Source organism: Gossypium raimondii, chromosome 5, assembly GCF_025698545.1.
Source record: "Gossypium raimondii isolate GPD5lz chromosome 5, ASM2569854v1, whole genome shotgun sequence".
NCBI lineage: Eukaryota > Viridiplantae > Streptophyta > Magnoliopsida > Malvales > Malvaceae > Gossypium > Gossypium raimondii.
Window position 1 is genome coordinate 56,929,366 of NC_068569.1, and position 142,432 is coordinate 57,071,797.

The 142,432-nt window shown below is 33.2% G+C and overlaps 14 protein-coding genes and 1 long non-coding RNA gene across 37 annotated transcripts in view; 11 read left to right on the top strand and 4 right to left on the bottom strand.

Moving 5' to 3' along the window:
- Positions 1–4,509: 4,509 nt before the first annotated feature.
- Positions 4,510–5,137, bottom strand: LOC105768616 (chaperone protein dnaJ 11, chloroplastic). Its single transcript, XM_012588638.2, has one exon. The coding sequence runs from the start codon at positions 5,071–5,073 to the stop codon at positions 4,627–4,629; it is 447 nt and encodes a 148-aa protein (XP_012444092.1). The 5' UTR covers positions 5,074–5,137; the 3' UTR covers positions 4,510–4,626.
- Positions 5,138–22,320: 17,183 nt separating this feature from the next.
- Positions 22,321–26,408, top strand: LOC105768617 (probable galactinol--sucrose galactosyltransferase 1). Of its 3 annotated transcripts, XM_012588643.2 has the most exons (12): positions 22,683–22,829; positions 22,911–22,936; positions 23,012–23,274; positions 23,650–23,740; positions 23,902–23,950; positions 24,074–24,165; positions 24,246–24,353; positions 24,426–24,968; positions 25,046–25,187; positions 25,262–25,464; positions 25,535–25,752; positions 25,835–26,408. In XM_012588643.2, the coding sequence occupies exons 3-12, from the start codon at positions 23,025–23,027 to the stop codon at positions 26,212–26,214; spliced, it is 2,076 nt and encodes a 691-aa protein (XP_012444097.1). In that variant the 5' UTR covers positions 22,683–22,829; positions 22,911–22,936; positions 23,012–23,024; the 3' UTR covers positions 26,215–26,408. The 3 variants fall into 3 exon arrangements, with proteins under 3 accessions (XP_052486638.1, XP_012444093.1, XP_012444097.1); XM_052630678.1 differs by lacking the exon at positions 22,911–22,936 and having other exon boundaries at positions 22,321–22,829; positions 22,991–23,274; XM_012588639.2 differs by lacking the exon at positions 22,911–22,936 and having other exon boundaries at positions 22,323–22,829.
- A 6,000-nt stretch (positions 26,409–32,408) lies between these two features.
- LOC105768620 (vacuolar cation/proton exchanger 5) lies at positions 32,409–36,537 on the top strand. Of its 4 annotated transcripts, none has more exons than XM_012588658.2 (12): positions 32,409–32,725; positions 33,125–33,217; positions 33,336–33,599; positions 33,681–33,748; positions 33,844–34,069; positions 34,157–34,369; positions 34,486–34,635; positions 34,852–34,968; positions 35,038–35,091; positions 35,854–35,970; positions 36,068–36,164; positions 36,253–36,537. In XM_012588658.2, the coding sequence occupies exons 2-12, from the start codon at positions 33,176–33,178 to the stop codon at positions 36,276–36,278; spliced, it is 1,374 nt and encodes a 457-aa protein (XP_012444112.1). In that variant the 5' UTR covers positions 32,409–32,725; positions 33,125–33,175; the 3' UTR covers positions 36,279–36,537. The 4 variants fall into 4 exon arrangements, with proteins under 4 accessions (XP_012444112.1, XP_052486639.1, XP_012444113.1 ...); XM_052630679.1 differs by having other exon boundaries at positions 33,176–33,217; XM_012588659.2 differs by having other exon boundaries at positions 32,410–32,725; positions 33,339–33,599.
- Positions 36,538–41,500: 4,963 nt separating this feature from the next.
- LOC105768618 (probable amino acid permease 7) lies at positions 41,501–52,952 on the top strand. 14 transcript variants are annotated; one of them, XM_012588649.2, is made up of 9 exons: positions 43,873–43,924; positions 45,286–45,379; positions 48,999–49,121; positions 49,229–49,453; positions 49,557–49,650; positions 50,378–50,592; positions 50,996–51,129; positions 51,229–51,456; positions 52,424–52,952. In XM_012588649.2, exons 3-9 carry the CDS (start codon positions 49,052–49,054, stop codon positions 52,823–52,825), a joined length of 1,368 nt encoding a protein of 455 aa, XP_012444103.1. In that variant the 5' UTR covers positions 43,873–43,924; positions 45,286–45,379; positions 48,999–49,051; the 3' UTR covers positions 52,826–52,952. The 14 variants fall into 14 exon arrangements, with proteins under 14 accessions (XP_052486641.1, XP_052486642.1, XP_012444098.1 ...); XM_052630681.1 differs by lacking the exons at positions 48,999–49,121; positions 49,229–49,453 and adding an exon at positions 41,501–41,673 and having other exon boundaries at positions 43,666–43,924; positions 49,552–49,650; XM_052630682.1 differs by lacking the exons at positions 48,999–49,121; positions 49,229–49,453 and adding an exon at positions 41,502–41,673 and having other exon boundaries at positions 43,688–43,924; positions 49,552–49,650.
- A 5,191-nt stretch (positions 52,953–58,143) lies between these two features.
- LOC105768622 (transcription factor MYB80) lies at positions 58,144–59,599 on the top strand. The gene is made up of 3 exons (XM_012588663.2): positions 58,144–58,467; positions 58,584–58,713; positions 58,852–59,599. Exons 1-3 carry the CDS (start codon positions 58,335–58,337, stop codon positions 59,597–59,599), a joined length of 1,011 nt encoding a protein of 336 aa, XP_012444117.1. The 5' UTR covers positions 58,144–58,334.
- Positions 59,474–75,140, bottom strand: LOC105768621 (proteasome activator subunit 4). The gene is made up of 35 exons (XM_012588660.2): positions 74,608–75,140; positions 72,709–72,811; positions 72,502–72,614; positions 72,014–72,136; positions 71,466–71,567; positions 71,193–71,358; positions 70,595–70,711; positions 70,421–70,488; positions 70,206–70,307; positions 69,912–70,128; positions 69,487–69,723; positions 69,245–69,372; positions 69,051–69,168; positions 68,743–68,961; positions 68,500–68,655; positions 68,315–68,391; positions 68,015–68,220; positions 67,596–67,809; positions 67,433–67,512; positions 67,171–67,288; positions 66,899–67,069; positions 66,361–66,529; positions 66,243–66,286; positions 66,107–66,149; positions 65,885–66,030; positions 65,572–65,666; positions 64,563–65,458; positions 64,105–64,386; positions 63,894–63,989; positions 62,726–62,904; positions 62,523–62,604; positions 62,118–62,242; positions 61,025–61,117; positions 59,959–60,112; positions 59,474–59,858 (listed from the first exon to the last, which is right to left on the bottom strand). The coding sequence occupies exons 1-35, from the start codon at positions 74,766–74,768 to the stop codon at positions 59,817–59,819; spliced, it is 5,442 nt and encodes a 1,813-aa protein (XP_012444114.1). The 5' UTR covers positions 74,769–75,140; the 3' UTR covers positions 59,474–59,816.
- Positions 75,141–80,701: 5,561 nt separating this feature from the next.
- On the top strand, positions 80,702–81,832 carry LOC105768625 (uncharacterized). The gene is made up of 2 exons (XM_012588665.2): positions 80,702–81,490; positions 81,558–81,832. The coding sequence occupies exon 1, from the start codon at positions 80,818–80,820 to the stop codon at positions 81,484–81,486; it is 669 nt and encodes a 222-aa protein (XP_012444119.1). The 5' UTR covers positions 80,702–80,817; the 3' UTR covers positions 81,487–81,490; positions 81,558–81,832.
- A 520-nt stretch (positions 81,833–82,352) lies between these two features.
- On the bottom strand, positions 82,353–85,765 carry LOC105768623 (THO complex subunit 3). The gene is made up of 10 exons (XM_012588664.2): positions 85,608–85,765; positions 85,418–85,513; positions 84,719–84,848; positions 84,436–84,527; positions 84,200–84,268; positions 83,789–83,846; positions 83,186–83,285; positions 82,902–82,988; positions 82,739–82,817; positions 82,353–82,653 (listed from the first exon to the last, which is right to left on the bottom strand). The coding sequence occupies exons 1-10, from the start codon at positions 85,668–85,670 to the stop codon at positions 82,486–82,488; spliced, it is 942 nt and encodes a 313-aa protein (XP_012444118.1). The 5' UTR covers positions 85,671–85,765; the 3' UTR covers positions 82,353–82,485.
- Positions 85,766–91,852: 6,087 nt separating this feature from the next.
- On the top strand, positions 91,853–96,316 carry LOC105768626 (KH domain-containing protein At5g56140). The gene is made up of 7 exons (XM_012588666.2): positions 91,853–92,085; positions 92,668–92,753; positions 94,116–94,261; positions 94,986–95,105; positions 95,186–95,302; positions 95,575–95,718; positions 95,801–96,316. Exons 1-7 carry the CDS (start codon positions 91,946–91,948, stop codon positions 95,951–95,953), a joined length of 906 nt encoding a protein of 301 aa, XP_012444120.1. The 5' UTR covers positions 91,853–91,945; the 3' UTR covers positions 95,954–96,316.
- A 138-nt stretch (positions 96,317–96,454) lies between these two features.
- LOC105768627 (probable calcium-binding protein CML21) lies at positions 96,455–98,606 on the bottom strand. The gene is made up of 5 exons (XM_012588667.2): positions 98,459–98,606; positions 98,087–98,276; positions 97,766–97,968; positions 97,116–97,284; positions 96,455–96,734 (listed from the first exon to the last, which is right to left on the bottom strand). The coding sequence occupies exons 2-5, from the start codon at positions 98,265–98,267 to the stop codon at positions 96,625–96,627; spliced, it is 663 nt and encodes a 220-aa protein (XP_012444121.1). The 5' UTR covers positions 98,268–98,276; positions 98,459–98,606; the 3' UTR covers positions 96,455–96,624.
- Positions 98,607–99,835: 1,229 nt separating this feature from the next.
- LOC105768628 (uncharacterized) lies at positions 99,836–103,739 on the top strand. 2 transcript variants are annotated; one of them, XR_008196039.1, is made up of 5 exons: positions 99,836–99,991; positions 100,273–100,376; positions 101,713–102,512; positions 102,595–102,711; positions 102,927–103,739. It is a non-coding gene; the product is annotated as an uncharacterized LOC105768628 (long non-coding RNA). The 2 variants fall into 2 exon arrangements; XR_008196038.1 differs by lacking the exons at positions 101,713–102,512; positions 102,595–102,711; positions 102,927–103,739 and adding an exon at positions 100,451–100,788 and having other exon boundaries at positions 99,840–99,991.
- A 5,986-nt stretch (positions 103,740–109,725) lies between these two features.
- Positions 109,726–113,802, top strand: LOC105768630 (uncharacterized WD repeat-containing protein C2A9.03). 2 transcript variants are annotated; one of them, XM_012588675.2, is made up of 10 exons: positions 109,726–109,893; positions 110,458–110,617; positions 111,156–111,323; positions 111,416–111,502; positions 111,670–111,804; positions 111,907–112,017; positions 112,462–112,553; positions 112,634–112,739; positions 112,907–112,993; positions 113,075–113,802. In XM_012588675.2, the coding sequence occupies exons 2-10, from the start codon at positions 110,480–110,482 to the stop codon at positions 113,486–113,488; spliced, it is 1,338 nt and encodes a 445-aa protein (XP_012444129.1). In that variant the 5' UTR covers positions 109,726–109,893; positions 110,458–110,479; the 3' UTR covers positions 113,489–113,802. The 2 variants fall into 2 exon arrangements, with proteins under 2 accessions (XP_012444129.1, XP_052486647.1); XM_052630687.1 differs by having other exon boundaries at positions 109,742–109,868.
- A 3,193-nt stretch (positions 113,803–116,995) lies between these two features.
- LOC105768629 (uncharacterized WD repeat-containing protein C2A9.03) lies at positions 116,996–121,699 on the top strand. Of its 3 annotated transcripts, XM_052630686.1 has the most exons (11): positions 117,065–117,121; positions 117,533–117,641; positions 118,364–118,523; positions 119,065–119,232; positions 119,303–119,389; positions 119,569–119,703; positions 119,822–119,932; positions 120,376–120,467; positions 120,548–120,653; positions 120,804–120,890; positions 120,972–121,699. In XM_052630686.1, exons 2-11 carry the CDS (start codon positions 117,610–117,612, stop codon positions 121,383–121,385), a joined length of 1,392 nt encoding a protein of 463 aa, XP_052486646.1. In that variant the 5' UTR covers positions 117,065–117,121; positions 117,533–117,609; the 3' UTR covers positions 121,386–121,699. The 3 variants fall into 3 exon arrangements, with proteins under 3 accessions (XP_012444124.1, XP_052486646.1, XP_012444126.1); XM_012588670.2 differs by lacking the exon at positions 117,533–117,641 and having other exon boundaries at positions 116,996–117,121; XM_012588672.2 differs by lacking the exons at positions 117,065–117,121; positions 117,533–117,641 and adding an exon at positions 117,182–117,225.
- Positions 121,700–124,859: 3,160 nt separating this feature from the next.
- Positions 124,860–125,522, top strand: LOC105768631 (photosystem I reaction center subunit V, chloroplastic). The gene has a single exon (XM_012588677.2). The coding sequence runs from the start codon at positions 124,943–124,945 to the stop codon at positions 125,423–125,425; it is 483 nt and encodes a 160-aa protein (XP_012444131.1). The 5' UTR covers positions 124,860–124,942; the 3' UTR covers positions 125,426–125,522.
- Positions 125,523–138,410: 12,888 nt separating this feature from the next.
- The window catches only part of LOC105768633 (uncharacterized), a 4,163-nt gene continuing 141 nt past the window's right edge, over positions 138,411–142,432 (top strand). The window contains exons 1-2 of the mRNA XM_012588678.2: positions 138,411–138,728; positions 139,004–142,432. The exon at positions 139,004–142,432 is cut by the window's right edge and continues 141 nt beyond it. Of these exons, the coding sequence (XP_012444132.1) occupies positions 139,319–142,279 (2,961 nt within the window). The 5' untranslated portion in view covers positions 138,411–138,728; positions 139,004–139,318 and the 3' untranslated portion in view covers positions 142,280–142,432. The remainder of the gene's footprint in view (positions 138,729–139,003) is intronic.

Below are 142,432 nucleotides of genomic sequence, written 5' to 3' on the forward strand. Positions count from 1 at the left end.
AATAGCTCGACAGTGATACCTATTGTTGCCTCAAGGATCAATCCACTCCTTTGAGCAGTTAGCTGAATAGTTCATGAGCTTTTTTTTGGCAAATAAGACCCTCTAGTAATCCCTAGCATATTTGATGACCATTCGTCAAGAAGCAAAAGAATCCCTCTGCGATTATGTTAAAAGATTTAGTGTTGCTACCATGATTACGAAGGGAGTCACAAATGAGTAGGACAGTCAAGCTTTTATAGCTAGGACCTCTCATAAGCATCTAAGGCACATTACCGTTGTGAATAATCTAACCAAACTTTCCCACCATTATAAAATGGTACATAAATTCTCAAAAAGAGATGAGGTTGAAAAGGCACGTGTTGATTATTCTGCGTTAGCATCCTGCTAGAGTAACTATCTGTGAAGATCACCTCCTAAGATATTTCAAGGCTATCAACAACTAAGGACTAATCTAGAGGTAGGCAGATGCAGACATGGACCTTATAACCAATTAAACTAGAGAAACAGCTAGAGAGTGAACAATATCTATGCCATGGATCGTTAAGGACCCATCTGTAATTATAAGGGAAGGCGAGATCTGCAACCCAGAGTTTCATACAACCGCTTCAGGACCTACCATGAGCTTAACTGCCTTTCAACCCAGATACTTGACCAAGTAAAAAACCAAAGAATCTTGGAAGTGGCCCCACATCTCCCGCTCAGTGAGCATTGCAACAAATCCAATCATCATTACAAGTACCACAATGCTCGGGGGTATTGAACCGAACAATGTGTGCATTTAAATAATGCCATTGAAACTACTATCTCGAAGAAGCATCTCAGGTAGTTCTTGGCTCAAGAGCCCCATCAGTCAAATAAGGTTTAGGACAAAGAAATAGGACAATCATGATCTAAGGGCAATGATAGGATAAGTAGCCATTTAGAGGAATCATTGACGTTCTGGTAGGGAGCAAGCATGCAGAATGGGTTTCATTGAACTTTAAGTGAAAGACTCATATGGGAAGTATCCTATCAGTTTTCTCCATGGCCAAGAAGCCCAAATCTTCCCGTAGGAATCTTCGATTCTTAAAGTGTGATGTGAAAAAAGTTTTGGATGTAAAAGGAGAAGACCCCTTGATGGTCTCAGCTAATATTTATTTCTTTTAGGTCAGGAGGATCTTAATTGATACAAGCAACTCTATTGACATTTTAACGGCAAAAGTTTTCTACCAAATGGGGCTTAAAGATGCGCAACTCAAGCTTGAACCTCAAAGCTAAGAAATGATTGGGTTGGTATTTGGTGACACCTCCCTCTCACGGTCCAGAAGGTAGCACAGGTTGGTGATATAATAGATAGGCTTTAAAGTTGCTCCTCGAAAACATCTGACTAACATGAATCTCACATGAATGGGAAAGGCATAAGAAGCTAAGGGCACAGTCTCATCATTATCAAAGTCATCTGTTATATCTTGGGTAGTATACCCGCTAACACCCCTCTCCTCAAGACAGTACTTGAAAACACCTCTCAAAGTGATTTCAAAGGGGACCACCAATGACTCCTCTTGGTTCATCATCTTGAAACGAGAACCACTAGGAATATCCTACAAGCGTGGATAGTAGAAGCAAGTCCCAAAAAATAACCTCAAAAATCAGTCTTCATTCAACTTTTGCAAAAAATAAAGTATCAAAATAACTGACCGGAAGGGTGTATTCCTTTCTTGCAAGCCATAGTAAATAAACCAAAAGTAGCCATCAAGAAAGACTCGTCGGTTGACCTGGTGCTACGTGGAAGTCATACAAAACATTTCAAATGTAGTTTGAGAAGGGAAGTGTGAAACTCGCTCTAAGAAGAAATAGTGAGAGGTAGAACTCGAGTTTTCCACCGGTGGAATCAGGGCCAAAGACCTTACTTAGATGATACAGCCCTTCTAAGATATTAAACTCACATTTGTGATCTTTGGTGAACAAACCACAGCATAGTAGCAAATTTTTCATTTCCCAAGGGGTCATGGAGAACAAATAACTGAGGCTAACAACAGGCTCATCACATGCCCTTTCGGATTTTGTAGCAGTAGCTCTGTTAAACTTCGTTGTGACAACTTTTTGACTCTTTGCCACCGCTTTTAGACAGCCAGTGTGACTGTCACCTTTGCTTTGACTTCTACCAGACTGTTCACCTCCCTTGGCCATTTTCTCAACAAAAGTACAAAAAATTGCTCTAATAATAATAAGAAGAACAATCACAAGGTGAAACGAAGTAAACAAATCGTTATAATGCAAAAATCGTTGAAAAAAATTAATAGAAACAAGAAAATCACCTATAGCAGTTATAGTAATTTCAAAACAAAAAAGGAGGCAAAAATAACTTTGAAGATTACAACTTGGAATATATAGAGCTATCTCTCAAAACACATCTTTTTGAAGAACAAGTGACACCCAATAGAAATTTACCACTTGTCTCAAAAGACTGTTGTTCATCATTATCATGGCTCCCTATGACAATCTCAAACGTTGGGAATTAACGTTTCGTCATAGAATAAAGCCACGATTCGAAACAACTTGGAAAGAAGTTATCAGAACAGAGTTTTTCGAGGAAGGTCACTTTATAACCCTCCTCTTGACTCAAAGGGAGGGAATATTGTTATACCCTATTCGCGATAAGGCACGTGGCAAGCCTATGAGATGTCTAAACAGTAAGCCTACCATTAACAAGCTGAGAGGTCATCTGTGAATTAATCCTTCTAAAAGGAATATTCGGGCAACGAATCGTCTGATCTTCATTGGGAACGTGGAATCTTTGGTCACCAAACATCATGTGGGCTTAACTGCTTTATCCTATCAGAATCAGAATGAAGGACATGATCTATCTTGTCACAAACATTCTCATCCCATCAAAGACATCCTTCCCACGCGCTCTATAGTACCTCTAAGAACAATGAAAAGGGGATCGACTCTTGAAAATACTAAGCCTACATTATGTCAATACTTTTTGAAGTTCTTATCTTCAACATTCTTCCCACCTTTGTTCTCCTTAGCCTCTAACTCTCCACCCTGACTGGGTGAACCAACTTCCATACCATCCATCATTCTCTTCTCTATACTCCTTCATTGTGGTATCAATGTATCAACAAAAATCCTAATCAAATCATAAACTAACATGAATTTATACAAATACATATCCACCTTACATCTCATATTTTATTTTGGGAAACCTTCAATATCGTATATGTAATGGTGCATTAAAAAAGAAGATAAAGCTAAACATGCATTTGTCTCAACCCTATTTTTATTTATGATTTCTTCTTGAATTTTTAACATTTGTTTTTAAAATTATATAAGATTTTTTATTTTTTATTTTTGTAACTAATGATATTTTTATTTTTTAAAGGGTAAACTACTAAAATAGTCACTTTTATTTGCATCAGGTTACATTTTAATCACTTATGTTTGAAATGTTACATTTTAGTCACTTACGATATCGTTTTGCTACGAAATGGTCACTTTATTGTTAAGATCTGTTACCTTCCAAACGACAATATGATGTGACAGTTAAACCATAATATCTGCCATTAAAACGTTATCATTTTAGTCACGTTATTGGTTTGACTATGTCCTTTTTGTTTGTCACATATACAGAAAAAATGAAATGATGGACCACCTTTTTTGCCCAAAAAAAGAAAAATATAATATTTGAACCCAAAATCTATATAAAGAACAAAAAATTCATTATTTACTGTAATCCATGCCTAGACTCTCTATTGAATCGATCTTTTGTTCTTTCATTTTGAATAAAAAAATCCAATTGATTGATGGAGCACTCAATTTGATTTCTATTGTTTCGATTCAACAAAGATGATTATAAAAATGAACGATTTTTTCAGTTAGAATGGAAACGAAAACTAAAAAAAAAAGGAAACCAAGGGTTTCTTTTTCAATTCAAGGATTAATTTGATGCACTGGGTTTGGTTATTTCGGAAAACCAAATTAACATTTTCCTTTAATTAATTTAGAAAATTCAATTAATTAAATTTATTTAATTAAAAAAATAATTAATTTACTTGAATTAACATCCACGTTGGCATTTAAAATATATTTTAACTGCCACATCGGATTGTCGTTTGAAAGGTAAAACATCTTAACAACAGAGTGACCATTTCGTAACAAAACGATAACATAAGTGATTAAAACATAACATTAAGTGATTAAAATACAACTTGAGACAAACAAAAATAACTATTTTGAGAGGTTACCTATTTTTAAAAGCTTATTGCATTTTTAATTTTTTAAAAATATTTAGTCAATTTTAGATTTTTTTTTGAAATTTTAGATTTTTTAACTTTCAGGCAAAATTATATTTAAATTTCTTTTATAAATTTATAGATTTTGATATTTTTATATAAAAAAGGATATAAAATGTAGTATATAGACTTATTTTTATTTTAAAAAAATCATCTTTTCTTCGTTTCTTTTCCATTAAAAACATGGAAGAACCATAAATAGTCATTTCTTCATAATAATACATTAAGATAATTGGGGATAAAAAATGTATATTTACTCAATTCCCGCCTATGAAACAAAGCATTTGTGTCCAAACATCAATTGCAAAAAAGGGGGAATAATCCCTAATTTTCCTTCTTCTTTTTTGGTCTACCAGCACTGATCGGTTTCCCATCTTCGGATCGGGTACGCCCGAGTCCTAACCCGTCTCGCACGTACCCCCAACGACATATCGTACACGGCTCTGGCCGTCGGATCCGACAATGTCGCGTAAGCGTTACGAATCTCGATGAAATCGCGGCCGTCCGATGAGGATCCGTTCGCGTCGGGATGGTAAACCTTGGCCAGGCTTCGATACGCCGTCTTGATCTCGTTCAACGACGCCGTTCTCTCCACCCTCAGTATCTCGTACAAACTCCCCGCCAGAGCCACCGCCGCGCTATTGCTTTCAGTAGCGGTGGCCGACTTGAAAGACGCCGCTTGTGCCGAAGTCCTCAGGGAGGATGAAGTCTTGTTGGGGGAGAAAGCGTGGATGGATTTAGGGAGGAAAGGGGAAGGGAGGGTTGCATACATTGGGGAAAGAAGGGATGAGAGCATAAAGAATTTGGTAGGTCACAGGTGAATGAATCTTGTATTTATAAGGGTCAAAAGCTAGAAGATGTGGGTGCCGATATTTAAGACAGAGAATCTGAAAAATAAAAATCAAAATATATTTATATAAAAAAAAAAAAAAAAAAAACAGTGTGGGCTGTTTTGTCTGCTGCTGGTTTCTTCCATTTGATTCCGACATTATTGCAGGTATTGTCTTAACTCTTAATTTTCTGATTTTTTTCTTCTTTTTACTTATAAGCCTTCTAGAAGATATCTTGTTTCCGAGCCATTTTTTCCGGCTCAGCGCTACTTGTCTTTTTGTTTTGGGGTAATATTATTTCATTTTTGCCCCTAAACTTGGGAAATAAATTCATTTTAGTACGTACTTTGTTTCGTTATTTTGGTTCCTGAACTTGAAAATTATAAAAGTTTGATGATGTGGTGTTTTAAAATTGCGCCACATTATCACTTGAAAATTAAAAATTTTATATAAATATTTAGGTGATAATATGCTACAATCTCATTATATAATATTCGGTGTTTTAATAACTGGATCGATGGTTGAACAATTCAAATCATTAGTTTCCAATTTGACTAGTTCGATCGGTTCGACTATAGACCAACAATAATTAAATAAATAATTAGAAATTCATAAAAATTTTAAGAAAAACATATTAAATTAATTCAACTTGTTCAACTGTCCATTTTTGTCTTGATTTTTTATTTTTACCAATCTTAAGCAATTTTCGAGTCAATTGGTTCAACCTTTTTATTTGGACTATTATAACGATTTGTTCTCAATCCATTTGATTTGGTCTTGTTCTAGTAAACACTGGCCACATCATCAAATTTGACAGAACTCAAATTTAAGGACCAAAGTGGATCTAGTTGTCAAGTTCAAGGATCAAACTGGACAAAAACAAAGTACAAGTACCAAAGTGGACCTGGTTGCCAAGTTTAGGGGCCAAAAAATTATATTATCCATTTTGTTTCACCTAAAAAAAAAGTTGTTGAATGAATTATGAATCATATTAAACAAAAACAAGTTATATTTATAATGAATCAAATATTAAATTTAAATCTATTTGGTAGCTTGTGGTGGTATAAAACTATTTGGTATTATTCATGTTATCTTGCCTATGAAATGTTTCTTACTTTGGTTAGTCGATGAACTTGGTTGATGAATATAGTCATGAGAAAACGAATTATAAGTGATGGTTGAATGAGCGTGAAATGTTAAGTAGTTTGTGCTTGAATAGTTAATGTTGTGGTGCCATTGATGACATTTTGGTTAGGCACTTAGGTTGGTTGATATTTTGTATGCTTTGGCAAGTTTTTGATGCATTATATGTAAGTTTAATGAATGGTAATTGCATGACTTGTGGTCTAAGTGATTATAGGTATGATGGCTTGGTTTTGAAGGCATGTTTAGATACACACGGCCGTGTGCCACACACAGTTGCATGACACGGCCATGTGGTATGTTTGATTTTGGAGCAGGTTCGTTTACATAGCATCAGTCTGTTACACGGCCGTGTGACCTTGGAGTACACGATGTCAGTTTGTTATACAACACAACCATGTCATAGGACCATATAGTCTCAACCTTGTCACACAATCGTGTGACCCCTGTTTATATTTTTTACCTGAATTTTTGTAAAAGTTTCAATTTAGTCCCAATTTGATTCCGAGTTGGTTTATGGATCTCATATGCTTAATTAATGTCTGATTTTAATTGTAAATCACATCATAATTGTATTAATGTTGTTTTATGCATTTATAAATTATTATGTTGATTTATAGAATGGAAATGATGTTTAACAGTTGTATTACCTTATAGCTCGGGTTAAGTGACCGAACCAAGTGTAAGGTGTTATAGTAAGTCATCACATAAACTTGACGTCAAAAGAAATACACTCATATAATAAACGGGAATAGCTTGTGCAATCGTCTTAAGAACTACCTCCTTACCCGGTCGAGACAGAAGTCTATTCTTCTAACTCAAAATGCATTTGTACAAATGATCTCTTATAAAACTGAAAACTTGTTTCTTATTTCTACCAACCAAATATGGAAGCCCCAGATAAGAGCCTTGAGAAATAGAAGCATTCACTCCCAAAATCGAAAATGCAACATGCTTGAATTGACAATATTTTATTAATATATTTAATATAAAAATTTTCTTAAATAATATATTCGGTAATTGCCAAATAAATACTCCCGAAATAGGTTTAAGGAAGATTTGTTTACCATATTATATTAAGGTTCTAATAATATTTTTTTATTATAAAATGCCTAAAACTACCCATTTCTGCGTTTCAACGCACTCGAACCCACATCCTCCTGCATTGACAATAACACCCATACGAATCGAACTAAGACTCAATCGACACCATTTTTCTTAAAACAACAAAAAAATCAAAAATTACAAGTTGGATACTTATCTTATTAAGCATGCACATATCGTTTTCATACTTCTTCACCACTAAAATTGTAAGGGTAATTGATTGCCATTAATCCTAGTGGTCATGCTTATATCCAAGTGGAAATCAGTGTTTGATAATGACGAATATATAATAATATCAATCTTAGAAAAAAATTGAATAGAAAATCAAATTAAAATGAATATACCAAACCGAATTTAATAAAAAATAACTAAAATGAAAATAAATATTTGTTATTCGATTTTTTTACTTTTTTAGTTAAAATCGAGATTTAAAGGACATTTGGTTCATTTCAAAATTCAGATCCAACCGTTAACATTATTAGCTTTTTCTTTGTTATGTTCGTGTTCAATATAACGTTTTTTTTAGTTACATGTTATTAAGTGGACATTTTTTTATTTCAAAATGTCGCACAAACAAATTTAACAAAAAATTTAACAACGTTAATAATTGGACTTGAAATTTGAAATTTAAAAATAGAAAGACTAAATTCCTGAAAATAAAATAGTAAGAACTAGATTCCAAATTTTCGAAGAGTATAGAGACTTATGGCATATTTTAACCCGAAAATTAAATTATTTTTTTAAATTTGGATTTTGATTTTCGATATTGAAAAAGAAATAAAACATTTTAATTCATATTTACATTTTTGTATGATAAAAATGTAAGTAAAATATTGAATAATAATTTGCTTGAATTTGGACGCATGATTTCCTCAAACCAACAGGCGCGCGGCTAAAGCTAGTCAAGCTTGACGTGGAGCCGAGCCGAGCCGAGCCGAGCTGAGGAAAAAGCTAAAAAATTCTCTTCTTCTTTTTTCATTTTATCTAAATAAATTTAATGTTTATAAAATTTAAAAAAAAAATAGAGAATAAACGATAAAATATCTATAAAATCTTTTGAAAATATCAAAATCAAGATTTTTACATCCATTTTAACAATATTCGAGGCCAATTCAATAAATGTCTAGTGCAATTAACTCTATATTTTTTGAATAATTTTATTATAAATTTTGATCATATCTGATTTTTTTACAGACTACCCATAACCCCTCCTAACCTGTAAATAGGAAGATGGTGTGCTTCAACACACTCGAACTTAAATCCTCCTATATTAATAATAATATCCATACCAATCGAATTAAGATTCAATGGCTTTTATTAAATATTTTTTAGTACTAAAAAATTAAATGAAAGATTCATAAATAAAGTATGGACCATAGCCTGACTTAGTGACAGCCTTCAATATTTGAACGCGCCTAAGGTTTCTAGAAGGCTAATAAAACAGTACATTTTTTAATTTTATTTTTTAATGTTATTTGTAGTTAATTTTACTATACTTTCACAAATTTAAATCTAATTATAAAAATAATTAAAATAAAATATATTAAAATTACGATTTTAATACTAATTTCATTCAATTAAATTTACGATTTTTCATACTAATTTCAAATTTTGAGTTTTGAATATTAAAATTTTAAATTTTCTTTTATAAATATTTCTAAAAAAATAGATTTGCAAATAAATAGAAAAAAACAATAACTTTTTCGTATAAAAATCATAAATTATATTTACTATTTTAAATAAATTAAGGGTTTAGGGTCTAGACTACCCATAACCCCTCTAACTCATAAATAAGAAGATGATGCACTTCAACGTACTCGAACTCACATCCTCTTATATTGACATTCATTCGATTTTATTAAATATTTTTTAGTGCTAAAAGTTCAATGAAAGCATCATAAATAAAGTTTGAATTAAAGAGTCTTAGTTTTTGCTTTGAGGGCACTGCGGAAAATAGAAATGTAAAAAGTGTACAACTTGATATCACACAATAATATCTGGGTAAATTATACAGATAATCACTCAATTATGTTTATATTTCTGCTTTGGTCTTTTAAATTTTTTTAATTTAGACATTAATGTTTGAATTAGCTCTTGTTTTGGTCACCCGCTGTTAAATTGGTAACGGAAAGCCTTTTTCTAACTAGTATAATAACACATTTAGTCCTCAATACTTACTTATTCTATCAATTTGATCCTCAGACTTCATAATCAAAGCTTTTCAGCTTTTAAAATAGAGGCATTCCACTTCTATTAATTGTTTTGTTTATGGTTGAAATTATCCGATACGACACGTAACCCTTTTTGTTTATATTTCTAAGAAGTTAGTTTAGAAATTAACTAAAGCCATTAAAATAATAGAAAATATGAATTTTAAAATATAATATATAATAAAATTATATAAATAGAAGGAAATTAAATGTTCTTATGAAAATTAATTCTTTCACATTTTTTCTTATGAAAAATTAAATGTTCATAAATTGTTCTTATATAATTATTAATTAAAAATTAGATTTTTCAACTCCATATTTTTAACTTTGGATTGAATTTCTAATTTTAAGGACCAACTTTGAGGACTATTTCAATGTACCTTAAAGGAAACATCACACCGTTAACAACAATAGTAAATCTGACGTGTTTTTAAAGGTTTTTTAATTTTCTTTAGCCAAAAATTTATCAACCAAAGGGTTATAAAGTATTATATTTAGAAGAAAACTGATAAAAAATAAAAGGAAATAAAGTTTCAAGATAAACTCATTGGTATAAGGAATTGGTTTGAAAAAGTCTCGTTAGTTGAAAGAAGATTTTTTTAGGTTTTACAAATTTATAGATGTGGAATCTTTCTGTTTTAAAAGCTGAAAGCTTTGATTCAGAAGTTTGAGGATCAAACTGATATAATATGTAAGTATTAGGGACTAGATATGTTATTATACTAGTTAAAAAAAGACTTTTGTTATGAATTTAACGACGGGTGACCAAAACAGGAATAAATTCAAACGTTAATGCTTAAATTAAAAATTTTTAAAGTTAAATGACTAAAACAAGAACACAAGCATAACTGAGTGATCATTTGTACCATTTACCCTAATGTCTATTTGGTCGCGAAACCCATCAACTGAAACCATGGGTGTATTTGGAAGGAACCCATATCTGTGGGGGTAGTTTTGCACGTGAGAGGCCTTCTAGAAGCTCTCCCTTTCATTACTTTTTTTTTTTTTTATAAAAAAAACTTGAATGATGTATTGGGGGATTTTTTTTTTGCTATGCTTGCAAGAGACAAAATAATAAAAGTTAGTATTTGGTATATTAGTGGTGAAGAAACTCCGCAAGCATGTTTAAGATATTTTCATTTCTCCATTTTATTATTTTTGTTACAAATACCTCGTTTATTTAGGCTTTGCTATTACAATCTTGTCAGATCGCAATCTCAAACATTTCAAACTTTTTAAGAGCAGCAGTTCGCGAGGTCAAGCTTCATGAATATGTATGCATAAAGTATGGAGCTCTTTTAACTTATCAAATATGAGATAAGTGTTGCGTCTTCGTGAAACCTTAATATTTCCATTCTTTTACACACTATTGCGCTTTCCAATTGACAGATCATGATGGAATATTCCCAAATTAAAAGAGGACTACCTTCGACTATAAATATCCATTTCCAATAGGTTCTGATAAAATTCTATAAAACAATAAAAATAATTTTTTTCACACCAATTAATTTAGCATTTAAAATTTTGGAATAATTTAGAATATAACATAACTCTTTTTAGTAGATGTATAATTCCAAGAAAAATGGGTTGGTTTGGGGTGCAATCGAAATGTGCATGTGTTGAGCCACTAATAAATAAAAAAGTAGAAAAGAGCTCAATTCTTTGAACACACCCAAGGTGTCGACTTTATGAGATCATGTGATTGAACCGTAGACAAGACCTTAGATTGATTGAAAGCCAACAATAATATATCGAACCAACCAACGACAGCACACAGGTTTAGCCACTGATACTTAAACTCAAAGGGTAAGCTTAAGCTTAATTTCACCCACAGGGTTCAATTTTGTGTCTTTTAAGAACAATCTTAGCTATTTCTCTCACAGACACCATTATTAATATGTCCCCATTTTGTCTATTTAGACTGTTTCACGTATTGGATCAGGGTCAACCCAAGTTATGCCCTTTAGTCATGGTTCATGCAAGGCCCATCACATTCTTTCTCACTGATTCTAATGACCCCTCGTTGTGTCCTCGTAACGGGATTGTTCTATCTTATATTGACTCAAATGGTTCTCAACTAACCACGTTATCAGGTAGTCCCTTCTATAAGATAAACTACTCATGCCTTGACCTATAATTTTGTTGTCATACACTAAACATATTGATAGTAATATATCTTTATTCCTACTAGTGTTTGTTGTGACCTACCTTGATCCAAATCATTGTTAAAATACATTAAATAAGCCCTTAAAATTTGTTACTTTATTTTTAAAATGCCCTTATACTCTTTTTTTTCATCTAAATAATCCCTTAAACTTTAATTGGTACTTAAATCAGTCCTTAAACCTTTTCATTTTATTGAAAAAACCTCTCATACTTTTTCTTTTACATCCAAATAAGCCTTTAAACTTGGTTTGCCATTCCATCCTTATTCAACATGTCATAGTGATTCGTGGGTTTGGTTTATTAAATTGGCTATTCAATGGATCATCATTTGAGTCTTATTACAAAACAACACTAAATGCCAGCTCAATAGACTACCCTCAGATAATATATTTTATGAGAACCGATTGAGTCTTAATTCGATTGGTATTGATATTGTTGTCAGTGCAGGAGGACGTGGGTACGAGTGCGTTGAAGTGCATTATCCTTCTATTTAAGGGTTGGGGAGGGCCTATGGGTAGTTTTAGACATTATATCAAAAAGAGCAAATATGATAAGAGCCTATAATGAGATTAATATTAAATATATATATTATGAGAGAGAAGGGGGAACACTAAGGAGAGAAAGATGATAGTAAAAATTATTGTATATTTTATGTATAATTTATTTTATATTTAATAAACAAATATCTAAAGAGGATTGTATTAACTTACTATGAAATATGATTTAATTTAATTTTATATTGATATTTAATAATACAAACTTTATAAAAATATATTAGTTATTAATTATTATATTTAAATAAAATAGAATCAATATTTTAAACTTTATTTTTTATAATATTTCTAGATATTAATTTTATCAAAATTGTTTATAAAGTATTTTAAGAATTTATTATTGAATATAATTAATTTAAATTTATATTAAAATTTAAAAATATAAACAAAATAATATTAATTTTATTCAAGGATACTAATATCAGTTTGTACGTATTTCTATCGTATTCTTTGACATCAATTTCTCTAACCAAACAATGTAATATTGTTACTTGTTTATTCCACTCAACTAACCATACAATTTAATATTTATTACTTTTCTATTTCATTCCTACGGAATAGTTATTTTATTCTTACTTTATTCTATTATACTAAACCAAACGTAACATAATTGATATTTAAATAAGCTCTTAGACGTTGACTTGTATGCAACTAAACTGTTATTGTGTAGAAGTATATTATTCTTCTTTATACTGTATTTTTATAAGAGAAAATATTTAATATATTACCAGTGAAATTTAAAATTTTCACAAGTAGGATTGGGTTGATGATAAGTGTATATAGGATATAGTAAATATATATATAAATGACCGTGACAAATTTATAACACTACTTGCGGAGTTAAAAAGTTCACTACTAGTGTACCAGATACTCGCCCTTTTATAATTACTAACTTCTAATATCACATGCGTTATTATACACCTTTAATATTTAATTATTTTTTAAATATTGTACTTTTAATTGCAATAATATGCGTAAAATAATATTTCTTCTTTGAATTATTGAATATAATTAAAATATATTAACTTATCAATTCAAATATTATAATAGAAAATTTTCAAATAATAATTAATGATTTTAATATATTCAACCTAAAAATAGTTTTACTTTATGTAATTAATGCAAAGTAATATTATTCAAAATAATAACTAGTTGACATAATTAACTCTAATATTAATTAAGTAATAATTAATATGCTCATAATTCGGGTAAATTAGCTAAAAATGCCAGTTTTAAAACTTATTTAGCAAAGTAGGCTAGAATTTCTCAAATTTAGGGAAATATGTTTAATTTGGAGAGAGAAACAGAAATTGCTTCCAGCAGGACGCAATTTCTTCCTTCCAAATTTTTTTTTCGTGTGTTAGGTGTTGGAAATTTTAGGAGAAATATTTATTTGTGTTTGTGTTTTAGAGAGAAATTGTTATAGTTTTAAAGTATGTTTGAGTTCACGATGATGCGTTGGCGTTCAGAGACCCACACATTTCATTTGCCGTATGGGGAGAGCACTATCACCTTAGAAGATGTCGCATTGCAACTCAAGCTCTTAGCTCACGGTGGTTATACGGTCACGGGTTAAAGTATAACTGGGGATCCCAATTGACAGCGATTATGCTGTAACGAGTTCAAGTATAACTCAGGCCTCAGTTGATGGTGGTTATGCGGTTACAAGCTCAAGTTTCATGCCACCAAAAAAGGATGCTTTATAAACCTCATACATAAGTTTGAGATCATAATCATTGGAAAAAATAGGCTCACCAGTATTATCAACTTATTCTTTTTCTCCATCAAAGTAGTATCATTAACCTCATTGTTCGAAACCTATGTCAAAGTTGGGGACAAAAAGACTTTCAGGGAGGCGATGGTGGAGAAAAAGTTGAAACTTGAGTCAGGATGACAACAATTGTAGTTATTAATGAGTTTTTTAATCACAACAATTGTTACCGCCCCAAGTCGTATTTTAGCTTTTCTCCACCATCACAATCACCCCTCCCCTTGAAACCTTTTTGCCCCCAACTCTGTCACAAGTTTTGGACAATGATGTTAAGAATACTACTTTGATGGAGAAAAATAATAAGTTAATTATACTGGTGAGCCCTTTTTCTCCTCTATGATTATGATCTCAAACCTATGTAAGGGGTTTATAAAGCATCCTTTTCTAGTGACATGAAACTTGAACCCGTGACCGTATAACCACCGTCAACTAGGAGCCCTAGTTATACTTCAACCCGTGACCGTATAACCATCGTGAATTGGGAGCCTGAGTTGCAATGCGACATCTTCTAAGGTGATGGTGCACTCCCTTCACGACAAATGATATGTGTGGGTCTTTGAGCGCCACCGCATCACTATGAACTCAAACATACCTTAAACTATCACAATGTCTCCCTAAAACTCCAACACAGACAAACTTTCCCTCTCAAAATATCAACACTCAACTAAAAAAAAACAATTTTAAAAAAATTCTAAGAAATAGTGGGCGAGAGAGCCAATGAAGTAGGGGGAGCAAAACCCCCTTTTATATAGGCAACTAGGGAAAAAATTAAAAAAAAATTATGTGGGAGCCCATGACCGTCTGGGATTCCTAGGATGGGATGTTTGAAAATTATCAAGGGATTCCCCAGTTTTGAAATTTTGTCACGGGATTCCCTATTAGGGTTTGGGTTGAAAATGTGAGGAAGAAAATGCTTAACCCTGAACCCATGATTCTCGAGCCCGAGAATCCCGAATAAAATTTAGACATCACATCTCGGGTTCAATAACACGCGGTGCCCTTGCACTTAAATTGTGTGTGTACGTCTGGATAATTCGATCTTCGATTTAATTATATAAACATAAAAAAATTATAAATTTAATAATGTTAACAACTTATTAATTATATTAATTAAAATTAAAAATTTTAATAATATTTTCTTACCATTTGCAATTGGATACCGGAAATGTATTTATCATCCAAATGAATAAGCGGCATTGACATTTTTAAAATTATAAAAATCAAATAAAATCAAATAAATTACGAAATATAAAGTTAAGATAACAAGAATGTACAGACCCTATTTTGCCCGGGCCCAAGCACATAAATAAAACCCAAAATAACAAAAATGTTCATAAAGTCCAAATTACAAATATGCCCAATATGGCCCAAATAAAAAAACCTAGCAGCCCAAAATGGCCCAAAACTTAAACTGTTTCAGAAAAAAAAAAAAAAAAGAAACCCTAGGGCACCATGTGCGCCGCACTACTTCTTTGTGCCCTTGCAGCGCACTCGTCGCCCGAAGCATGACAAACATCTGCGGCCTTGCACCAAAATGGCCAAGGTTACCCCTCCAATGCTCGTTGACCTTGCCAAAAGCTGCAAACGGAGCAAACAGAGAGACAAAAACGGAAAGGCAATAGAGATAATAGTAGAAACGAAAGCAAAAGAACAATGACAGCAATGTAATCGTGGCTATAAAAGCCACAAAAATAACTATGTAATTTTTTTACGCATGAGAATACAAAGAAGAACGAAAATCATTTCGAAGGTTTCTATTTATTTATCATTTTTATTTCTCTTTCTTTTTTTTCTGTTTATTTTTTATACATATATTCTATACGTAAAAGTAAAAGAAAAAAAGGAAAGAACTGCCCTGTACTCGAGATTACGCCGCCGATAACGGCCGAGGGAGCCACCTCCGATGATAGGTGGTCGGAAATCGAAAGGTTTCTTGAGATTTGGGGCCTTTTTCCTAAAATTATGGAGATTTTGGGGATAGATTCGGATTTAAGGGCTTTAAGAGAATCGGACCAGAAATTTTAGCATTTTCCGACCACCGCATGAAGCAGCACGGTCACCGGCGGCCGGTGGCCGATGCGATGGCCGGTGACCGGAGTGGCGGTCGGACCAAGGCCGGATTGAGAGGCTGGGGAGAGTTTTTTTTTAAGCTTTCTTTTTTTTTTTAATGAAGGGGTTAAAAATGAAGATTTTTGGAATTTTTAGGGCTTTTATTGGGTACCAAAACGGTACCGTTTTGATATTGCCCCCAGTCGCCTAAAATGTGCCGTTTTGTGCCATCCGACCCGCGCAGTGACTCGACCCAGGGGAAGGATCCGCGTGTTTTTTTAGATATGGGTTATTTACCCTTTTAGTCATTCCGCTTTTTAGTGATTTTCAATTATGTGTTTTGGTTGTTTTCAATTGCACCCCACAATTTATCACGCTTTCAATTTGGCCCTTATCTGAACGATGTCGTTTTGGGAGAAAGGAAAAATTATCCTTTCAGCCCCTCCATGCTATGCGCGTGTTCAGATAGGTCATTCTTTTTCTTTTTGTTTGGATTTCGCCCCAAATCTTTGCCTTAGTTTCAAATTTAGTTCTTTTTTTGTCTTGTTATTTTATTAATTAATTCGATTATGTTTTACTTGTTTATTCCTCACTATTACGTTATTATAGTGTGCTATTATTCTTGTATTATTATTGTTATTATTGTTGTTTTATTCATTCATCTAAGTTTAAATATCTTTTTAATCTTTTTCTATTATTATTATTATTATTATTATTATTATAAATATTGTTATTATGTTAGTTTATATATATATTTACTGTTTTACGTATATTATTTTATTTTATTTTATTATGTTAAGTACTATTATTTTAACTAATGCATTAGTTTATGTTTTATACTAATTCAATATTTTCCATATATTTTAAATAATTTTTTTATAATTCATCTTTAAGAAATTTTTATCTTATATATACTTTTATGCTTTAAAATCAATAATATCTTTATACAATACTATTTTATGTATATATATGTAAATTGTAATAAACTATTTTTATTCTACATACATATCTTTGATTTATATATATAAATATATATATATATATATATATCTTTGATTTATATATATATCTTTAATTTATATATATAATTATAGGAATAAAGTAAAAATAAAGTAAAATTATAATTTATATATAATTATAACAATGCAATAATTTAAATAATAAAATAGTAAAAATAAGATATCTTATTTTATGGGATGCTAATTGTTAATATATTTATTTATTACCTGAAAAATCAAGATGCTAATCATATATATAATTATTCATTATTTGAAGAAAAACTACAATATAAAATTGTAAAAATTATTTGATAAATAAAAATTAATTGTGTCGAAATTGGATATGTGAAAGATTTAAATATTTTTCAAGTTCTTTCTTATATTTCTTGATTAGTTGAAATTATTATTTTTTAAGTTGGTTCGTTTAAAGAAGTTGCTATAGGATACTGAACAAAAAATTAGAAAAATGTTGCTGATTTGCTTCCTTCAACACCCTTCAACACAACCCTGTTGAGCAGACAATTGCTGCTCCCTTCTTCACCTTTCTTCACATTGCTACGTGCCTTCTTTCCTTTTTGTCCTTAATGCTCATTTTCATTCTTTTTCATTTCATATCATATATTAGAGTTTTTGAACCCTAGTGATAATTGTGTGTTTGGCGTTTTTTGTTTGTAAGGGGAGGAAGAAGTCTAAGCGCAATGTTGAAGTTTATAACAAATAACAAAGAAAATAGAAATGATATTTAAGAAGACTTTATTCATTAAGCCATTCTTTAATGCAAAGGCGGTGTCCATATTATATAGGAGTGTTGACTAACAAACTAACTTAACCTTAATAGCTAACTATTTATATAGGAGTGTAATGGAGATTACATTACATAAACAAAAACAAATATAGTAAAGACATTATAGTAAAGTCAGTAAGGTATAGAAAAGATCTGGTTTAGGTTTAGGTTTGTCTTCCTCAAGTTTGTCTTCCTTGTCATTGTAGTTAACTAGGTGGATCCTTTTCTTTATAAGTTTGGCGAGGAGAGGCTCAAGTAATTTAGTGCCTTTCTTGCACTTGTAGTAAATGGTTTCACGGTGGAGCCCTTTCTTTATGAGGTCAGCGCTCACAGCCATTGCTGTGTTTAATATTCTCCCCTCCGAAAGAGATTTCATGACCATTAAGTACGTCTTCAGATCATTTTTAAGTTCCATCCTTGCAAGATACCTCACGACAAGAGGGAAATTTCTTGATGTACACAATGCGTTAACACCTAATGTGAAGCAGCAGGACTACGAGACAAACCCGAGGTTATCATCTTTCCAACGACGACTAACGCATTTTTATTACTTTCAGGAGTTAAACATTTAGGTGGTGGGTTAACATTCTGAGGAAATGGTGGTGGGTGAGTATTTCGTAAAATAAAAGAGCATAGTTTAGAAAGATCAAGAGAACTTTTTGGAGGTTTTCGTGGGAAGCTAAAATTCATGGTGAAAGACTTTTAAAAAAACTAAGGGTTTTTGTGGGATAGAAGATGAACAAGAGCGTCTATAAGCAAGAATGCAGAGGAGGGGGTGACTTTTCCTGCTCTACACAATGTATCATCATTTACTAAATCTCGTGCAATTTGAGTGCAATTTTTTTAGTAAAATTTTTGTGCAATTTTAATACGTTTGAAATAATAATAATTTTGAAATGTGTAAAACTGAAATTAGATTATGGAATTGATTTTCCTGCTTCATTAAATGAATTAATTAAAACCATAGATTCAATAGGACTAGGATGCATAACTAACTTGATATTCTTGCCAAGACTTACCATTACAAGAGAAAAGAACATTTTAGTAATGCACAATACACTTACAATTAGAAACATACACACAAAAATGAAAGCTCCTACCCTATTTATAGAATTTAATAACTGTTGGATTGTTGACACATATCAATATCCTTACCATTAATTTCTTAAATATCTACTAACTACAATGTTCATGTACAATATCTAGTCTTCTAGATGATATCCTATTTTCTATTTTATATTCTAGAATATTTCAAAGAAATCATCTCTTAAAAGTTATATTTTTAAAAAATATATAAAAATTCTAAAGATAATTTTAAAATTAAAAAATCTAAAATAATAATTTTGTGGCCTAAATAAATAAATTAACAATTCAAATTTAGCATACTAAAGTATCTTATTTTATTTTGAAAGAGTTTTCAAATATACATAGTTTCAAATTTATATGCTCTAACGTGAAATTAGTTATATTGTAACAAGATTTTAATTTGACATCTTTAAAATTTTAATTTAGCTTGAACAATTTCAATTAATTCAACTCAATCTGAAAAATTTCCAAATTCAGTTAGGACAATAAAATGGGACTTGCCAATTTGATTAACTTGATTTTTTTTATTCAATTTGACTCTGTTCGATCAAAAGCTCACCCTTAATTATCATTGGTGGAATTATGAGAATGGTGTTATGGCTTTGCCCATTATGCATTTGTAGCAGTGTGGGCTCCTTTCCTGGGGTGTTGAGGAACATTTTGGTATTGGGGCAAAATATTTAGTAAAAATAACTCAAAATTTTATATAAAAAATTATTTTTAAATATAATATATAAGAAATATTGATTTTTATTTTAAAATTTAATTTTTTCTTGAAATATTTACATATAATTTTTGAATGTTTATCAAATAAAGTCTAAAAATCATAAAATTATTTTATCTAAATAAGTACAAAACTCAAAACTCAATATTAGTATGAAAAAGCTATGAATCCGAATAAAATTAGATTGTCTTAACTAAGCTTATGTAGGGCTGAAAAAATCTACTTGAATCAAGGCATTTGGATGGTTTATGAAATGTAAGTTTAAAAACTGTAGTTACTTGAATTCAAATCAAATTCTATATTTTATTTAATATATAATTAATTTTAATTTTATTATATAAAAATATTTTATATTTAAATTAATGAAAATAATTTAAAAGTTTTTAAATTTTATTTATTTTAGAAATATTTATGAAAAGAACTTGAAATATTTATAAATTATAGGAATACATATCTTTGATTTATATACATACTTATATATATATATATATATATATATATATATATATATATTATATTCCTATAATTTATATACACACCTATAGATATATATCTATACACATTTTATTTTCACAAATACATAAATTTTTATTTTCATGAATACATATATACTTATATGTTTTCATCCTACAATTTATATACATATATATATCTTTTACTTTTATGACCTTATTCATTTTCTTTATTTATTTCTTTATTTACATTTTCATTATTGTTTTGAAAGAATGTTTTAATTTTATTTATTTATATGCTTGCTATCTTGTATGTTATTGATTTGTACTTTTATTTATCTCATTTTTATTGTTGTTGCTCGTATTATTTTTTATCGCATTCAATATTGTTTTGTACGCATATTAACATCGAGTTTATTTCTACCATTTCGAGTTAGGTTAATTCGATGCATGAATCATGATTTTAAAACAAGTAAAATCTCGTGTTTAGATTTGAGAAGGTCGTACGCTAACTTACTAGGTTTCGATTTTCGCAATAAATTTAAATACGCAAATCTTTTCAAACTCAAGTTTTAACCGATCTTGGGAATTAAGAAGAGATCGTGTCCTAACTCACTGGGCATGATCTTTTTTTCCTCAAGTTTTAAACGATCTCGGAAATTAAGAAAAGATCGTGTCCTAACTTATTAGGCATTATCCCCTTTTTTTAAAATCCGAGATAACCAAATATTTTCTTAAGTAAGTAAATTTTTGGCATTCATTCGCGTATCGGGAATTCAAGACATTGTGTTCTAACTTACTGGATATAATTCTCTTTCTCGACTAACGTGAAATATGTCATTTTCTCGAAAATTTGTAACATTTTTAATAAAGGATCGTATTTTAAATTTCTTCAAAGTTTTTAAATCTTCGACACTAAGACATTGATTAATCAACTAGGTACCAATTTTGGGCGTTACGAGGGTGCTAATCCTTCCTCGTACGTAACTGACTCCCGAACCCGTTTTTCTGAATTTCGTGGACCAAAACTGTTATTTTAATAAAATTAAATTGTTAATAAAAAACACTTTACGAGGTGACCCGATCACACCTCATCAAAAAGGATTAGTGGCGACTCCCATTTTCGTTTTCATTTTTTTAAAAATCCAAGTCGACCCCGTTTTATCAAAAAAATGGTGCCAACAAAGAATTTGAGAGAAATTGAATGAAAAATTGAGAATAAAATAATTGAGAGAATAGGATTTGAATGCAAAAGAAAGAAAATGAATTAGGTGTATATAGCAAATAAACTACCTACTAGAAAAAACAAGTTTAGTTGTTTGAAAAAAAACAGTTGGAAATTAGCTGTTAGATTTTTAGACAGTTGGAAAAGTTCTTGTTTAACGAAAACACGTCAAACAAGATGCGTTTTCTGTTTCCTCCTCCAAAGTCGGCCCTAAATTTAGTAAAAACAACCTAATTTCCTAATTAATTTTTAAACCCAGCCTGTTCTATTAATTTCCCCTTAGAATTCTATTTAAATAATAACTCTATTTAAATTCTAATTATTTTTAATTATTTTTAAATATATAATTATCATAATTTTTATTAAATAATAATTATTTTTAAATGTCCATGATTGGCTTAACTTCCCACATAATGGCATTTTCTGCTGTTGCATCTGCATCCATGCCTGCCTGGTCACACCTAATAACTTCTCTAAATTGAAATTAAAATATGGCACTTCTTTCTCATGAATAACCTGGACTTAAAAGCCTTGAGGTATGGGATGGACGTTGAATGGTGCCATGCAACTCTGACTCTTTATTTTTCTTCAAATATCGGTGTCCGACAGACATCGGTAAGAGAATATGACCCTCTAAAGGTAACATAGCCATGCATATGTGCACCTTTCCTGATAAGGGTTATACACTGCAGCTTCTTTTCGCTGTAAAAATGTAATCTAATCTTTATTTTTGTGTTTTAGTTGGTTGCTGCTGGAAACTGAAAACCATATTATTACTATATTTGAGTTAAGGCCCACTATACATTTGTCTTTGTCTATATGCATGAACATTGATTTTATGTTTTTGTCTTCTTTTTTCTTTTATTTTTTCCCTTATATTCTCTATATTTATTAAGGCCTCCATTCTTCCACATCATAGCTAGTAGTAGTAGCTAAGGAAGCAACTAGAAACAGTAAAGAAAATTATTGCAATCGATGTAAATATAACCAATATGGATATATTTAATGTTTTCTAAATTTTTATATGATGTTTGTGTAAATGCCTGTGTAGAATCAAGGAGATGCTTGCTTTGCTTTTTGGCAATTATTATATTCTGACAAAATAAAACTCATAATTGTGCTTTCGTTGGCCATTGTATATTTATTTTTATTTCCTTTGGGTTGTGTTGTTGAGTGTTGACTTGAGAGTCTTACTACTATTGAGCAGTGGGGGGCTTCTATTCTTGAATTCTGCACTTTGTAGCTATAAGAAGCAAAATATGACTGTTGGGGCTGGGATATCTTTGAGTGATGGGAGGTTGACTGTGTTTGGGAACTGTGTGTTGCATGATGTTCATGAAAATGTAGTGATAACACCAACATCAGGCCCTGGGGATGCAATGATCAATGGAGCTTTCATTGGAGTTAAATCAGACCATAAGGGAAGCAGAAGAGTTTTTCCTATAGGAAAGCTTCAGTATGTTCATCTTCATAGTTCTTTAAATGCTTTACTTTTCTTTTTTAGTTCCTTACTCGTGGAATCTGCCTATATATGCAGTGTAGAAACAAGACTAGAACTCCTAGGTTGGTGATCAAATATTTCAATTTAATTTTTAGATGATTTTGACCATAAGATAGAGTTTTGGATCTCATTGGCAGGGAATTGAGGTTCATGTGTGTTTTTAGACATAATTTCTGGTGGATGACTCAATGGATGGGAACATGTGGAAAAGATATCCCCTTTGAAACCCAATTCTTAGTTGTTGAAGTATGTGATGGAACTCATATTGAAGATGGAGATAAAGCTGAAGATCAACATAATTCAGCAGTGTATGCAGTTTTTTTGCCAATACTTGAAGGTGATTTCAGGGCTGTTCTTCAAGGGAATGAACAAAATGAGATTGAGATCTGCTTGGAAAGTGGTAAGAAATGCATCAACTTAGATTTGACATAATCTGAATTTGGTTGGTAAAAGTACAATGGAGGCCCTTGTACTAGGAATCAGATTGCATTTTGCCCCCTTTTACTCAAAAAGTGGGCAAATTAGTCCTTGTACATTAGATTAAGGCCAAATTAGTCCTTCTGTTAAAAATTTCATCCATTTCTACTACTAAAAACTGGTCTTGTATGTCAAAATGAGGTACACATGGCTTTGATCTAACATACATGGACTAATTTGCCCAGTTTTGAGTAAAAGGTACAAAATGCAATCCGATTCCTAGTACTAGGGCCTCTGTGGTACCTTCACCGAATTTGGTCCTGTTTATAAACTTTTTAGGATTGTTGGTAATTTGCAGGAGATCCTGATATTGATCAATTTAAAGGCAGTCATTTGGTTTTTGTAGCAGCTGGATCAGACCCTTATGATGTTATCACCAACTCATTGAAGTAAGTTTTTACAGTTTCTACAAATGTAAATTCCCTTTAGAAAAAGTTGTATCGCTTTAGAAACAAGATTGACCAACTCAGTGAAGTAAGTTTTTACAGTCTTCTACAAATGTAAATTTTAACACGATGATTGATCACGTTGTATCACAAATTAAACACAGGACTGTGGAGAAACATCTGCAAACCTTTTCTCACCGAGAGAAAAAGAAGGTGCTTTCTTTCTTTCTAACATTACACCTTTCATGACTATATACATATATATATGTGCGTGTGTGCTGCTCTCAAGACTTTTTGTTAATGGTTCTTGTTTGTTTTCAATGCATCATGGTTCAGATGCCAGATATTTTGAACTGGTTTGGCTGGTGTACATGGGATGCTTTTTATACTAATGTCTCTGCTGAGGGCCTGAAGCAAGGATTAGAGAGGTTTTTGACTCTTCTTTTTAAGCAACACTTTATAAAAATCATATGGTTATAAGTTGTAACTAGCTATTCCTTTTTTGCAGCTTGGAGAAAGGTGGAACTCCTCCTAAGTTTGTCATCATCGATGATGGATGGCAAACCGTCGGTATGGATCCGACCGGCATCGAATATAGATCTGATTGTACAGCAAAGTAAGTACCATATTTGGTTTTTCTTCATTTCTCAATAAATTCTAACTATTTGGTCTCTTTTCTTGTTTCTAGCTTTGCTAACAGGTTAATACATATCAAAGAGAATCATAAATTTCAAAAAAATGGCAAAGGTCACAGAGCAGATGATACAGCAATGGGACTTGGCTATGTTATTAGTGAAATGAAAGATAGATATGCTTTGAAATATGTTTATGTATGGCATGCAATAACAGGATACTGGGGAGGAGTTAAACCTGGAATTACTGAAATGGAACACTATGAACCAAAGTTAGTATATCCTGTTTCATCACCAGGGGTTCCGTCAAACGATTATTCCGATGTTTTGCAGTCCATTACTATCAATGGTGTTGGTTTAGTGAAACCAGAGAAAGCTTTTGAGTTCTATAATGATCTTCATTCATATTTGGCATCTGCTGGTATTGATGGTGTTAAAGTTGATGTTCAAAGCATTCTTGAAACTCTTGGAGCTGGCCATGGTGGAAGAGTAAAACTCACTAGAAAATACCATCAGGCATTAGAGGCTTCAATATCTAGCAATTTCCATGACAATGCAATTATTGCTTGTATGAGTCACAACACTGATACTTTATATAGGTAGCAATCTAGTCCAGTTCTACAATAGCAGGGACCTTTATGGATTTTCATGACTTAACAACGATTTGTTCATGCAGTGCAAAGAGCACAGCTGTTATGAGAGCTTCAGATGATTTCTTCCCTAGAGATCAAGCTTCTCATACGATTCATATTGCATCGGTCGCTTATAATACCATTTTTATCGGGGAGTTTATGCAACCAGATTGGGACATGTTTCATGTAATCTAACAAGTTATGATTCTCAATGTTTTTGGAAGCTAAATTGAAACTAAATTCATTAATTCTCATGCTAGAGCTTACATCCAATGGCTGAATACCACGGAGCTGCTCGTGCTGTAGGAGGATGTGCAATATATGTCAGCGACAAACCTGGACAACATGATTTCAACCTGTTGAAGAAGCTTGTACTTCCCGACAGTTCAGTTTTGAGGGCGAAATATCCAGGAAGACCAACTAGAGATTGCTTATTTTCTGATCCAGTCAGAGATGGCAAAAGGTTACATATAATGTAGACTAACTTGCTGTCAACTTCCACCTTAATTTACTTACACACTTTGGTTTTGCAGTCTTTTGAAAATATGGAATCTAAATGATTTTACCGGAGTTATCGGGGTATTCAATTGCCAAGGAGCTGGTTGGTGTGAGGTTACGAAAAAGATGGTTAACCATGATGAACAACCTGGTACTATCACAAGCATTATAAGAGCTAGTGATGTTGAGTATCTGTTTCAAGTAGCTGAGGATGGTTGGATTGGAGATAGTATCTTTTATTCACATCTTGGTGGTATGTTATGAAAAGCTCTTATATTCACAATCTTATATGTGTTTAAATTTCTTGTAATGAACTTCACTGATGACAACTGCAGGTGAGGTTACTTATCTCCCAAGAAATGCGTTTATGTCGATTACGTTAAGGCCCCGGGAATACGAAGTTTTTACCATTGTTCCCGTTATGGCATTGTCTAGTGGGTCTAAATTTGCTCCTATAGGCCTAACCAAGATGTTCAATTCAGGAGGGGCTATCAAGGGATTGAAATATGAAACTGAGAATCCTGTTGCAACTGTTATCATGAAAGTTCGAGGCTGCGGTCCATTCGGAGCATATTCATCAACTAAACTGCAAAGGATAACAGTTGATTCGGAGGAAGTGGAGTTCGAATATGAAGGCGAATCCGGTTTGGTTACTTTTGCACTGAAAGTCCCAGAGGAAGAGCAGTACCTCTGGAACATTGTCATTGAGCTATAAGGAGATTCGAAAGTTTTATTCCGTTTTCAGCCCTTGTTTGTCGATGATTTCCTACAGTTCGAACCATTTCCGAATGAGAATTTCCTATGAGCTGACTTCATTTCAAGAATGAAATGTGTATGGATTAAATAATGAACCTGGTGTAAAACAACCTTTTCATATTGAAATGAATTTTTCCTTTTTTTTTTATCAAATATTGACACTACAGTACATCAATCTTTGACAGAAAGCTCTTGTAAAGGAGGAATAGGCATACTTTTTGCTGATCATCTCTTCAAAATGAATATGTATATGTGTGTGTGTGTGTGTGTATCAAGAAGCATTTATTCAGCATTCCCATAATATTCCAAGCTGTTTTGAAGAAAACTCAATTGTAATGAGTTGAATATTGTTGACCTCACATATGATTTCTTCCTACAGCAGGCAGCTCAAGAATATGTTGAAGCATTACAGGGTGTGACTGTATAGAGCAAGTTTTGTTCATTTATTGCATAGACAGCCTTTTAGATTTTTTTTTCTTATGGTCCTTGTTGATGGAGGACTAGACATTGTATAAATGAATTTGGAGAGGCCCGCTTTCAACTACCACTTTAGTCTGTATATGTAGGGGAATTGGCAAGGGCAGGCCTTCCTTTTTGGTACAAGCAAGCAAGGACAATTATAACAATGCCTAGAAAGAAAAAGCCAAAAGGCCTGCCGACTTTCCCACTTCATATTTTATCATTATTATCGAGGTGAAGTTTTTTAACTCTACAACAGTTTTTAAGATGTTGGGTTTTAAATTTTCGCATAGAATTGAGGTTAATGGCTTTGTAGGTGACGTCTGGATTCTTTGGAAAGAGAATGTGCAGGGGACTATTCTCCATCATCAGCCACCGTTTGTCCATTAACAGAGTACTCTTGGAAATGGGCATCGAGGGTTTCTGTGTACTTTTGTTTATGCGAGCCCTCAACCTATGCAGAGGTGGATGTTGTGGAGTGCTTTTACAGTAAGTTTAATTTACTGAAATAAAATAGGACTGTAATGAAATAATCATGGGAATGAAAATCCGATTTATTTATTATTTTTACCATATCCTCTATGTGTGTATTTTGCGTTTACTATTTAACTTTGTTAAATTAAATTATTCATAAGAACATTGCTATTATTAATTTAGTTCGTATATAATTTCGACATTCTTTGGATTTTGATTGCTTCAACTATAGGGCGTGACCTTGTAGGATCCTACAGTGTTGACAGTAATCTTAGAACATTTCTAATGCTACAAACAATGAGTGACACCTAACAATGCATCACTGTAACCTAAATTACAAGAAATCGTGATTCGACATAACCTTTCTGTGATTATGTCATCATATAATATATCCCTTTGCCATTGATATCTAGATTGGACATAAGTTATGAAACAGTCACACTTGTATATCCCAATATCTTGTTCATTGATTTCTTGAGTAGACTAAAATAAATTCATATCAACTCATTTAAGTATCATCATGCATTTCTAGTCTCAATCGATAAAGAGGCTTGAGATATTGCTCCCATTGTGTAGGAGGGACAAATTCTATCTTTATTACTCACATCCCACTATATAGATTGTGACATACCCAACATTAGTTTTTATAATACAATCATTTACAGAAGACGTTTGACTGTGTCAAAGCATACGACTCACGATGTTGGAACAATGGTGATCTTAAGTCTAAGGACCATACATACAATTATCAACATGAGAAATGTCGTGACTATTACATAATAATCCAAGAAGCACTCTCTGTTGGAAAAAATCCGATTTAAAAACAGTTTTCCTGCATAATGAAAAAATTAAAATTTTAAAAATTAAGCCAATTTGTGATAGTTATAATAATAAACCATTTACCAAAATCGCACCTGTGTTTTTCGGCTATACAGATCCTTGTCATTCCTGGCTTTCAACTGAACGACCTTTTCCACTATTCTTGTACCACAAACTACTTCGAGTATGGGCTTGAACAAATTCGAATCAAACACAGAACCATAAATTATTTACTTTACTTTTAATGGAAAAACAAATCTCTCTTTAATAGAAACCGATAGAACTGTTATTTTGGAAAATTAAATTTATACTTCGAAAATAAATTATCACTAATTTTGAGCAGAATAACAATATCTCAAAGTTGTCTATTTAGCCCTACTAGTGTCATCTATTTATAGAGATAAGAAAGAAACTCTTGTTGAATTGTAGAAGTCTATTTCAATAGAAAATTTAAATCCTAAGTTTAGGGGGTAGCAACCCTAGTTTAATAAACTAGGGTTTGTCCTCCCATGCATCATCATGAGAGGCTTTTGGGCCTCTTCCGTATCGGGTCCAATTATAAGTACTTCTTGGACTTTCAATCCAGTACTTTATAATTTAATTTAATCCAATAATTATTTTCTATTTCCCAAAATAAACATCATAAATTAATTTTTCAATTAAATAATTCTCTCAACCCAATTCTAAGCTATTAAATTCATGACCAATTACTTTATGAGAAAATATATTAAATATTTCTACATTCAACAGATTAATTATGACCTATTAATTTATTTTTATTTTGAACTTCAATTAATTAATTAATTAATTAATAATTCAAAAATCATAAATTAATTTTTAGGTGATTCCCATTTAGAGAAAACTACATTCTCTCAACCAAAATGAACTAAAGCAAGCATCATGAATGTATTTTATTAATTAAAGCTATAAATACTTGCTAATAAGGTAAAATTAAGATTTTATTAATTAAAGCTATAAGTACTTGCTAATAATTTCAATGATTTAAATTTTAATTGAGTTAGTGTCGTAAGTTAATTGACTACCAATTGAGTTGAAAAAAAACCAAATATAGCCTTTTATTAAATAAATATTATTATTTTGACGACGTTTTTGTCTTTTCATATCCAATGATTGAACATGCGTTAAATAGATTTATAAACAATTTTTTACCACTAAAACAATAATTATTATTGAGTGAATTAAAATAATTTTAATTATCCACTTAGTGTATCTGTACTATTATTTAAGTGTTTAACCGAGTTCACATATCAACTCGACATCAACTTAGTCAAGAAAGTTACTAAAATGATCTTATATATTTTAAATATATTATTACGATGATACTTTTATATTTTTTATTTAAAAATAATTAAAAGTTGTAAGTGTTGAGATTTAAACCCATGCCTCAACATTTATAAAATATTTTATTTACCATTTTAACCAAAATTTTATTTTAATATTTTTATGCATTCCAATTTATTATACAAATTATTTCACCCCATGATAAAATAATCAGAGTGCATTTAATATTTTTCATATGATATTTTTACATATTTAAATTTCATTTTACTCACAATTTAAACTATTTTATTATTTTATTTTCGTACGTATTACATACATGTTATTATTATTAGTTCCAAACCTTATTTTACTCACGATTTAAATTATTTTTTAATTTTAATTTCATACAAATTACATATGTGTTATTATTAATTTCAAATATTGTGTTTCATTATTTATTATATATTATTTTAAATGCATACCGTGTTCTAAATATATGGTTTGCAAATGAATACACGTGTGTTGCAATTTCTAATTATTAATATAAAATCCCGAATGAGTTAGTATCATGAATCAACGTCACAAATTAAAAAATTACTAAAAATCATTTTATAAATTATTAAATAATATAAGGTTGATTTCATCATTTAAATTTATTATATAAGATATTCAAATACAAGTTCCTTGAAATAATTATATAAAATTTCCTAAGAAAACTACCACTTAAAAAAACTAAAAAATTACCATTATATATATATATATATATTAAGTTTATATTAATGGTATAATCAAAGTACAAACACAAATACATATGTTGAATCAGTAGATTGAACTGTTATAATACAGTCGATTATAAAGATTTCTAAAAAATGATATCAAATTATTAGAGTACAGATGAATTAAAAATTAAAAAAAATCAAACAAAATCTTACTAATCCAACTAATACTATTACTATCTTTTTTCAAACAATATAATTATAAATTCTATTTATATCTACTCTTTTTTGCACAATGACTAGAACTACCAAAGCCCCTCTCCAACCCATAAATAGGAGGATAATGCGGTTTAGCGCACTCGAACCCATATCATCTTGCATTGACAACAATACCCCTACCAATCAAGAAGAAAACTACTAATTTTTTTTAAATATCATTCTTTAAAATACATTTTTTTTTTGCAAAAAAAGAAATACATTTTTTCTTAAATAAGGGTTCTCCTCCAATGATGCCCTTATGATCAAACTATCATTTATTTTTAAATGTATTTTAATACAATTTCTTTTCTTACACCCACTTTTGTGGGTGCCCCATTACCTAATATATACATATTGTTTTTAGAAAATGTTAAAATATCATAAAAGGAGACCAAAGCTTTCTTTAAATAATAAGGTTTAATTATGCCTCCAATCCTTGTACTTTTCAAACTTTTACAAATTTAGTTTCATGAATTTATTTACTCTACTTGTCTGACTGAAAAATTAAAGTCTAATTAGTAACACTGTGGAATTACACTTTGGCCTCCCAAAATAACAAGATTTTAATTTAACCCTTTAAAAATTTATAAAGATAATTTATAACTTATTTTTAGCCCCCCCAAAAAAATTTTTGGGTTCGCCCTTGTTAATGAACTTCCATTAAATTTGAATACGTGGCATTCTCATATTCAAAGTTCCGAATTAAAAATTAAATTCTAATTGATAACAAATATTCAAATTTAATGAAATTGAACTTTAATTTTTAAATCAGACATTTGGATGGATCAAATTTAAAAAAATTAAAGAATGGAGAGACTTGAGGCAGAATTAGACCTAATAACAAATCATTAATTAATGTGGAAAGGGGTGGCTTCCACGAAGCCAATGGATCTGAATCTCTGAAATCAAATAAATTTGGTGAAACTTCGAGGAAGCTTAGCAAAGCCAATCAAAGTGGGCAAATCTATGGATCTCCCACTATTTTATTTATTTATTATTATAATAATATATTAAATTAAATAATACTTCTACTTATTATAAAATAAATAAAAAACAGAAAGGTCCAATCATCCGGCATAACACATGGATTCTCACCTTTCTTGTCTTAATCTATCATTTTTCTTTCTTTATTTTAATGTTAATCTCGATTGAGTCTTAGTTTAATTGATATGAATATTGTTACTAATGCAGGAGGACGTAGGTTGAAACATTTTATACTCCTATTTACTGGTTATAGATAGTTTAGGTATTGTATTAAAAAAAATAGATATGATCAGAACATATAATGAGATTTAATCATTTCTATTGGGTTAATTCCACCAATTGATGTAGATACACACGTTAGATTCAAACTCTTCATGTGTAGATGCACATGTTCTATCCTCAAAAACAGTGCGATGTTAGATCGAAGCTCTTCAAGTGTAAATATATACGTGTTTATAATTTGATTCGCATTTAAAAAAATATGATTCTTATTATATTTGAATTAGCATTGAATGCACAAAGATAACATTAGGCTAACAGAAGGACGCCATTGACAAAATATTGATACTTAGAAGATTTAATTAGAATGGCTTTGAAGTTTGAGGTCGTTTTAAAATTAAAAAAAAATGGGGATGTTTGATGAAATTAATCCCTTAAATAAATGCAATAAAAAGAAGCCTCTAGTCCATCTCAATTTTGATATTAAGCAAATTGGTCCATCTCAGAAAAATCAGAGCAATTTAATCCTTGACAATTTCAAAAGTGATCAATCACAACATTAATGTTTTTAGTCAATTGTATATACATTTATTGGTATACCTCAAAGTTTACATATTTTGTCAATTTGGTTTTAATTTAACACATTAACCCACAACATTCACATATTCTACTAATTTAACCTTAAATTAACAAATTTAGCCAGCAACATTTACATATAATATATATCAATCAAAATTATGTACGTGACAATTGTTATTAGTTGCTCACTTTTGAAATTTATAAGGATTAAATGGCTCCAATTTTTTGAGAGGGACCAAATTACTTAATATCGAAATGAAAAGGGATTGAAGAGGTGTTTTTACCTAGAAATCTCAACCTTCAAAACACTTCATACTTTATTAGTTTCTATTATATGCTTTTTTTTCTATATTTAAAAAAAAAAAAACTTTGATTAGTTTTCAAGCCTCAAATCTATGAAAAAAAGTTGAAAAAAATAACAATAAAGACGACAAAGACAAGCAGTTCAAATTACACGAAGAAAACGGAGAATCAGAGCTTACTATTCTACATATATGACCCCCACCCCTACCCTCACCAACGCTTTCAATTTTACTATTTTGCATTTTTATTCCCTCTTCTCTTTCTTACCAAAGAAAAAAAAATTCTTTTTTTTTCTTCGGTAAAGAAAAGTATTTTATTTAATTTTCTGGGGTTTTTGATTCATACCCATTTCAGGTTTTCCATCGACTTGCAATAAAGGTTTGTTCTTTTTTCAGATCCATTCATATTTGATCGTTTTTTTTTCTTTTGTTTTATGTTTTGGGATTGTTTTTCTATAGCATCGACGTTGATATTTTATGCAAATTTTGCACTCGTTCTCTTTTCTGGGGTTGAACCCTCTTACTGTTTTCTGGGGTTATTTTGATGTTGTAGGTTCCAATTAGATGCTTATTAGGCTTGGTAATGAAGATCTTCAGTTTGGTTTTATTTGTAATATGAAATTGATAGTAGGGGGTAAAAAGTAAAAACTTGGAAGAGGGGATCTTGATTTGGGATTCTATTGCTTTGTGGCAATTGTTTTGTGTGTTTAAGCATGCTTGCTAATTTTTTTTTTTTTCCCTCTTGCACAAATTTTGAATTTTGCTTTATGTTAATTAGGACCTTGAGGAATTAACCAAGCATATGATTTTACTCTTTTGATGCGTGAAGATGGATTACAAAGTGCAAGTCGGAGTCCAATCCCACCTTGAAGTACGTTATTATTGATATTTATTTCAATGTATAACCTTCTTTTGGTTGATGAATATGCATTTGGAGTTGCTAAGTGTATCTAGAGCTTGCATTTCTAACATTTTAATGCTAATTGTAGCAGATGGGACCACTAGATGATAGGACAATGGAAGATCTCGATGACGAGTGCCTCTTTCCCTCTGAAATGGATGCTCAAAAGACACAATCTGTTGATCCAAATCAACATATTTCAGTTTCTGGTAGTTTGCCTTTCAATGGCAATAAAATGACAAGGAATGGTGTTTATAAAAGCATAAAGACCGTAGTTTTCTCGAATAAGCTTAACTTGCTCATGCCTTTTGGTCCTCTAGCAATCCTGGTTCATAAAATGACTGATAGTAATGTGAGTTTTAGCTTTGATGTCCTTTTTTTTGCTTGGTTTTCTTCCCAACATAAGTTGTTTAAATGGTGAGGTGGATTGCAGGGGTGGGTCTTCTTTCTAAGCTTACTCGGTATAACACCTTTGGCTGAGCGTTTGGGTTATGCTACCGAGTAAGGATTCATGTTCTTCATTGAAATTTAGTATTTTGATGCTAGCAGTTGTTATATTGGCTCCTAACATTACCTTTTCATTTGATCGAATTTAGGCAGTTGGCTTTTTTCACTGGACCTACAGTTGGTGGTCTTCTAAATGCTACATTTGGGAATGCAACTGAACTGATTATTTCAATTTATGCACTGAAAAGTGGAATGAAACGAGTTGTTCAGTTGTCATTGTTGGGCTCGATTTTGTCAAACATGCTGCTTGTTCTTGGATGTGCATTCTTTTGTGGTGGGCTTGCATATCATGGAAAGGAGCAGGTCTTTAGCAAGGTAAAAGTATTACTATGTTGTTTGATTTATATTTCTGCTATTTTCCTGTTTTCAAATCGCTCTAAACTGAAGTAAACTTACATTCAGGCCACAGCCGTTGTCAATTCCGGACTGCTGCTGATGGCAGTCATGGGCCTACTCTTTCCAGCAGTCCTCCATTACACACACACTGAACGGCATGCTGGGAAGTCAGAGTTGGCTCTTTCAAGATTTAGCAGTTGTGTTATGCTTTTAGCTTACGCTGCCTATCTTGTTTTCCAGTTGAAAAGTCAAACAGATCACTATGTCCCCCTTGGCGAGGTTGGTTACCATTATTTATTAGTATCTTTTGAATATAATAGGCACTTGCCTTGTTATTTTGTTTCCGAGTATTTTGTGTAGAATGCTTAGTGTTGTGGCAAATGGTGTAACATCAGGAAGTAAACCAGAATGGGGAGAACTTAGATAACAATGATGATGATGAAGATGAAGCTCCAGAGATCTCCAAATGGGAATCAATAATTTGGCTCTTAATCATGACGGTTTGGATCTCTATCCTGTCGGACTATTTGGTGGATACCATTGAGGTAACATTTGGTTTTTGATCATATGCATCTTCTTTATGTCATGTTTAGGAGCAATATGGTTGGTAGGATGGTTCTAAAAGAGAGAACGGATTTTTCTTAGATTTGGTCCATTTGGCACATACTTTAGGGGTCCACACTGTCTCGTGTTATCAGCAAGGATATTAGTTAGCACTTAGTAGGGTTTTAACATTGATTTGCCTTTTGTTCTTCTCTTAGGGGGCATCTGATGCGTGGGATGTGCCGATTGCTTTTATTAGTGTTATATTGCTCCCTATAATTGGGAATGCTGCTGAGCATGCAAGCGCTATCATGTTTGCCATGAAAGATAAGCTCGTAAGTGATTCTCTGATTTCCATTTCAGAAATTCCTTTACATTTTGTTAATCAATGAATTTATCTGCAGGACATATCCTTGGGAGTGGCCATAGGGTCATCAACTCAGATTTCTATGTTTGGGGTAGGTTTTGTGCATTGGATGCACCCGTTTTCTATTGATGTTACTCCATTATGTCATATACTTCCGAATGTTGGGCGGTTTTACTTTTGGTTTTATTCTTCGATTGCCATGGCACCAAGTAATGAATTAATATGTGTCTCTTAGTTAGAGGTGGCTCATTTTGCCAATTATTTAGCATTTCTCCGGTAAAAGTACCATGGATGCCCTTGTATTGAGAGTCAAATTATATTGTTCCCCATTTACTCTAAAATTGGGCAAAGTAGTTCCTGTACATTAGATCAAAGAACAAACTAGTCCTCTTTGTTAAAACTTTCATTCACTTCTATTGTTAAAAACTAGTGTGGTTGATAGAATAACTAGACAGTTACACATGGCGTGCGATGTGTGCATCATGTTGACGTACGTGTGCATCATGCTGACATACAATGACCAGTTTTTAACAGTAGAAATGAATGAAATTTTTAACAGAAGAACTAGTTGCTCTTTGATCTAACATACAAGGACTAATTTGCCTATATTTTTAGTGGAGGGGGCAAAATGCAATCTAACTTCTAGTACAAGGGCCTTTATGGTACTTTATCACATTTCTCCACTCTTTTTACATTACATGTGATGATGTGTAAAGCATAAACAGTGTTAAAGACCTGGAGAATTTTTACTTGAACTTCGGAGCTGAAACTAGGTTTTATGTATTCGTATTACTAATATGCTGCTTCTTTTTTGCCTTGGTCTTCTAACTTTGTATTCTTTTTAAATCTACAGATACCTTTTTGTGTGGTTATTGGGTGGATGATGGGGCAAGAAATGGACTTAAACTTCCAACTTTTCGAGACAGCAACTCTGTTCATTACCGTTATAGTCGTAGCCTTTTTTCTGCAGGTTAGTTGTATATCGAGAACTTCATCCTTGAGTTCAAGTAATCGTTATTAATATCCAGAACTGAAGTTGACTTGGTTTTCCATTATTTTTAACGCAGGAAGGGACGTCTAACTACTTCAAAGGACTAATGCTTATACTTTGCTATCTAATAGTCGCTGCGAGTTTCTTCGTACATGAAGATCCTCCTACAGATGGTCAGTTCATCCGTTCCTTTCTTCGAATGTCTCATTCGGTTCAGTTTTCTCGTAAATGGTTGGTAATGTAATTGGTTTGATGTTACAGATCAAAGTAAGCAACCGGGAACGTGATGAACGACACAGTTGAATCGAGATATGGAATTCGGAGCCTTTGAAAGATGCAAGAGGCAAGAAGCAAGAACCCGTGGTGATTTGAAACAAGTTTGTCCCACATGGTGTAAATAGTACTGTTGACAGGCAGAGATATTCCATTTTTTGTTTCCAGAGCTAAATTTAAGTGCTCAATCTTTTTATTTAGGATTAAAACTATGTATTATTAATACTTTTGATTTTTGTGACTAATCAAGATTCACAAATTATTGTGTGGATATGATTACAGGTTTGGTGATAACGTGAAGAACACATATTTGGGAGTAAATTTAGATAAATAAATTCAAATATAATTGCTATAAATGAAACATATAAAAAAACATTTTGTTATTTATATTTACCCTCATGGATTCTCAGCATAGCATGTTATTAATGGTAGGGTTCAGTATTTTGATTGAAAAATTAGATTAATGTTTGTAAAACAAATTTAAGTACCAAGTTTTGGTGGTATGGATTTCATTTGGTACATATATTTATCTATATAATTTTATAAAATATATATATATATATTTTTGAAAAGTTAGGCTATTTTCATCTTTTATCAATTGAGCTCGTGTTCGGTTTGTGATACTAACTTAATCAAGTACTTATCTTTATAATAAGTATTGATACAATTTACTTTGCAACGGTATTCTCATCTTTTCTCAACCGAGTTGATACTTGGTTAACGATAACACCAACTCAACACTAACAAGGTCAAGTGTTTTATAATAAGTATAAATGTTACAATTATAAAAATATGTTGAGTGGTAAATGTATTGAATTTTTTTTTAATTTGAGTTTTGAATTTTTAAATTAAATCGGATTAAATCATGTCTTTTAGCTCAAGCTTGAAAAGTTGACACATTTATATATATATATTATATAAGGGTCAACTATAAGATGAGTACAAGTAATCGACTAAAATAACTTTTCAAAATATTTAACTTCAAAATATATTTAATATTTTGATATATATATTATTCCATATTTAAAATTTAAAATTTTATTTTTAAATATTTATTTAATAATGATCTATATATATTGAAACACGTTATAAAGATACAATTAAAATTTTAAAATAAATTTTTTAAATAATCATGGTTTATATATATTAAAGCACGACTTTCAAATATATGTATACTAGTTCTTTTACTCGTGCGATGTATCATGGGCCAAGACTTTGCCTTAGATTTCGATCTTAGGTTAGCCTTCGATTCTCGCTCAGAAGAGGGTTTGACTCATTAACCTTGACAATTAGACTTCGATCCTTGCTTGAGGGAGGCTTTGGCACCTTTAACCTTGACAATAAACGAAAAGGGAACTTAGATAGCACAAGAGAATATTGGGAGAATGTGAAAGTATTCTTCTTAATTGTCAAAACTAGCATGTAGAAGTATTCTTATTAACTCTCAAAGCTAGCACTAGCTTGTACAAATGAGGGAGGGGAGTCTTTCCTTATATAGGCAAGCCAACTAGCTTGTTAAATACTATACATAGATAAAGAGTTCTAGAGCTTAAGGAATATTTTATGCAGTTTTACAAGGATCCAATCCTTTCTTTGGACTTTTAGAATCTTTGGGGACACTCTGAAAATCTCTCAACTCGATTTTGTCGTGCTCGCCTTGTCACATCCCGAAATAAATAGGGTTAATTGAAATGATTAAACAAGAAATGAGTCTTAAGCTTGATGGTTAAGTGTTAGTTATCCTTTTTAGAGAGCCTAGTTTCGAGCCGCGCCCCTATTATTCATTTTTCCAAATATCGACAAGGCTTTGGGTAAATTGCCATTATCGCCCCTAGGGTTTTTAAACCCTAGTATACAATCTAATCTTAATTGCATTCAGCCCTCTTTCATTACACCTTTGCAAGTTCTAATAGAATTAGTTTTTCTCTTCTTTTTCCTCTTTTTCTCTCTTATTCTTACACCCTATTTCCTTCTTTGTGCTATTAATTATTTTCTTTCCCCTATTGAAATGTTCCCCTTTCGTTGATTTCTACCAGAATTTAGATTAATGTTAGTAGCATCCATTACTTTTTCCAAGAATCGGTAAGGTGACATCATGGCATCATGAAGCACGATGTCGCAATATCATGATGAACAGGGGTGACGTCCCAACGAGGAGAATCGTCATGTCACGATGACACGTACAAATCATGAAACTGACGTCATTTTGATGCAACAGAAGGTTTCCGAAGCTACCCCATCCCCATCAGAGACCCCTACATCTCAACTTTAAGATTATAAGTTAGCCTGAGACAAAAAAATCCAGGAGATCAAACTACCACAAAAATATTGTGAAGGAAATCTAGTGGCATATGCTCTAAGTGTTGCGAAGAGCATCGATTCAGCTGATCCTTTGAATTATTCAGAGGTAGTTCAGGCTTCTGATTCTAGCAAGTGGCTCGTTGCTATGGAAGAGGAGATGGAATCTCTTAATAAGAACGAGACTTGGCAATTTGTTAAACCACCCATCGAAAAGAAAATAGTTGGTTGCAAGTGGGTGTTCAAAAAGAATAAAGGATTGGGTCAAGGTGACATGAAATATAAGGCGAGGTTGGTCGAAAAGGGCTACAATCAAGTGGAGGGAGTTGATTTACATGATGTGTTCTCTCCTGTTGTGAAGCATATGCCCATTCGGACGCTGTTAGCTCTTGTTGCATTACACAATCTCGAATTAGAGCGGTTAGATGTGAAAACTGCATTCTTTCATGGCGACTTAGAAAGACATTTACATACAGCAACCTGAAGGCTTTAGGATCGAAGGCAAGGAAGATCATGTATACATTCTACAAAAATCTTTGTATGGCCTAAAGCAGTCTCTTCGGCAATGGTACAAGAAGTTCAATTCTTTCATGTTAAGTATTGGTTTCGTTTGGAGTAAGTACGACAATTATGTGTATCTACAACGATTAGATGATAGATCATTTATTTATTTTTTCCTTTATGTTGATGATATATTAATTGCAGTCATCCTCCATCAGAAATAAACCGAATTAAAACTATGCTTAACTCTAAATTCGAGATGAAGGATCTTGCTGTAGCTAAGAAAATTTTAGGGATGAAAATTTTGAGAGATAGACACTCTGGGAAACTATTTTTGTCAAAACAGAAATACATCGAAAGAATTCTCGAGTGGTTTGGTATGCAAGATTCTAAACCAGATAGTATTCCTTTAGCTGCACACTTCAGACTTTCGGCTTCAGAATCACCACAAATTGAAGATAAAGAAAGGTACATATCCTCGGTTCCTTATTCTAGTGTAGTCAGAAGTCTAATGTATGCAATGTTTTGCACTCATCTCGATATTTCACATGCAGTTAGTGTAGTAAGTAGATAAATGGCCAAACCCGAGTAATTACATTGACCAACTGTTAAGTCGATTCTTAGATATTTGAGGGGGTTATCCAATACTTGTTTGGAATTTGAAAGATGTTCAAAGGATCTAGTCGACTATGTAGACTCTAATTATGAGGGAGACTTAGAAAAAAGAAGATCTCTCATTGGTTATTTGTTCGCTTTTAGCAATTGCACTATTAGCTGAAAAGACACCTTACAGGCCACTGTGATATTATCAACTACAGAGGCGGAATATATGACCATCATAGAGGCTATGAAAGAGGTCATTTGGTTGAGAGGTCTATTTGGGGGGTTGGTTGATAAAAACAAGACTATTGTATATTGCAATAGTCAAAGTTTCATACATCTCACTAAATATCAGATGCATCACGAAAGAACAAAGCACATAGATATTCGGTACCACTTTTTTCAAGAGGTGATCGCTCAAGGAGATGTTCAAATTCGCAAATCGACACAGAAAACAATCCAGCCGATATGATGACAAAAAGCCTCCCAATTTCCAAGTTCAAGCATTGCTTAGACTTGGTAAGTATCCAACAAAGATAAAGTTAGGCCCATAACAGGGCACGACAGAGAAGGCGTTTCGAAAATAGGAGTCAAGGTGGAGATTTGTGGAGTGTGTCTCGCATTTCAAACAAAACAGGGTTGACGTCGGGATGAGGAAGAGCCAGCGGCACGACAATGACATCTCGACAATAAGAATCGCCTCGTCTTGACGACGCGAAGAATGATGTCCCGACGAGGTAATATGCCACGTCATGACGTGGCGACATGTACTCAACTTAAATCAGGCTTCTTAAATAGGGCTTTTAGCAGCCCTAGAGTTTTTGATTCAACAACATAATTAAGAGAGAGTGTTGTGGGAATTTCAGGAAGACTTTGTATTTTTTTGGGTTCGGGTTTGTTTGTTTTTCCATCTTGTACTCCTCTTCGGTTTTTGTCGTTTTAGTGAAGTTTTCTTTACCCGTGGTTCTTTTCTCCTCATTGAAGGGTTTTTCCACGTAAATATTTGTGTCCAATTTTCTCATTTTTCGTTCTTGCTCGTTGCATAATTCGGGTTTACTCCAACATATACAATCTTAGGACTAAGAAAGACAGCAAGTTGATAGTTATGCTAATAGGAAATAAATTATTTAAAGAAGTTGAATAATATCGAGTAGTCTAATAATTTAAAATATATGTATGTAAATATTTATTTTTTTTATCAAACTAATTTTTTTTATTTCAAAGGATGAGAGGTTAATATATAATATAAAAATTATAATATAAAATAACATTTAATTTTGAGATAATGAAACATGGTAAGCAAATACTAACTATTTTAACTCAATTAATGTATATATTTTTAATTTCTTTTTATCGGGTTTACTCTTTTCTTTTAACATGCTTCAGCTCATTTCAATCCTTTGATGTCAATCGAGCTACAACTCAATTATCCGATTTACCAGTTTAATTAGTGAGATCATTCCATCTTTGAATTTATTTTTATAAAAGAAATTATCTTTTAATGTTAGATAAATAAATACCAATTATCTCATGCTCTAAGCCTTATTCATACCTGAGAACAAATTTAATAGTTAAATTATAAAATTACTAAATTTATAGCCTAAGAAATAAACTACTGTAAAGAATTTAATAATATTAAAAAGTCTAGTAATTAAAAATATTAAATTAAATAATTTCATTAAAAGGTAATTGTTGTTGAATTGAATCAAGAAATTGACTAACTACAGCTGATAAATATAGTTAACTGAAATTCATATAACCCTACCAAACCTTCTAAGCTCACATGGATATAAAAACAACTATCCCCTGCATTTCTTTTCATTAAGCTTCTTGCTGTGGATTTGAAATAACAATCGTGTTTGTTGTGTATATATATATATATATATATATATATATATATATAAAAGGCATCAGATATGGGTCATGAAGTTGCAGAAGACAGTCAATCTCCATTGCTGCCCACTTCTTCTTCCTCAACTGATGTATCAGCAGTGCTTGTTAAAAGAACTGGTATTTATATATATATATTCTTTTAACTGATGAACTTTTTTATGTTCTATTAACTGGTTCGACTCTGTCGATCGTTCATTACTTTCCTACCTAAATATTGCAAGAAGATAGATGGTAAACATATCAATTAGCCTCTAATGTTCTGCTACTTGAATTGCTAGCTATGTATGAATGCAGGGGGCGTAGGGAGTGGTGGGTAGGCCTCTAAATGGAAAATTGCAGCTTTAGACCTCTCACAATTCATAAAACTTAAGTTATTTGCCTCCTACAAAAAATGTTAAAATTTTGATTTAGTCCTTTTGAAAACTATATATATACATATTTTGATTTCCCCTATATGTATGTATGTATGATTGTGTTTCAAGGTGACTTTATGGTAGCGGTGATGCTAGGGGTAGGCAAGGGTAAATAGAGAGCTTGGCCACCCTTTAGCCTCATGGAAAATTGCTTTTTAGTCTCTTCCAAAAAAAAAAAATTTGTATTTTTGGCTCATCTGAAACCCTTCATTATTTATTTTAATTTTAACCCCCAAAATTTATAATTTTATCTCTGCTTTTGTCCCAGAAAGATAAAATTTGAAGTTTAATCCCTCTAAAGTTGAAAAGTTACAAATTAATAGAATAATAAAATTACATTTTACCCAAAATTTATAATTTCTGGGCCTAGCCCTATTTTGAAACCTAACTATGAATGAAAGGTGGCAAGAAAAAGCATGATGAGTTGAATGAGCACATATTGCTTTTGAATGGTAGATGCGGTTTGAAAGTGTGATATATATTTCATGGTTTTGACTGTTATATCAAACAAATTTAAAATTTAGTCTATATATTTTTATTTTTAAAATTCAGTCCTTTACTTTTAAATTTCAAAATTTAGGTCCAACAGTTAATATTGTTGGAATTATTTGTTAAATTTAAGCTCGTTACACGTCATTTTTTTAGTCGTATGCTTATCAAGTGAATTTTTTTTATTTTAAAATATCACGCCAACAAATTTAACGGCATTAACAGTTAAAATCTAACAAATAAAAAGACTAAATTTCTAGAAATTAAAATATAAGGACTAATCTCCAAATTTGTAAAGAGTATTAGTAATCATTGATAGTGACATCAGCTTTAAGCTTCCACATCCTTAATTTCAAACATTATGACGCAAAGACAGTTCAACTTGTTTTTATCCCTGAGTTGGGTTGATTTGGATGTTTAAAGCTTAGTTTTTCTATAATTTTATATTCCGATAACTTTGAATTTGAGTAATTCTTTTTGGTACTTATTACATTATTTTGAGTTCGGGGTTTGTTTAAGTTCGAATCAAAGAAATTTGACTTGTAAAGTTATTTGAATCATTTAATTTTAAATGATTAAATGTCAATTGTAATATGTTTGAATTATTTGTCGATAAAAGTATCATAGAGGTTCCTGTACTATGAGTTGGATTGCTTTTTTGTGTTTTTTACTAAAAAAATAGGTAAATTAGTCTTTGTACGTTAGATCAAAGAGCAAACTGATCATTCTGTTAAAAATTTCATCAATTTTTATTGTTAAAAACTAATCATTGTACGTTAACATGAGGCACACGTGGCATGCCATGTGTTACTATCTGACTATTCATCAGCTACGCTAGTTTTTAATAGTACAAATGGATGAAATTTTTAATTAGAAAGGACCAATTTGCTCATTAATTTAGCATACAGAGACTAGTTTATTTATTTTTTGAATAAAAAAGACAAATATAATCCGACTCCAAATATAGAGAATCCATGATTTTTATTATTATCATTTTACATCGTTATTGTACACATGCTTGTTCATGTTGATGTAAATGCATGCATGCATGTATTATGTGAAACATTATCCAATCTTCCGTACAAAAGAAAACCTGAATGGTAATTTAGGCTTTGAGGGAACACATATTTAGCATAAAATCTGCCTAATCTTTACTTGCTTTGGTAAAAACAGTAAATTAACGATTTTGGGTGTAAAATTTTAATAGAAATTGAAATGGGAATGTGAAGGGACACTGTGGACAGCAGTAGCACACATAATCACGGGAGTGATAGGGGCAGGAGTATTATCACTTGCGTGGAGCATTGCTCAGCTGGGATGGATTGCGGGCCCAATCTGTATGTTAGCATTTGCAGGTGTCACCATTGTTTCAACTTACCTTCTATGTGACTGCTACATGTTTCCTCACCCTGAATATGGCCCCAACCGAGTCAAATCTTACATGGATGCTGTTCGTTTCTATTTGGGTAACCCTTCAAAATTCTTATTTTGCTTCATCATGATTCTACCTTTATTATATGCATGTTGGGTTGGATTGGTATTGAATCGGTTGAATCAGGTTTTAAATTTTTCGAATAATTTTGAATTGTATTATTTTTTATTTGGGTTTTTGAGTCTATTTTCGATTAATTTAAGTTTGGGCTATTTTAGATTTATTTCATTTGAGTTTGAAGCTTGCATTTCTCAAGTCGAGTCATTTTGAGTTTTTTTTATAATAAATCATTTTATGTTTTGGTTACTTTATGTCTAGATTATTTCAGGTTTGAACTATTTTAGAATCAAGTTCGAAATATTTTGAGTTTCGTGGGTTGAAATGCTTGTTCAAGTCATTTTAAGTTGGATCTATTTCAAATATGGGTCAATCTAAGTGGATTTTAGTGAGTAATATATGAAAATAACAAAGGGACATGGCATTACACGTAATAATATGTTTATCGTATCATATTTTAAAATAACAAAACATAGATAAATTAATAATTATCATTTGTTGAGGACTGAAATTTTAAAATATGAAAAGTATATGAACTAAAATGACTAAATTAAAATATAAAGTTTAAACCCATAATTTTCATAAAGTATAGAGATTAATTAATAATAAAATTTAAATTGAATTTATATGCATAATTTAATGTATGTGTGTATGTATGTATGTGTGTGTATATATATATATATGAGAAATTATTTTATATATGGACTCTTCCACCACATCATCCACGATCTATTTCTAATTATTTAATGATATTTTAGTAAATTTTTCATGTTATTGATATATAATTTTGGTAATTTTTTATCCTAAATTTTGAAACTTTAAATCCGAACCTCAAACTTAAACTTAGATCCGGGGTTAAGGGTAAAAAATTATCAAAATTATATATGAATGATATGAAAAAGTTGTTAAAATATTATTAAATAATTAAAATGGACCACGAATGATGGGATAAGAATAATTTTTATATGTATATAATGTTATAGATAATTAGATAGGGAATCTACCACATATGTAGGCATTGACAGCCCTTGATTTATGGACTGAAAATTACTAAAATAAAAAGTACTATATATTATATTACTTACCATATAAGTCAAGATTGCATCTTGGTTTAATGTTCATTGCTTTTACTCATCTAATATATTTTATATAATGCTAATTGACAGTCTTCGGCCTGACTTATGTCTGTAAGGTGTTTGTCTTTTTTATTCAAAGAAATATTCTCCTTTTTTTTAATATTAAAATAAATGAATGTGTTTTTCACTCTAAAATGGCAATATATAGGTTCAGAGTTTTTACTACGCTGAAAATATAGTTGTTTCTGTGTATGCATTGCAGGAGAGAAGCAGCACAAAGTGAGTGGAGTAATAACACAGGAGAGCTTGTATGGGAATAATCTTGCCTATGTCATCACCTCTGCCAGCAGCATCAAGTAAGCTCCATTCCCCTTCCTCTTTTAGCTCTTGCATATAGACGTGTTAAATCTTGGTGTCATTAAATTATTAGTAAAAAATTATAAATTAGTCATCGAATTACTCACAAGTTTTCATTTAAGTTATTAGGCTGTTAAAATTATTGTTATACGATCTTCTCTACTCACACCACTTAAACCAATCGAAAGCTCTATTTCTCATTCTTTTTTATAATTTTGTTTTTTTAATTAACCAACTTTAAACATTACGGATCTACAACCTAAAATCCAAATAACTTTCTTATCCGACTTCTAATATTGACTGCCAAATCGACTTAAATTTATGATATATACATGTATTATGTGGTTTTTGATAAGTAGTTGACCACATCAGAGAAACAAAAAACAACAAAATGTTATTAATGTTCCTGTTTTCTGGTCTTCTCGAAAAGCTGAAGTCTTTTGGATTGTCAAACTTTGTTGCGTGACAAGATTTGCTTCATCTTTTCCAAATGCTTTTACCTCTTTCATTTGTCCATTCAGAAAACAAGTACCAACTCCCATCACATAGAGTGTATTCCAGCCCAACTTGAATACTAGTAAACTCGAGTACTTGAGATATAGTCAAACACACACCAATAATCAAAGAGATTACAAGTTGCAAGACTTATACAAAAATTGCTGTTAACATCAAGATCATCACGCTTGAATAGATTTGTCAATCAGGACTGATAAATAATTGGGTTGAGTTTTGACATTTTTAGGTTATTCTAAGTATTAAATCCTTCGAATTTATCATTTCTAAGTTATTTAATTAAACCAATTTGAATTTAGATAATTTCAAATGTCTCAATTAAATTTTGTTCAGATCAATTTTAATTTCAATAAATAAATTGAAGTTATTAATCTAATCAAATCAACCATTATATAAACTTTTCCCAAGGGTCCATGATATGGATGCTACATTACTTGTGGGCTCAAATAAAAACAGCTCATTGTTTTGGGATTTTCTTCATAGACAAAAACATCATATTGTTTGTAATAGAGGTGCTCATGGGCCGGGTCGGGTTGGGTCGGGCCGGGTCTAAAAATTTATGGTCCACTTCTTAGGCCCGGCCCAGCCCGAAATATGGGTTTGAAATTTTGTCCAGGCCCGGCCCGGGAAAAAATTTCTAAGCCTGAGCCCGGCCCGGTCCAGCCCATTTTTTAATAAACACCAAAAATTTATTTTAAAAATAAAAAATAAAAAATAAAAAAGTATTTTAAAAATATTTTAAAATTAAAAAAAATAAAAATATATATTTATTATATTCGGGCCGGCCCGGGTTAAAAAAGTGGTGCCTGAGGCCCGGCTCATTTTCTAAACAGGCCTCATTTTTTGCCCAAGCACATATTTCGAGCCTATATTTTTACCTGAACCTTCCCATATTTCGGGCAAGCCGTCGGCCATGAGCACCTCTAGTTTGTACTCAACACATTTATTTATTAGAGCAGTAACAAACAATAAGTGTTATGAACATCACATATATAATAAGGTAATTACATATTATTATTTACTATCATGATAGGTTAGTCCTTACAAGTGATCTAATTTGATTAAGGTTTATTGGGCTTTAAATTATTAAATAAAATATGGGTTAAATATGTGTAGAAACTCTAGTAATTCAGTTCTAATTAATTTCTAATTAATGATGGCTAATTAAGAATTAGGGCTAATGTACCAAAGTTATATATATTAGTAAAGAGAGCAAATATTCCCTGAATTTATTAGTGTGCTAATTTGGAAGATCAAATGTTAATATCCAGTAAAAAACTTTTAAGAAATTGATTCAGTTATGCTTCCGCATCTAATTTTATTCTTATTTTATTCTTAATAATTTGACATGACAGATCCTGATTTATGATTTCTTATTTATGATTCTAACAGCAATTAGTTTCGCAATTACGCAAATCATGGTCCCTTGTAACAATACCTTCTTTTACATCAAACCATGAAAAATCACCTTTGTTTTGCATATATGAAAGTTGTGTGACCTCACCCATCTCCTCAGCAAATTCGGTAGAATTTGTTGCCATACCCTTAGCGGTGCATACGGTGGAACGACAACTATTTGAGGCTCAAAGTTTTTGAATGTATGATTTCATGCATCCATAAATGAACGGAGAATCTTTGACTAGTAGAGATGAACTTTAATAGTATTTCATCCAAACATACATATATCAATTTTTAATAGTAGAGATGAATAGAATTTTTAACAGAAGAATCAGATTATTCTTTAATCTAACATAAAAAAATTAATTGTCTATCTTTTAATAGAAGTGAAAATATATTATAACTTTTAGTATAAGATACTTCATAATACTTTTATCGGAATATGGGTGGGAGCGATAGTGTTACTCATAAATTAATGGTTTTTGGCACATGTGTTGCTTGTTTTTTGAAACATTTCAAATACAAACAAAGAGAGAACATTATTGCAACCGTCATCCGCATGGGGTGGAATGGATCTTCACCTTGTCTCTCATTTTCCTTGGTGTTGTCGTCTAAAACAAGCAACAACTAGCTATAGCCATAGCCTTAGGCTTAGGCATAGTTTAAGAATCATGGAGTACTCTATTCAAATTAAGGGTGGTTTGATAAAGTGATTGTCAATAAAGAGCTGTACCTAAATTTTTTTATGCAAACTAAGCTGGTCCTTATTTCATTTTAATAAGACTAGCCAACCAATCCCTTACCAACCACTAGTTCCCTATCCTAAGATTCTAATGACAACCCATTAGTTACTGCAATTATATGTATCTATCTATCCATATCTATATGTATGTGTGTATGTGTGGGAGAGGACAGACATGGTTAAAGGATGAACGGCTCCTTAGTCTCTCTTTTGAAAATTTTCCTTTGGAAAAATACCTTGATTTAGACCACAAAGAACGAATATTCTCTACTAAAGCTGCACCAGTTGCATTCTATAGATGTATAGTATTGGTACTACAAGGTCAAGCTTCACCACTTCCAGCATTTTTAGTTTCTCTAACTATACTACTGGTTGGTTAGTGTGTGTGTGTATATATATAATATAGTTTACTATATAGACACACACTCTTTCACCCCTTATTCTTAAATCTCTCCCCACAATTTCTCTGTGTTTGAGTAAGGTCCGATGATTTAGTGGTTCTTTCTAGATAGACTGGGATCTGAGGAGTGATTAAAGATTACCAGAGGGAGCACAAGCAATAAAGGTTTTTCAAGTATCCTCTTTTTGTTATCATATGATGAAAAGAAAGATGCATGCACGTATGAATGAGTAGGCAAATGTATAAATTACAAGTTTCCCATTCCATGTTTCTTACAATATCTTCTAGCAGTTTGCCAACTTGTCGTGTTGGCATCTCTAACTATATTAAGCTGTCTGGAAAAAAAAAAAACTAGAAATAGACCTTTTGTTTGTCTTTGAAAGATCATCTTGCTAGTGCTCCCCTCATCTTTTGGATTTAGAGATGATCATTCTTTTAGTGTGATTCAAGAGCTATACAACTTTATGTTATGATATCTGAAAGAAGCATGTTACTTTAAGGGCTAAGGGTGATATTTGGTGTTGTATTTGAATTTAGCCTTAGACCCTTTATTTTGTGTGCACAGCTCATAAGTTTTCTTATTGAAATCCATCGCTTGCTTCCAAGTACTGGCCTACAATGGCGGTTCAACACTCCCTTGAACTAGATAATGGTTCCTGTGACGATGATGGACATCCCGCAAGAACGGGTAATGGAGATTTCAGGACTAGAACGCTTTTAATTAGTTTTGTGTTATTCGGTTTTGGTCCAACGGAGCTTTAACTTTACGGTGTGTATGTGTGGGAACTCAATCAGGGACCTTGTGGAGTTGTGTTGCACACATAATTACTGCTGTTATAGGCTCTGGAGTATTGTCCTTGGCTTGGAGTACTTCACAGCTAGGATGGTTAGCAGGACCTATTGCCTTGCTTATCTTTGCTATTATCACCTATCTTTCGGCTTTCCTTCTTTCCGATTGTTATCGGACCAACGATGGAACACGAAACAAGTCTTACATGGACGCTGTTCGGATGTATCTTGGTAGTTTTTAAACTAAACTTGTCGCTAAAATCCCTGTCTGGTTTCAATGTCCTTTTACAACTTAGCCTACTATGAAGCCTAATTTGGTTGAGTGATAGTTCAGGTAGAAAGCGGACATGGATGTGTGCTTTGCTTCAGAACCTGAGCTTGTATGGGACTGATATTGCTTATGTAATTACTACTTCAACCAGTATGAGGTACTTGATGAACCCTTTAGTTTACCATTTTGTTGCTTACTAAGGCATTCAAATAGCGCCGATATAGCGGTATAGCGGCCGCCACCGCTATCGGAAAAACGGTTGAGAATTTAATTCACAACCATAGCGGCCGCAATAAGCGGTGAATATCGGCAATAACAGCCCGCCATTCCCGTTTTCAGGCTAATTCATAGAGTTAAAAAAACGGAAAAAAAAAATAAAAGAAGAAGATAGAGAGAACATTGCTGTTAGACAGAGAAAACTTAACCAGAAGATGGAGAGTAGAGAAGACGAGGAAGATAGTCAAAGGAAAAAATATATGAAATGATTGTAAACATATTTATATTTAAATATATAATATTTTTAGAACTGTGTATTTAATATATAAAAGTATTAATATTAAATCAATTAAAATATCATAAAATATTTTAAAATTATTAGAAAATAGTTTTTATGATTGTAATTATAATATTTTATTTTAAAAATTTACAATAAATTGTGCAAAATAAAAAAATTCACCATGCGCAACCACTATTAAGTAAAGCGATCACAACCCTATTATCAATTCACTCTTTGATTAATGTATAGGATTTTCTCATTTTTAGATAAAAGGGTAAAATGTAATTTGATTTCTATATTCTTTTCATGAAAGTGTTTTAAGTTTTTTTTTTTTTTTTTGTTTAATTGAGTTTGATTCTTTATTTGGGTTTTTTTTTCCCTAAAACAGAGCAATTCAGAAATCAAACTGTTACCATAGAGAAGGGCATAAAGCAGCATGTTCATATGGAGATACTACATATATGTTGCTATTTGGAGGTGTTCAAGTAGTGATGTCACAGATACCAGATTTCCATAACATGGAGTGGCTTTCAGTTGTTGCTGCAATCATGTCCTTTACTTACTCTTTCATAGGGTTTGGACTTGGATTTGCACAAGTGATAGGTATGATTACCTGGGAAACTTGCTTTCTAATTTTCTTCATTTGTGTTTACTTATTCAAACTTCTTCTCATCAACAATTTAAATTTCAGATTCCTGAACAAGTAATCCATACTTCGAAGGACCTAAACTTCAAATCATCCGAACAAGTAACTTAAAATAACTTCAACTCGAGTATCAAACCCGCAATGACTCAACTCGGAAAAAACCCCAAAATGATTGAAAGTTCTAAAACTAACCCGACCTGCCTAATTGACCGGTTTACTATCCAACACAACAAGAAGAAACTATAACCTGGTGTCATATTTAGTTTTTATAAGGTTTATCTGAATTCTGAGAACAAAAAGATAACTATAGTATGAGTGGATTGGCTTGAAGACACTGTTTTCTTTCCCCCATGATTGCAGAAAATGGGAGGATTCAAGGGAGTATAACAGGAGTGCCTGCTGATAGTGTTGCTGATAAACTATGGTTAGTATTTCAGGCACTTGGAGACATTGCATTTGCTTATCCATATTCAATTATCCTTCTTGAAATACAGGTATGGTTTCATTTCCTTTTTAAAACAAATTGAGCTGAAATCTCATGTGAACCTGGGATTTTGAAGCCATCTAAAATTTATAAAATTGATTGAATACAGGATACCTTGAAGTCACCTCCACCAGAGAACAAGACCATGAAAACAGCTTCAATGATTGCAATCTTTGTAACAACATTTTTCTACCTCTGTTGTGGTTGCTTTGGATATGCTGCCTTTGGCAACAATACGCCAGGAAATCTCTTGACGGGATTTGGATTTTATGAGCCTTATTGGCTTATTGACTTTGCTAACGCTTGCATTGTTCTTCATCTGGTGGGTGGATATCAGGTATGTCACTCGACCTTAGCTGTGAATCCAATATGGGTTTGTTTTTAAGATTTTATATATTTGGAGAGTCTTTAAACGATCATATCCCTATACCTAGTCTGTCAATTCTTATATGAACACAAAATATGAGTTCATTAACCCGAACCAAACCCAACCAAGCCCGATTTGATCATCAAAAGTCAACAATATGAACTTAAACCCGAAATGGTCCAAGCTTGAACATGAAACTGAATTGAACATGAAACAACTGAAACCTGAAATGATCTAACATTAAATGACTCGAGCAAGTAATCCAAAATTATCATAACCTGAAGCTACAAAACACAAAATGATATGAAACTGTAATGACCTAACTGAAATGAACCTTAAACTGAAATGACCCCAAATTTTAAAAACCTGAATGGACCCCATCAATCCAATCTACCTATAGGTAAAAGTATCATGGAGGTTTTTGTACTAGGAGCCAGATTACATTTTGTTCCTTCTACTTAGAAAACATGTAAATTAGTTTCTACAGGTTAGATCAAAGAGCAAACTAGTTTGTCTATTAAAAGTTTCATCCATTTTTACTTTTAAAAACTTGTCTTTGTTTGTTAGCATGAGGTACACTTGGCATACCACGTGTTAATGTCTGGTTATTCCATCAACTACGCTAGCTTTTAACAGTACAAATGGATGAAGTTTATAATAGAAAGAACCAATTTGCTCTTTAATCTAATGTATGGACTAATTTGCTCATTTTCTGAGTAAAGGGGACAAAATGCAATTTGACTCCTACTATAGGGGCTTTCATGGTAGTTTTACCTCTACCCATATTGATAGGTCTATTTATACTCATGTCCAAATATGTATACAAAACTGACGTAGAATATTTCAAGAAAATAAATGAATTAGAAGTTCGTAGATGTTAAAGCTTTAGTGCTTACAATCGATCATGTTTGACCATCCTATTCTTTTTGGTGTTCAGATATTTAGTCAGCCAGTGTTTGCATTTGTGGAAAGATGGTTTACCAACAAGTTCCCAAGCAGTGGGTTTGTGAATAACTTCTACACTATCAAACTCCCATTGCTGCCTTCATTTCAAATGAATCCTCTGAAGATATGCTTTAGAACAGCCTATGTTGCATCCACAACTGTGATTGCAATGATCTTCCCATACTTCAACCAGGTTTTAGGAGTGTTGGGGGCATTGAATTTTTGGCCTTTGGCTATATATTTTCCAGTGGAGATGTACTTTGTGCAGAAGAAAATCCAACCCTGGACCAGAAAATGGGTTGTTCTTAGGAGTTTCAGCTTTTTCTGCTTGCTTGTCAGTATTGTGGGATTGATAGGGTCGATTGAGGGACTTATTAGTGCAAAATTTGGGTAAAAGACTGTAAAGGAAAGACTACATATTATGTTTTCTTGACATAATGTATTTCATGAACTTCAAGCTTGACATTGGATTTTTTTTTTCTCAAAATATAGCTCAATTTACAAATATGTCAAGTTATTCATATGTAGTGTCTTCAAGTTTCCTGATGCTTATATAATGTGGGTAGAAGAGAAGAGAGCTGCACTACCCTCACAGTCTGTCCTTCCCAAAAGGACTCATAGACAATACCCCTCCCCCTCTTCCATTTTTTCTTTTTAAGCTTTAAGATATTTAGTAAAACTAATTTAATATATTTTACAAAATTCTAAAATCTTAAATTTTAAACACTAAATTACAATAATATTATGTAAATCCAAAACACTAGACTCTAAAATCTTAATATTAAATTTAGTAAGGTTAGTTTAATATTTTTTTTATAAAATTCTAAAACCCTAAACCGTATACCCTAAACCCTAGACACTAAATCTTAATACCAAAGAATGTTACATTTTCGTCAATCTTATCTTTACAAATTCACTTATATTTATATCTTAATTTATTAATATCATGTCCACAATATAATTCACGTAACTTTTATTACTAAACTTTCATAACAAAGAAGTTTACTGTGCAACAGTCACATTTTATTCATATCTCATTTATCGAAATTGATAATCAAGTTTCATTTGAAATTACCAAACTAGACATCCATCACTAATATAAAAATTTTATCAGAATTTATATGTAAACCAATTAATACAGTTTAGTAAAAATTCATATAATGTTTTCATTTGTTTCTCTTGAAAATAACTCATTAACCTTTATATGCATATAAAGTTTATCTCCTAACTATTTTTGTACAATTTTAATGATATTTCAAAGTCAGAATTAGGGAACCCAAAATCAATTTGACATTCCCTCACTTAAATTTGTTTATCTCATAATCTACAGTTCCATTGCTTACGCCGTTTCTTTTATACAGAACTAGACTCAATAAGCTTTAATTTCATGTTTGGTTCAACCTCTAACTTAACTTCTACAATTTTTAGTGAATTTTCAAAGTTGAACTAGTTTTGATGTCCAGAATTATTTCAATGAAAATTTTACTTATTAACACTCGTACCAACATTTAACACTTATTTCACTTATCAATTATTAGAATACAAGATCATTAGGTTATACATAACACTAAAATTTTGATTATTATTAAATATAATGCTTTAAACTTACACTTCTTTTAACATATAAATCCATTCACATTACCACTTCTCATAATACAGTTCATATCAGTCTCTTATTCAAAATTTTAAAATTTTATTACTTCATTACTCATAAATTTCTTTCCATCACTAATATTTTAATTAGAATCTCATACTATATATTTATTTCATAACATAATTCAGTGAAATATAAATAAGATTAATATGAATACATAATTCACATTTCCTTCTGGGTGGTTATAGAAATTCTCAAGGATTTGGGGTGAATTACTGGAATTATATGAAAAAAAAGACTAAATTGTAAATCCAATGACCAAGATTTCCTCTTACTTTTCAATTTGATCCAGTAGTCCTTATTTTCCCAACACTCCTTGATTTTTCAATTAAAAATCTTATTTGAGAAATGACCATTTTGCCCTTCAATAATGTTTACAATTATTCTTATTGTCACTATTCACTTTTGGTAAAATTCCACTTCTAGTCCCTCTACGATTCCCTCTAATTCAATTTAATCCTTTTATACTTTTAATTTTCACAATTTTTCCCCGGAAATTTTCACACTCTTACGATTTAGCCAATACCCCGAATTTAGTTTTCTCAACACACTAGTGTTTTCAATTCTCTCCAATATCCAACTATCTTCTATTCTAACACTAATTAATAATTCATATTTTATTTACCAAGAAGAATCTAACACTTATTCCCCCTAAATTAAACGGTTTACGATCAAGAGGGTTTTAGGGATGTTACAAGGTGAATAAATTTATTAGGGAGTGTGATAGTTTTCAAAGGTATAAGTGTGAAACCACAACACCTCTAAAGATTACTTCAGCCTCTACCAATTCCTGAAGCAACTTGGTCTAGTTTTAGTATGGATTTCATAGAAGGGCCATCTCTCTTTTGGCAGAAATGTTATATTCGTGGTGGTCGACAGATTAACCGAGTATGCCCGCTTTATAAGGTTGAAACATCCCTATATAGCCAAGGATGTGGCTCAGGTCTATTTTGGCAATGTATTCAAATCACATGGGGGAGCCAATGACTATTATGAGCAATAAGAATCCAATATTTATTAGCAAATTTTGGCAAGAGTTGTTTAACTTACAAGGAGTTAGCTTGCAGTTATCAACTACATACCATCTTCAGATAAGCGGTCAAATTGGTGGCTATCCTGGCATAGTGATGGTACAACTCAAATTATCACATGCTAATCATATGAATTTTTGGAAGCTTTGTATGATGCTCTCCACCAGTACACACCCCTTATATACCAAATAGCTCACAAGTGGAGCAAGTTGGTAACCAGCCATTAGCTAGAGAGGAATTGATGCTACTACTCATACATCACTTACTCCAGGAACAACAAAGGATGAAATTGTAGGCTGATTAACATAGAGTGGACTGCAATTTCAGGTTGGGGATTAGAACTACTCAAGTCTGCAACCTTAAAGGTAGAATTTTTCAGTTGATAGGCAATTTAAAAAGTTGTCCCCTAGGTATTTTGGTCCCTACAAAGTGGTTGACAGGATAGGAAATGTAACCTACAAGCTAGAACTGCCTGCTGAATCCCAACTCCTCCATGTATTCTGTGTCCCAGCTAAAAAGAAAGATAGTAGATCATCAATAGTCAGGGTCCCAACAATCAATACCAAATGCAGCCCCTGGGATGGAACCAACATCTGTATTGGCTTGAATGAGGGTTAAGAGAGGGAACAAACCTACTATACAGATATTGGTGCAGTACACCAACTCCTTCCCTGAAGATGCGACCTGGGTGTACTTATACATGTACAACAGAAGTTCCCAAGTTCTAGCCTTGAGGATAAAGTTGTGGCTAAGGGGAGGCATTAATATGAGGGAGAACTAATCAATTAAGTAGCTAATTGGTTGTCAGTGTCAATTGGCAGTTAATGATTAGCAGCTTACTTTCAATTCAGTGCATAAATAATCCATTGAGGCTATGTAACATCTGATGAACTTCAAGAAATTACAGCACTAGCTCATTCTCTCTTCATTTTTATTTCTCCTATTTTGTCCTTTCTTGATTTGGTCTTGTTCAAGGGTTATTCTTCATTTTCTAACTCTTCTACTTCAGCTTAGTTTCCCTACATCTTAGAATACAACACTCCCACCAAAATTTTTGTATCTCTTGATTCTCGTAAATTAAGATGAAGGACTATAAATAGATTTGTCAATTTTAACCCAACTCGGTTAATCTCAATCTAAATCTTACTTGATTCAGTTTGACCATTAAAAATCAATAACTCGAACCGGCCCAACCTAAACTTGATAATGACCTAAACTCGAAATTATCCTAACAACTAACTTGAAATGACCTGTATTCAAGTGTCAAATCCAAATAAAAAGTTCACCGATTGACCCACGACCCAAAATGATTCACAAATTTCAAAAACTAAATTGAACATATCCAAATTAACTTAACCCAAAATCAATTTGATGGGTGTAATTTACAGTTCTATTTATTTACTTCATATTGTTTGTGAAAGAGTTTTGAGCAGCAATTTCTTGCTGGTCGATGGATAGGCTATACAACTTAGAGCCAACGGGCAGGCTTTAGATTCATCAAAGATCCAAGTTTTAGCTTTTATTGTAGAAAAAGTAGCCATAACTTGGGTTAATATTAGGTAGGATGTGGGTAAAAATCTGGCATGAAGAGCATAGAATAGGAATGTTTAATTAATTTGAATGTGCACAATATGTGTCTTTCATTTGTCCGAGATTAAATGAAGAAAAGTGCTAAGAAAAGTAACTTGTTTTGACTGTTGATGTTGGCAGTTATGCAACTATAGCAGTAGCAGGATACACATATTTATGATCCCAACCTGTTCCAATTTTACGAATTAAATATTCAACTACGAATTTATTATCCATAACAAGAATGCAGTAAAAGTATCATGAAAATTTTTATACTCATAGTAGATTGCGTTTTTTCTTTTCTACTAAAAAATTGACAAATTAATCCCTGTACAAAGTTAAAGAGCAAAATAGTCTTTTTATTAAAAATTTTATCATTTTTACCAAGGCAAATTACCAAAATAGTCACTTTTGTTCTTTTGTTCAAAATGAAAGAACAAAAAAACCTCATTGAATCGATCTTTTGTTCTTTCATTTTGAATAAAAAAAATCCAACCAATTGATGGAGCACTTAATTTGATTTCTATTATTTCAATTCAACAAAGATGATTATAAATATGGATGATTTTTTCAGTCAAAATGGAAATGAAAATTAAAAGAAAAAGAAAAAGGAGACCAAGGGTTCTTTTTTTCCCGTTCAATGATTAATCTGATGCATTGGTTTTGATTATTTTGGGAAACGAAATTAACATTTTCCTTTAATTAATTTAGAAATTTCAATTAGTTAAATTTATGTAATTAAAAAATCAATTAATTTACTTGGCTGGACATCCATATTGGCATTTAAAACTCATTTTAACTGTCACATCAGACTGCCGTTTGGGAGGTAATAAATTTTAATGGAAAAGTATTTCGTAACAAAACAATAACGTGACTAAAATGTAACATTCCAAACATAAGTGGCTAAAATTTAACTTGAGGCAAACAAAAATGACTATTTTGGTAGTTTACCCTTTTTTTTACCGTTAAAATTTGATCCCTATGTATCAGCATTAGGTATACGTAGCACGTCATATGTGGTTATTCCGTCAGTCACATTAGTTTTTAATAGTAAAAATGGATGATATTAACAATTTATTCTTTAATTTAATGTACATTGACTAATTTGCACATTTTATGAATAAAAAGACAATACAATTTAACTCACCGCGCTACTTTCGCCCAAAAATAGTACGTGGGGTGATTTAAGACAAGGCCACACGTGGAAGTTGAAACATTGGAAGGGCTGTCAGTAATGTATGATGAAATCTGAAAGAATGTCAAAGAAGAGAAGAGTTGACCGGGCGTCTTGAGGGTGAGCTACCGGCCAATCCTTCACACACTCAACAGCGTTGAATTCTTTAATAAAATCATGCACATTTGATGGATGTCTTTTCATGCATATATGCAATATCTTTCCCCCTTTGTATATAAATAATATACCTTAACAAATAAAATGTACACCCCCAAACATTTCTCACTTCCCCCCGCCCCTTTTTTTCTTTATTTCGACCTCATCAAAGTTTTTTAAGCTATAGCTAGCTGTAGCACAAGAAGCACTCAGCCATTTGCTTTTTCTTTTCCTTTTAATTTTTCCCATTTGTTGCCGAGTCTTTTAACCTTATTTTTAGCATTTAATTTGTCATGGAGTAAAAGTGTAATAAAAAAAAATGGGTCGGATTCCATGTTGTGAGAAAGACAATGTTAAAAGAGGACAGTGGACACCCGAGGAAGACAACAAGCTCTCTTCTTACATTGCCCAACATGGCACCCGCAATTGGCGTCTCATCCCCAAGAATGCTGGTCTGTGTTTTGTTCTTATCACCCTAATATCCAATGCCATTGGATTGCAATGCAATTGTGTTATTTTTTTGTTGTTTTAAAAGTAAAAGAAATTGGGTTGGGGATGACTTTGCTAGGTCTCCAAAGATGTGGGAAAAGCTGCCGATTGCGATGGACTAATTACCTTCGGCCGGACCTTAAACATGGCCAGTTCTCCGATGCTGAGGAGCAAACTATTGTGAAGCTCCATTCTGTTGTTGGCAACCGGTAACAAATCGCTAAACAATGGCTTCCTTAGACAAGACTAGATAAAATGCCACCCTATTTCAAGCTTCTTTTGTTGTTTTATTAGCTCATGTTTTGGGATTAGCTATTAACTTTGTCTAAATTTGTACCAAATTGCAGTTGGTCCTTGATTGCAGCACAGTTACCTGGTCGGACAGACAATGATGTTAAAAATCATTGGAACACCAAGCTGAAGAAGAAGCTTTCAGGCATGGGTATCGATCCTGTGACACACAAGCCTTTCTCTCACCTCATGGCTGAGATAGCCACTACATTGGCACCACCGCAGGTGGCTCATTTAGCTGAAGCGGCGCTAGGGTGTTTCAAGGATGAAATGCTCCACCTGCTAACTAAGAAACGTATCGATTTCCAGCTTCAACAATCAAATCCGGGACAAGGGAATAATACCACAGTTCCTTACATCAAACAAGATGAGAAAGATGATACAGTTGAGAAGATCAAACTGAATTTATCAAGGGCTATACAAGAACCGGACATGCTTCCCTTGAATAAACCATGGGAGTCTACTAGTACAAGAGCAACATCGGCTAATTTTGAAGGGGGTTGTGGTGTTTTCCCTACATCTGTGACGGGATATCATCATTATGGCCCATCATCTTTTGCCAATGAAGGGGGCGGTTCCGGCTCACCATGGAGCCAGAGTATGTGTACGGGAAGCACATGTACCGCAGGGGAACAAGTTAGGTCACATGAGAAATTAAAGGATGAAAACGGTGAAGAATTTCAAGGTGGGAAAGAAATTAAGAATGCAACAAGCATATTCAATACAGATTGTGTGTTATGGGATATACCATCTGATGATCTTATCAACCCTATTTATAGAGAAGCCTTTAACAACAAAGAATAATAATGTAGGCAAGAATTTCTATTACATGGCCAACAATAAACTTCTGTTTTTTTTTTGGGGGATATAAAAGGTTATATTTGGCAATGTAAATAAAAATCATGCTATAGTTCAACTATGACGATACTTATAAGTAAATCATAAAACTTGTCACTACTATTCTCAATCATTGTATTTCTGCTAAATCTTCTCTCTCTTGGTAAAGGAAAGCAAATCTAGATCAAGCAAAATATGATGACGAAGATGATGTATCTGCTAGGACCTGAAAGCATAAAATAGAAAATTAGTGAACAAAAGCTATGCATCATATTTTTCAGCTTAATCGAAAATCCATGATCATTCATAGTTCTATGCAGATATACCTCAAGTTGTTCTTCGGTAAATGAATCCTTTTGAACATTCCATGTATCAGCATGAGTACGCCGAAACTCTGCAACTGCTTTTGTCACTGTTGATTTAACAGGTGATGGCTCCCCACTGAAGCGTGCCAATAACGTAACATGATCAGGTAACCAACTGCAAAAAGAGAACTTGTACATCAATAACATAGCAAAATAACTGACAGTGGGAGGAGGGATGTTTCACTGGCTTTTAGCATTCCATTAGGTCCCGATAATTAGATGGCTACAACTGTTGTCTGAAAACTAAGCCTGAAACAATCTCAATTTCCTTGAGTCACAAGTTCCCTAGGGTCCACTTTTGATACATAATTCCATATCATAGAGACTCAACAAGGCATAATAAAAATTTAATATGCATGTCAAGGTGTCTGTAATATATTGACCAAACTAGATGCCCAATAATTTAACTTCAGAAGGTTTACGCAGTGTTGTAAGTATGCAAGAAAGACTAGTTTATCAGCCATAGAAAAATTTTACTGAGATTTCGTTTCTCCAATATTTTCTTCATTAAATATTCTTCATTAGTTACTTCGTAAGTTAAAAAACAAAAACATTTTTCCCTTTTCTAGCAACAATCCAATTAATTGGCTAACAACAAGCTTTGGAGAGAAGTATTATAAGAGAGTACATGGATGCTTCTGAGATACTATTACTTCCCAGTAAAAATTATATTATCAAAATACACAAACACTGTCCATTATTTTAGGCCAACTTAAGAGAAACCAACCTTCTTTAAATAACATAAATGTTGTTTTGATGAGTACCTTAACAATACTTCCTATACACAAACTGATGTATTCTACAAATAGTAGGCAATCAAATGAAAATCACTAGAACTAAAAAAGTACTTTGCATCACCCAACTGATATTTCTTAGGATGCTAAGATTCAAAATTTCCCCTAGGGCAGTCATTAGGATTTAGAAATACACTTAGATTTTGATCCATGTAAAATACCGAGTGATCTACATTTAACTCCTGAATTAATATTACCATTTGAACTATGTATCATGTTTAACATAGACCAACCTGGGCATATCATATGGGACTGATAACACAGAAGCTGCCAAAGCAAGTACCACTCCATGTACAGATGCCACAGAGTGTCCAGAATTTCTATTCCTGCATGAATAAGTTTATGATTAGACCTGTATAGATATTAACAGCAAACTGAAACCAGGACCTAGTACACAGGTGAATGTGAATGCATGTACTTTATATGTAAATAAGCCATTTCCTTATTATTAAGATGCTTATACAAATTTTCTGATCCGGATGGTAGCATATAATTTTTCTGGCAGTTGCACAAAAAAATTCTAAATGAGTGGATTTAAGACATCTTCCTTCCGTCATCACTGATGCATAATCCTACATCACCATGTGTACAGAAATTCAGTCATCACCCACGATGTATGCCTACATCAAAGGAATTATCTTCATTGGGCACCCACAACCCCCTCAAAGGCATAGTCACCTACCAGTGCGCCTCCCTCGGTATGAACTAAGGACCATTCCTTTTGAGTCCTTTTGCATACATGAGTCCTTCAAGAAGTCAATTGTGCTAGTAACTCAATCAGTACTCTTATGGGCAAAAGGACTCCCTTGAAGGAGTGGTCCTCGGGTTGAACCAAAGGAAGCACATAATTGGTGACTAAGTCTTGAGGAGCTTGTGGATGCCCAAAGAGGACAATAACTTCAATGAAAGTGTACACAGGGGTGATGACCAAATATATGTCCAAAATCCACTCATTACATAAATCTTATAAATTCAGCAAGTAACTTCAAAGCTCCGGTTTTAATGATTTGTGCAGAGTAGTATTCTTATAAAGCATTGTAGGGGAAGCATCTGATAATTTATATGCTGATAGTTTTTCTTCAGACAAATGTCCAACTGAAATTCATTATAGAAACTAAAATTATCGTCATGGCATTATTTACATTAGAATTAATTATTCTCTAACGCTTGAGGATAAAACTTTGCAGTCATCTCTAAACCCATCAACACAAAAAATGTGGGCTTTTATTGATGCTTTTCCTGCTTTTGATTTTCATTAAATAACTGAATTTTTTTAGCATGTAAAAGAATTAGCTTCAATTAAACCAATAATTAGCTTAAAAATACCTTGTCTTTCTACTTCGTTGAATGGTATTTGCCTCTATGTAAGCTCTTTCACGGAAATCTCTAGCTAAATCTTCATCCCCACCCTTCATTAGGCCAGCTAACACTGCTGCAGCATGCTCTCTTACCTGAGAAAATGTAGCATTATAGCCGTAAGTAATAATATCATATCTCCCGCCCAAGGACCTTAATCCTCAAATTGGGGCAAAAGACAGATTAAACCAGGGCATTCCTTGTAAAATAATAATTGTGAATGCACAAGAGTTCAAATTCTGTTATTTTGTACTTAATTCAGAGACCAGAACTCAACTTGTAACTTCTATAGTTCCCTCACTTTATCAATAAAAAGGTCCCACATGATAAAGTCTAATATCAACTGTTCTATATAAGATTTAGACAGAAAAAAACCTCCACTTGGCTGTCTTGAAGGAGCCTTTCCACTGTTTTCCAGATTTTTTGTTTGTCTCCTTTGGAGAGAATGAAAGTATGCCTGTCATAAAGCACATGACTTAAATTATAAAGCATTTTTATCAACCTACATGATGGAACTGACTCCTGCCACTAGCTTTGCTAAAATAGGAAATTAACAACCCCTTAAAGAAGGAACATACCTGAACATAAAAGTTCGCAGATATGTTAGAGTTGCTGATCTAGTTCGCCAGTTGGGATCATTTGCAGAAGAAAGAATAACAGAAACAGCCTTCTGGAGATGGGGTTCTAAAATGATTCTCCATTTTAACAATTCGAATGCTGCCTTCGCTAATGTTGACAAATCCTTGTTTGATGTTTCCTTCAAAAGGCCAAAATATTTTAGATATAAAAGTTGGGGTGGCCAAAAATTTTAAACCCTAGCAAATCAGCTATCCAAAAAGCCTTAAAGATAAAGAGTTCAAATGAGGCAGCTCTATGTCAATATGCTCCAAGAATTCTGAGAGCAGAAGTATAATAAATGAAGAAAACATAGACACAGGCCTAGAGATTAGCTGAGTCCTAGTGAACAGTAATCATTAAAAACATGCAGCGGCAAGTAAAACAAATCTGTGCATGGGAGAGGAGGCTGAAGTAGAACAAAAAATCAAAATATGCTAGAAGTAAACAATTCAATTGAGATGGTGGACACAAATTAAATGGCAGTTGCATATATACAACCAACTACAAACTACAAATCAATAAGCCAATCAAGATTGAGAGTATATTAAAATCATAAACCAAGGTATTTGCACCCTAAGTCCAAGATGCACAACCTTTACAGTGTTTAATTACTATTAAATGAAAATTACCACAGTTTACATATCAGAGGCTTCTACCTGCAATAGATAACTCATTGGAAAGAATATATGTGGGGATATGAAAAACTAACCATACCTGTGTCAGATACAGATATGTGTATCTGTATCTGACACTCACCCAAGTCCAAGTAACATAGAAACAGAATCTAGAAAGTAGTAGAAAAAAAGAGCAGAGACAGTAAACCATACTGCAAATGCTATGAAAATATTTTTCAACTGAACGAGAAATGATTACTTCCAGAATCCACCTTAACATAATGATAACTTTCAGTATTAATAGTGGGCTTTTTTTTCTTTCTCCATTTTCGGAAACATTATAATCAAATAATTTTTTTGGCCTGGAAAAAATTAATTTTGATTACAATTTTTTGGAAAGAAAAAGATAGCACATTAAGTTGGATATAACCCACTCAAATTGTTGTTAGGTGATAGAAAATATCCCATTAAAAAGAATCTAAAGCAAATAACTAAAAGAATCTCTTTTACATACCTGCAAGGAAATTACAGGGTAAAGAAGCCCCACAATAACGTCAAGCAAATATGAAGATCTTCCAGACTTCAAGGTTGAGATGATAAAATGAAATAACTGCTCATGTTACAAAGGAAAAGTGATCAAACAGAGATACATAAAAGCAAAGAATATTAAGTTAAGAGTTTCAAGAAAATAAAAATAAAAAGGAAGAGATAAAATAAATTATTACAGTTTCCATCCATTTGACATCATCCTGTGAATCACCATTCTGATGAGCATTTTTGATATTTATATCTGTTGAGTTATCTAAAACATCAGACAGGGTGGAATTCTGAATGTTCACAACAACTTCGGATGCTCTTTCTGTTAGTAGTTGAACCCAGTTTTCCTGCTTAAGTTGGTTATTAATTTCAGTCTTTCCCCTTTCATTTGAATGATCTTGTGAAGATGACACATAAAGCCGAATGTTAGAGCACAACACAGATAGGGCAACCCCAATAGCTTCCCTTACCTGCCAAACACAAAATTTTAAGAGATTTATTAAAAGAAAAACTTCATGATAATATCCACATTCATATCCAGATTTTTAAGGTTGTCCATACAACAACTCACAACAGATCTGCGGACAATATTACCCACAATAATTTTAAAGTGAAATTGACATATGTAGATGAGAGGCAAGCTTACTTGGGCTGAAGAGTGGCACATATTACCCAGCAACTCATCCAGAAGTTTACTGTGCAGCTGTATCTCAGGCACAGGCATTTTTTGTGGGGATAGTTCTATAAGTGCAGCAGAAATAAAAGCATACCGCTTTGCAACTACTGTAGTAGTTACAGCTGGAGGTAAAGGTGTCACCAAGCAATTCAAAATCTGTTGTCTCAGAAGGGGTACTCGTGTTCCATGCTTTCCTTTCCCAGTAACTGCGTAACGTATACAAGCTGCCCACTCAGGAATGGATTCAACGGATTGAGCAAGAATAATGTGCTGCAACTGGACCATCATCCAGCTATCCCATTCCTCTAAAAGACCATTGACATCAGAATGTAACACTCCAGCAAATGCTTCAGCAGCAACACACTGCTTAGACCTCTCTTTGGAATTTACAAACTCCTCCAATGTACTTTTCAAAGCCAATAAAACTGGCATCCCACATTCTTGTATTAACCGCTTAAATATACGGGCAAAGTTTGAGTAAAATGTATCACTTCCTAATAAAGAGATCCAACTAGGAGTACGTGGCCATGACGCTGAAAAGTCGAAATAAAAACGGGTGATTGATTTGTCAGCCAAGCTCTGAAAAGAAGAATTTCCATGATTTCCCCTGGAAGATGTGCTATCCGTATCAGTTATATGGACATGAGACAAACTATTTAAGGTCTCATTAAAGAATCCCTCTTCCTGAAATATCTCCTGTAATGCTCCTTCAATGACAGATTTAGCACTTTCTTGTGAATTCGTAGAGAAAACCAGTTGATCAGCTGATATCTTATGAGGTGAATCTTTTAATAGCGTATTAAGAGCCGATATTGCAAGTATTCTAGTCTGAGGAAGTTGACTTTTCAAGTTCTTTAGGAAGTGACCTGAGCAGGCAAAAAAGATGATAAAAACTTTTGAAAATTTCCTGATAAATTATTGGGACAAATACTGACTGGCAGTTAAGACAAACTCCATTGTGACCAAGAAAAACACTCACCGGCAGTTTCAGAAATGATTTTTGGTGAAATGTGTGGGTCACTGCGACACACCATAGCCAACAATAGCAAAACTCTATTAGCCATCAGATTATACCTGGAACAAAAGATTTAAACACCAAAAAGAACAAAAGAAGAGCCTTAGTCTGATATCACATTATTTCAAGGTATGGTAGGAAAATAATGCTGAAGTGTAAAATGAAATAATGCACATATGCAATTTATAATAAAAGTTTAAACGAATTGCAGCCTTCATAAATGTCCACAATTAATAAGAAATAACAGCATATCAATTGGGCAAACAGTTATCCTTACCGCCAATGCAAACCTGTAGAATCAAAACTCATTGAACCAATCTGAGACACCAAATCTGCAAAATCTGGGGTATCCATATGATTGTCCATTGTCTTAAATATGCTTTTAGAAACACCCGCAAAGTGGATATTGTATTTGACAAAAAGCTGGAAGAATAGAGAAACTATAAGCAAGATATTTGACAGGTGAACTCCAGAACATGACAACAGGACAAAACTATACCTCATTGATTGCTTTCTGGGCTTTCAGTGATTCATGATGGGAGCTGAAAATCGTGGAAAAAGGTATAAAGCCAATGACATTTTAATGTAACTTCAAGTACAGTTTAAAGTACATCCGGCAAAGAAATCAAGGTCACCTTAATAGAACAGCAAGGAGAAATGAGGAGAATGCTTTTGGATCCTGAAATAATAGAGTGGTTATAAGCAAAGCAGTATTTAGAATATAACTAAGACCACTTTATGCTGAATGATTACCATTGTCAAATGCTTGAGAACTGTCTGTGTAGAAAGCACAGCACAAGAACCAAGGACGGCAGGTTCAGGTGAATTAGGTTTCCTCAAATTCTCACACAGAGAGAGCACACACTTCGAAATCAAAGATGGCCACCTCTTCATTATCTTCAACAGAGATTTTCCAGCAAGCCTAACAAACAAGCAGGAGTGATTGTCAGGTAAGACCAAAAATATGTTGACATAGATCTACTCACCTAACAGCTTAAAATGTGCAGAAGTGAAATTGCCTTCAGCTGTATAATTTCAATTTACCAATAAAATTATAATAGTTTATTGATATATATATACCAATAAAATGATAACAGTTGTCACATGTGAAGTTCAAATGTACTAGACTATTTATCTTAGAACATGTTCAAATAATTGTATAGATTGAGTTTTTGTTAAGTGCTTGTCTGCATCCCTTGATAATACTTGTACATTTTAAAAGATTCAAGTTAAATGCTAGGTGAGTGGTCCTCAAATGACATGACAGAATGATTAAAATGAGAAGACTTACATGCGAACGCTTTCATAGTTATGCAAAGAAAGATTTAAAAGATCATCCATCAACAGAATTACATGGTCTGGTGGAGAGAAATTTCCACTTGTACGAAACAGATGATAAGACGATTGCGATGATCTCCAAGTGCTGTGCATATCTGCCTTGTCAATGATGGCCCACCTAGGCCTGTAATGCACAAATCACTTCAGAATTTAGATGAAATGACCCTCTTTAACATTATAGTATTGTACAATTGTCAAAAGGAACATCAACATAGAACACAGTACCTTCTCTTTCCTTTAGAATGTGAAGACACGATAAAATTTATTGGAGGTTCTATGATGGCAGCAGATTCCAACTTCCAAGCCTGCCTATGATTTGACCACTCATCATATTCCAAACTTCCTATATGAAACAGGTTGGAATATAAATTTATGAAAAAGAAGATGCAGGTCAGAACGGGAAAAACAATTGAAGCAAATTATTAATTACTATTAGCATCGCCAATAAGTTTTGACATTCATTTCATCCATGAATACTGTCCATTACCGTAGTTTCCAAGAGCATCCATGATACGTATAATGAGAATCAATAAAATGCTGTCATCTGACTTTTCCTCTAATAAGTATCTGTGCACACAGCAAAGAAGAAGATTCAGAAACTATAGCTGCTTAGATTGTAATGCTCCGATGCAAAGCAATTAGACTATTACTTGCTCGCTGTGTGTATAACCTCAGCAGCCTTTTCTCGCAGTTGAGTGCTTCCAACCCTTGCACCTGTAGCTCCAGCTATTAGAAAAGGATTACAGGAGTCCTGGATCGTGCCGTTCCTGGAAGGTGGGCTGAAATCAGGCAAGCATGATAATACACCTTGCAAGCAAGAGTCAATCCGTAAAAGAGTCACTTTCAAGTGCTCTTTCTCATTGCCTGTGAAAAATTGCATGAAAATGTCAAAAAAAATATATTATCATATTTTCTACCATATGAATTAACCCATGAATTTAAGAAAATCAATACTTTATGAACATCCCCAAAAATTAAAAATGAAAAACATAAGCACCCTTATCCTGACAGATTTTCCTGAATATTTTACATATCAGTCTTCTATACAAATCGACAAGATTATGTTTACCTGAATCCAAGTGGATCTTAGTTTGGCATATTCTTAAAAGATCATCTAATGCCGATTGAAAATGAAGAATCAAAAGTTCATTAGCAAATTGAACTTCTTCATCACTCGGAACATGCCACCTAGGGCCCTTCAGTGCTCCATCAGAATAATCTTTTGCACTGATCCATTCCTCTAATGCAGCGGCAGCAGGGTGATTGAAGGTGCACCTAAAAGCCAGAATCTCCTTTATTTTGTTCCAAGGCAATTGAAAAACTAAAAAGAAAATTCATAATTATTTGAGCAAATAAAAATTTTAAATACTTGTACTGATCCATAGGATAATAAAGGACCAGGCTTCCCAGCAGAGAGCGAAGAAGATGATCACCAGCCCCATTTACCTGATTTTAGAAACAAGTCAGTCATAAAAACAACCTAAAATAAAAACTGAGTGGCAAAACTAAACAAAACATGTTCATAAAACATCTTATTCAAAGAGGGGGGTTAACCTTCCAAGATGGGGAGTCAAATGCAGAAACAATCACTTCCTTGAATTGATCCTTATAACGGAGAAATGCTGAGCCTCCATAACTAATGGCAACCGATAATATTTTCAATTGATAATCAATTGCTGTTTCAAGAGCTGGAGAAAGGGTGGGTTTAGCCTACAAAGGAAAATATATATATCAACTTCCACTATAAAAATATGGAATAGCAACAAAACTATCAAGAACACTTGGGAAAAAAAACACCTTCGTTGAAGCAGAGGGATCCAGAGTTCCTCTTCCTCCAAATCCTGTAACAGGTGTCCCATTCAAAGAGGACAAAACAGATGATAAAATTGGTTCTACAAGGTGAACAACTGCCTCTTCTGGATTTGAATGAACACATGCACAACAAAGCAGTCCAACCTCTGCAATAGCCCCGGGAAGAATATTTGTCCTAACAAACTTGGAGATTTTTTTAAGAGCCTGTTCCAATTATAAGGAAAAGTTAACAGGAATAAATTCCAAAAAAGGCAAAATTCATGACCTTATGATTTGAAACAAAAAGAAGGAACCTGGTTATATAGTTGTTTTGAAAGTCTTCCAAGTAAGATTTCAAGCATGCAATAATAGTAAGGACCATCTTCAACTAGAAAAGTTCCTGATGTTGCTGACGAATGAAGGCCTTCATTCCTGCAAAAACAGAAAAAAAAAATTATTCCAAAAATAATTGAATTGAACATAGTGACCAAATAGCACTGTAACTTACAGAACACTGCTAGGTTCCAGATGTAGAAGCAAAGAAAATAGGCGGCAAAAAAATTCATCTAGCCATTCAGAAAAGCGAATCATGGGCATGAATGAGAGCTCATCCATATTATCATCCAGCATAGCCATCTGAAATTATAAGTGGATTAGAGGGAAAAGCACTAAAAGAATAAAAAAAATAAGTAATAGAAAGATATTAAACATGAGCCAATTTGTTGCAAGAATTAGGGGCTTGAAGCTTACATTGGAAAAGATGGAGCCTATTAATTGCATAGTTGCCAAGGTTTTAGGAGGATCATTGGCATCCATACCAAGTAGCGCATTCGATAATGAAATCATGAGAAGAGCAATGAACGTATCATCACCACCTTCAAGATCAGCAGACTTAACTGAACTACTTGATAGGGATGTGAAAAAAAGAGAACGTCCAGCAAATGCTACTGACATCACAGCAGTTTTCAACTGGTGCGTGGCAGTCAGCTGGTAAACACAAAGTTGGCAAAATGAAGTCAACTCAAGGAAAGAAGCATACACTTACAAGGAACGAGAACTGAGTCATATTAGTCAGACCAGTGTACTACTAAGATTAAAACATATCAAACAATAAATGAACCAACAAAATCTTTTAACGACACTATCATACAAAAACTGCATATAACATTACTAACCGTCTCCAAGGCCATATGGAATCGAGAAGCCAAAAATGGAAGGACCAGAGAGGGCTCCACATAGGATAAGATTGATGTTGCTGTAGCAACAGTCTCAGAAAGATGTTCGTTTTTGCTATACTGACCACGATCAATTAGCCTCAGCAGCACATTAACAAATGCAGTCCTTTCTAGTTTTCCTAAGTAAAGCTCAGCCTGAATATCATTATCTGTGTTCCTGGAATCGCAGCATATAAGTGGAACACATTCCAAATACAAAATACTACATACAAAATGTTGTCAGAAGATTCTTACTGCTGCTCATGCTGTAAGCGCTTTTGGAATGTAATCACCAAATATAGCAAAAACCGCTCCAATGAATACGTCCACCTACCACCATTAGAGGGATGGTAATATCTGCAAAGAAAACAAATAAAAAACAAAAATGAGAAGCAATAAATAGAACCAATTGAGTAGAATATATAACTTAAAAGCAGAACTAAAGCATTTAAAAATGTTGGTAAACTAACTGTTCCAAGAGGTTGACCAATTTCTCAAAGTGCTCTTGGGCCACACTACTAGGCTTTAATAGATACACCTGTAATATTATTTTCAAAATTGAGTATGAAAATTTATACAAGGAACGATAAATGAGCATCAATTTGAAATTCCTGACTACACAGGCCATGGATTCTTCATCTTACAACTGATTTTGCAATGGCCTTTGCAGGAGTGACTGTCTTATTGGAGAACAAGAACCTTGTGTTTCTGGGTACGTCCACAGAAAAAGGATAAGATCCACTTCCACTTGCCACAGGAACCTGAAATGACCAGAGAGGGAATGACAAATTTAACGTATAAAAATTAAGCATAACAACAAGGCTGATTGAAACTAAAACATACAACCAACTCAAAGAGAACCAAAAAGCTAGAGGGAAAGAAGAATTGAGGAAAGGAAGAGACGAAAGAATAACAACAAAGCTGATTGAAACTGAAACATGCGATAAAATGCAACAGAAAAAAAAAAGAGCAGGAAAGAATATTTGAGAGAAAAAAGGGGCAAAAGAGTACCAGCATAAGCAAGGAAAAGCATATAGAAGCCTTTATTATAGAAAGCTAAGCTGAGTATTAAACATTTTCTCTGTTAAATAGCTCCTGAAGAATGAATTTATATATCACTCACTCTTCAGCAAGGGTGCTTATATTTAGGAGTTTAAGCAAATTCAACTATTTGAATAAGAAGGATTACCTCTTTCAAACCAACAATAATAAGGATCAATGACACTTGACATATACACTCACCTCAAACATGTTCAAAAATCTAGTAAATAGTGTAGGTAAGAAACATTCCCAGTTGATAAATTTGCAATTCTTCACTACACGAGCCACAATAGCAGTCCATTGACTGTTCCAGAATTGACAATTTGGGATTGAGTCCCAGAGTTCCATACACTCTCTAATCCAAGTACTGCCAAACCACAAGATTAGAAATTAGCTTTCTCAAGGCACCCAGGTGAAAATAACACCATGACAGTTCCCAAATATATGTTATTCTCAAATATATGTTATTCTTACTCTGAGAAGAAATCTTGATTGTCTGCATTTGTAGGAAGGAACAGTCTCAGAAATCCAGCTCCTTCAAAGGTAGCATTGTGCCATGGATTTTCCAAAAGAGATCTGAGAATACATTAAAAAAAAAGAATTGGATATTTAATGGAGCATTTAAAATATCTTAGCGATAATTACCAAACCTAGAGTTTTTGTGAGAACCATGATTATGAAAGGAAGAGATCAATAAGGTCCCTATACAAAGACCTCAATGACCACTTTGATTTCTTATTGGCTAGCCAACTACTAGCATCAAAATAGTATTATAAAGGATTTCAATTTTTTGTTTCTAAGAAAATAGAACTCCATCACCAAAAAAACAAACACGGTTACTAACTTCATTTTCATTCCAACAAACAGTAAAACGGAAGAATTTATGCATGTCTGAATCAGATGGAACAGCAACTAATTTCCTTGAGACAGTTTGACATCAATTTAGAAAACAGAAAATTGTACAAGTTGATAGAGAATCAAAATGTATCTAAAATTGATTGAGAAAACCACAGAGCACTTGCCTAAACTCTGACCAAATTTCAGATGCAGAACCAGCTGGAAAGAACCGCCGGCACGATCGAACAAGGGAAGTGACCATCTCAAAATGCCGCTGTCTCAATCTCCATCCCTCTGGACCTGTATTCCTGAAAAATATGCATAATCAAAGGACAAGCAGCATATAGAAGGGACATTAAGAGGTCAAGAAAGGATACATTATGGAGCTGAAATTTACATAGAGATGATTTACGAAAATATGCTTATAAAATCCTTTCCTCTTAAAGACTTCACATCATAATAAAAGTTTAAATTGAGAACCCTAAAGGCATGCCCATTTAAATTGAGAACCCTAAAGGCATGCCCATCACCGATAGTTAAGGACTTCAGTCCAAATCATAAAATGAACCAAAAAGAGTAGAGGGGGAAAAGTTTTATTAACCAATCATCTACCAATAATATGGCTTCAAAAATACAACTGCCATGCATTATAAGCACACATCGAAAAACTAACCTTGTGAAATGCGTGTGAATAAGAGTATCATACAAAGGATGCCACTGAACTTTCAAGGACAATTTCTTTCGATACTTATTAAGCAATCTGACTAAGATATTTCCCCATCTAACCTAATATGTTACAAAGAACAATCAATCAGAAAATGAAAACAAATGATAAAAGAACAAATAAAAAGATTATTCTTTCTAATATCCAATGTATTACCTGCACATAAAGCTTGCTCTGTGATTTGTGGAATAATTCTAAGCCAATCTGAACAACTGAAACTACGTCTTCCAAAGATATATCACTTTTGGCCTTTATAAAACTGCAAAGCATTAACTAATAAGTCAGATCCGAAGCCCTGTAATCATCATTTACTCTCAAGGTATGCCGAAGCCCTGTAATCGTCTTTTACTCTCAAGGTATGGTGCACATTACATAGTACACTTACACCTAATTTGCTGAAAGTGATTCAGATGCATTCATGACAGGTTATGACTTATCATGGACTAACAAAGAGAACAAGCATGACCGTGCAACAAACAAGATATAAAAACAAAACAAACATTTATGAAAAGATCTAGTCGGTCAAAATAAAATCCATGCAAGTTATACTCTCTTCATAAAATGACAAAGTCGTAACTTGCATAAATTCACAATCGTAGTACTGAAATCTATGGTAGACAAGAATAATAATCATAGAGGCATCATTTAACACATGAAAAAACAAAGATTAGATTTACAACCAAAAACCAGGAGTAGACTGTCTATATGTGCCAATCTGACTGTTGCCAAGACTATAACCATGAATGTGACACTAAAAACAGACAGGACATACGACCAAGTACTCAAGAAACTATACTTAAAGTCTTAAACAACTATCGGCAGAAAATCAAGGTGTGTGTAAGCATTATAACTAAAATATTCACATATACTTAAATGCTCCAAAAATGCCACAGATGCCTCCTGTAAGAATTTTTTTAATTGGAGGAAAGTACTTCATGAATTATGTACAGAAAAAATAGGATGGTCCAACCAAGACTAAACATGAAACTATTTTCCCTGTAATAGCTATGAACATCTCCTTATAGCATTAAGATGTCCCTAAAAGTAATGCCTGAACACTTCTTAAAAATAAATAGCACTATCAAGAATTTTTGCACACCTGCTAAGTTGGTGTACTGATGGAAGAGAAAAAAATAGTTGAAAAGAAATATAATGACTGGAAGAAAAAACAGTCACCTACCTATAGGAATGAGCATGTCTTGTAATTGCATGCGTGAAAGTGTATCAAATAAAAATATTTAAAAGTATCTAAATCCTATGTATTCTTTTATAAGCTTCATTTATTTACATATAGAGGTGTCACTTCACTTGTGAAAGCAACTTAGTCAAGGCTTTATTGATTGCATAGATGCTCAAGCATTGGTGTCTATGCTGCGCAATGTCATCTTATGAAGTGAATATCAAAATCTCTAATGCTGACAGGTCAGGCATGCAAGGGAATACGTCAAAGTAGCATAAAGCAAATTCAGCACTCATAGTATGAGCCATACACAGTCAACCACCTATATCTAAACTCTATTCTAATTTAGGATGCACTTGAAAGAAAATTGACTGTGGAAAAGGGAAGAGCTCAGTCTATGATTGATTTCAGGTTTTCCATGTGCAATGCCAGCCATCTTGGAGGCATTCGACATGGTTCCTACTGCATATGTGATTATAAGGCTTCTCAATCAGGGTAAAGGATTATGAGACAGACTAAAATAGAGGTCATGGTTGGTTCAGGACCCATAGATATAGTAACACCCTCCCTCTCCAACTCTCAATACCAAAAACTCTACATTGAAGGTATCGACTAAAAAAAATCTAAGATTGAATGCCCGCATAACTGCAATCCTTACTCTTAACCTCGATAAAAACTCAATGATCAGTCAAAAACCAAAAAAATTTAACTTAACTATCTATATATTGGGTAGTTAAAATCTCAGGGGGAAAAAAGATATTCTGAGAGCCATTATTGAACAGAAATTCAACCAATAGCAAAATCAAAACTGAAAAAAAAAAAACAAGTAGAGAGAGACAGAGAGAGAGAGAGAAAGAGAGAAATTAGAGGGTTACAGGTCGATGACAGAGATCCATTTGAGAGTGGAGAAAACGGAATCCGGGTCATCGGGTCGATAAAGGTCCTTGAGAGAAGAAACCACCCGAGAAAAAGATTCTTTCTCCTTCTTGGTCTCTTCGGCAACAGGTGGGGGCAACCATGCATTGTAGAGATGCATATCTAAATCCTCCTAAGTCTGAAAACCAAGACTAAAGCTATATATTTATATAAAAAATTTTCTGGGTTTTTGTTTAGCTTTAGGAAACTATAAATTCTGATCCAAACAAAAAGAAAAGAAAGAAATGGGGAAAGAGAAATGAAATTAAAATGAAAAACAGAGTAGAAATGAATATGGAAAAGCTTGAAAGAGTAATCTTATGTAGAAGAGTTGAAGGGGAGAAGGGGGTTGGTTTGTGTTTTTATTTCAGTTTTTTTTCTTGATTAAAAAGAAATTGATTGGATTTCTTGGGGAGGGGGAAGGGAGGGGCTGACGAATGAAGAGGAAGACGAGGCTGATGCTGATAGATTGTTTTATATGTTTTAATGTTCTTCCATTTCTGACTTTCAGCTTTTCTTTTGTTTTGTGTTGTGTTGTGTTGTGTAGACGCACAGATTTTTTTTTTAATTGGGCCGTCAAATTGTGTAGTGTTTTACATCAAATTTATTAGGCTGCTGCCTCTACCCAAGCCTAGGGTGCAAATAAGATATTTTATGTTTGTATATAAATTGTTTGATTCCACTTGGAAAATAATATTATTTATATTATTTATTTCTAATATTTAATATTAAATTACTATTTTACCCATGGTCATTCGAAAACATCCGGACCGGTTGGATTGAGAATCATTTGAAATATCAATCCAAAGAAAGGCATTAAATTGATTGACTCAGTAATCAGTAAAGACCAATTGAATATGGTTAAAAACTTATTGCGTTGCGCAGTTAAACTGTTCGAGCTGAAAGTTTTTATTTTTAATGATTTATTTAATTGAATCGGACGGACTAATTAGACCGACAACAGATGATTTGACTAATTCAACTATCTATCCAATTTTTGAAACTTTAATTTTACTTTTAATATTGTATATAAATTTTATAAATGAATTTAATTGAATCGAACTTGAATAGCTTGATTTTATTTCAAGTTCAAGCACAATTTTACTCTAGCCTTTGTTAAATTAAATCTAGTAATTAAATAATTAGAGCTAATAATTTTTTTTATTTTTCATGTTTATTTCACAGTTCATGTTTAGAATTTGTAGCTGCCTTCCCAACAATATTGTTTCCAAGCTTTGAACTTGCATTCTCTTTTAAAAATGCAATGTGTCGTTCTTCTATACCTCATATTTGTTGGCAATCATAATGTTTAATTTAATTTTGATTTAATCTAATTTAATATCATTTCAATAATAGACTCAATTATCATATCTGCTCTTTTTGGTATGAAGCCTAGAACTATCTATAGCCCCTCCTTAGCCCATAAATAGGAGAATAATGCGCTTCAATGCATTCAAATCCACATTTTCATGCATTGATAATATGCTCATGCTAATCGAGCTAAGACTCCATCGACATTATTATACATTTAATTGTACTATAAATTATATTTTAAACATTATTATATATTAATTATTTTTATTAATTTATTTAGATGTTACAATTATCAAAATTATTTAGATTATCATTTTATTATTTACTTAAGTACATTTAAAACGTTTTCTATTTGGCCGATTGAGTCTTAGCTCAATTAGCTTGGGCATTGTTGCCAATGCAATAATACATGGGTTCAAGTGTGTTGAAACGCATTATCCTCCCATTTAGCAATAAGGGGTTGAGAAAGATAAGAGCAAGATCAAAAAGTGCGACAATCCTTCATTAAAAATTAAGAAGAAATTTTGGACAATTTCCGTATCTAAGCCTCCAAGCCATACTCTCCAGGACATCCCAATAGTAGAATAACTCAGGAATCTTACCAACCTTCCAAGGCTATTCCCAAAAAGTTGTTCCTAATGAAAGTTATTCTCAAAGGTGCTCGTGCAAATAACAATATTTCCCGAAACTACTATTGATTGGATAGTTAGTAACCAAAAACAAGTATTTACATTATGCAATTTATTTTATTTCCTTAGCTAATTATTAAATGAAAGAGAACAAGAAGGCAATACCCAACCAAAATAAAATCAGACCAATCCCAATAATAAACCAAGCATAGAAATCAACCTAAAAAATCAACAAATCTAACAACAATAGATACTTGTATTATAGATACTGTATCAATTTAGTGTCTTTATTATTAAATAGATTAATTTAGTCTCTATACTATTAAAATAATCAAATAAGTCTAAAATTGAAAATTATTTTTCAATTGCGATTAATTCCAAACAAAAATATCATTTATAGAACCATAAAAACTTAAAAATATCAACTCTAATAAACATTGAATGGCATTTTTTGTACATAGTAGACCTTATTTAACTCTTTTTAATAGTATATAAACTAAATTAATTCTTGTGATAATGGAAAGAATAATTTGATGTAAGTCCCTATAATAAACATACCTATCTAAATAGAGGTACTTATGGATGGGTCAAGCTGAGTTTGAATCGAGTCAGAACATAAATTGAACTGAATTGAGTTTGGGTTCAAATAATCTGACCCATGATCAAGTCTAAGTGCAACCACCTGTGAATAAGTTTAATCCGCTATTAATTACTTATTTTGACTATTTTATTGTAATTTCTACTTTTACATGTCACAATCATTGTGCATGTGATTGGGGAAATAGAGGGAGGAACCTTTTGTCTATCTATCTCCCAACTCAAGTTCGTTTAGTGGACGTGGCATCCATTAGTCCATTGAATAATTTTACTTTACATCATTTTATAGTTTTAAAAATATTTTAAAATAAATAATTGTATTAACAGTTTTCTAAAAATAGTTTTTTAAAAATAAAAATAGAATAAATGAGTTAATAAAAAAGGTAAATTTATTTTTCTAAATAATTTCTTAATTGAGTTGATTCACATTATATTTAATATATAGTATAGATTGAATTACTTTTTGTTATAAAATCAAGTTAAGAATTATTTTATTCAAATTTTGAATTAAGTAAAATGATATACAAAATTCAACATTTTTTTTATGATATTGTTCAGAAAATTTTACCTAAATATCACCTCTAATCCAAACTAGAGGCGAATCTAGAAATTTGGCGAGGGCCAAATTTCCCTAAAATGGAAAATTACTATTTAGGCCATTTAATTTTTTTAAAAAAAATTCAAATTAGTAAAGGTAAAATTACACTTTGACCACCCTAAAATTATAAAAATTCAATTTAATCCTTTTAAAATTATAAAGATATAAGCTATAAAAAATTAAAATTTCATTCGGCCCCTAAAAATTTGTTCTGGCTTCACCCTAATCCAAACATGATTAGACTCAGATTATAAAGTTGTTGACTACTATACATAATACTTTAAAACATGGTAGCTTGTAAATTTTCAACGATCAACCTTATTTCTTTTTTATAATGTTATCAAGATTGAATTGTTTAGTTCTTATGGTAGAGGGGACTAATTTGGTACTAAACGTAAAAGTATAGGAATTCACCAAAGAATTTAACCAAAGAAGAAAAAAAAGAGAGGTGGAGTAATAGCATGCTTTTGGTTTGCTTACTTAGCTCTTACGCTAACTCCACACACACTGTTTTGTTGTTTTCTAATTCCAAACAATAAATGGTGTACTAATTTTTGCTAGGATTTGGTGAAGCAACTACTCACTAAAGGTCTAATCCAATTGAAGAGGGAAAAAAGAATGGAGGCGATAAAGGAAAATATGGGATAAATTGTAAAATTACATAGAAATTATTAATACAAGTAAAAAGAAAAAGTGTTTCTTAAATTTAGTCTCTCCAACCAAATAGCTTATTTACAAGTCTCACTAATCGCCATGCACTCAGCTTCAGTGGTAGACAAAGCGACTGTAGTTTGCAAAGTGGTTTCCAACTGATTGCACAACTTCCGATTGTAAAGACATAACCTATGAGAGATCTTCTTCTATCAATGTCTTCAGCAAAATCAGCATCAACATACCCAAGGACTCTATCTCTAGTTCTTTCAAACTGTAAGCAAACATCAGTAGTAACAAAAAATCATTAAATAATAATTAGTAATAACTAAGGTTAACATAAGTTCCAAGCTCGAAATAAGTTGGATTGGGTGAAGTGCAATCAAACACTGGGATTGACGACCTTAAAAAGTAATTTAGGTTTATGAGGTCGAAAAGATAGTTTATTGAGCAACCCTTAATCTATCCTGATTTAAGTTGTGAGGTCAAAAGTTAAGTAGATTAAATACAAAATTCTAAAATTCTAAAATTAAATTTAAAAACTTAAAATGGCTTAGATTTAACCCTATGGGAGTTAGATTCTAATTCACTTTGAAAAAGAAAAAGTTTTAGTTTTAGAACAACTAGAATTTATGCCATTTATAGGTAAAAAATAATTTTCTTAAAAGGATAATTATATTTAAAATTGAATTTAATTAATAGAAAAATAAAATTTTAATTAAGTATTATTAAAAATCCAAAATACCTTGACTTGAAAGAAAGAGTTCTACAACAATTAAAGGTGAAGTTAGAAAATTCTTTTACGGAAGCCGAAATTAAATAGTCTATGGCTCCGTTTGTTTCACTGAAAATGGCTTTCGAAAAATGATTTCTGGAAAATGACTTACTTTTCTGGAAAAGCTAATATTTTCTGGTGTTTGGATGAATCTGTGTAAAATATTTTTTTTTGTTTGGCAGGTTCTTTAAAAATATTTCATAAAAGTTGTTTTCAATTAAACAAACATGCCTTTGAGATTTTTTTTTATTTTTTTATTGTTTAATTGAGTTTATTTTATATCTATAATTTTATATTTTATATTGTTTTTACATATATTAAAAATATTTTGTTAAATTTAGGTTCATTGCAACGATCATTTTTTAGTTACATGACTACCAACTGATTATTTTTTTAATTTAAAAATGTGACATTAACAAAATTGACCAAAAAAATCAACAATGTCAGCAGTTGGACTTGATTTCCAAATCTGGAAAGTAGAGGGACTAAATTCTTGAAAATAAAAGTACAGAAATTAAATTGCAAATTTGTGAAGAGTATATAGACTTATGACATATTTTAACATTTATACTACAAAACATTTATTATTAATATATTTATAATTGCAATAAATATTTTTATTAAAATATTAATATTGATATTTTCAATAATAAGTGAATAATATTATTTAAAATTATTATTTTAAAATTTACTATTAAAATAAAATTTAAATATTAAATAATTTATTAAAAACAATAAATTATATTAATTATATTAGTAATTTATTATATGACTAAATATAAATAATTAAATACGTATGTTTAATAATATTAAAATATAATATTTTATATTAATATTTTAATAATTTTAAATATTTTAAAAATAAAATAAAATTTATTATCAATATAATAATATTAAACTTGATTTAAGTTAATTTTTATATAAAAGTAAAATTATCTATTGAGGAGCTCTTTTCTGGAAAATGACTTACGCTTTTCAAAAGGGCAAGTCATTTTACAAGAAAAAAGGCTTATTTTCCATGGACCTGTAAGTAATTTTCCATTGACTAAGCTGTTTTCTGTGAAACAAACACAGGAAAATGCAGAAAATATTTTTCGTAAAACATTTTACATGTAAACAAAAGGACCCTATATCTTTATAATTTTTAAAGAATTAAATTAAAATTTTATTATTTTTAGGAAAACTAAAGTAAAATTTTAACTTTACTAATTTAAAATTTTAATGAAAAGCCGGGCCGTGCCAATCCCTTAGCTACGCCCCTCACAATAATTATTGATAAAAAATAAAAAAGAACCTAGAAGTGGCCCAAAAGAAAATATTTCAGCTGTTTCAGTTAAGATATTGGGCCTTGCTCTCTCTTATAAAATTGGGCTTTTGTTTCAAGTACAGCCTAAACAGAAGAAGAGAATCCGACCGTTGGGGGAAACCAAAATATTACCGTTACCCAATGCCATGCGTTTAAATATCAGAAACTCTCCTCATTTCCCACAACAATTCCCACTCTCATCTCATCTCATCTCCCAATCTCTCTCTGTTTTGTCAGCATTTTAAAAATTTTTGTTTCTTATTTTTTTAATTTATTATTATTATTGTTGTTGTTTGAGTGATGGCTGAAATGGCAAATACCCACATTGTAGAAATCCCAGTAGATGAAGAACATCAACACAAGCTCTCATCTGCTTTAACCACAATTACTGCAATCCAAAACCATCCATTGATGGAAATCTCTCAAAGTCCAGGCCATCTTTTACTTCTCAAATTATGGCAAAGAGAAGAAGATCTTTTCAATCGTAAAATTGCAGTTAAAGCATCAAGACTAGATTCCATCAAAACACAAATCTTCCAACTCTCTTGTTTCTTCCTTGTCTTCCATGGCTTATTCTTCAACGTCTTGTTTACATCATCCGTTGGTGTTAGACAACACCATACTTGTAAGAAATGGTGGATACCATCCATTGTTTCGCTTTCGACTTCACTTGTGTTTGTGTTTTTGGTTCAGGTTAAGCTTTGTAGGTATTGGAAAGTAGGGAAGCAATTGCAGAGGGAACGAAATGATAACCGAGCTCTTACTAGGTGTATTCAAGAATTGAGGATGAAAGGCGAAAGCTTTGATTTATCAAAAGAGCCTCATATTGGGAAGAGGATGAAGAGTTCCAGTGTTGAAATTAAATGGAAGCCATTAACATGGTGTTCTCAGTATTTGGTTACTATTGTTATTGTTTGTATCTCGGCTTTGGTTTTCCCATTCTGCAAGTTCATGCTCTGTGGATTCTGATAAGGTAAGATATAAAATGTGTTCCAACTTTTTTATTTATCATTGGATTCTGATGGAATTGTTTTATATAGATGATTGGATGGAGGATGCTAATGGAGGTATTTGATTGGGGATGAAGCATCTTGGTCCGATAAACCTTTTACATCACCAACAGATAAAAGAAGCCGTCGTCTGCCGCTCATACGGAGGCGACCTGAGATCTCGTATTGTACTATCTAAGAGATGCTTTGCTTTTCTGAGATCTTCAATGGCGACACCACTTGTGTGCTCAATTTTAGTTGTACAACAAGTTCTTTCTATTAAACTCAAATAATAAAATTCTTTCATTCTTTTATTATTTCTTAAATCAACTTGTATGCCCATCCCCACTCCTTAAGTTAAAATTTGTAGTACACTCATCTATTTGGGTTCGATTTCTAAGTGGACTTGAGTTCCCATCACTCTGGATCTCTGGATTGGTAAAAGCAATTCCCCAGTTTCTCTCAATTTTGAATTACTCCCTCCTTAGAAAATTGGAGATACATGAGGCGGTAACAAATTTATTATTATACTAATCAAAATCATATACTTGGTAATTTATCCTTATTTTCGAAATGAACAAGGATTATAAATTGCTCCAATATTTTTTAAAAATACCAATTTGCCCAATTTCGAAATAGAAAGGGACAGGAAAGATTTTTTACCTTTTGGGTTAAAATATCGAAATTGCTCTCGATATTTGGATTCAAATTAACTCAGATTGAACAAGATCAAGGTGGAACTGACAGAGATTTGATAAATTCATTTCAAATTACTTGTTGGAATTGATCATTAGCAAATAGCAATGTGCCACACACACAATGTGCTAGAAGATAAACAGCAAGAAGGAAATTCAAATTGGTTTATTGGATTAAAAAAAACCATAATCAAGTATTAGAAATCCATGGATACATAAGAACAGTTGGTTTTGCAGAGAAAACAATAAATAGTCAACTAGAACTATAAGGATTACCTCATTAACTAACTGCTTTCGAAGCCGAATATCCGAAACACACCTTCATCGGCTGAATATTTGTTCTTGTCATCTCCGGCATAAGCAAGTAAATTGTATTTTGGATTCCATTCCACACTATTCATGGCAGCTCGACAAGGAATTTGATGCACGGTTCGTCCCGTATGAACATTGGACTGTTTCAGACAACAGCAGAAACATGAATACGATAAATTTTTTTATTAACCGTTTTACAGATAAGGAAGTTCAACCAATACATACTATATCAATAAATAGATCTTCACTGGCAGAGGCAATATAATCTCCTGTATAATTGAAGCTTATTGTCCGGACAGGCCACCTGCACGGAACGCAAATGGTCATTTCATGCCCATGAGAAATATGACAAAAGTTAATAAAAAGTACGTATCCAGGTGAAACTTACTCAAGCTTAGTAAATGTTCGCACACAAAGCATCTCCGATATATCCCAAAGGCTGACTAAGGAATCAGCACTTCCAACAGCAAAGTATCTACCATAGAAGAGTAATGGATTTTATCATCTAATGGAAAAAGAAACTTCATTGATGGTTACCTCGTATTCAAGAAACAAAAAATAACCTTTGGGTGTATGAAAAACATATAAAGATTAAATACATACATTACATGATAGATGCATATAGATATAAGGCTGGTAAACCAATAATATCAAGACAGAGTTAGACCAAACCTTCCGGTTGGATCAATAGCAATACAGTAGCAACCAGCTGTATGTGCCATGAGGGTGTCAACTGGTCTAAGTAATGGGTAAGCAAGTACTTCAACAGTACCTGAGAAGAAGAACATTTAACATATAGAACATAAACATCCTATAAACTAAGGAGTAATAATAAAGGTAAAAGTACCATCTAGGTCTCTATACTAGGAGTCAAATTGCATTTTGCCCCCACTACTCAAAAAAGAGCAAAATAGTCCCTGTATGTTAGATCAAAGAGCAAATCGGTCCTTCCTGTTCAAAATTTCATCCCTTTGCACTGTTGAAAATCGGCGTGGCTAACAAAGTAATTAGATAGTTACATGAGGCATGCCACGTGTACCTCATCTGATGTACAAGGACCAGATTTTAGCAGTAAAAATAGATGAATTTTTTAACAAAAGGACCAGTTTGCTCTTTGATCTAAGGTACAATGACTAATTTGCTCATCTTTCAAGTATAGGGGCCAAAATGCAATCTGACTTCTAGTACAGGCACCTCCATAATACTTTTACCAATAATAAACCATTTTTGAATCAAAGAGGGAAGCATAATTGCTAACAAAGAAATTGTTCTAACCATTTCCAGTCGTCAAAAAGAACATATCTCCTGTCATGTTCCAAGCAATTTCATTTACCTGGAGAAAGAAATCGTATTCATCTGTTTAATCATACAGCTTAAGTAACAATTTCTAGCATCCCATGATTAGTCATTACTTCCAAAGAGTTAACTGAGAAAAGGAGAAAAATGTTGGTACTTTGTAATAGCCATTAGTTCCAATTTGTAATGACAATTATGTATTAAATGAATACACTGCACACTTAAATGTGCTTGGTACTCTATATACTCAAGTTTGTGTTTTATGTATAAACTAAACCTTGGAAACTAGGCCTCAAATGCAAGTATGAATGTGTTTTCCAAAATTAACATCTTCAAAGTTGATCAAATGACAAAGGAGAGGAGAGCAAATTAGTATGAACTGAACAATACCTCATAACTGAACTTGCGTCTGTGAATTGGCTTAAATTTTCGAACATCCAGTATTGTTAATTCATCATCCTTGAGAGAAATAGAACATTGTATCAATAATAAACTAATTTTTATTATCGTGATGGAACAATGCCAAAAAAAAATGTTCTATTGCTACTCAAAAACAAATGCATGTAAAAGATTCCAAGTCAGAGATGTGTTGAAGTGCACAAAGTGACATAAGACATAGAGCATACCCTATTACCAACAGCTACGTGCGTGCCATCTGGTTTATACGTGATGTTTATATTCTCCCCACTAAGTTCTGCTTGCTGGGAGCACTTTCCACCTGCAAAACCCGATGTAGGCGAAGGTAAATAACTATATGATGGTTAAGCAACTAATTGACATCATAACAATTTATTTAGTTAACCTCCTATAAGCAGCTTTCATGGTATTCAACATAATAATCATGGCTGTACAAGCTATAGTAGTTCCTCTTCAATCTTCTAACAATAACATAAAACAGTATTCACTTACTTCGAGCATCCCATAGACGAACAGTCTTATCACCAGATGCAGTTGCTATGAGATCAGCATGTTTAGGGTCCCAACATAGTTGATCCACACTATCAGTGTGTCCTTTCAATTCGATATCTTTAGCCTTTCCCTGCACCAGACATTAGAGAAAATCACTATTAACAACAGGGAATTTATTAAATTTCCAACATTCAAGACACAAACCAAACCAATTTCAGATAAATTGTGCAAAGGGAAACATGCTTTTGGAGAAGATACAATAAAAACGGATGTAAAAGACTAAGACGCCAGCTATCAAGGTATCTAAAAACTGCTTGTATTACTGTATGTGTATCCTAAAAGCAGTTACTTTACTTGAATACATTTTAAGATTTTATCTTCTTACTTTTTCCATTTAAAATTCATAGTCCAATCGTTGATATCTTTAGTATTTTCCATCAAAATTTCTCATCAATATACTAATGCAATCATAGCAACCTCAGAAACAATATTTTTTATATCCAAAAATAAGATCTATTTTGAGTATCCTAAAAGCCTAAGCAAAAGGATGCCCATGAGAACGAGTGCACGAAGACGCATCTCGAATCAAATCCCAATTCATTATTAGTGCTGTAATAAAAAAGCAACATTCAAAATACCCAGAAGAGAAAGAAACAATGAAAAACGAAGAAAATTAAAAAAAGAGGGGTGACAGCTTACATGACCGTGAGGCTCAATATGCCAAACACGAGCGGTTTGATCGACGGAACCGGAAGCAAGCTTGGTGCCGGTGCAATTCCAGGCTACCGAATGCACCTTTGAGAACGGAAATGAAAATATTCTTCATTAGGAGAGAAAGAGAAACAGGAAAAGAATCCAAAAGAAAAAAGAAAAAAGAAAAAACCCTTACTTTCTTTTTGTGACCTTGATACTCTCTGCTATGTAGATTCTTGAAAGCAATTTTCTCCTCCATTCTCTTCCTTAGTTCTACCCTTCTTGTGTTAGTGTAGGTTTACTTAAAACAAACCAAGAATGAATTCCGTGGAAATGATTTTTGTAATTTTGGTTAACATTTTAAAATAAAAATATGTGAAAATTACTAAAATTGTTTGATTAATTGACATTCCTTCAAATTTATCAAATGTATTTTATTAGGACCAACATTTGGTAAATTCACTATGTATTTCACAACCAATTTTAAAAACTCCATTATCAAATAATTTCACTTTTTATTATTGAAAAAATTATTAGTAAAAATTGAATGCATTAATTCTCTAAAAAATATTAAATGACGTATTTTATTATTAAAATATATTTTATTTATAAATATATTTTAAATATTTAAAAATGAAAAATGTTTCCGGGAAATAAAAAAATTTCATACATTTAATAAAGCTTTATATAAGCCCTTAAAGTGATGAGTGAGTATCGTTCCCACGAAGATCGGATTGAGGCACAAAGTTGGTCAAGTTATTTTAATAAAATTGGGTTAATGTTATGACAATATGATAAAATGAAATGTTATGGCAAAACTAAGGTAAATATGCAATGATTAAATGAAAATTGAATCAAATATTAACTTATTGGTTATTTAACATTTAACTAATACTAAGCGATAGTATGTAATCGGATCATAATATAGAAAGACAATTTGTATTAGTAGATGAACATAAACTGGTCCTTAGTCTAATTGTATATGTGCTAATGATTGAAAGACTGATATGTCGCCTATCAAGTCCAATTGGGGAGATACTTTGTCTTGAGCATTAGAGTGGATAACTCCTAGAAGATAGAAACATAAATGTGACTAATTGGACTAACAATACATTAGGCATGACCCAAGTAGATTAGATCTTAGATTCATTTATGGATTTACTTACTTTTGATGTTCATAGTGTGGCATACCTTAATCTTTAGCGAATGACGGACTATGTATGTATAACTCATATACTTTTATGGTAATTAAATTAATTAGTCGTTTTGAATCCATTGAATATGGAAATTATATAATTCCTCATACATTCTTTTACGGTAAAGTTGTCATTCTTTAACGGAATTAGAATTAGAGTGAAAAATTATTAAATTAGGAAATTAAATAAATAAATAAATTTATTTATTTATATCTATTTTGAAAATGGAACACAAATATTGGGTTGAATTAAATTATAAAATGTCAGGTCAAAAAGTCCAAAAAGCACATATAGTTGGACCCAATACATGAGAGACCCAATTCCCCTCATATTATATATGAGGGACGGCAACCCTAGTGTTTTTTTCTAGAGTGTGTCACCCCCTCTTCTAGTTATATTAGAATACTGTTTTCTATTAAATTAATATTATTTGTGTTATACTTATTCAATCAAGATTCTCCTATCTCTCACTATAAATAGATGACACTGGTAGAGTTATTCACATAAGTTTTAACACATAAGTTTCAAACATTTTTATTCTACCAGAAAGTAGTGATAATTTATTTTCTAAGAATAAATTCTATTTTTCTAGGAATTGTGTTTTCTATACTTTTATAGCGACCTGATTTTCAGTGGTGTTGAAAAATACGATTTTGGAACCACATTTCCATTAAACGAGTCTGTAGGGATAAAATATAAACATTTATGAAATTATTATGAAAATATATTGAACTACGATTAAGTAATTTAACCGAGAAAATAGTTGATTAAAGCTTAGGGACTAAATTGTAAAAATTCAATCATTATTGAATTTTAATTTAGAAAATAGTTGGGGACCTAGTAACAATTATCTAAACGATCAAAATGGTTAATTAACCAATTTTAAATAGATAGTGGATGGTGATGATGATAGTCATTAAGTTAATATAATTATAATTATAATTATATTAAATAAGGTTAATTAAAACATAAACATGATTTATTATCTTAATCCTTTCTTAATCTAACTATAAATATAAGTTCATAGAGGAGAGATGAAAGAAAATCACCATCTTCTCCAAGCCACCACTATCCACCATTAGAGAAAAAAATAAGGAAAACCTTCAATCTAGTTAAACGTTCGAACATTATTTCAAGGAAGTCTCTAAGTTATTTTTCTTTGATTTCTATAGATTTTTTTTATCATGGGAACTTGCTTTAACTACTCCATTTATCAATTTGTTCAATTGTTAAGTTTTTAGCAATTTGTTATTATAGAGAATTTAATGAATTAGTCTTGAATTTGGTAGTTAATAAGATTAGATCACGATAAGAACTAAATTGTAAAGCTAATTAAGCTTGTTAGACAACTTTGTAACATTAGGGATTAAATTGAATAAATTGAAATTTTTGTGAAATTATGTTATAGATAGGAAGTATAGGGTCCTTAATGAAATTATATTACAAATAGGAAGTATAGGGTCCTTAATGAAAGAATGTGAAGTTAGATTTTGATTCGATGTTAAATATCGAGAAATATATGTATCTCGAGTACAGAGACTAAATTGAATAAAATGAAAAACATGAGTGACTATGTTTTTGGTTGTGAATCATAGGTTTACGATTAAGCGTATTTGCACAGTGTATGATTTTGTTTTCCCTGTGAGCAGGTTAGTAGATTTTCAAGCAATCATTAAATAGATTCCAACATCCAGAGGACGATCCCTAACTCAACAACATTTGTATATCCCGTTTTGATTTAAGTATAACATGTACCTAGGTTGAGTCAATTTTGGTTTATAACTATGTGTATATGCACTTTGGCTTAAAAAAATTGGTATTTGAATATGGCTAATGGAACATGAATTGTAAATGGTTTCAAATTTGGTATGTTTTGCTATAATGCTAGTGATCTTGATGAAATAGTTAAAATTGCACATGATTTTTTATGATATGCAATAGGTAATTAGTTTATAACATTTAGGCATTGGTAAAATGTTGAATGCAATATTAGAATGCTTAAATTGATGTGAGCATGTTGTCTATCAGGCCTGATTATGAATTGAATTGTTTAGTATAGGTTTGGAAAGATGCAGGTTTTTATCCAATTAGAAATTGCAGAAATAATATGTGACGTCATGACGTCAAATGTATGTCGTTGCGACGAGGGTTGGGCTCTAGGCCATGGCACGATGAGGAACCCCGTCACCGCGGCGAGGCCAAGTCAATATGTCACGTCGTGAGGAGGAATTCTCGAGGTCGCTTCGTCAACCATCTATTTTGAATTCTTTATAATTTTATCCTTTTTTGGCCTCTGGTTAGCATTTGAGCTTTTGTAAGTTCATATTAGACCCGGCACATGATTGTATATTATGTTAAATGCATGTTTTAGTTGAATTGAATCATCAAATAATATAAAATAAATGTAAATGATCATAGTTGCTCCGGACTCGCTGATCGGGTAAGGTATGGGGTGTTTAATATAAATTATTGAAAAATAAAGAATTATTATCATTTGATAAGGAAATGGGCTAAACGTGTGATTAATTAAGGTTTTATATGGTAATTTTTTTCCATTACTAATTAAAGGTTAGTGGATGAGTTTTTCTTTAACCGTTGATAATCACGTCATTAGGATAAACTCACTCCATCATCGTTGGATCTAAGTTGGTAGAGGAAATTTCTAGATCTTTTTCCTAATTTGTGTGGAGCGCGAGGTATTATTTTTTTAATTTTCAAACCAATGTATGTGGGAGAGAGAAAGAAGCATTGTACTAGCTTTTAACATTGGAGGAATTGTGATCAAAATTGAAATTAGATTTAAAGATAAACTATGGGCCATCGGATGAGAGATTTGATGGTAAGAAGAGATCTCGGCTGTTGTCTTTTGAGTGGGAATGTATGAATTTCCACTATTGATCAATTGAGAGAAATAAAGGAGTACTTTGGCTAACTTTCACTCGTGCTTTCAATTGTAAGAGACTTGGGAAGAAACCTCATTGCATTGTTGTAAGTCACTCCCTCTCAATTCTTATGATTAAATTTTTGTTTTAAATAAGATTATTGATCATTCCTTATTAGATTTCATTACCTATTCAAGGATTATTTAAATTATAAGAGAAGGTGAATTTAAGTTGGAGCTTTAAGGGTTAGATGAATAAGTGGAAGATAGGTAATATACTAGTTTATTCTTTTGCATTCGTGGTTCAATTGAAGCATCTAAATTAGTTTTAACGGTAATATGTTTAATTTAGCTTTGAGATTGTGGCATGTATATAGAGTTAAGGTGTTAAGGAAATGGTCACTTTCTTGTTCATATGATACTTTTGATGTTTATGGCAAGTGTTGAATTGTATGTTAAATGGTATGTGACAGATGTGTAAGGTTTAGCTATGGTTGATGTTGTTTAGTTGACGATCTTAATAAATTTGGATATGTCATCTAGGTATGCCAAGGATTGCATATAAAAGAAATGGTAAATTGAATAGGTAGTTGGATTGAATATTTCTTGTTTTTTACTATATGCATATGATGCCATTGAATGGCTATATATTTGAATGTTTTTATTTACATTGTTCTAGGTTAAACATACATGTTTTTGTATGTTTTTTAACCAAGTGAAAATGGTATTTGGTGTATATATTGAAAAGTTTGGTTGGAGGCTATGTAATAGGTACCAAATGGTTCATATTTTCCAAAAACAGGGGCCGCATTTCGATGACCAACCTTTCTTGTCACAACGTCGGCCAACAATAAGTGATGTCGCAACGTAGAGTGGCTTGAGGTCATGACATGACATACTATTTGGCGACTTCACACCATGGAAGAGGTGACATCATGACGTTAGCTTTGAACTTTTAAAACTTTACAGTTTGGTCATGTTTCGTGCTCGGGTTGGTAAAAGAGCTTTTGTAAGCTCGTATAAGACCTGAAAATAATTGTTTATCATAATTTGAGTTTGATTAACACTTGATTACATGCATAAATGTTTGTAAGGGCCTGGTTGACTATAGTTGCTCCGACAACGAATGTAGCATTCCGTAGCTTGGACCCGACAATCAGGTCGGGTGAGGGATGTTACATATTAAGGTTTTGAAGTCTTATGAATGTCATATTGTAAGTAGGCTTAGGCTTTATATTGTTGCTTGTGTTATGGTCGGCATGAGGGCATTATTGCATGGTTATAAAGATAGTTTATGCACCAAAATGTTGTTTAGATTGTGAGTGTCTTGATATGTTAAATGGTCGTAAAACCTTAGCTAAACAATATGTTATTTAGTTGTTTTGCATTGAATAGTTTATATTATTGATGGTTTGATAGTGAGTTTCTTTTGAGTTTAGAAGTCTTGGGAAACTTGTTTGAGTGTCAGTTAAGGTTCTAAATAGTTTCCTTACCCTAAAAGAGACTTAGAAGAGTTTTTATTAAGACCCACTACATCCTGGTACTGATACCTACATGCTATCAAGTATCTATACCCTTAATAGATGTATTAATACTTTATGTCCTTTTTAAAGTAAAAGAAATTCTCATAGATTTACTAGGATTGCCTTAAACAAAAAGTATTCATAGTTTAACTATAGGATTAGTGGAGATGCCTTTGGGCATCAAATATAGTACTTTTTGATTGGGATTATTGTCGATCTGAGTTAGGAGTGTTACACTTTTACTAGTCATAAGGTTATAATCTATTTTAACTATATGCCTTAGAACGGCAATTATCGTCATTAAGTTAATTGTATAATACCTATAAGGTAATCCAGGCAACCATACCCAAATAACATGTGAAGGATGAAGTTAGTTGTGAAGTCCTTACTCCTGATAAACTAGCCATAAACTTTCCGTCAAGACTCTGTTATAGTCTTGTTTCTTTATCAGATAGTTGAACATCTCCTACTAGCTTCCAAAGAAGACATCCTATCTAAAACCCTAAAGTATGTCTAATAAGCCTGACAATCACTGAATTCTCCATACTTTTTTGTAGCATTAGACATCAATTTGTCTTTGAGCCATCTCGTATCCCAATCTCAAGTTCAAATATCTCTTTTAACTCTTGAGCTTTTTCATTATCTTATCTAAATGTATTAAAATAAGAGAGTCCGAGTGTCTAATACTAAATGAGAGAAAAATATTCACTTCTGCCGTCTAATTCTTTACCATATATATCGCACACAAACATCTTTTTATTATAATGTTATACAGCAAATAAATAATTAATTAATTAAGAAATTTAGAAATTTACACATCATATATATATTAATTTTCTGTTGCATACCTAAAAAAAACCACAAAAGAGGAGAAAAATATACACACACAACCACCACCATCACCGCTACCCGAAGGCACCTTCGTCTTCTACTCATGACTACATCGGACGGTGGAGGAGGCAGGTACATGGCCTACTCTCCCTCGCCTTCCGCTCCTCACTCTCCCCACCTCTCCGGCCTCCGCTCCGTCGCTGCCGCAGCCGCTTCCTCTGCTGCCCTCCTCGATCAGGAGAAGTATGCTCTTCTTTTTTTTTTTTTTTTTCTCTTTTTCGTCTCTTACGTTAATTTTAATCTATTACCTTGATATCTTCGCTGTTTTATTCTACTCATCCTTCGTTTTCAATTATACTCGACGATTTCTGTTATCTTTTTGTTCCTTGTAGTGACTGTAGTGATATTGGCTCTGATCTTCCTCTTTTTCTTATAAAGTATTTAGTTTGGTGTTAAATTTGTTCTCTTAGTTGGCTTCTGCTTGAATTTCCAAGATCTAGTGCTCGATCCATTCGTTTTTTTTATATGGTTATGCTTTTTGTTCTGTCTTTCTGATGATGCCATCGTAGTATTAACAGATCTCTTCAGATTTACAAGTTGGTGAATTCTAGTGGTTTGATGCTTTCATTGTGTGGTGTGGAGTGTTTTTTCAGGTTTTAGTTGTAATCTGGATGTAGTGGTATTAGATTGAAGCTAAATAACTGTGGATTGCTTGTAATTATCATTAATGACTGTTTCTGCAGCTATTGATAGTAGCCGGAGGTGATTCTTTTGTTAATGTGTTAATCAACGATTGGCTGACGGTCTTCATTTTCCTGTTTGCAGATATCTCTCAGAGTTATTGGCAGAGCGTCAGAAGCTTAGTCCATTTATGCCTGTGCTCCCTAATACCTATAGATTGTTGAACCAGGGTGAGTTACTTAACATAGCAATCTTCTTTCGAAAGGATCATGCAGAAGAATATCTCCTTTCCTCTTTGTTGTCTTTAAAATAACAATTGAAGTTCAATTTTAAGTGCCAAATACTAACTTAACAAGTAACTGGTAAAATTTGCTAGTCAGGGATCAAGCCACTGACACTTTGTCACTGGCCTCCTGTCAAAATCTTCATAGCTAGAGCTAATACATTCACAAAACCTTGTGAACGAAATCATGCCTTGTGTAGATAGAACTGGAAATTACTAGGACTTGGTGGAATCATGATTGAGGCTGACTGCCTTCTTCTGATAGTCCCCGACAGGAAATGTGCTTAAACTTTCAAAATTTTCTGGGTAGAACGATAATGATATAACAGAAACTATGGTTCTTAATTGGCCAATAAGATGTGTTACATGAACCTTGCGAGCTCCTCTATGTCACAAGTGGATAATAAGACATCTTAGGAAGTAACGGAAGCCAATTATATAGAAGAAAGAAGACACTTCTAGTGCTGTACTCTTAAGAGAAAAGAGGAGATTAGAAACAAAGAGGAGGCAGAAAGGAGGTTTCTGAACCACAGTAACAGTGGTGATGAAAGGTGGATATGATGAAAAGAGTGCATAGAGAAAGCTAGTGATCCTACTGGTATTCATATTGGGAAGCAGCCCATGCTGGGTTTAAAGAAAATCAGTGATGTGTGAGGATGGTAAGGTTTTAGCCTTCCAAATGCAATGGGATATTAGATTTCTAAAAAGTTACTGAAATAACTGCTTTAATAGTCCATTGTAACATCAATGTATCATGGATCCTGAGGTTGAGAAATCTTGGCGGACTCGCCTGTAAGATTTAGTTCTTTTAGGTTTGTTGTGAGAGGTCTTAGGTGCCAACTTCTAGTCAGACGTGGGGGTTGTTTGTTTTCTCTTTCATCTGTTTGTTGTAGAAAATTGTCATATAACTGTGCTAAAATTTGGTGGCATTGCTTGCGATTAAGTAGTCTTTCTTTCTGTGCTTCTGGTGCTTTTCTTTTCTCCATTCACTTGTATGATTTCAGATTCTAACAGTTGATCTGGTTTCTCCATGGTTTTGCAAGTTAGTCAAATAATTCTTTTTAATTAATATAAGAATGTTCCTTATTGATTTATATATAAACCCAAAATAGAATTTCACTACCTCTTTTTATTTTGTTCCAGATTGCTTGCTACTGGAAGAGTAGCTTATTTTATGAAGGAAGTGTTGATATTTAACTGACTAAATTAACATTCCGTGTAGTCTCTCCATTTTGTGGTGTGACTGCTAACTGATTTCTTAACAACTAACTGGTACATCTTATTCTTGAAAATGACATTTTTGGAGCAGAAATTTTGCGTGTAACTACGCTGTTGGGGAATGCATCAGTTTTAGGTCAAAGTGGGCTTGAACAAGCTAGCCCCCTGGCTTCTGGAGGAATATTTTCAAATGGAGGAGCTGATATGAACGGATGGACTTCACGTTTTCAATCAGAAGTATGGATACTAACCATTAACATAACTCTTTACCATCTAATTTTACTGCTTTTAGAGGTATTGCTGACTTAATGTTTTACTACATTTCCTGCTAACCAAACCTTTGTTTGACTTGTAGCTTGCAATGTCGTTTCTCTTAGACAGGCAGTCTGAAGCTAACATGAAGAAGTCCTCCAAATTAGTGTTAGCTTAGAAATTGATTCAGGCTGTTGCTCCTACTTATATAACTCATTGTTTCTCTGGCCTTTTGTTAAGATAAATTTTGATATGCAGGGGATCACAGTATTTCCATTCAGCTGAACTGTGTACTTTGCTGCTGACTTCAATAACTAAACAGTCATTTTAATTGCCTAAAATTGTTTCCTTGATTTCAGTTACCTGCTTTTTTTAATGTGGAAATACAAGCTTTCCCATTGTTACATAGAAGCTGCCTAGATAGTCTCATCTGATCAGAAGAATTGATGGTTGATTGTGTTAGTAAGGGCCAGGTTCATCTGTGAAATTGCGTGTTACTGCTTTTAGGCTTGGTAGTCCATAGGTTTCTGTTTTACTCTTTTGTGGACTATTTTTGGTAGAATTGTTCTTTTGATCTGTTCAAGGTACTTGTCTGAAATGTCCTTGAGGAATCCCTGGTGCTTGTCAAAAGAATGGGTTTTCCATTGATATTTTCATTTATCAGTTGCTTTGGCTTTTTTTTAACAAAACCCATTGTATTATGGTGCAGATGTCATGTTTAGTACGGCCCTCTTCGGTACAAAACTGGGTGGGTTCTCAAGGTAGCTCTTCTGGTCTTATTGTTAAGAGAACGATCAGAGTGGATATTCCTGTAGACAGCTATCCTAATGTATGAATGAACACTCCTGTCCTAAAACTGCTTTTAGGAATTATTCTTTTTTCACCATCTAAAATAAGTTAATGTTGCAGTATAATTTTGTTGGCCGCCTCCTTGGTCCTAGGGGAAACTCTCTTAAGCGTGTGGAGGCAAATACAGAGTGCCGTGTCCTGATAAGAGGGAGGGGCAGTATTAAGGATCCAACTAGGGTAACTATCATTCTCTTTGTATCTTTCTTAGTAGTTACTTGCTCATTAAGCAAGTCTGAAAGTGAAACCCATGAAACATGTAGCTGCTACACATTGTTGCAGCTCCAAAGATGAATGGATAAACTTCAATGAATTATGTCTTGATTTAGTTCTAAAGGAGTGTACATATTATGATATTGAATTTCTTTATTGGGAGAATGTGAAATTCTCCGTCTCTTTATATGGATACAAATGTGGTAATGTTGTTTTTTTTTTTTTTTAAAATTGGTAAGGAGGAAATGATGAGAGGAAAACCCGGGTATGAACATCTAAATGAACCTCTTCATATCCTAGTTGAGGCAGAATTACCAGTTGAAATAGTTGATGCTCGCCTAATGCAAGCCCGAGAGATACTAGAAGATTTGCTCAAGCCTGTGGTAAGTGCGAACTTGTTTTGCTTGTTATTATGTTGAGTGGTAACTTGAAAATAATTGTCTTCCCTTTTATTTTGAAAAATAGGATGAATCTCAAGATTTCTACAAGAAACAACAGCTGCGAGAGCTAGCAATGCTGAATGGTACGCTTCGTGAGGAAGGTTCTCCCATGTCTGGTTCGGTATCCCCCTTCCAGAACAACAGCCTTGGGATGAAGCGAGCAAAGACAAGGGGGTAAAGGATATGGGAAGGCCTGTGTGTTAGTGTCATGCCATAAGCCACAGACAGTGCAGGTGAGGTGAATGCCCCCAACTGCGGTCGGGGCACTTGAACATTTTGTGTGGCAGTTGAATTGAGTTGGGTTATGAAGTGTGTTTAAGTTAATGTTTGGGAAATTGGGAGTTTAAATTACTACAGAATGAGGAATGGATGAGTGTGGAGTTTTGCAGTTCTGCTAAAAGCTGTTGGCTGTGTTATTAGGTCGTATAGCGCTAGTAATAGTATAGTATGGTATATGCAAGGAAGTTAAAATTGTATTGGGCTTGTATTTTTTTTATTTTGTATTATTAATAGAAAAAGTAATTGCATTTGTTAATGGAAATTTAATGAATGAATTAGGGCTTAATGAGGCTTTGGTTTGATAAAATATTAGAAATAAATAAAATGTTGGATCATTTTGAATCAAATATTATTATCTTTAAAACCCAAGTGATGTATATCATTTAGAATAAATGAAAGATTGGTTCAAAATCTATTTTATTATTGTTGTTGCAAAGGTGAGGAAATATATATATATATATATATATATATATATATATCAAAAAGAAAGGAACAAACACTGGATTGGACTTGAAACTGGTATTGTGATAAAATTTGATTGAGAGTGGCTTCTGCTTGCTGTTGTCGTTTTTAGTGGTGTTCATCGTTGTCTCCGACCTCCTCAATTCCAATCCAAGTTGTAAATGCAAAGAGAAATTCCTTGAAACTCACGGATCCATTTTTATCCCAGTCCATCTCTTCTGCAACATCCCAACAATCAATCACTATTAACCAACAACCTATGCATGTATTAAAACTTAGAAAGCACATGACATTGACATGAACCATCTGTGTCTGTCAGCTAAGTTATTTAATGAATCTTGGATGCTGTGCAACAGCGACTGCAATCCACAATCTAAGCTGACACAACTTCCTCGTCGCCTTCTAAACAATAATATTATGCATTTTTTCTGCATAATTTGTCTACTCTAAGTGAAGTAAACACCATATTATGCACATGTTTACATGTGATATTGGGAACCCTTTTCTTTTTTTGCATATTACTATATTTTTACTGTATGTGTAAAATTTGTTTCGATAATGTACCAAAGAATTTGTATATATATAGAGAGAGAGCTGACCAAATCTTTTGGTGGCTATTGGTCCAGAGGAACGCTCCCCAGATTCATTGATAGCTTGAACCATCTCAGTCTTGCTAACATAACCATCCTTGTTCTTATCCAACAGCACAAATGCATCCACCAATGTTTCAAACGTGGCCTCCAAGTTTGGTACCCCCATTCTCGATTTCTTACTTCATTGTCATGGAATACCAACATTTATAATTAAAAGGTGTGAAAATGGATCTCATTGATTCTATAAAAGTATCATAGAGATCTTTGTATTAAGAGTTATATTGTATTTTATTTTTTTACTTAATAAATGAACAAATTAGTCTTTGTATGATAAATTGAAGTGTAGATTGTTAAAAAATGACGTAGTTGACAAGTTTTATGTGTATCTCGTTTATGTATAGTGACTGATTTTAACAATAGAAATGAATAAAATTTTTAACAGAAAAATTAATTTACTCTTTGATCTAACACACATGATTAGTTTATCTTTGATCTAACATTCATGATTAATTTAAACAAAATACAATCTACTCATACATCCATTAAAAATATAAAACCCTCTCAAACACAAACAAGGCAAGGCAAGGCATGTATCTCAATTCTCCTACACAAACAAGAAATGAAAGAGAAAATCTCAAAAGTGTTAAAAAGGATACGGCTTCGAATTCAGTAGCATTGTCCTTGAGAAGATAGACAAGGCAAAGAAGGACTACGAACTCATTGAATTTGATTCCCATATCCTCATTCATATCACATGCCTTAAACAAATCCTCTATCTCCTCCTCTGTGAAACAAACTTGAAGCTTGTGCAAACACTTTTTCAACTCTTCATGATCAATGGCACCATTTGAGTCCTCATCTACAAAACATGTTTCTTCTTAAAGTTTTATTTATATATGATGATGAACAAAAAAGAAAAAAGGGTGTATATGGCATAAATAAACAATCAATTCAACAAATACTAGTTGCTTACTTACCAAACTGCTCAAAAATAGCTTTGCACTTCCTTAAGGTGTGATCAATTTTAGGGAATTTTAAGATGATGCTGTTGAAGGACTTGATAGTAGTTCCTTTAGAAGCTCTGTGCTGCATAGCTTCAACCATTTTAGCTTCTAGTTTTGTTTCAGGTGATTCAGACTTTCCCACTACACCTCCCATTTTCCTAGCCTGCCCATACAAGTTGAAAAAGCTATTAAAAGGAGATCAAAGATGAGATGTATGATGAACTATCAACAATCAAATAAGGATGGTTGACTTTTCATCTCAAAAGAAAAGAAGAAGCAGAAGCATGAACATGAAATCAAAAGGGTAAATTAAGCATGATTGTTTAAGACATTTATTGTAGGTACCTCCTAAAACACAACAGCAAAGAAAGGGTGAATTGAATTAATTGGGGGGAAGAGAAAGAAAGGGTTGGTTTTGGAGTGTAGGTTGAGTGGCGGTATATATTTAGAATAAGCAAATATTATAAGCGCGTAGGGAGGAATATGTGTTGAAGGTGCGGACGCCTGGCCTGGCTTGGGCTGGCAAATGTCGTTATCATCATCTCCTGAGTGCCGCCTGTTGTGTGTTTAATGGTAGGACACTAACTACATAATCTGCGCTGACTATTCTCATTTAACAACAAACAAAATATCATCACTTTGTCATTGTTAGATGAACAACTCAAGTTATTTTTATAAAATTACCTTTTTATTGTAGGGGAGCTAGATTATATTTTCTCTTTTCAACTAAAATATAGATAAATTAATCCTTACGATTAAATAATAAATAAATTATTATGTTAAAAATTTCATTTATGTCTACAGTTAAAAATTAGTTTTTGTACGTCAGCATAAGGTACACATAACATGTCATGTGTAACTGTCTGGTTATTTTGTCAGTCACGTCAATTTTTAACGCGGCCGACAAAATATATATATTCCTCTGTACGTGTTTTTTTAACAGTAAAAATTGATGAAAATTTTAAAGATTGTCATTTTTTAACATAATCTTGAGAAGAGTACAAAAACCTATGTCATATTTTAACATAATCTAATCTCCAAGATAAAATAATAACTAAATAAAATTGTACCAAAAAAAAAATCCTATGAAGCATGTGTATTTGGAGTTAGATTACATTTTGATTCCTCTACTAAAAAATAGATAAATTAATCTCTGTACATTAGATCAAAGAGAAAATCGGTCCTTTTATTAAAAATTTTATTAATTTCTATTGCTTACATGTTGATACTTCCTTCCCCGCCTATCACTCTGGATTAGTGGATTTAGATACCTCGTCCAATCCAGATTTTGAGTCAGTCTGTATCCATCCTCTCCTTGCCCAACAATTGGTTTCCAACCTTTTGATGAGTCAATTCTGGAACTCGATTTCGAATCCATCCTCCCCTTTTACAGGCGGACCTTACTCCACTAAAGAACTTCTAATTTGGGAGCTCCAGTTCCCCCACAGCTATTTCACAAAAAGATTTAACTGTTTTGAGTAGAATTAGATCCTTGTGCATTTAAAATCGAGTCTTATATATCAGCATAAGTTACACATGATATGCCAAACATTATTGTTTGGTTATTTTATCTGTCATACTAGTTTTTAACAGTATAAAAAAATAGAAATTTTAACTTTGATCTTTGATATAACATAGATGTCTAATTTATTTAATTTTTAAATAGAAAGGCAAAATGTAGTTTTACCAAAAGGAAGGCGGTGGGGGCAGGCAAAGCAAATCAGAGAGAAAAGCAGAGAATCACCGCCACCTCTTTGTATTGTGTATATCATATACAAAACAAAAACAAAGAAAAGCAAAGCCCAAATTTTTTTTTCTTTCGCTCCATAAGAATAACCTAATAATCGACTCTGTTCTTTCTCAATTCTCATCTCCAAGGTAACTCTTTTGTCTTTTAATTTTTTTCCATAATTTTGTCTTTTGTCTTTTATAAGAGTTGAAGCGAATGTTTTGGAATGTGTTGTTTTTGTTGCTGAAATTTCTTGCCGTTCTTTTATGTGCCTTTGCTTTTGTTACACAAAACGTATTTCCATACCTACAACTTATGCTGATTGTGGTTTGTCTTGCACTTAATTTGTTGTATTAACTTTCAACTCTAGAAGTAGGTGATTCTTGTGGATTCTTTTTTTACCTGATCGTCTGAAGTGTCCTCTGTGAAGGTTTCTTTTCGAACAAAGGTTTCCATCCTAACATTAACAGCAATGGAAGCATCTGTCTTGACATTCTCAAGGAGCAGTGGAGTCCTGCCCTCACCATATCCAAGGTGACGACACACGCCATTCATCAACATTATTCCAATTCTATGAGCTCTTTAAGGATTGTTGTGGTGTTTTATAGGTGCTTCTGTCAATATGCTCACTGCTTACAGATCCAAACCCTGATGATCCTCTGTTGATCCCTTATTAGTAAATAATAGAAATAACCTTGGCTGGATATTACAACATATTTGATAAGTTTTTTGTTGTTTTTTTTTAAAAACAAAACTGAATGAGTCTCCTAATAGCTGTTTATATATATAAACTAGGAATACGCTAGTTGATTTTAAAATAATTATGAATTTTTTTATATTTAAAATTAATATTTTCACTATTATATTTATATTTTATTATACATGAATTGATGATACATTTTATTAATGTATTTATTAATGTTGGAAACTGTTCCATTGGAAATAATGTGTTCAAATTTATGTTAAAATTTAAATTTGAATCATAGTAATAATTTTATAATATTCTCATAATATAGTATACTAAATAAAATAGACAAATAGAATAAATTAAAATATAATTAGAGTTCATGTTGAAATTTGGTTTTCTTATTCATATATTAATAAAATAATAAAATACATGTATTTATATTTATATATTTTATAATTAAATTTAAATGAAATATTTTTTTTACTAACTTGAATTTGAGTTGGGGTTACTTGAGATAAAAAAAAAAAAACCTTTTTGCCCAAGTCATGTTGAACTTAGTGTCGTGGGTTGTGGATTGAAGCCCCCGATGAATGCATATAGAGTGTTCCATGGAAGTTAATTGATTAAATGATGGTTATTTAATTCATTTGAATTGATTCAATTCGTGAAATATATGGAGAAGTCCATCTACTAGGAGCCTTGGTGGCTTAATTAAATTTTTCAGTAAAAAATAATTATCATGGTGAATATTGTACGTCCTAAGGAATAAAATTGTATAGAGTTTAAATCTTTTAGGACTCTCATATTATAGATAAGCTTTAATATTGACTGTTGATGTAATTTAATTGTATCGTTGGATTAGGGGAGCTCAACTATAAATAGAGGTGTTTTCCGTTATTTGTAATCATCCCAACGTTATTAAATATATTTGAGAACATTTACTTGAACACTTGGTATGCTTAGTTTTATTGTGGCTTTTTTGATCTATTTGAGTTCCTTTGTTTTTAGAGTTTGCTTCTACATTATTTCGATGTCTTAGAGATTTTTTTTTTTTGTGAATTGTTATTTTCGAGAGTAAGGTTAACTTAGACAGAATTGAAGTAAAGATCGCTTAAGGTTGCACGGGTTATTAGACTTATGTTCTAGCATTGTGATAGTTGGTATTTGTGCCACTATTTGAAGGCATCAATTGAGATGACGAAAGGAGTAGACGAGCCATTTGAGCCTACGAAGACCCATGGTGGGGGCAAGAAAGTTTAAAAATCAAGGGATATGTTATCAACTTTAAACAACAGGATTGCCAAACTCGAGGGCTTTATGGGTGATGTGAGAGAAACCTTTGAGGAAGTTGAGGGATGCACCATAGAGAAGGAATCGAGGCAAGATCAGCTCAAGGGGCAAGTGACAGAGGTTCTTAGTGCGAATGTGATTGCTATGCTAGTGGTCCTTAATACTATTGTGGATAATACAACTGTGGGTAAGCTAACCGAGAAGGATATCAATAGTGTGAGAGATGAAGAAGGACAAGTTAAAAACGAAAATAGTGAAAATTGGAAACAAAATAATTGAAAGTGGAAGCCCAACAATAAATTGATGGAGCCAGTGGAGTGCTTCTTGTGTTCTGGTCCGCATAGGGTGCGAGATTGCCTGTAATGATCCAAGTTATCTGCAATCAGTAAAGAAGAAGAAACAGAGCCTATTGAGGATGGTATTAAGGCTTGGATTAATGATATTCAAATATGCAAAAGCAAAGAGAGATCACAAGTAGAAAGGGTTGATGTGATCGAAGGAGGAGTGCTCTTGTTGATATGGGGGCATCTGATTTGTTTATGTTGAAAAGAGCTGCAAGTAAACTTGGTCTCTCAGTTAGCAAATTGACTAAGAAGCTTAAGACTGTTAATTCCAAAGAGGTCTCAACTATGTAAGTAGCACAATGAGTTGAGCTACAAACCGCTTAGTGGAAAGACAAGAAAGATTTTGAGGTAATTAATTTAGATGATTATGACTTCGTTCTTGTCTTAAATTTCCTTGACATAATAAATGCACTATTGGTTCCTTTTGCAGATTGCATATGTATCTTGGATACTCATAAACGACAATGCGTTGTGCCTGTGAGTTGTGATGAGAAAGGTGGAACCAAAATATTCTCAACAATCTAGCAAGCTAAGAATGTTCATTGTGGTAAGAACATTAAATTAGTTGATCAGAGTGCTAAGTAGATTGATAACTTCGAAATTTTACAATATTTTTCTGACTAATAATTCATGCAAATTCCAAGTTTTTGTTACTAGATTTTGTAATTTTATTACAGAATGCCTTAGTTGGACAAAATTGAAAACACATCTTTATATTTAGTTATTTATATGCTAAACTTACACAATTTTTTCAATTTGAAGCAATTCCGTGCATTAGAAGAAATGCCGGTCTTGAAGGTCACCTTCTGGAGCTCAAATGCTATAGCATCCTTGGAGCACTCATCATGCAAAGAGGGGCTGATTATTAATCAGCTTTGGACGCCCCGATTAAATTAATTTTTGGGTCATGTGACATACTTGACCCAACTTAGAAATTAGGTAGAACAATTGGACAGTCTGTTAATGTGAAAAGAGCTCGAATTGCCCATTAAGAGAGAGAAACCCGATTGTCCATCAAGGTGCCCAAATAAGCTATTCAAAGCTGATTTAAAATATTTAAAAACAACCATAAAACTCTCTCCATTTTCCATCCAACCCATCTCCCTTTTTCAGCTTCCTTCTCTCATGAATTATGCATGAATCGGTTAAAAGTCTTCCACCCACTCTCCTTGAAGTAAAGGCTGACCATTGAGAGGAGAAATTCAAGTACTTAAATTTTCTAAAAATAGCCCCTCTCCTCATGTATCCCTAGCGGATCACTCATTTCAATTATTCATTCACTCATCTTCTCTTCTCCTATCTTCCATTTTCTACTTCCCATTTGAGAGAAAAGCATAGAAAGTTGAGGGAAGCAATTCATAGATGTGCTGAGTAACACAATTTTGGTATTCCTAAAGAAAATGTGCAAGGAAGCAAAGCAAAAATAAATAAAATAAAGAAGGGAGCACGAGCAGAAAGACATTGGATTTGTCTTCTTGTTCTTCCTCTTTTACTTTTATTTTGTTTTTGCCTTGATGAATATGCTTGTCAAATATTTTTTTATGTTTTCAACTCAATCATAATGGCTTAATTTTATTGTTGTTAGATTGATTATGTTCTTTATATTAGATTTGTTAAAATGTTGTTGATGATGTTATGTGTCTTGATTGTTCATTTAGTTATATAAAATCATGACATGTTATTTGTGCATTATAAATGTGTGGGTGCAATTGAATTAATTATTTAATTAGAGCAGATTGTAATTAATTGGTACAATATCTTATTGGGGCATGGTTGATCTTAGTTTATGAATAATTAGGTCAATTTAGTAATAATATCGAAAGAACTTTATTACCTTGCATAACCTAAAGTTCATGTGATTAAACTATTTCAAAGATAAAAATATTCTCATTACGATTTGTTATGAATGACTACTTATAAAAATTACTAAGTTGATTTAACATAGACTTGTGTTAGAGAAATTTAATAATTTAATAAGTATGATTTCATCGGTTAATAAATAGCCAAGTTGCCACGGATTTTTTCGTAACATCATTACTAGGTTTTAACAATTCACGCTTAAAGTAGGTAATTAATCTAACACATTTACGTCCATTGTAAATTTTTTTCTATGTTTTTTTAATTTAATTTTACGTAGGTAATTTTTATTTAATCAAATTAGTTAGTTTAACTCACCCTTGATTATTTCATAACATTTGCCTATATAGTCTCTATGGAGACGATACTCTATAACTACTACTTTATTACTTGTCAACGATTGTGTACACTTGCACATCACTTGAATATTCATGAGACAAAGACCCCTTTGGAAATGTTAAAGGTGCGACAAAGCAATGCTAAAGATACAAAACTTTGGCAAATACTTTCTCGTTTAGTTGATAACTTTATAGCTTATAAACCATCAATTCTCGATCTATTACCGTTTCAATTAAGTCACAGTACTTGATATTATCAGATGAAACGTTTTCCAATTTAAAATATCAGTATGTACCGAAGGATGAGAACTACTCAGATTCTATAATTCCAAAGTTATACCCAGTTTATTTAGATATGGCGAATACTCATTTAACACATGAATTTTCATTGTTGTTTACAAACATCTTCTTCTATCTTGTACAAGTACTTACAGATCCATTTCTCCCAGTCAACTTTAACTTTCCTTATCTGATCAAAATCATACTGTACTTACCATATTGCAGATCATCATTTATTCCATACTTGTGGAATGAAGCACTAAAGGGATTCAAACAGATTATTCTCTCAGGCTATACTAAGAATACTCTTTAGATGCAAAGATACAATTTATAGAATATGTCATAATGCCTTCATTTAGAAAACGCCACACAAGCAATCATATAGAGTACGCCACAAAGGCGATCAATTCAGAGTACGCCATGGACTTTTCCTTTAGAATTTCATATCAGAATTCGTGTTTACTATCTCGACGAACTTTATCAATACCACCGTAGTGGCTCGACCCACTTTACAAACTCCTCAAGCACAGATACATCCTAAACCCCACATTTCATGTTATTCATCATACATCCAATAAAACTCATAGTCAAACAAACTAACTTATCTCTTATCCTAATCATAATTTCAATACACAATTCTTGACATATTTAAACTCATCAGATCTCATATCCAATAAATATACCAACATCAACAACCATTCATGTACTCAATCAATTTTAGAATAATGTCATTCCTATAGTCGTATAAGTATCATATTCATACTATACTATCCATGATTCTATTTCATATTTTGACCACTCACGTGTAGATGTACTTCAGTATGAACTGTACACATGCAAGAGTTAGAGTAGAAACTCACTTGACATTCACCTCCAGAAGCTTAAACTCCAAATCTCAACATCCTTCATAAAACAACAACGACCACCACATTGCTTACAAAACATAAAAACACCATTAAAACTTATTCATATACCTCTTATCATTGTTTCAAGCACTGACAATTACCATGCAAAATCTTAAAATTATATCTTATTGTTCGTTCGCTTATTATAGATTTGCTCTTTTAGAATTTAACATGCAGAATGGTAATACTTACCCAGGGTTGAAGTAATCACTAATTAAATCCAGATTTTGAGCTTTCAATTTACGGAGGAAGAATTACCGTTGAATCATAGTAGAGGAACCAGATAATAGCATATTCAAAAAGAAGGAAAACTTCTCTCAATAACTTTTCCACATGCATCTCTAGCCTTAACTCACTTACTGAAATTCGACAAGTGTCATCAGAGTTTGTCCCACATAATGGTCTACAGATTCTGAGAGAAACAAAAATGAAAATCCATTATAATAAATATCAGACCAATTTATCCAACTGATCCTCAACCAAAATCAGTTAAAAATTACCCTTTTATTTTCTAAATTCTCCCTTTTTATATATTTAGGTATTCCAAAATAAATCTCTAGACGATTTCTATATGCTTAATCTATATGCCAGAAGAGACAATTGGGCGGATAATGCTTTATCGAACATATGATTTTATGACTACCTACCAAATTAGGCTGTTATAACTCTCCTCCCCTTAAAAAATTGTCCTCGAAATTATAGCATTGAATTATTTCAAATTTGTAAATGAAACTATTTGTTTGTGCCAAACATGTGACACCAAATAGGCGAATCCACATACTTATCAGAATTTTTCCTTTCATTAACACACACTTTGAAAATCTTATTAAGAAAATGTTATCAATCTGTTCCTTTGGACAAAATAAAAAATTTGACGGTTACTTATTTAAATTCGAACGTTACACATTTACCATTTGATAGATGTCCACTTTGCATTAGAGGACCTGATCAAATTTTTCACAGAATAAACTTCTTGCACATGCTTACTTCTATAAAACAGAGACTCAAACATTTTTATCAACACTTTTGCTAAATCTTTCAAATCCCTAAATTCTTTTCTGCTCAATCTTTTTATCTTCATCATCTTCAATCTCAGATTTTTTAAAGGTAATTTTTTCTTTTCTTCACTTTCTTTCTTTTTCCTATTTACATTTAGAGATGTTTAGAACAACCACTCGAGGTAGAGGCCAAAGCCAAGATAATCAAAATACCTCTCTCAAAAATCCCTTCTCCTTCGGACCTCAAGGTCCTGATGATACACCTCCACGCATATCAACTCCTTCATATGAGTGTAATACCACTTAAGAGGAAATACATAAAGATTTAAGAGCTCGGGGCATTCGGTACTCGAATTTTGCCTATGATATCAGATGACCACCAATGTGTCATTTGAGTGACAATGTCTAAGGTTTCATCATTCTACTGGTTTTACTAGAACCTAGCTTCCACTCACCATTACATCCATTCTTTTGCTTTATTTTAACTGAGTATGGCACCGCACCAGGACTACTATCAGCCTTGTCCTGGTGGACTTTGATAGCCATGGGAGTTTTCTAGAAATTTTATCAATTGAAAATTACAAAGCAAGGGGTTGGTGCTAGAAATGCCCACTTCAGTGTTCGACAAGGCTATGACCCAATCATTCATATTAGTATTTCTAATATGCATTGGAAGAAGGAAAAGTTCATATGAGTAATTTGCAAACTTGAAGGTGGTATTGGGTTTCCTACTTATTGGTCTCTTCCTCAAGAATCCATTTATGCCCACAGTTAACTTGTTGGTTCTAAAGTTGCTAAGGAACAGATTAAACGTCTGATGAGGGGGCGAACACTTGAACTAGTGGAGTTAGTTACAATTAGGAATGTTTTTCAATACTGTTTTCAAAATCAAAGCCCTAATGGTTGCCGGGATACTGACCCCATCAGTTGGTTAGATAACTATAATGTGCCTTCAGCTTCAGAGGCCTGGCCATTTAATGGAACCAATAATCTAGCACAAATTTTGACCTGGCAAGGAAGTGAACCTCATTTTTATTTCTATGAAGTCAATGGGATTCGTTCTCATAACTAGATTAGCACTCTTGGTATTCTTCATTCTTTTTTCTTCTTCAAGCGAGGCTAATACTTATATTGATGATGTAGGGACAATTTCAAAATCTCATACCATGCCCAACTAAGCATTCGATATGGACATCATTGCTCTTTTAAATGAAGCCTGTGCTAAGGAGAAAACCACTTTTGCTCATTCGAAGAAGTCAATAATAAATAAATATCAGAAGAGACCCAGCGTGAATGAGGACACTCAAGAATCTGATGAGGGTGAACGTCCACAACTCAAGTTGTGCAGGCTTAAAAAGGGACTTCCAACACCAAAAATTTCTTCTTCTACAATCTCAACACTTCCTTCAGTCCCTACAGTTCCCATGGAGTCCGTGGACCCCACAGACTCCCCAATTCAGAATGTTGACCCTCCACTGGTTGAGGTCCATACAGAAACATTTCCATCCGAACAGCTAGTGGTTTCCCCTAGTTCTCAACCTCAACAACCCTCAACTACAAAGATAATTAATTTCTTCCCTTGGCGTGATTTATATACACCAAGGCTATCCTATGTTTCTTTGAATTCTATCTTCCAAAGTCAATACAGTATGATACCTCCTCCATTGAAAGAGTCTCTTTGATCTTACCTTTTATCCAAACCAGATTCATCTCCTCATTTACAAATGGTTGAGTCTGTACAAGCTCTATCTATAGAGTATGGACTGTGGTGTGGAATGCTCCAAGAAATCAACAATCACCATAAGGCCAAGGTTACCAGCTTAGAGGAAACCATTAAAACTGGTAATCAAAAGATAGATAATTTATGCCACAATAACCAGGTTTAAAAGAGTAAGCCTGAACAACTCAATTCTTGCATTATGGTTTGGAAGATTAAGTGTAAAGGCACGAAGACTAAGTGCATATAGTTGGAAGAAGGGTTAAATCATTAGAGGAGGGTGAATCCTCTTTAAGGGAGCAACTCAATATTCAAGAGCTACGTCATAAGGCTGAATTTGATAGTATTCGCCAATCTAGTGAGGAGGCCATTAAGAAATATCAAGAAGATACCACAAGAAACTTGACTAAGGCTCTGCCTGAGTTAAAATCTAATTAAAATCTAATTTGGTTCTTCACATTGAAGTAGCTGCAGGCTCGATGGATCTAAGCTAGGTAGACTTTGATTTTCTTAAAGACATCCCTACTAATTCACTAAATTTCAATGTTTATCATCCCGAGGGAAAAGAGTGGAAAGAATTTCAATTGAAATGGAAGCAAACAGTTGGTTTCTTCACCTCTAGTATGCCCGAAGTAGAGGGTGAAGAAAATTCAGAAGAGTTAATTAACTTAGAACAAGCTTCAAAGGGTATGAGACAAATAGAATAAATCCTTACAACAGAAGAGGTTCTCGCCGTACCCACTGATCAACACATTGAGGAAGAAAACTAAAATCTCTTTTTATTTATTTTATCTCTTATTTAGGTGCTTTCATAACGATGTAGCATCTTTTTATCTTTTCCAATGAACAAATTCTTTGCCTCCTTCACTGTCTTACTTATAGTATTACAATAATAACTATCCTTTACTCAAACATAGTTTCACATACTTGAGAGACTCAAGCAGTCAAATCTTTATCACTCTCATATCTTTGTACTTCACACAAACACTTAGAGATTGATGTTAGTTTGCTCATCTTTTCTTTGTCGTAAAAAGATTACTTGAAATTTTTGAGATATAAAACCTTAAGAGGATTAGAGAAGTTTTTAGTTGTCATTGTAAAAGTTAAATGTTTTAGTTAAGTAATAAAACAAGAGTTTGAAAGGTAACTGTTCAAGTATATTGAATTAGGAAATCATTAGTTGAGGTATAGACAATTAAAGTTGATTTACTATAAATTGATTGTCCAAAATTTTCTTTCCTTTATTTTATAAAAGTTTTTGAAATTTTAAAAGATCAATTTACTCTCTTGATACTTTCGGACTTAAATATGTTTATAAAAATTGATGTATAAAATTAATAACAAATGATAAAGTAAAAAATTAAAATATTAAAAATAATGTTATTTTAAGTTAAAATTTGATTATGTAGGTATTTTTAGTACTAATGGTTTTAAGACTATCCATCTATATAATGGGAAGATGGGTAATATCTATTACGCCCCAATCTATTGCCATTCCTTAAAATTCAGTATAATTATTTTGAACTGAGATACTCTACCGTATATATATATTTAAAATGTAATTTTGATGCTAATATTTTGATCTCCAGATCGTCGGTGAAAACCTTCCCGTAAGAATCTCATATGCTTTAAAAGGTCAAATCTCTCGCTTTTTATTTTTATTTTCTTTTTCGCTTTTGCATTCTTCGATCACGAGTCAGTTTTCTTTATGTGATCATTTCTGTTTATCGCTAACTTTCCTATAGCAATTTTAGGGTTTGCCCCCCTTTTTCTTATGGATAACAGTTATAATTCTCAATTGATTGCTCCTTGCTGTTGTTGCATGATTGTTATGATCTGGGACATTAAATTTTGATTGGAATTTCAATTAGGGTTCATACTAATCAGCCCAATTCTTGTTTGTGCCAATTTTCTCTCTTTTTATCAGTAATTTTCATGTTTCATTTGTGGACGCATAATTCTCATGTATATAACTTGTATCAGTTGTTGTGGCAGTACATGCCATGTTGCTTTCTCTATGATTTTAAACGTTCATCATCTGATCAATTATGATAATCTCTTCACCGGTGTAATTAGCACGTTTACTCCTTAGAAATCAAAGGGAAGACAGTCTTCCATTTAAATGTTGCGTGATTCTTTATGGGTATTTATGTTTATAATTGTTGAGATACTATAATGCTTGAAACTATATTGGTGCAGGTGTAGTTTTGACTGGTGGAATATGTCCTATTACCAAGATGATGATGCTGAATACATGGCAGATGAGTATGGCATGGAGGACATAGATGACATGGATGAAGAGTTCCGTGCCAGAGATATGTCTGGCTCGGAGTCTGATGTTGATGAATATGATTTCTCGGTTTGTTTTATGATTTACTAGTTACAAATAGGACTTCTTAAAATAAATTCATTCATCATTAACTTAGGAAAATATGAAATAAGGGTTTTTATTTTTAAAATTGGGATAAATCTGAAAATATACACCAAATTTGATCAAATGTGCAATATTATACATAAACTTTGGTTTTGTGCAATTTTATATATGAAAATTTCATTTGATTCAATATTCACAAATCACTAACACAATTATAAATATAGAATCATTTTACAAATACATATTGCATACATATATAATCATTTTTATCTAATATGTAAGTAAATTGATATATTTATTTTTAAAATGTGTACAATTGAATTACAATCAAAGTTTTAAGTATCTGAACTACAATCACAGTTTCATGTGTATGATTACATCAAATCAAAGTCCATGTATAAAATTGCACATTAGATTAAAGTTCATGTGTAGTTTTGAGTTTTATCCCTTAAATTTTTTTTAAGTTTATGATCTAGCTCTCATGGATTGCTAGCCTTCCTTACATAAGTTGATGGTATTGCAGAATAACAAAATATCTGATACTTCTGCTGCTGAAGCTAGAAGAGGAAAAGACATCCAGGGAATACCTTGGGATCGGCTAAGCATCACTAGGGAAAAGTATAGGCAAACTAGGCTAGAGCAGTACAAGAACTATGAGAATATCCCCCACTCTGGAGAAGTCTCCGGGAAGGTAAAAGCACTTATAAGTTGCCTGCTTTCCTTCTATAACAGTTCTTGGATCTAACTAAAATGTGCTAAATTGAAATTTCAATTTGTATGTAGGATTGCAAGATTACCAAGAAGGGTGCCTCATACTATGACTTCAGGCTAAATTCAAGATCTGTGAAATCAACAATACTTCATTTTCAGGTTACCTGAATGGGAGTTTTCATCCAAGACCCGTGATGTCATAGACGGACTTATCTTTTTCTTGTTAAAATTCTTTTTCATATCTTGTTGTTTCCTTTTTTTACCGCTTTACTGTGATGTGATCATTATTTTGTTAGTGATAGACATATCCATTTGTGGTGATGCAGTTGAGGAACTTGATATGGGCTACATCAAAACATGATGTTTATCTTATGTCTCGTTTTTCTGTCATGCATTGGTCTTCATTGACACACAAGAAGCGTGAAATTCTTAATGTTTCTGGGCATGTGGCACCATCCGAGGTCTGCTCTGGCAGTGATCTGGCACTTTATCTGACTTGTTGGTCTTTTTCCTTTTCTTTTCTTGTTATCCTCAGATTGATTTGTGTGTTTTTCCCTTTTTAGAAACATCCTGGAAGTCTGATGGAAGGTTTTACGCAAACACAAGTCAGTACTCTTGCAGTAAAGGATAATCTGCTAGTTGCTGGAGGATTCCAGGGTGAACTAATATGCAAGGTAAGGAAAGCAACTTTTTCCCCTTCAATCCTTCATTGACAAAAAAGTGGTCAGAAAGAGGGATAAGCCTTTGTGCAGTGATTGTGGAGCTGCTTTTCCATGCAATATAGCTACTTTTCAGTTTTTGCAAGTCACTTGAAGCCTAACATTTATATCTTAACTGTTATAGAAAATCTATTGTTGGACATATCTGTCATGCTGTAAGATGGATCTGAGTAAAAAGTTCTATTAAGCAGTTTAGAGCTAATGATTTTCGCGCTCATTCTGTTTCAGAACTTATCTACTTGTTTGTCTTGTTTTGAACTACTTACTGCTTAAAACTTTGTGAATGACAGGTTAAAAAATGTATTTGGATAGTTTCTGTTTTCCCCTTAGCTCTTGGTTGCTGTTTTCCTGATGCCAGTTATTTAAGAAATAATTAGTTGATTTTGATCTGTAATGTAGCATTTAGATCGACGGGGAATAAGCTTCTGCTCCAGGACAACTTATGATGACAATGCCATTACTAATGCTGTTGAGATTTATGTCACTCCAAGGTATTTCTTGTTTCCTGATCTGCTGGTGGCATTTATCTCAGTCAACCTGAACCTAATTTGCTTTGTTTTTGAATTACCAGTGGTGCAGTTCACTTTACGGCCTCAAATAATGACTGTGGAGTCAGAGATTTTGATATGGAGAAATTCCAGCTTTCTAAGCATTTTCATTTTCTTTGGCCTGTCAATGTAAGTTCCATATATTGGGATTGCATTGTTTCGGATCTGTAAACATACACTAATGTTATTCTATGTACCTCTTCGATTTGCAGTATGCTAATTATTGATTCTGTTAATCCAATAAAGGTACATGGTGAGAAACACTAAAAGCCATGCTTGTAATGTTGCTTTTGCAGCATACTTCTCTGAGCCCTGATGGGAAACTTCTAATAATAGTTGGAGACAACCCTGATATTATGTTGGTAGACTCTGATACTGGGAAGGTATTTGTCTGCCTGCTTTTGCAATATTGTTTACATTTTTGGAGATTGCAAAGCATCGGTTGATACTGAAATTCATTGCAGACTGTTATGCCCTTGCATGGACACTTGGACTTCTCATTTGCGTCGGCATGGCATCCTGATGGTGTCACTTTTGCAACCGGGAACCAAGACAAAACATGCCGAATTTGGGATGTTCGAAACTTGTCAAGGTCAATTGCTGTTCTCAAGGGGAACCTTGGAGCAATACGGTCCATTCGCTACACATCTGATGGTAAGTACATGGCCATGGCTGAGCCTGCTGACTTTGTGCATGTGTATGACGTGAAAAGTGGGTATGAGAATGAGCAAGAAATCGATTTCTTTGGTGAGATATCTGGCCTATCCTTTAGTCCGGACACAGAGTCTCTCTTTATTGGCGTATGGGATCGTACATATGGCAGCCTTCTTGAGTATGGCCGGCGGAGGAACTACTTTTATCTTCATTCCCTAATGTGAGTTGATTGTGATGCAGTCAAAACAAGCATGTTGGTGTAGTTTATGATATTTGAGGAACTTGTATCATTACAAGTTGTCGAAGAGGGTTTACTGTAGATGTAAATGTAAAATGAAACGAATTATGTAACTTTAGGTGATTGCTGTTGAATTAGAATTTAGTTTTCTGATGATATAAGATGTTAATGGGAGAAAGGGTAGAATTAGATAGGGTTCTTAAGTTGAACAAAAGTGAAAGACGTGTATGGTTTCCTTTGCTGGGGAGCTACACACTACAGGTTTTAAATTTGAATTTATGAACGGTGGATTTGACTCAACTAAGATTCGTATACTAGTATACCCAAATATTATAAAAAATAGTGATATAATTAGAGGATGTATTTTTGTTTACCTCAACCTGTTCATGTGTCCAGCTGTTGTCATGGGTTGAAGCTTTAGCTCGGCTATTCATACGGCCTTAGATGCCGCACAATAAGCTCAACCAACAATGATGAAAGGATATAGTCAATACCCAAAGACACACAAGGTTAAAGGCACTTGAGAGAGAAGTTTAACAAGGAGCAATGATAAAAGATATAGTCGATTGCAAAAACCACACGCAAGGTTAAAGGCACTTGATAGAAGATAACGCAAGGATAACACTTAAAGGATAAAGGCACTTAAGATAGTCAATGCCAAAAAACACACACAAGGTTAAAGGCACTTGAGAGAGAGAGAGAGATAACACAAGGAAAACACTTGCGAGATGATAAAGGCACACAAGGAAGATTGTAGGAAAATGCTTCGGTATTTGACCGTCAATGTGCGAACGTCGAACCCGAGGGACATAAAGTAATCAAAATGCTATGAATCAAAATACATGCAAGGGAAAAACTATTAAGCTACTAAGGCAACTATTTATTACGACAATGGTAAAGAAATGATTTCTTACAATTCCTAATAAGAGAATAAATGTGCAAAAATCCAATTATCGAAATTAACAAATAGGCAACAATAGTGATTGGTTAATTTCCATGCTAACAGTGAATTTGTGCATAAGGGATTTAATCACTAATTTTCTCATTTATTAACATCTCACATTAAGTATATTCAATAGATATTGCTCGTTTGAGCATGCTTCCAGTAGAACCAGTGAGTATGGTTCGATTGAGCATACTTTCAATAGAATCAGTATCTCATTTTTTTTTTAAGATCATACTATTATACAATATGATATTTAATAAAATTATATCAACATAGAATATAAAAATTGTTAGAAGTATAAATAATCGTACAAACTTACAGGATTGATTTGTAGTAACGGCTTAGAATATCTTAATCAGTTAGGCTTGTCTCTTCGGATTATTAGCTTGACGCTTATAGAAGAATCGAAACCTTTTCATCTTTCAAAGGAAATCCTGGAGCTCTAGCGAGATCATTAAAGTTTCCATGTGTTGGACCAAAAAATCTTCTTTGGCTCCTAAAGATGGTTTGATTGATAACATAGGTTTAACTCATGAGGAGCCTTTTTCCAAGGCTGAACCTTTCTTAACACCAATGGTGTTGTTCAAGTAACGTCAGGAAGAGCAACTACTGGAGGAGTGGTACGGGATGGTACTGGTGATTGGGTGATTGGTTATAATAGATTCCTAGGGAATTGTTCGATTTTTGACACGGAACTTTGGGGCATTTTGGATGGCTTAAAACTCCTCCAACGTAGAGGTCATAGCAGTGTAGTTATTCACTTTGATAGCTTGGAGGTAGTAAAAGCTATTCATGGCAATATTTCGAAGATCTCAAACTCTACCCTGATCAAAAGAATACATAGTATTTTGTCCCAAGAAAGTCAATGGATTTAAGATATATCCCAGGGAGGAGAATCAATGTGCTGACTATCTTGCCAAATTGGCCTTTGAAAGGAAAAAGAATTTACAACTGGTTGAAACCCTCCAGATGCAGTGTTAGATTTCCTTAATTCAAATAAAGAAAGGAATTTTTATACCTCTCGAATATTTCATGTAATTTAATTTTGTTATGCTTCTTTTCACAAAAAAAAAAATTGGGATCGTTTAGTTTTAAGTGGTAAAATGACTAAAATACCCTTAAGGTTAAATCCTTACAAATAGTTTTAAAATGGTTCACAAATCGCTTCCGCAATAAGATTAGAAAGTTATTAGTTAGAATTGAGGTGTTATAAGGTTGGAGTGTCTTTTGGGGTGGTTTTGTGCTAGAGAATCACTTTGGTGGCTAATGTATCGGTTCAGATTCGGGTCGGTCCGTTCCGGTCGGGTTTAGGGTGTCACAAAATTCACATCTCATAAAATTATTTCAAAGGAATAACTCGTCTTATATATATACTTACCAAATAATACAATGTCTAAAAGCAACGTTTTTAAATAGTTTAGATTATAGAAACACAAATCGTAAATTTCAAGCTATTCCTCGCTGACCTTATCTTTTTCTTTCTTTTTCAAGGATTCCGAAACAACGTTAGCTATGGATTGAAATAATTAAAATAAATTAATAATACAAAACCCAATTCACATTCAATTACAAAATTTATACTATTTTTGCATAAAGCTCGATTTAGTCCCTAAAACTGAAACTAACTTAACTTCCACATTTAACCTCAAATTTTTATACCAATTTCACTCTAATCTAAATTTAGCTCCCTATTTCTCAGTTCTACCCCATAATTTTGAATTTTCATAATTTGGTCTCTATTATTTAAAATCAACAATTAAAATCACAATTGATAAAAAACAATTAACTTCATAATTTAGTCCTTTTCACTTCTAACCTAAAAATCTATCAAATTAATCCCTAAAGTTTTAACTACTCAATAATGGTAACAACTAAAATCTTAAGCAATACTGAAAAATAGTACATAGGTCAACTAACTTTCGAGTCGTTACAATTAACTTAAAATGATTAAAGATATTAAAGAAAAGCAACAATAATTAAATTGAAATGAGGCGGGGATGAAAACATCCAACATTCATAGATATAGTAATGTTTTCAAGATTATAAATATATAAACGGAGTAGAGTGCGCTGACTATGGAGCAATGGTAGATTTAACAATAACTACCTGCTCGCTCCATTGTCATTCCTAAGCATAGATTTATTACTTTGTAAATATATATATAAATGTAATTTTGACGTTAATTAGTATGGTTTTCACTCATGCTTCGTATTGGATTAATTATTATTTTTTAATTAAATTATAGAATAGAAAATTTAAAGGTTACAATAAGCTCAAAGTTCTTGTACTCTTTGTATAATTAAAATTTAATCTTCATACTTCTATTTTTATGAATTTAATCTCTTTACTTTTGAATTTAAAATTTAGGTCCATTTGGAATATATAAAACATTTAGACTATCTAATGGAGGTAGTAAACTATGTCAAAATTAAAGTATAGAAATTAAATTTCAAATTTAAGTGAAAATATACTATTTTTATATTATCTCAAAAATGTAAAAATAAAGGGATTAAAACTGAAATTTAACCATTATCTTCTCGTGTAAGAAAAATGGAAAAAGGATATGTGTCATGTAAGAAGGCCCTAAGTCACTCCATTTATATGAGTATAGATATTTTGATCTGCAGATCGTCGGTAATCACCTTCCAGTAAGAATCTCTTACATTTTAAAAGGTAAACTCTCTCGCTTTTTATTTTTTATTTTCTTGTTCGCTTTTGCATTCTTCGATCTCGAGTCAGTTTTCTTTATGTGATCATTTCTGTTTATCTCTTCATTGGTGCGTACGGATGTTAATTACTTTCCTATAACATTTTTGGAGTTTGCCCCCTTTCTTTTTAATTAATTATTTTTTTGTTTATGGATAACATTTATTATTCTCAACTGATTGTTCCCTGCTGTTGTTGCATGATTGTTATGATCCGGGACATTAAATTTTGGTTGGAATTTCAATTAGGGTTCATACTAATGAGCCCAGTTCTTGTTTGTGCCATTTTTTCCTCTTTTTACCAGTAATTGCGTGTTTCATTCATGGACACATAATTCTCATGTATATAAATTTGATCAAGAGTTGGCTTTTTTGTTAGGCCCCAAGATCCAGAAGGATGAATAATTCCGCAAATGGGAATGTAAAATAGAAAGAAAAAAAAAGCTCGATCTTTTTATGAGACAAAAGTTCCCAAATCTGGAGACAAAGTTGTTTTACTCTTGCTTTTCGGATATTTCATGCTTGAATAAAAACGCAAATCTCTTATCTGTCTTAACATGATTATGGCATAATTGAATTGAAAATGTTGCAAAAATAACTTCAAAATGTAGTTAATTTCTCGAAATTACTTATGGCGGCATTGACTTGTGCACTCTCAGTCTTTAATTAGTTTATCTATATGCTGATGGAAGTATTTCGTACATGTTGAGAATTGGCATAAAACTGTTACTATTATAAAGGATTTGTGATTCTATGGGCATGTTATTTTAGATATTTGTTTCCATCTCCCTTTCTTTTTCCTTTAGCTGGATTCCTATGTATAAGAGTAGGTTTGATTTTCTTTGTAATGTGACTAGGATGAGGTTTTAGTATCCTTTACTACCACTTGTACAATATCCTTAAATTAGACTGTTGGATAATTTAATTATAATTAATGTTAATCCTTTTTATTGTCTTAAACATATCATTGTTTATATTGTAACTTGTATCAGTTGTTGCGGCAGTACATGCCATGTTTCTTTTCCCTATGATTTTAAATGTCGTCATCTGATCAATTTTGATCATCTCTTCACCAGTGTACGTAGCACAGAGTTTACTCCTTAGAAATCAATGGGAAGAGTATCTTCCAATTAAATTTTGTGTGATTCTCTATGGGTATTTACTTTATAATTGTTGGGTTACTATAGTGCTTGAAGCTACATTGGTACAGGTGTAGTTTTGTCTGGTGGAATATGTCCTATTACCAAGAAGATGATGCTGAATACATGGCAGAGGAGTATGACATGGAGGACATAGATGACATGGATGAAGAGTTCTGCGGCAGAGATATGTCTGGCTCGGAGTCTGATGTTGATGAATATGATTACTCGGTTTGTTTGATGATTTACAAGATGCAAATTGGACTTAAATTAATTCATTCATAACTTAGGCAAACGTAAAAAAGTGTTTTTTATTTTTTAAAATTGGGATAAATCTCAAAACTATACATCAACTTTGAACAAATGTGCAATGTTAATACATAAAATTTGATTTTGTGCAATTTTATACTTGAAATTTTCATTTGATTCAATTTTTACAAATCATTAACATAATTATAAATAAAGAGTTACCTGACAATTATATATTGCATATATAAATAATTATTTTATCTAATAAATAAATAAAATTGATATAATTTTTTTTAAAATGTGTACAGTTGAATCAAAATCAAAGTTTTAATTATACATTTCAACTTCAATCAAAGTTTCATGTGTATGATTGTATCAAATCAAAGTTCATGTATCAAATTTGCACATTAGGTTGAAGTTAATGTGTAGTTTTTGAGATTTATCCATTAATTTTTTTTTTAAAGTTTCTGTTCTAGTTCTCATGGATTGCTAGCCAGCCTAACATAAGTTGACGGTATTGCAGAATAATAAAATATCTGATACTTCTGCTGCTGAAGCTAGAAGAGGAAAAGACATCCAGGGAATACCTTGGGATCAGCTAAGCATCACTAGGGAAAAATACAGGCAAACTAGGCTAGAACAGTACAAGAACTATGAGAATATCCCCCACTCTGGGGAAGTGTCAGGGAAGGTAAAAGTACTTAAAAGTTGCCCGCTTTCCTTCTAAAATGTGCTAAATTGAAATTTCAATTTGTATGTAGGATTGCAAGATTACCAAGAAGGGTGCATCATACTATGACTTCAGGCTAAATTCAAGATCTGTGAAATCAACAATACTTCATTTTCAGGTTAGCTGAATGGGAATTTTCATTCAAGACCTGTGATGTCATAGAAGGATTTGTCTTTTTCTTGTTAAAATTCTTTCTCATATCTTGTAGTTGTACGGCCAGTCCTTTCCTCTTTTACTGCTTGACTGTGGTGTGATCATTATTGTTAGTGATAGACATATCAATTTGTGGTGATGCAGTTGAGGAACCTGGTATGGGCTACATCAAAACATGATGTTTATCTCATGTCACAATTTTCTGTCATGCATTGGTCTTCATTGACACACAAGAAGCGTGAAATTCTTAATGTTTCTGGGCATGTGGCACCATCTGAGGTCTGTGCTCTGGCAGTGATTTGGCACTTTATCTGACTTGTTGGTCTTCTTCCTTTTCTTTTCTTGTTATCCCCCCATATTGTTTCCTCAGATTGATTTGCGTGTTTTTCCCTTTTAGAAACATCCTGGAAGTCTGATGGAAGGTTTTACGCAAACTCAAGTCAGTACTCTTGCAGTAAAGGATAAGCTGCTAGTTGCTGGAGGATTCCAGGGTGAACTAATATGTAAGGTAAGGAAAGCAACTTTTTTCCTTTCAATCCTTCATTGACAAAAAAGAGGTCAGAAAGAGGGATAAGCCTTTGTGCAGTGATTGCGGAGCTACTTTTCCATGCAATATAGCTACTTTTCAGTTTTTGCAAGTCACTTGAAGCCTAACATTTATATCTTAACTGTTATAGACAATCTATTGTTAGACATATCTGTGATCCTGTAAGATGGATCTGAGTAGAAGGTTCTATTATGCATTTTAGAGCTAATGATTTTGCGCTCATTCTGTTCCAAACCTCATTTACTTGTTTGTCTTGTTTTGAACTACTTACTGCTTAAAACTTTGTGAATGACAGGTAAAAAAATGTATTTGGATAGTTTCTTTTTTCCCCTTAGCTCTTGGTTGCTGTTTTTCTGATGCCAGTTATTTAAGAATTAATTAGTCGATTTTGATCTGTAATGTAGCATTTAGATCGACCTGGAATAAGCTTCTGCTCCAGGACAACTTATGATGACAATGCCATTACAAATGCTGTTGAGATTTATGTCACTCCAAGGTATTTCTTGTTTCCTGATCTGCTGTTGACACTGATCTCAGTCAACCTGAACCTAATTTGCATTGTTCCTGAATTACCAGTGGCGCAGTTCACTTTACGGCCTCAAATAATGACTGTGGAGTCAGAGATTTTGATATGGAGAAATATCAGCTTTCCAAGCATTTTCATTTTCTTTGGCCTGTCAATGTAAGTTACATACATTAGGATTTCATTGTTTCAGATCTGTAAACATACAGTAATGTTATTTTGTGTATTATTAATTCTGATTCTGTTAATCCAATAAAGGCAAATGGTGAGAAATACTTAAAAGCTATGCTTGTAATGTTGCTTTTGCAGCATACTTCTCTGAGCCCTGATGGGAAACTTCTAATAATAGTTGGAGACAACCCTGATATTATGTTGGTAGACTCTGATACAGGGAAGGTACTTGTCATCCTGCTTTTGCAATATTGTTTACATTTTTGGAGATTGCAAAGCATCAGCTGATACTGAAATTAATTGCAGACTGTTATGCCCTTGCGTGGACACTTGGACTTTTCATTTGCGTCAGCATGGCATCCTGATGGTGTCACTTTTGCAACCGGGAACCAAGACAAAACATGCCGAATTTGGGATGTTCGAAACTTGTCAAAGTCAATTGCTGTTCTAAAGGGAAACCTTGGAGCAATACGGTCCATTCGCTACACATCTGATGGTAAGTACATGGCCATGGCTGAGCCTGCTGACTTTGTGCATGTGTATGATGTCAAAAGTGGGTACGAGAATGAGCAAGAAATCGATTTCTTTGGTGAGATATCCGGCCTATCCTTTAGTCCGGACACAGAGTCTCTCTTTATTGGCGTATGGGATCGTACATATGGCAGCCTTCTTGAGTATAGCCGGCAGAGGAACTACTTATATCTTGATTCCCTAATGTGAGTTGATTGTGATGCAGGCAAAACAAGTATGTTGGTGTAGTTTATGATATTTGAGGAACTTGTATCATTTCAAGCTGTAGAAGAGGGTTTACTGTAGATGTAAATGTAAAATGAAACGAATTATGTAACTTTAGGTGATTGCTGTTGAATTAGAATTTAGTTTTCTGATGGTATAAGATGTTAATGGGAGAGGGTAGAATTAGATAGTGTTCTTAATTTGAACAAGAGTGATAGACGTGTATGGTTTCGTTTGGTGGGGAGCTACACACTTTACAGGTTTTAAATTTGAATTTATGAACAGTGGAATTGACTCAACTAAGATTCCTGTACTAGTATACCCAAATATATTAACCAAAAAATAGTGATAAATACCCAAATATATTAAATTAAAATAGTGATAAATAATTAAAGAAGTAATTTTTTAGATTTGTCCATGATTGAGGCTTTAGCTTTGCTCAGCATGTAACCTTAAGACTCAATGCTCAACTTCGACAACTGTTTAACAGTCGACAATGATAAAGGAATAACCGACAATGATAAAGGAATAACGAACAAGGCCAAAAGCAAAAGGACACACAAGGTTAAAGGCAAGATAACACTTAAAAGAGGGGATAAAGGCAAACAAGGAAGATTATAGGAGAATGCTTTGGAATTGTATTAACTTAGTACACCCTCAAGTACTTACACTATCCTTTCCAACACATTTTACTAGCTTACTCTATTAGGCTGTTTGTGCTCTACATATAGTTTGAGGGGTGCCTCTTTATTAATAGGCAACCTTAAAATGATCCTACGACTATTGCTCACTCATTTGGACGGTTAGGAATCATTACTAGGCAACCCCAAAATGATCTATTATTATTCACCAATTTGGATTTTGGGATTCATTCACACATAAGAATCCACGTCAAAGGTGGTTAAGACCTCTTTAGGGTGGTTACTAACTGTGCCACAGCGTACGAAAGTCAAACAAAAAATCAACATAAAATTATAAAAAAATTAAAGCAACTTATCTGCAAGTGTGACAAGTCAATTGTAATATTTTTGTTACAATGGAAGATAAAGTATTCCAAGGATTTGAACCCAAGAGAAATTGAGTAATAAAGTAACTAACAATGAAAATGCATGCAAATATGAACTCCAGCTAGCTACTCATTAAGTATTATAGTGTGACAAATCATCATCAAATATTAATTACACTAAGTTACACCTATAAGGACTAAATTGCAAAACAGACAAAAATACACAAATATAATTCAATGGACTAAAGTGGTTGGTTGATTTCCATGTTGCTAGTCAATTCTTGGATTAGGGTTCTAAATGGTTCAAACTCTTAATTGGTCCAATTTTACCTTTCGGTTACCATTTTACCCAATTAGACGATTTAGTTTGGTTTATCTCTCGATCTCACTAAATTAAATTGAGACAATCGAATTGGTTCTCAATAGGTTCTCTTCTCGGTTTGAGCTATCTAAATGTTTACCTAGAGGCGTCAATTCTAGGTTCTAAAAATTATTTAATTTAGTCTAATTTTTACGATTTAATCTTTGACCCAAAAACTAAACATGCAACATTTCCATCAACCAACCACCATAAGATTTAGAGACTACCCATCATCAACATACAAACATTAGACATGTAACGACCCAATTTCTAGTGGTGCCAAAAATTACAATTCATCTCAAAGATGAACAATTTGTGACCATGTTTACTTTTAATCAACCATGTAATGGCAATGAAAGGATATCATTTACCCATGTCTCGGGCTATGAATTTGATAACTTTCTTAGTTCTATTCAAATTAGTCCAATTTGTTACAATTTAGTTATTTGTCCAAAAATCAACTTTACTTATAGAATGTATGAAATATTATAAGATAGTCAATTTATAAGGTGGATATATTTGGTTGCTTTTTTTTTTTTTTTGGTTTGGTAGTTAACATTTTGGAAGCATTATTGTGGATGGAACAATTTAGATATGATAATGATGTTTTAGAAGAAATGTTTAATGTATATGTATATACTTTGTGGTGTCAGTGAGGGTACATTAGTTAGGCACATAAATTGTAAGAAATAGGCATGTTTTAGACTCAATTATGGGTGTTTGAAAGCGTGATTTTGGCTGATTATTGTTTGGCTTGGCACCTAAGGAATTGATGTTGAAAAGCCTTGTTTTAAAAGAAAATTTTGGGTACACACGGTCTGAGACACGGGCGCGTCATTTGGCCGTATGCCTCACATGGTCACACCACACGTCCATGTGTCTTATTATTTTTAGGTGCATGTTTCACACGGTCTGCAACACGGTGGTGTGGTCCAAAACAGTTTGTCACACGATTTGGAACACAACCTGTGACACAACCGTGTGGCTCTAATTTGAATATCCACATGAGCGGACACACGGGCTAGGACACAGCCGTGTGTCCAGATTTCGAATATCCACACGGTCTAGGCTATGTCACATGGTTGTGTGACCCCTGTTTTCAAATTTTTATGTTTTCAAAATTTTTAACTTTTTCCAAATTTTTTTGTTTTGTTTCAAAATGAACCCCGAACATTTTCAAACTATTTTAAGGTCCCGTAGGCTCGGATTAAGGCCGTAATTATATTTATTCATTAATTTTATTGATGTATTGATTGCTGTTATTGAAATTGCATAATTGTTTTATTTTGAAGTAATTGTTTAGTTTTGTATTGTAATATTCCGTAACCTTAATCCAGTGACGGAGACAGGTTAGGGGTGTTACAGAATTTATTAGATATAGATGAAGTAAACGTAGAAGCTGTTGTGACTTATGAATGGAAAAGATGTAAATATTTGAGTTAAGCATGTGTAGTTAACTCTTGAGAGTTTGTGACTTACATTGGAAAAAAGTTAATATTTGATTTTGTATTCACTCATCTTGGATACGATTTTGAGAATGAATTTTGAGTTCAATTAGAACTCATGCATGTGTGAAGCATAAACAATTCAAGATCTTGACATTTAAGTTATCAATACCTAATATTTCATAAATGATAAACTATAGTATTTATAATACAATGATGTATTGATTTCTCTACTTACACAAACCCTTAATCACGGTGGCTATAACTTTTCATTATATGTAACCTTAGATGGGAGGAGAATTAATTTATACACTTTTAATTCAGTGTGTCCATTATGTAGTCAAAAAAATTGGTTGGCTAATTTAATTAGCTGAAATTTGATTAGTAATAATTTTTAGCTTTAATATAGGTTAAAATGGGCGGAGTTAATGTAATATTTATTATAATTACCCTATTACAATAAATTGAATCTGCAATGCAAATAACCAAGATTTGGCCCCAACAGTTTAAAGCATGTTGTGACATGGAAGGAACCAAAGATATCTGATCCAAAGGAAACCAATGAAACAAAGCCAAGTGGGCATCCAAAATCTTTCTCGCATATGTTCCCTCCTTCCTACCACCACTTGTTTTTCTTATATGATTTTTCCTACACCACTTCCCCCAATTCGTCTCATCCATTTTGTTTTTGTTTTTTCACTTTCACACCACATTCTTCAGTGCAGGCATCATGGCAGCTTCCTCAGCTTTGTTCACCCCTATCTTCTCCACCGTCCAAAAGAAGAATGGCATTGTTACCCCCTCCAGCATCTCATTCCACGGCCTTAGACCCCTAAGCAAGGGCAAATCTTCATCCAACGCCATCTCCTTCTCAAGAAACTCAGCTGCTAGTGCTAGGCTTGCAATCAAAGCAGAGCTGAGCGCCCAAGTTGTGATAAGCGTCAGCACTGCTCTCTCCCTTTTCTTGGGTAGATTTGTGTTCTTCAACTTCCAAAGAGAGAACGTTGCCAAGCAAGTGCCTGAGCAAAATGGGTTGACCCACTTTGAGGCTGGGGACGCACGAGCCAAGGAGTATGTTAGCCTTCTCAAGTCCAACGACCCTGTGGGATTCAACATCGTTGATGTTCTTGCTTGGGGATCTATTGGCCATATTGTTGCTTACTACATCTTGGCCACCACAAGCAATGGCTATGATCCCAAATTTTTTGGCTGAACATCAGCTTCGTCTTCTTAATTATTCTCTATTTTGTAAACCCTTGTGTAGTTCCTTTCTTGTGTTAAAAGAAATTGTTGCTTTTCTCCTGCTTTAATTTCTGGGTTTTTTTTTTTTTTTTTTTGTATGCATTTGCTAAAGACTTGGTTCACAATCTAATAAGAATTCATTACGGCAGAAACTGAATAATATGCTCCACCAAAATCCCTGTTATATATTACTCCTATGCATGTGGTAACTTGATCTGCAACCCTCCACATGGTAGAGGGCTGAATTTGCTTTCCAGTTATCCCTAATATTAAAAGAACAATCAGAAACATGCACATTCATATGGGTTCTTGAAATTTTGAAATTAATTAAATGGAAAATTGTAATACTCACCTTAGATTTAACTTTTTTAAGGAACAAATTGAAATTAGGATGAAAAATTTGATTTGCCATTTTCCTATTGAAATCACAAATTTTATAATTTTTCTTGATAGAAGAAACTCACACCTCATTGATTGTATTAAGCATACAATAAAACATTTAGATTAAATAATTAATAAAGATAAAAAATGAAATTGAGTAATCTATTATTCAATATTCCAAACTAATATTTTAGATAATAAATTTAAAATTATAGATTTTAATTAGTTTTGAGACCGCACCTAACTCCAGTGAAATAGGTTGAACACTGGGAAACTACTATTAATCCCAATGGCATGGGTTAGAAGGTAACCACCATTCTCAAATCTCAACCAATGACACAAAACAAATTTTTTATTTTTTGGGGAAATTAAGATATAGTCTATGTTAGTTTTATGATCTACGGAGTTAAGCTTTCGAGATTCATGGCTACCCCTTTCAATAATAGTCTTTGAGATTTGAACCTAAATTCTCCCATTAAGTTAATAATATGTCTTACTATTACATCCAACGCTAGTTAGTAGTTTATTAGTTTCTTTCAAAACATTTTATATAACAAATTGTAGTTATATATAAACAAATTATTTATAGCTAAATTGAGAATGTAATGACCCGATTTCTTGTACTGCTGAAAATTATGAGTTTGAAACCTCATTTTCATAAACCGAGTCGTAAATATTAAATAGAGATATTTACGGAGTTAGTATATTGATAAATTGAAAATTTGTTAAGTGATTTAGTCGAAATTGTGACTAATTAAAACCCAATGACTAAATTTAAAAGTTCAACCACTATAAATTTTTAATTAGGATAAGGCTTGGAGACCTAGATAACAATTATCTAAGGGGCTAAAATGGTTAATAAACCATTTTAGACTAATAGTTAATGGATTTTGATGATGATATCCATTAAAGATTTAACTATTATTAAATTAAGGTTAATTAAGTTAGAAACATGTTTTATTAAACTAATTAAGTTTAATTAGTAATTAATTAAACTATATAAGTTAAAGGTTAGTGGAAAAACATCATCATCTTCGTTCTTTATGCCGTTTTCCATGGATGCAAGAAAGAAAAGTTTTAAACCTTGGAACATTTGACCAATTTTATCAATTAAGTCCCTAAGTCATTTTCTTTTATTTGTATAGATTTATGATTATGGGAGCTTTATTTAGCTAGCCCATATATCACTTTGTCCAATTGTTGAAATTTGAATAAGTTGCCATTGTTGCGAAATGGATGAATTAGACTTAAAATTGATAGAAATCAGGCTTAAATTATGGAAAGGACTAAATTGTAAAGTTAAATTGTTAGCTTTGTACATTAGAGACCAAATTGAATAAAATAAAAATTTGACATGAAATTGAGATATGAATAGAAAGTATAAGGTCCCTAATGAATCAACGTGAAATCAAATTTTAATCTGAAGATTTGGATTGAAAGTTATGCTGGTCCAGAGTTTATAGACTAAATTGAATATATTACAAAATATGCATGAATTGCTATTTGGTCGTGAATTGATTGGAAATTGATAGTGTTATAAGTTTTGCGACTTTAGTAGCTAATGTCGACATGGAACCTTTGAGAGGGAAAGGAAAAGTGAAACTTATCGACGAGTGATTTAAAAATTCCGATTTGTATTTTTATGATTCGGGATAAAAATATTTTCTTGTATATGCATGTTTATTGAATGATTGATTATTTAGGTGAGTACATGATGATAGTATGAATTTTTTTGATTGAGTTTGATGTGGGATATCGAAATAAAAGACTCAAATGGATAAAATGGAAAATGGCATGAATTATTTAAATTATGTTAAGTGATATTGTGAATGGATAAAAATATGTTGTATGGTATGTAATGCATGTGGTTTGATGATGAATTAGATTATGTAATGAATATGAAAGAGAAATGATATATGTACTAAATTACAAAATGAAATGCGATAAATGATTGTTATGCGATAGAATAGTGTACAAGGTACGAAAATGCATATGCGATCGAACACAATGTATGAATATGTGAATAAGAATGATTACAGGTATGGTAATGCATATATGTAAAAAAAATTCCAAGTGAACTTAATAAAAGGTTAGGATACGATTGACATACCAATAGGTTTATATGTGCGCTTATACGTGATATGTGATTGTGTCACGGTCTAAAGTATAAAGCCCGTGACCATGGCACAAGATGCGTTCCATGGAGGTCAATCGATTAGATGGGGTCATTTAGACTACGAGAACTGGCCCGATTCCAAGAATTGTTAGAGAAACCTATTAGATTAAAGCCTGGTTGGCCCGATAATGAATATATGGCAACATAAGCTATTTTTAGTAAGTAGGGGATTCATATCTTGTAGATTTGATATGATATGATGTAATCTTGTAAATTCTCAAAATTAAGGGATAGGCTAATCTTGTCTGTTGATGTAAATTGATCTTGATCGTCAGTTTTGGGGGAGCTCAACCATAAATAGAGAACCTCTCCCTCACTTGTAATCCATCCATTATGTTGAATTTTTAAGGGTAATAGAATTCTTTGAGCATTTACTCAAACACTTTGTGTGTATTCTTTCTTTGGCTTTCTGTTGTTCATTTGTAGCTTCTTTTGGCACAATCGTTTCCGCTATACAAATTGGTGCCTTGGAGGAGTTCTTAAGGAATCCTCACTTAAGTAAAGGCTGACTTAGGCGAGTTTGGACGAACGAATCTCTTAAGACCGCACGGATCGCGAGATAAAAGATCTAGATCCGTGACAAGTGGTATCCGAGCTATTGGTTCGAAGGCACTGTTGGGATGTCGAGAGAAGTTGTTGAACAAAATGAGCCAATGCAGACTCGTGGGAGGGCCAGAAAAGTAAGTCGCTCGAGGGACATGCTGGCAGCTTTAGAAAATCAAGTGGTTAATCTTGAGGAGCGCGTAAGGAACATGAAGGAGACACTTGAGTTGGTCGAAGGACGCACAGATGGGTTTGACTTAATGGAAGAGCAACTCAGAGATTTTGTGTTGGATTCTCTTAGTACTAATACGAAAAAGATGAATGAATTAGTCAATTCCACTACGAAAAAGCTGGCAGAGAGGGATGAAAATCTCGAGGATATGGTGTTAGCTATGAAGAAGGAAATTGAAGAGCTTAAGGGGGAGCTCACGATTTACAAAGCTACTTTGAGTAATGGGATGTTGCCTTCAAGGCCGAAGCAGCAAGTAATGGATGTTCCCAAATCAGAGAAGTTCAAGGGTGCAAGGTCTGCAAGGGATGCAGACAAACTTCTTGTGAAAAATAGAGCAATACTTTCGAGCGATAGGCATCGAGAATGATGCCATCAAGGTAAACACTGCTTCAGTCTATTTTACTGATGTGGCTCTCTTGTGGTGGCATTGTAGGTCCACAGATGAGAAACATGGTGGGAACATGATTGGGACTTAGGAGGAGTTCCAAAGAGATTTGAATAAGTAGTTTTATCTACAGTATGCCGAGAATGAGGCTCAGGCTAAGTTGCACCGCCTTACGCAACAAGGCACTGTTTGGGAGTATGTTCGGGCATTTAGCGAATTGATGCTTCAAATCTTCGACTTGAGCGAGAAAGAAATGTTTTATTAGTTCGAGGATAGGTTAAATCCGTGGGCAAAGTATGAGTTGCGTAGGCAAGGAATCATCGAACTTACTGTAGTCATGGCTGAAGCAGAGTCCTTTGTTGAGCTTGATCCAACGAAAGACAAGTTCGAGTCATCTAAGCCCAATGGAAAGGGCAATGGTGAAAGAAACCACGAGGAAGATGAAGAGGGACATAGCGATGATGACAACAGTACCGTAGGACAAGTGGCAATGGGAAACCATGAGTGAAGCGGGGATCCAACAACCCAAGAGACAAGGGGAAGTAGATAAAATTCTTCTTTTGTCAAGGACCACACAAGGCACAAAAATGTCTGAAGAAATCGATGATTTCGGCTATCAAAAAGAAAGATGAGCCAAAGGAAGAGGCGAAGCCTATTGAGAAAAAGATATCAAGGGTCAATTCGATGGTGCTCATTCCTAAGAAAATGAATGGTGAAGAAGGATTGATATTTGTAGACATCAACATTGTGGGTCAGAAGTGGAGTGCTCTTGTTGATACGGGAGCATCGAACTTGTTCATATCAAAAAAGGCTACAAAGAAGCTTGGTCTATCAATTAGGAAATCGAATAAGAAGATCAAGACAGTAAATTTCGAGGAGGCCCCAACTGTGGGAGTAGTTTATAATGTGGAGCTATAAATTGGTGAATGAAAGGGTAAGGAAGACTTTGAGGTAATCCGATTAGATGATTACGATTATGTACTTGGCTTAAACTTTCTTTACAGGATTTAGATAGTTCTGTTTCTATGGGCCAATCAAATTCATATTGTCACTGGTCCATTATCAAAGATTGTTGTGCCGGTGCATCGGGATATGAAGGTTGGGACCAAGGTGTTGTCATCAATCCAACTAGTTGAAGATGTTTTATATGGGAGAAATATTAACTCGATAGAATGGAATGCTACAAAAGCCCCTTCAGAAAAGTTAGTGGAGCATGAGACGATATGAAGCTTGTAAAGTCGATTTTAGAGCCACCACCTTTGAGAAAGGTGGGTTGTTTATCTGACTTCGAGGGGAAAAAATAATGTAAAAGCAGTCAAAATGAGTAAATGCTGCGAGTAAGGTACACTGCGAACACTTTGATAGTGTTTTAAATTCTGACTTGTTGACTTGGTAATGTTGTAGAGGCCCTTTCAGAGTTCTTAAGTAAGGAGGTCGAGGGACTGTGGGCGGTATAAAGCCAAGATGTGAAAATCCAGGGGATTCCAATGGAAACAAGTCAAAATTGTGGCAAGTTAGAGCGGAGACTTCTTATCAACAAGATGTACCAACGAGTGCAATAGTTTAAGTTAAGAGGCGACGGAAGCTGAGGCAAAGGTTCTGAAGGAAGGAATGAACCGATTACAAGGCAAGTCGAGAAGAGGCCCGAGCAATGAGAGAATTCTAAGGTGAATCAAGTTAGTGACATTCGAAAGCCGCAACGAGGGCGTTGCGGGAATGGGTGGGAGAGAGTGTCACGTGCCAAAGTATAAAGCCCGTAACTATAGCCAAAATGCTCCCCATGGAGGTCGATCGATTAAATGGGGATTATTTAGCCAACGAGAATTGGCCCAATTCTAAGAGCTACTGGAGAAGCCTACCAGATTAAAGCCTGGTTGGCCCGATAATGAAGATATGACAACATAGGCTATTTTTAGTAAGTAGGGGAATCATATCTTGTAGATTTGATATAAATCCCCAAATTTAAGGGATAGGCTAATCTCGTCCGTCGATGTAAATTGATCTTGACCGTCTGTTTTGGGGGAGCTCAACTATAAATAGAGAGTCTCCCCTTCACTTGTAATCTATCTATTGTATGTTGCATTCTTAAGGGTAATAGAATTCTTTGAGCATTTACTCAAACACTTTGTGTGCATTCTTTCTTTGGCTTTCTGTTGTTCATTTGTAGCTTTTTTTTGGCACAACCACTTCCGCTATACAAATTGGTGCCTTCGAGGAGTTCTTAAGAAATCCTCACTTGAGTAAAGGCTAACTTAGACTAGTTTGGACGAACGAACCGCCTAAGCCCATACGGATCACGAGACGAAAGATCTAGCCTCGTGAGAATTGTACGGAGATCATTACAGGTTATATTGAGATTCAACATTTGTTTCGAATCATCTCTGGTGTGGTGGAGGGATGTATGAGCATATGAGTAAGCATTAAATGCTTACGAGCTTTACACTTCAATGCCCTGGTGTGGTGTAGTTTAAGCTCCTACGAGCTATCTGGTTGTTGGGAAATGTGTCCATATTGTAGTAAACATGTAACCGTTATCTATATATTTCAACAATAAATAAATGAATAAATTTAATTTCACATTTTACAATTATATATATCTTTTGTATTTTTTTCATTCATGTTTTGCATACATAGCGAAATTATGACAAGCAAATATTAACTTATTTACTTCAGTAGATAATCTAAACGAGTCTACAATCTCGTAAAAGAATCAAAGTAGGTATTTAGTTTAAATACTTAGAAGGATTATTATGCCATCTACAATTCCAATTTGGGAGATGGCTAGTCTTGTCTATCAGAGCAACTGATTCCACAGGTAGAGATATAGATGTACTATTTAAAAGAATGATACATTGGACTGGATCCAAGTTAAATTAATTTTGAATCCGTTTGTAAATTAATTCACTTGTGATGTTTATGGTGTGACTTACCTAAATCCTAAGTTAGTCAATGACCATGCGTATGTAACTCATGTGCTTTGATATAATTGGAGGCTTATGCTCTAAATATGATCGACCCGATAGTTGGTATGTTGGGTACATAACTTGTGTATGATATGGCTTTACTAGCAATAATATAATTCGTAACTCGATTAAAGAGTTAACGATACCCTTTCATTGGCATTGTGTGGATTGATAAATATGGAATGTGGTCACGAGTTGCTTGTTCACGAATGAGAAATTTATCACAACCATTAGTTGACAATGATCATATTAATCATTAAGAAGACATAATGGTGACGATGAGATAAAATATGATTGTATTGAGTGAACGAATTTAACTCAAAAGAATTAAGAAAATCGTATGAGGGTAACACGCACATGGCGAAGTCATTGGACAAAGCAGTTTGACGAATTGCCTTCATAAATAGTATATAATAAGTTCTTAATCATGGTACTTCTTGTTGACTGACTCTATAATTAAGTAAATTGTGAATTATCGGAGTGATACTTCTAGACATAATTGTAATTACTCGAGCTTAATTGTATATGTTTGATTGGTCCATCTGCTAGCTCAACAAAGGTCGATCAGACTGCATTTATACTAGAAGAAAATTTTATGACTTTGAACATAATTTAATTGTGTCGATTTATTCGATGTGGAATTAAATTAGGTGGCCGTGACAATTATTCAACTAGAAAATTTGATTAAAGAATTTTCTTGAAAAATTAATTTAGAAAATCTCAGTAATTTTTGGATAAATTAATTTTGATTAAGTTAAATTAAAATAATCAAATTAATTAAAATAAACATGATATTTTTTAAAATTAATTTTCAAGTCAGACAATTAGACCAATGGGTAATTGAACTTAAAAATTGAACCTGTGATCGAAAATTGAACCCGAGAACCAAAACCTGAGACTGAAACCCAAAAACTTGTTGAACTGAGTCTTGTGTATGAAACTGGGTCGATGGTCCAACTAGTGGTTGGATCGGACCGGTCGAGCCGTCACTGGCCTGGATTGAACCGGTAACAGCCAAACCGACCAAGCCCATTCAGGTAAAACGATGACCATTTGGGGTGCTAGGGAGAAGGGATGTCGATGATGGCACTGCCGGGTACGATGTCTACGACGACGGTGATTTGGCGGTCGATAGATGGCCGATGGCGGCGATTCATCGGTGGTAGAGCAATGAAAAATTACACTTCTAGTGGGACTCTACCAGATAACTTAATTTCAAATTAACTTTTCTAAAGATAATATTGTTTTAATGAATTTAATTTAATATTTATCTAAATATTAATATGATATGATATTAAATTAAATTTAATATTTATCTAGATAATATTTTATTAATTTAATATTAATGTGATTAATTCTAATCCTAGTCGAACTCTCTCTAAACTCTCCCTAAGAGAGCATGGGTCATTATTTTAATACACTTGAATTCAAGAAAAGTTGTAGAGTATTAATTCTCTATAGAAATTATTTCAGAAATTTTTTTAGAGATATTCTTGTTATTTACAACTTGGCCCTAGAAGTTTAGAAAATTTATGAACTTTCCCCACTAGTAATTTTGTGAAATTTGTTTTTAATCGAAATGAGTCTATACTCGGCAGACGTGAGCTTGAGGATAGCAGAGAAGATTACTTGATCGAAGCATTCATCCTAGATGATTCCTAAAGATACGATTTCGATTAAGTGTTTATTACTTTAGATAATACAACCAAGTTCTTATTTTTTGAAAATAATTTAAAACTTTGATTTTCACTTAAACCTATTTTCTGTTACATTTTCTGAACCTGATTTTTTAACATTCGGTATCAGAGCCACATTATACTCTATCTATAAGTATAAATAAGTAAATAAAAATATATTTCTCTTCTTCTGAATGATTTAATTACATAGAAAGTGACATTATTTAGATCTTATGCGCGTTTGGAGTTATATATGGGAATGGATGCAATATTATTTTTTTATATAATTGTTATTTTTGTCAAGTTTGTAGATCATAGGAAATAGATCGTGGACTATGTAACGCGGTTTGTGCAAATATACACAGTCGTTTAAATAATAAGTAAGTAAAATAAGTTATCGTCTCCACAGGGATTGTATAAGCTTAACCAATTAATTGCAAAAATATAAATAACAATTTGATGTAAAAACTCAATAATTTGGATGATAATGATTAATTTAAATAAGATTAACTAGATACAAAGATTGATCCCTATGCAATTCTAATCTAGATGCAATTTACCTAAATGTATGAATGAATGACTTTAGCAACAAAAACAATCAACATAAAATAGGCTAGGATAATTATATTAATCAATTCAATTTACTTTATCATGCTTAACAATGTTCAGAAATACTTCCACGGCAACTCGATCTTTCATGAGTTTGGATACCAAATTAAGTTCTTTCGGAGTCTTTTACTTAGTTAAATATGCATTTACGTAAGGTCATAGGGACATTTACGTTTGCAACAGTTTAATTACATAAACCTAAAAACTATGCAAGATAATAGAGCTAACTAAAGATATTATGAACTTCAACTTAGTCGGGTTTAAGGATCTAAATTGAGCATTGCACTTTTCAATCATGTTTCTACTAGTCGTCGTCCGGTTAGGATTGCTCAACTAATTATCTGGGTGCACCCAATCATGTATAAATGAAATGCATCATGATATTAATTGAAAACATTATTGACTAAGGCCTAAAAATATTAAACATGAATAAAATAAATCTTATTGAATTAACATAAAATAAATCTTATTGAATTAACATAATCATCCTAGAAAATAAGATTTAAAATATCATCGTTGATGTCAAAAATAACAAACTCAAAGCAAACATGATTAAAATAAATAACAAGAGAAAATAGTAAACTCTACTCAGTTCAACAGCCTTTCGGATCTATTCTAACTGATGCGCTCCTCTATTCTACTCGATGCTTCTTTTGCTAAGGAATTCCTAAGGTGGCCGGCCAAAGAGAGTTTTTGACAAAGCCTTTATTGGCTAAAGGATGGAAGGGAAATGGGTGGCTATGCAAAGGAAAGAAAAAGGGAAATGGAATGTAGAGAAAATGCTAATGAGAAAAGAGAAATGAGTTATGAGGGATAATGGATTAAGGGATTGATGCATGGTATTTATAAGTGAAGGTCAGGGGTAAAGTTTACTAAAAATAGATTTCAAATTCCTTCTTTTCCTATCATACATGGCCGGCCATATTTCAAGGAGAAGGAGATGACTATGCATGGTATTTATAAGTGAAGGTAAGGGGTGAAGTTTGCTAAAAATAGATTTCAAATTCCTTCTTTTCCTATCATACATGGCCGACCATATTTCAATGAGAAGGGGATAAATTAGTCTCCTCATTTTGAATTCAAACCAAGGATATTAATGTCCATAGGGTGGACGGTTTCAGCAGCAAGTTGTTGGGCTAATTTCTGATTATTTTCCAACTGTAATGATCTTAAATTAAATACCCAAAAACTTGCTTTTGGGAATCCATCTACTTGTGCCGAAACTGGGCTTTAGCTCTCCCTTATTAGACAGTTTCTCAGTCTAATAATTTAGCAGACATGTCTATTTTTTAACACCTCTTTTATTGGGTCAAATTATCAACCTCATGACCCAAGTTGCATGGTCTTGTCGTCCACATGAATTAATTTGTGCATGTCTATGCTTAAGGATAATAAAAACCCTCTTTATTTGAGTTTAAGAGTTAATATTTATAGTACTATTGATGTTTGACCTAATTGGGATGACTCTACCTTGAATTACGAGTAAAAAGTTGATTGTTTGGATGGAAAAACCCTTGTAGATTTCAAGTCCGTCAAGCGTCAATGTTGCAACATCATAGGTTCGATGTTGTGACTTTGCAAGCAGTTTGCTCGAGTCTTTGTGGAAATACTTGGTTTTTGCGACTTTGCTCCTCAATGTGGAGACTTTGCTGCAACATTGTGACCTACTTCTATCTTTGGGTACTATCATGGATGTCGCAACTTTAAGTGTTGAATGTCGCGACTTTAGCTTCCAATATTGCGACTCTTAGCTTTTAATGTCGCGACCTTAGCGAAAATTTGTTTGCCTTATCGATGTTGCTCGAAAATCCTTCTAAGTGTGTGTGTAGCTTCAATGTCACGACTTTATGTTCTCCTGTTCTATTTGGTTCAAGTCATTTCCTGCACCACTCCATAGCTTAGTTAGAACTCATTAGGCTCGAGTTGGCCTAATTCGTTGATAAACATCATATAAATGTTTTTTTTAATCAATTAAGTATAGATAACATATAATTCATAAAACTATGAAAATAACATAAAAATGCTCAATTACAAGCTCCTTAAGTATCAAAAAGAATATAATTTACCATATCAAATTATGGAAGATCAATGCACTGGTACGGAAAACAAAGAAAATATACTTGTAACTACATTCATAACATAACCCTCCTTTCAATGGCAGACGGCATAGGATTGAGCAACAACCCTGGCCTCAAGTTAAGTAGCAATAGAATCAACACCTTTTATCTGATTACTTCCAGTAGTAGCACCATCTCGAGCAAAACCTTGGCCTCATGTGTTGGAAAACCATTAGATTACCTATCAAATGCTCCTCTTATTAATACTAAATTGTCCTTCCAGTATGTTGTATGCTCATGATGCTCGGACCACCTATTAAATTACATAATGTCACTACAAATATAAGACATTTAGATTGTAGATATTGACTTTTCGGTTAAAGGTTCTACTGTTACCTTCAAATTAGTGAGAAAATGAAAGGTTCAAAGGGTATAAGGGCAATGAATGAAAGTCGATATCACCCCCCACAATTGTAAAATCATAAGGCAGACATTCACTTCCTCATTCCTTACTTTACACCCTTTGCACAATGCCTTGTATAAGCAAGCCAAAATGGTAATGCCCTAACTATACGTACTAGGCTATTTGGAAATTAGATAATAACATGAGGTACATAGTATGAGCTAAGTTGCCAAACTTGTATGGCATTAGCACACCTCCAATCAAACGAAGATTGTACAATTGAGCATGACAATCAATCTAAATAAGTGTTGGATTTTGTGGAGATTCTCGGAGTACCTCTTCAACCAATCAAACTTCACTCGTTGCCCTTCGAAATCTAACAAAATATTGGTTCCTATTCTAAACGTTGCATAAAGGAACTCTTGTAGATTAAATTCAAACGTTCTTGTCATAGTATGCTCGTCCACTAGTAGCCCTATCAACAAAGCTACATATTCTAGCATTATTGTCACTTCACTGTATGAGAATGAAATGTATGGATCTCTGGTATCCATCGTTCAATCAGAGCAAATAGGAATATCAGAATGTAAATAACTCTCCTAATTTGACTTGCATGATAAAAACCGACGTCACTTAATTAAGGAACTATTCTCTTATTATGCATATCCATACTCATATTGTCGTGAAGTTGAGCGACAAGAAAATACTACAATAAAGTAACATCCAAATACATGTCCTCCTTCGAATCTTAATAAGTTGATAACCATGACGGTATGAATGAGAATTGTAATTTGGGTGCACTTAACTAGATAGGGTTTAGAGTAGAACGTAACATACTATTCATTTTGGATGGTTATTAAAAATTAAAATCTAAAAACCTTATTTATATGTTTTAAATTTAAAGTTTATATGATAAGCTTGACACTCACAAGTATCAGCTTCAACTTAATTTTCCATTCTATTATTTTAAATTCCTGTTAACAACTTGGCACTTGTAGATATCAAAATTAGAGTTTAGACTTATTCGCATCTTTTCAAAAATAAATTATATTGTTATTGTATACTTTTAAATTTTAACCATAAACTTAACATCTATAACGATGGGGTGCAATAATCATATTATAATAATTACTAATACCAGTGGAGGGTTGATAATTTGGCGGCATTAACATGCTAACCAAACTCAATACCTTCGGGATATTTTAAAAAATAATTTTATCATAAACATATTAAAATATAAAAAACGAAGAGAGTGGACAGTCCATTTTCTTCAAAAAGAAAAAAAAATACAGTAGACAGTAGCAGTCAGTTCTGAGTTGGACCGGTCTTTGGTCCAATTTCCGGTGCAAATGGATTCAAATTGTGTCAGATGTGATGTGTACACTGCCACATAAATAGAAAGACCTGGACTGCATCAACATATAATAAGTCGATGCTTAATTATCTAATATGCAATATTAAACCCACTCCCAACGAGTTCTGAGTGAATGGTTCCCCTTCCAATGTCCTTTTTTCCTCAGTTTTTCTCTCACCAATCTTTGGCTTCCGTGACAAGGTGAGGTGAGATGTAAGAATCCACTCCCCCATGTTACATACGACACATAAAACAAAAAGAAATGGCTAAGCCCAAGGCAATCACATAAATTAATTAACCTACACCATTAGGCATTAACCCTCCCCCTTTATCTGCATCTTCTTTTTAACCATTTTATCTAATACTTTATGTCCAAAACCCCACGCATCCAGCCCAACATTAGATTCCCCCCCACCTTCTCCACAGCTTGGTTTTGTGAGATGGCCCTTCAGGATCTGCAGCACAGGGTTTCTCTTCTTTCTCGACAAAGCTGAGGTAAGTTAATTTATGTTGCATTGCGTAGTGTATATGTATATATGAAATGATACTAGGTACTGCTTTACAGGCTTGTTATATCAGGTCCGTCCTAGTAAAGTAATGTAATTGCTTTTAATTGAATCAATCAACCATTTATTGTTCCGGTGTTTGTGAGCAAAGCCTGAATGATTCTACTAAATGAATGCTGATAGCAGTTTATGAAGGTTTAATCGACTATTCTCCTTTTTGTTTAATACTAAATGAATCTACTCCACCATGTCTATGGGCAAAAGGAAACAGGTGTAGTGTGATGGAAAGCGAGGCCCACTGAGTTAAATAATCTCAGAATCACATGCAAATTTCTCATTTGACATCACTGTTGCATTCAACTTGTACCGTAGCCGTTGGTCAGAGGCAGAGGCAGTGCCATTCACTCAATTATATTAGCTTCTGTCATGGATAATTGATGCTGGAGAATCCAGGAAGGGGTGGCTCAGAGTTTTTGTCTTTGTGAACTGATGATCATAACTTTCCAAGTAAAAGCTCTATTATGGTATAGGCTTTAGAGGAGAAACGTTGTACAAGTGAGATCTACTGTAATTAATAGCATGGGTGTCGGTATGGGTGAAGAAGAAGAAGCATCGGTATCAGGTAATATCAAGCTTTCTGAAGAGAACCACCCCAGCGGCGGCCTAACCATCAAGACAACTGGTAAAGATGCTTCAACTTTGGTTGCTAGGGATCTGCATTCTCCAAGCTTAAAATCATCAATGGAGTCATCTCCTTACAACTCTCCCTCCTTGGTGTCCCCACCATCGTCCGCATTCGTTTCAGCTTTGCAGTCACCATATATATCACCAAGAGCCACAATCCTGAAATCCCAAGACCAAGAGAACTCTAACCCTTGTCTTGTTTCGCATCCATCGCCACCAGTCTCATCATACAGAGGGGGTTCACAATCTGATGATATACCCAGTAGTTCCTACACTCCCCCGTCGGACCAGTATGAATACTCTGATGACCCCACAGATCCCAAGTTGAAGTTTGTAACTTGTGTTCCAGTCCCAGATCCTGGTCCACGCATCTCATTCTCGTTTCCAGTGCCCCGAATTTCCTTTGCAAAAGCTCCTGTTTCTCCGGCATCTAATGCCAAACTCAGGAGTTGTGACGTTTTCATTGGCTTCCACGGTCAAAATCCTAACTTGGCTCGCTTCTGCAAGTGGGTTAAGTCAGAGCTGGAGCTTCAGGGAATTGCTTGCTTTGTTGCAGACAGGGCTAAGTATTCGGATAGTCAGAGCCATGAGATTGCGGACCGAATCATCTGCTCAGTCACATATGGAGTTGTGGTGGTCACTAGTTGTAGCTTTCTCAACCATCTCAGCTTGGAGGAAATTAGATTCTTCACTCAAAAGAAGAACTTGATTCCTGTCTTGTTTGACACGGGACCTGCTGAGATCATGGGACTTCTCAACTGCAATTCAATCGATAAAGAATGCAAAGAAGCAATTGAAGGAGTAATCAAGTGTCATGAGTTCAAACTGGAAGCCAGTCAGGGTAACTGGAGAAGCTGTGTAGCTAAAGCTGCAGCAATATTGCGAGCAAAGCTTGGAAGGAAGAGTGTGGCAGAGCAAGACTTTGTTGCTGAGCTGCCCTTTCCCAGAAACAGGTTTTTTGTGGGAAGAGACAAGGAGATTGTGGAGATTGAGAGTGCCTTATTTGGAGTTGCTGAGCAAGATTATTATTGTTGCTCTATGCCCATTATCAAAGGTGAAGCAAGCGGGCAATCTGAAGGGCTTGCTGATGAAGAAAGTGATAATATTGTTTCTACCAGGGGGAGGTACATTAATTTGGAATTGGGCAAGAGCAAAGAGCCTTCGTCTGAACCAGTTATGGGAAGAAGTTCAACGAAAAGATCCAAATTCAACAAGTCAAAAAGTGACAACTACAAGAGCTTAGGCAGCAGTGTGATCTGCATAAATGGCGTTGCTGGCATTGGAAAGACCGAGCTTGCTCTTGAGTTTGCCTATCGGTATGCCCAGAGATATAAGATGGTTCTTTGGGTTGGTGGAGAGGCCAGATATTTCAGGCAGAATATACTGACTTTGTCGGTCAATTTGGGGTTGGATGTGAGTGCCCAAGACGAGAAGGAAAGAGGCCGGATTCGAAGCTTCGAGGAGCAGGAATTTGAAGCATTCAAGCGAGTGAAGAGGGAGCTGTTCCGGGACATGCCTTATCTGTTGATCATTGACAATCTTGAGACAGAGCGAGAGTGGTGGGAAGGAAAAGACCTGCATGACTTGATTCCTAGGAACACTGGAGGGACTCATGTGATCATCACAACTAGGCTACCAAAGGTGATGACTTTTGACATGATGCAGCTTCCTCCATTGCCTTTATCCGATGCTATGATTTTAGTACGAGGTAGAAAGAAAAAGGATTATTCGACCGAGGAGTTGGAGTACTTGAGAAAATTTGATGAGAAATCGGGAAGATTGAGCTTTGGTTTGTGGATTATTGGTTCACTACTTTCCGAGCTGCCCATTTCTCCATCTGCACTCTTTGAAGCTGTGAACCAAGTCTCTACCTCACTTGAAGATGCCTCTACTTCACCCACTGATGAGCAGTTCTTCAAACACAACCCTTTCCTGATGAAAATTCTATGTTTTTGCTTCGCGGTCTTGCATCAAGTTAATGGGAGAAGGAACAATATTCTAGCCTCACGAATGCTTCTTGTTGGAGCTTGGTTTGCCCCATCATCCATACCTGCAAATTTGCTAGCTACTGCAGCTAAGTATATGCCTGTTGCTGGAAACAGATTCAGAAGGTGGACTAAGTGTCTAAGTCTTGCATTGGGCTGCTGCGGCGGGTGTGGTTTCACTACTCAAAGTGACGAAGATTGTGCCAATCTCCTAGTAAAGCTAGGATTGGCAAGACGAGCTAATGGGCAGAATGGATGTTGGATTCAGTTCCATCCTATAACTCAAGCATTTGCAAAGAGAAAAGAATGCTTATCGACTGCTAAAGCTGCAGTCCTAGGCATAAGAAAAACCGGGAACCCATTGATAAATTCTGATCATCTATGGGCCACTGCATTTCTTGTATTCGGGTTTAAGTCGGAACCTCCTATCGTGCAGTTAAAAGCAATAGATATGGTGATGTATATCAAGAAGACGGCACTACCATTGGCAATCAGAGCCTTCACAACATTCTCAAGATGCAATTCGGCATTGGAGTTATTGAAGGTGTGCACAAATGTGTTAGAGGAAGTGGAGAAGTCATTTGTATCTCAAATACAAGACTGGTGCCAGGGGTCGCTATGTTGGAGAAACAAGTTACAAGGGAAGCAAAGGGTGGACGAGTACGTATGGCAAGATGTGACATTGTTGAAGGCTACCTTGTTGGAAACCAGAGCCAAGCTGCTGTTAAGAGGTGGGCATTTTGACGGTGGTGAAGAGCTGTGCAGAACTTGTATCAGTATTAGAACAGTCATGCTGGGGCACAATCATGCACAAACATTGGCTGCTCAAGAAACACTTGCAAACTTGGTGAGAATGAGGAGCAAGATATGATTTTTTTATATATAGCCCAAGCCATTCTCAATGGGATACAAGTTCAGTTTTGTTGACTGTGTAAAATACGACTTTTTTTTTTTCACGTGGATTGGATTTGATTGGATGGGATAGGAAATTTCACTACTTTGTTTCACTTACTGCTTATATCAG

Bases quoted from the DNA above. Each gene is read 5' to 3' on its own strand.
- LOC105768621 (XM_012588660.2), bottom strand. From the start codon at position 74,768: ATGCATCTCTACAATGCATGGTTGCCCCCACCTGTTGCCGAAGAGACC. The intron at 72,137-72,501 runs GTTAGTTTTTCG...CATATTTTTCAG, and splicing joins ATTCACACGCATTTCACAAG to GAATACAGGTCCAGAGGGAT. The intron at 69,169-69,244 runs GTAAGTTACAGT...CTGTTTTTGCAG, and splicing joins CTGGAACCTAGCAGTGTTCT to GAATGAAGGCCTTCATTCGT.
- LOC105768629 (XM_052630686.1), top strand. From the start codon at position 117,610: ATGAGACAAAAGTTCCCAAATCTGGAGACAAA. The intron at 118,524-119,064 runs GTTTGTTTGATG...ACGGTATTGCAG, and splicing joins TTGATGAATATGATTACTCG to AATAATAAAATATCTGATAC. The intron at 119,390-119,568 runs GTTAGCTGAATG...GTGGTGATGCAG, and splicing joins CAACAATACTTCATTTTCAG to TTGAGGAACCTGGTATGGGC.
- LOC105768622 (XM_012588663.2), top strand. From the start codon at position 58,335: ATGGGTCGGATTCCATGTTGTGAGAAAGACAATGTTAAAAGAGGACAG. The intron at 58,468-58,583 runs GTCTGTGTTTTG...TGACTTTGCTAG, and splicing joins TCTCATCCCCAAGAATGCTG to GTCTCCAAAGATGTGGGAAA. The intron at 58,714-58,851 runs GTAACAAATCGC...ACCAAATTGCAG, and splicing joins CATTCTGTTGTTGGCAACCG to TTGGTCCTTGATTGCAGCAC.
- LOC105768616 (XM_012588638.2), bottom strand. From the start codon at position 5,073: ATGCTCTCATCCCTTCTTTCCCCAATGTATGCAACCCTCCCTTCCCCT.
- LOC105768623 (XM_012588664.2), bottom strand. From the start codon at position 85,670: ATGGAGGAGAAAATTGCTTTCAAGAATCTACATAGCAGAGAGTATCAA. The intron at 82,989-83,185 runs GTTTGGTCTAAC...CTTCTATGGTAG, and splicing joins GCTATTGATCCAACCGGAAG to ATACTTTGCTGTTGGAAGTG. The intron at 82,818-82,901 runs GTAAGTTTCACC...CGTTCCGTGCAG, and splicing joins CGAACATTTACTAAGCTTGA to GTGGCCTGTCCGGACAATAA.
- LOC105768618 (XM_052630681.1), top strand. From the start codon at position 41,587: ATGAAGTTGCAGAAGACAGTCAATCTCCATTGCTGCCCACTTCTTCTT. The intron at 50,593-50,995 runs GTATGATTACCT...CCATGATTGCAG, and splicing joins TGGATTTGCACAAGTGATAG to AAAATGGGAGGATTCAAGGG. The intron at 51,130-51,228 runs GTATGGTTTCAT...GATTGAATACAG, and splicing joins TTATCCTTCTTGAAATACAG to GATACCTTGAAGTCACCTCC.
- LOC105768626 (XM_012588666.2), top strand. From the start codon at position 91,946: ATGACTACATCGGACGGTGGAGGAGGCAGGTACATGGCCTACTCTCCC. The intron at 94,262-94,985 runs GTATGGATACTA...ATTATGGTGCAG, and splicing joins CTTCACGTTTTCAATCAGAA to ATGTCATGTTTAGTACGGCC. The intron at 95,303-95,574 runs GTAACTATCATT...AAAATTGGTAAG, and splicing joins GTATTAAGGATCCAACTAGG to GAGGAAATGATGAGAGGAAA.
- LOC105768620 (XM_012588658.2), top strand. From the start codon at position 33,176: ATGGATTACAAAGTGCAAGTCGGAGTCCAATCCCACCTTGAA. The intron at 33,749-33,843 runs GTAAGGATTCAT...GATCGAATTTAG, and splicing joins CGTTTGGGTTATGCTACCGA to GCAGTTGGCTTTTTTCACTG. The intron at 34,969-35,037 runs GTAAGTGATTCT...ATTTATCTGCAG, and splicing joins TTGCCATGAAAGATAAGCTC to GACATATCCTTGGGAGTGGC.
- LOC105768631 (XM_012588677.2), top strand. From the start codon at position 124,943: ATGGCAGCTTCCTCAGCTTTGTTCACCCCTATCTTCTCCACCGTCCAA.
- LOC105768625 (XM_012588665.2), top strand. From the start codon at position 80,818: ATGGCTGAAATGGCAAATACCCACATTGTAGAAATCCCAGTAGATGAA.
- LOC105768630 (XM_012588675.2), top strand. From the start codon at position 110,480: ATGTCCTATTACCAAGATGATGATGCTGAATACATGGCAGATGAGTAT. The intron at 110,618-111,155 runs GTTTGTTTTATG...ATGGTATTGCAG, and splicing joins TTGATGAATATGATTTCTCG to AATAACAAAATATCTGATAC. The intron at 112,994-113,074 runs GTATTTGTCTGC...AATTCATTGCAG, and splicing joins TAGACTCTGATACTGGGAAG to ACTGTTATGCCCTTGCATGG.
- LOC105768627 (XM_012588667.2), bottom strand. From the start codon at position 98,267: ATGGGAGGTGTAGTGGGAAAGTCTGAATCACCTGAAACAAAACTAGAA. The intron at 97,969-98,086 runs GTAAGTAAGCAA...CATGTTTTGTAG, and splicing joins AGCTATTTTTGAGCAGTTTG to ATGAGGACTCAAATGGTGCC. The intron at 97,285-97,765 runs GTATCCTTTTTA...CAATGAAGTAAG, and splicing joins ATGCTACTGAATTCGAAGCC to AAATCGAGAATGGGGGTACC.
- LOC105768617 (XM_052630678.1), top strand. From the start codon at position 22,633: ATGACTGTTGGGGCTGGGATATCTTTGAGTGATGGGAGGTTGACTGTG. The intron at 24,969-25,045 runs GTAGCAATCTAG...TTGTTCATGCAG, and splicing joins AACACTGATACTTTATATAG to TGCAAAGAGCACAGCTGTTA. The intron at 25,188-25,261 runs GTAATCTAACAA...TTCTCATGCTAG, and splicing joins CAGATTGGGACATGTTTCAT to AGCTTACATCCAATGGCTGA.